Here is a 121,896-nt window from a genome sequence, read left to right as displayed (position 1 = left end):
TCACTGTTTTCCTGCACTTTCAGCCTCAATGCAAACCCTCTGCCCAAAGACTCGCTCCAGCACGGAGGAGCTGCGTCTTCAGCACACTTTCCCTGTTGCCAGGTAACCAACTCCCTCAGCCTAGTCTCCAGGGGTCACGAGCCGCTTCCGCCTCCCCCGCCAGGGTGCTCCAATCAGCGACCAGTGTGGCTGTCACGTGGGCATCCGGGGCCGACCCTGGAGAGCCCGGCTCGCGGCGCCTTACATCGTGGCTCAGTTCTGGGGCTTGCGGAGCCCGCTTCCCCGCCCCGCGGAGCCCGCGGGCCCGGCCGCCCCGCCCCCGGGAGCCCGGGCGGAGCAGGCCGGGAGGGCGGGGCGGGTCCGCGCGTTGGCGGTGCTAGCCCTGCAGCTGCGCCGGCCGGCTTCAGCACCTTTCTCTGTCCGCCGCTACAGCCGCCTCCTCCTCCAGGTAAGAAGCCGGTGGGGCCGCAGAGATACGGCAAGCTCAGGCTTGAAGAGGGTGATGCTTGAACTGTCGCGGCGTCATGCGAGACGGGCTCTGACCACCCTGTGGTCGCGGACCAGGGTGATGTACGTCCTGCAGGACTTTGCACACCATGGTGCCTAATGAGATAATCCCCTTGGTTTTAGAGCCACACACCTGATTCTTTTTTTTTTTTTTTTTTTTTGAGACGGAGTCTTGCTCTGTCGCCCAGGCTGGGGTGCAGTGGCCGGATCTCAGCTCACTGCAAGCTCCACCTCCCGGGTTTACGCCATTCTCCTGTCTCAGCCTCCTGAGTAGCTGGGACTACAGGCGCCCGCCACCTCGCCCGGCTAGTTTTTTTTTTGTATTTTTTAGTAGAGATGGGGTTTCACCGTGTTAGCCAGGATGGTCTCGATCTCCTGACCTCGTGATCCACCCGTCTCGGCCTCCCAAAGTGCTGGGATTACAGGCTTGAGCCACCGCGCCCGGCCACACACCTGATTCTTACAAGGCACAGCAAACAGTGAATATTTACGTATCTAAACTACCATTGCAGTGTAAACTATGGACATTTCGAGGGACATTGTTTTATTTTTATGGCCATTAAGTATATGTCTAGAGCATAGATTGCTGTTCTCATCCCTCCGCCGGCCAGACACTTCTGTATAGATCATTTACGGTAACCCTTTGAAGATGGTCTTATTAGTAGGGTTGTACTAAGAAAGGTTTGAGTAAAAAGGAAATGTATTCCAGAAAAAACAAAACAAACAAACAAAAAAAACGATATTGGATGTAAGACATGTATACTATGTATTAAGTAGATCGTAAAATAGAATCTTTGCTGTCCTCCCCTCTCCAAAACCAGACTTGTTTTGCTTGCAAAGATTGAAAGGAACAAACAATTTAAGGAGACTTTTTTACTATATTAATTAAAAGCAATTGATTTGAATGAAAAGTAATGAAAAGTCCAACCATGTATCAAAAATAAGTTATTTTGCATGTTAATATATACATATACGTACTATATATATTTAACAAGGGTTTGAAGAAAGATATTGCATTTCTGAATCTTTCATAAATATCCTTTAGAGAAAACTATCCAAAAACACAAGTTCATTATAAAAGGATACGAAATGGCCAAAGTCCAACAATGTGAGGTTATAGTTGCCATTCTTAGCACTGTAGTAACATTTCTGCGTTGTAAAAATTAGAAAATAAATGACAATGAATGTATGAGAATTAATAAATTTGAAGTCCACAGGAGTTTAAGCATTAATTTATTTGTAGATTTATGCCTTATCATTACCCTGCTTGCCAGGAGCTGATGCTGGGCGGGTGGTGATTACAAACTCTTTGGAGAAAGCACTCTTACATCCTTTTGAGATTCTGCCTCACTGGCCTAAGTGTGCAAGAAAATGGATATAGTTATATCTAACTGTTTTGAAGGCAGACATCTGAGATAGGTGGTCTGAGAACCTTTCCCCTCCTATGATCTAAAATTAAGTGTAGTTATTAAGTGCTTTTGAAAAGTTGTCAATTCATTAATATTTTGGGATACATCGTTTACTGGATTGTTTGGAGATTAATGTTACAAATGGTGGCTTTAGAGTTCCTGGGAAGTTTTAAAGCAATGACCTATTTCAAAGGGCATATATGGAAAGTAAAGCTCTTGAGTTCCACAAACTTTATGTAAAAATAACTGATTGAATGTTATTGTTTACATTACTCTGACTTTCTCTTGTGTTGATATTAATAGAACTGCTTAAAGAACTGTGGACATCTGAAGATGTTAAATATGCTTACTTGAAGGTTTTACCATTCTTTATTCTTCTTATTTCTAATGATAAATAGTGGTGTTCTAAATATTTTTAAGTTACTCATTAGTCACATAATAATCCCATAGATTAGAAAGCCATATTTAGGCCAGAAAAACAGTGCTCCCAGTATAGGGAAGACTAGGGCTAGAGCGCTTTTGTTGTTGCTGTTTTCTGTAGACTCTATCTTGTATCCTTTAGTCTGGGAAAGGAGGGGCAGGGCCAGTGGCAGGTTTTTAATTACTGGGAGAAGTTTAAGAACAGGTTTCTGTTTGTTTCTTTTATTGTTTTACCCTGATGGATACTAGAAGTCCAACATGAATGATTAGTTTGTCACTATTAATGAAATGTGTAAATTCTCCAGAGTACCTAATTTTGTTACCTAAATACTTTAATGAAAACTAAAATGTAATTCTAACAGTGTTGAAGCATTCACGTTTTCGTCCTGTATTCCAGAATTTCTTTGAAATCTAACGTATGCAAGAAAGGTAACCCTTGATCAGATTACTGAATTGTAATACTGAATACTTAGAGTTTACCCAGCCATTCATGATAATTACGTATATGCAAGCATCATTGCTTCTTTTGATAACTGCTGAATTATCTCATTTTACATTTTGTATATCTGTTCCATTGAACAGATGGAAATATTAAAGTGAAGTCATGTATCTTCCAGTGGGTCTTCAGGAACAGAGATTTCATCAAAATTATATTAATTTATAGAAATCATATGAGGATAGGCCGGGCGTAGTGGCTCATACCTGTAATCCTGGCACTTTGGGAGGCTGAGGCAGGTGGATCACCTGAGGTCAGGATTTTGAGACCAGCCTGACCAACATGGTGAAACCCCATCTTTGTTAAAAATACAAAAATTAGCTGGGCGTGGTGACGCATGTCTGTAATCCCAGCTACTTGGGAGGCTGAGGCATGAGAATCTCTTGAACCCAGGAGGCGGAGGTTGTAGTGAGCCGAGACTGTGCCCCTGCATGCCAGCCTGGGTGACAGAGCAAGACTCCGTCCAAAAAAAAAAAAAAAAAAGAGATGATACTGGAAGGAATTTCTTATTAATTCATGCTCCTTTTCTTTTGTATCAGAAACATATGAAACTCAAGATTTGATTGGTACTTTTCAATATCCAAGACTGTGCTTTATCCTGTTAAAAAAAATATCGTGATTATTTTTTCATTGTTGATAAGACTATTCCTTGAGATTTGTGAGCAAGAAATTAGATATGGATACCTGAAGAGAATTTTAGAAATTCTCCCAAAGAATCTGTTCTATAAGGAAACAAAACCTAGAGAAAAGCATTTTTCTTATTTGAGTTTACTTATAATGTTCACTAAGGACTTGCAACTTTGGTAATAAAAATTGGTAGAAACACTATAAAATGATCCGCTTTGTATAGTAGAAGAAAAATTCCCATTATGATTAATTAGAAAGATTTGAAAAGTTCCCACTTAAAGCATGGGCTGTCACTTTAGAAGACACAGTTCAGGTTATTTTCATCTGATTTCAGTGACTAGACAGGTATCACTTCAGTGACTAGTCAAACATTTCAAATAGGCTAGATTTTGTAAGAAAAAAAAGAACTTGATGTTGGAGCCACAGCTGGCACGTGCCTTCCAGATGTCACATTATCAGCTACTTGAGTAAAATAATTTTTATATATAATGATAGAAGTCTTACTTTTTATTGTGCTAAATGTACTTACAATGTGTAGTTCAGTAAACTTCTTATAAAATTCTATAATTCTACATTCTAATTTTAAAAATGCACCATAGAAATAGACAGTAATATAAATCTATAATTAAGATAATACAGGAGGTAATTTAACAATGTTATTTGCTCTGGTAAGGATGATTGATAATTGTCATGTTCAGATAAATTCTAGCAAAAGTGTAAGAAATAAATTTCCATATGTCAGTGAAGATATAACAGTCAATACTTGTTTTGTACATTCAGATGTTCTGAGATGGAGAACTCAAGGTAGAGGTCCTTAAACAATTTTTCTTGTGCTTAGGTTTATTGTTTTCTTCTTCAAGATTCTTCATATGTATTTTTTTTAGCTGTAAGCATGTGCCAGTATCCCAGGCAGACTCATTCACAGCGATGTATAGTAAGTTCAATTTCATATCACGCACACAAAAAAACTTACTTTCAAATTGGAAAGTAGAAAATAATTTTTATTACACGAAGCACTCATGTTTAATGTGCTATTAAAAAAAAAACTCTTCATTATCCAATACAAACAGCTCCACATGAAGTCTCAAAAAATGAATAGTTGGTTAATAAGAAATAGCTAACATTTAATTACGTTTGATTCTTTAAGATAAAATATTATAGGTGGCTTTTAATGAAACGAGTTATGGACCATTTTATTTTTAAGGTAAACAGGTTTGAAAGGATCATTTCGGAATTTATGATAGAAGGATCCTTAAGACCAGTTACTCTAACACCGTTATTTTCTTAATGAGGACACTGAACACGTAAAAATTATGTTTGCAAAATTTTTAAGGGAAAAACTGGCTTAGAACCTCGGACTGTGACACTCATCTTTGTGCTCCCTCTCTAAAGAGCTACAGAATGGATCACCAACATGGTTTTCTCATGTATTATATTTCTTCAAGTGACTAAGTCAGAAGTTTAAATAATTAAAGTCTAAATCATTTTCGCATGGTTAAAATAATTGTTGTAGTTAACAAACAATATGCACGTGTTTTGGTCTCATCATATAGAAAGTTTACTTAAAATACTAGTTAAAAATTATTTTTCCAATACTTATATAATGTATTGGTTTGCTCATTAAAATAAGATTTGCTGCAAAGTCGTTTGTGACTTGAGATCTGGTTACCTTAGAAATGTCTTATTCCAATGCACTCCGTGGTACATAAGTAGCCATCACGCCTAAAATTAAATGTTAAGAATATTAGAAATAAGATGCTTTTGGAAGTTATATCTGAAGCCAAGATTATGGTTACCCTTAGGTACAACTGTAAGGTTGAATACGTTTGTTTTCTAGGCTTTCTCCCACTTTGGTACTAGATGCTACTTATAGCACTGTTACTCAAAGTGTACCTTGGACTAGCAGCATAAGCATCTCTTGGGACCTTGTTAGATATACATATCTTTAGGCCAGGTCCCTACCAGATCAGAATTTCTCAGGGAGGGGCTCAGGAATCTGTGTTTTAACAAGCCCCAAGTGATTCTTATGCAATGTGGAGTTTGAGAAGTACTGCTACAGAGTACTTTATGCCGTGCAGGTGAATGGTACATGAACATTACTGGCTCAACAGGCGATCAAGTCTCTTGGCAACTTGGTTGCCTCTTGAGATAGTAATGTTCATCTACTATTCTACTTCTGAAGCTTTACTTGGAAGTACCATAAACTACTAAGTAAATGAATTTATTCCTGAAAATATAATAGTGGATATGTTTCACTAAAATTTACATATCAATAGTGGCTTTTTGGGCATAATATCTCACCTTCAAAATTAATTCATTAGCTCATGTTTAAGGGAAATTTTATGTTGGCTAAGAGCATAGTATTTGACTTAGGCAGACTAATATGTAGATTACCAACCTATCAGATCTGTGCCTGCGCCCTGCCTTGGGTGATATAGCCCTTTACTTAGCGAATTAAAATGAGACTTATTTCAGGTCTCTGTCAATATATTATGCATATATTGAAGATGGTTTTAGTTTAGTTACTTTATGTAGACCCTTTTTTCCCATTTTTTTTCACTTCTTTTTTCTTTTCTTTTTTCTTCTGAGACAGGGTCTCCTGCTGGAGTGCAGTGGTGCGATCATGGCTCACTACAGCCTCGAACTCCCAGGCTCAATCAATCCCCCCATATCAGCCTTCTGAGTAGTTGGGACTACAGGCACGTGCCACCACTCCTGGCTAATTTTTTTTTTTTTTTTTTAATTTTTGTAGAGAAGGTATCTCACTATGTTGCCCAGGCTGGTCTGGAACTCCTGGGCTCAAACGATCCACCCAACTTGGTCTGCATGAGGTTCTGTGCCTGGCCCTGTTTTTGTTTGTTTGTTTGTTTGTTTTGATATTCAAACTTCTAAGTGTCCATTTGATTTTCTTTCCTGGTTTTCCCAAATTGACTTGCCAAAATAATTTTTAACACCTTTTCCCAGAACATGAATATGCCAGTATTAAGTGACTTTCTGCCATATGGGGAATCCTAAGTTTGATAGACAGAGAAGCATGAAGGCTCATCCTGCTTCAAAAACTCAACATGCAAAACCCAACTCACAAACCAGGTTAATTAGAAGAGGAGCGGGGGTCCTGGGGATTACATAGCAATTTATGGCAGAGGTCCTGAAGTCTTTTGTTTTTTTTTAATGAGCAGTGATTCTATTTATAAAAATAGGAGTATACTTTCTTGCCACGCCCTATTGAAGAAATAATCTTGTATCTTTTCTATGACAAATATTTACTTATTTCCTTTCATAGTGTTCTCTGAATGGAATATTTACTTCAAAAATTCCGAGTTTATACTTGAAAATATGTGATTTCTCCCTTTTCTTTTCTCTCTCTCTTTTTCTTTTTTTTTTTTGGAGACAGAGTCTCACTCTGTCGCCCAGACTAGAGTGCAATGGCACGATCTAGGCTCATTGCTACCTCCGCCTCCCGGATTCAAGCAATTCTCCAGCCTCAGCCTCCCAAGTACCTGTGATTACAGGCGCACGCCATTATGCCTGGATACTTTTTGTATTTTTAGTAGAGACGGAGTTTCACCATGTTGGTCAGAGTGGTCTCGAACTTCTGACCTCGGCCCGCCTTGGCCTCCCAAAGTGCTGGGATTACAGGCATGAGCCACCACGCCCGGCCTCTCCCTTTTCTATTATTCTTTGGATAACTCTCTCAGAATGGTCACATTGAAAGTATATGAATGAGCCTGTTGAAGTAGAGGTGGATTACTTCTTTGATCAAATCAAAAATTATTTCCATGTTGCAGCACAAAAGCTTCTGTAATCCTCTAAGCATCTGGGTAAGTCTAGTTCCAGGATTCAAATCCATGTAATTTTCATTTTCATGGCTAAAATGGAGGAAAGTATAAAAATAAGTATATGGAAATAGATAATAAAGGTAACTCCATTCATCTTTCCATATCTTTGGATCAGTGTCTTGCTCTTTTGATGTTCAGTGTTTGGTCTTACATATAACTCCTGTGTTTTGTTGACCAAGATGGAATTCATACTGGTGTAGTGGTCATTTTGTGAGCCCAAACTAGAACTGCCATAATGACCTTATTCTTCTCTACTTGCTACCTAATCCAGGATTTTAATGTAGGCTAATACTGTACTTGTGACCTATTTTGTCTTCTAAGCTTTTAAGAACATCATGATTTGACATATATTGGGAATGCTTAGATAACACTGCCTGCCAAGCATGTAAAAGGTTAACTCAGAAATGCTCAGGCAAACTCAAGCATGTAAAAGGTAAACTAGACATTTAAGAGATTAATTTCAGTCAGTAGAAGATACCAGAGGCAGTTTTTCTGCCAACTCATCTTTATAGTCATTGAACTAGGCCAGTAGTTCTTAAGCCTTACTGTGTACTTAAATTGTCTAAGAGTGATATTGAAAAGCTCCACTCCAAGGTTCTCATTTATAAGAGTTGGGATGTGATTCACAATTCTGCATTTTTAGCAAGTGTCTGAGTCAATTCTGATGCGAAATACTTGAGAACCACACTTTGAGATACACTGATTAAGAGACTTTTGAAATCCTATTTATCCTTAATAATGTATGATGCTATATATCACAATGATAATAATGCTCATTTAGAATTATGGATTCAGACAAGAAGAGTTCAAGTTAGTGGGCCAATGGATGATTTTTTAAAAATTCCTTTCAGTTTTCTGCATTTTCCAGATGTTTTCCAAAGAGTAAGCACCTATGGATTATATGAGAAGACATATTTTTTGCATAGCTCTGAGCATATAGTATATTTACATTTTAAACACTGATATTTCAACAACATGTTTTTAGGGTTTTATTTTTTAGTAATAAAGGCAATACATTTCCATTACAGAAAAATTACACAATTCAGAAGTGTATAAAAGTGAGTTTAACAAAACTACCTTGAATCTCTGCATCCTGGTATAACTCTGACCTTTGAATAGACATTTTTAGGTACTTTTATTGATTTTTTTTACGATTTCTCAGAAATTCCCAGAAACACATCTCAGAGTCTTTATTTTTGTGCTCCCTCTTTTTAGCAAGCTTTTTTTCACCGGATGTCTTTATATTTTGCTTTCCTTGAAATGTCTGCTCGGTATCACCTTTGAGGTCTTCCTATGCTATCTTTTAAAAAAATTACAATATGAGCTCTGTCTCCAGAACTCCTTTTCCCTTTTCGCTCCATTATTTTTATTTTTCTCTATTCCACAAATTATCTTGAGAGATGTATGTGTGTATATATATGTGTGTGTGTGTGTATATGTGTATAACTCAAGATAATTGTGATATATATTACATATATACATATATATTTATATATATGTATAATTATTCATTTTGCTGATTTCCTTTTTTTTTTTTTAACGACAGAGTCTCACTTTGTCATCCAGGCTAGAGTGCAGTGGCATGATCATAGCTCACTGCAGCCTCGATTTCCTGGGCTCACGTGGTCCTCACACCTCAGCCTCCTGAGTAGCTGGGACTAGAGGTGCACGCACCACGCCTGGCTAATTTTTGTGTTTTTGTAGATATAGGTTCTTGCTGTGTTGCCCAGGCTGGGCTTGAACTCCTGGCCTCAAGTGATTCTCCGACCTTATCCTCCCCAAGCCTGGGATTAAATACACGAGCCCTCGTGCTAATTTTGTGATTCCCTGCTACAAGAATAAAAGCTCTGAGCATGCAGGATTTTTTTTAATTTTTTTTTTTTCAGTTCTTGCCTAGCACATAATTATTGCTCAATAAATATTTATTGAGTGAATGAGTAAATTGTGCAGTGATTACTGAAAGTTTAAAAAGTCAATGAAATAATAAACTTCCCCGAATTTTACCATCTCAAAATAGCCAAATATTTACCTTGAACTGTATATTCTTTTAGCTTTTAATGTGTATGTGTATATATGTATATATTAATTTTTAAATGCAGAAATGTAACTCTGACATGCCTTTTAAATTAACTGTGTAGACTTTATGAAATGATTGATTTATAACTACTCTTTTCATATTAAGATGTTTTATGTATATGTTAATATTTTCCCAGTTTTTTCTTTCAATTTTATGATATATTTTAACAAAAATAGTAAAATTCAAGATTTCATTTCATAATTTTTGTAATTTTGTGTTTTTTAATTATAAGATGACTGTGTCAATTTCTAACATTGTGAGTCGATTTTTCCCTAAATATCAGGAAACAAATTGTGTCTATTGATTACCTTTGTTAAATGAGAAATTTACCATATCTTTGTTTTCTTCTATTCTTCTCCTCAGCTCTAGTACCTAGGAAAACAATATATGATTTTAAAGTTTTGATAATGAACATTTTAGGTTATCTGTCTTCTCTTTCAGTCGTTACTTTGTTATTTGCATTTTCATAGCCATATTCCAGTTTCTTTGCTTAATACATTTTAAAAATTACATTGACTTTCATATTTGAGCTGTTTGTTTTGATTCATTTTTAAAAAGACTGTAATTTTTTTCAAGTACTTTTTAAAGAAGAATACATGTGTAAATTGCCCTCTAAATCTTTCCAGTATGAGAATGTCTTTCTGTTTGTTTTCCCTTCACATATGGATGATACTTTGGCGACTTATAGAAGAGTGAGATCAGCATTTTGGGAGGCTGAGACAGGAGGGTCACTTGAGGATAGTTCAAGATCAGCTTGGGCAACATAGCGACACCCTATGTCTACAAAAAAAGAAAAAGAAAAAGAAATTAGCCAGAAGTGTTAGTGTGTGCTGTAGTCTCATTTCGGGAGGCTGAAGCAAGAAGGTCACTTGAGCTCAGGAGTTTGAGAGGGTGTGCTATGATCGGGACACTGCACCCCAGCCTGAGTGATGCAGCAGGACCCAGTCTCAAAAAAGAGAAAAAATAAAAAGCCAGAACACAATAGTTCTTCAGTTTAATAAAGTAATTATATCACTGAATTGGGAATTTTGTGCAGTGGTGAAAAATGATGCCAATCTGTTTTTTTCCACTTGTATGTACTATTTTTACAAAATTCTTATTTGCTCATTAGAGTGTAAAGAAATAAATTAGCCTTGAATTTGCCTTAATATACCTAGGTATGGATAGTTAACTGTATGCATACATACATACATATATATATTTAAGCAAAGTATGTGTACCTATATATTTAAGCAAAATATGTATATTGCTTAAAACAAAAGCACTTTTGATCTGCCTAATTAGAGTCTTTTTTTAAACCCAGTAAATGAGTTGTCTTTGTTGTTGCTGTTTTTTTTTTTTTTTTTGGCTACATCTCAAATTGTTGTTTTTGTTTCTGTAGTTTTTTTTACTTGTGCTTTAGCTTTTTCTAAAAATATTTTTAATATTTTAGTTTGAAGTTTCCTTCCTTGTGTACTGTGTCTTTCAATTTCTCTCTAAATTAAAAAGAAAATGTCTATTTTCCAGTGTTTTGGAAGAGTTTTTTCACTTTGTTCTCTGAATCATTGATTTTTTTTTTTTGCAATTTCAGTTCGGCTCTTTATTGTTCTTTAATGTAGATTTTTATTCTGCTATTGTCTTTTTTATTTTCATAATCATTATTTTAGCCATCTCATCCTGCAGACTCTTTATCTTAGCTGATAGTATGCTCATTCCTACTCCTGAATGAGAGGTGGCCCGTATAGGCTGTTGATTACCAAAGTACAGAATGTATAGGTTTCTGCAGGCCCCAAACATTTTCTTCTCAGATACTGGATCAGTTATATTACTATGTGATCAATGTCAAATCTCCTTCTTATATCAACATTGATAGAAATCTTATGTCAATATCCTAATCTAATAGGCATTGTCTAGCAGACTCTCTATTATCTAGTAGATTCTTTTTTCCTGAGATGGAATTTTCTCCTTTCTGCATTGACTCAATCAATGGGGAAATACATGAAAAAAATAAAAGTACTTTTTGCTTCCACTTATAATATGTTGCTGAAGAGCTACACTTCCTTAGAGTGTAGTACTATTGTCTTACCTCACTTTTTCTCCCAATTTTTTTTTTTTTTTTTAAACTAGGAGCCATGGTCACTGAGTAAATATAAGGGCGGGGATCATGGACTGAGTGAAGGAGGACAGAAAAGGTACATGATGGAAATGAGAAAGACAGTCCTACAGCTCCGAGGCCATGCATGGTTTAATAGCTCTGTTACTTTCTGGTTGATACTGATCTTGTTTTTCTAAATTGGGGGCATTTGATGAGGCAATGACAATGTACATTTATACGTATGTCCTGGGAGAAAGGCTTCTACAATTTCTAGCAGCATTGCGGATGGTCCACCTATGACACTATAGTTCCTTTCACGTGGTACCTATGACACCAATTATAGTACCTTAGTGTTTAGAGGAAATTCCTCCGAGATTAAAATGTCGTTGATGCTGAGACCTTATTTTATGTGTGACTGTGAGTTTTTTGGTGTATTTTTCCTGTGGTAAGTGCCAATTAGGGTTCTTCCAGCTGTAGGTAACAGAAAATATACTCACTTTACTAGCTCATGTAACTAAAAAAGAATCTAAGGATAGAGTTGGACGATTGTATGTATCATTCATAACTAGCTTCAGTGTTAAATTGATGTCATTGTGACTCAGCCCCTCTCTACTGTACTGGCTTTTTTCAAGCTCCAGGTAGTAGCCTCAAGCAATTCTACATACCTCCTCATGACAGTGAGATAACTTATATCCTCTCTGATTTCAGACTCTCTGTGGTTTAGTCCACAGAAGAGAAAGCTGCTTTTTCTAGTAGTGCCCATAAAAGTCCTAAATTTCAAGATTAAACACATTTGACCCAGGCAAACAGTGATTGCTTGCAGTCACTAAATATTAGTTTGCATTTTCTAGAACTTTCTATAAATAGAATGATACATTGTATACTTTTTGTCTGTATTGTTCTCAGTATAATTATCTTGATATTTATGCATTTGTTGCATGTATCACTAGTTCATTCCTTCTTATTGGTGCAGAATATTCCATTATATGGATATAGTCCTTTTTTAAATTCCTTTGCCTACTAATGGTTAGTGGGTTGTTTTCAGTTTTTGGCTATTAGAAATAAATCTGTTTAAACATTTATAAAAAAAAATAAACACATTTGAGCTATTTTCCCATCATTGAACCATTAAAATGGCTAGGGAAATGATGAGTATAAACTGGAATCACCTGCTCTAGTTCAGGGACTGGAATTTTACCTAAACCTGGACTGAAGCAGAGGAGAGGGTCATCAAATACAAATGTAGTGATTGCACAAAGAAGGGAATGGAGGTGGTGGGGAGGCAAACAACAAATCTTCAGTATGGTGTTTAAGTGGAAAGTGGGAAGAGATTCTGTCAGGATCTGCTAGAAATGCTATTTTAACCTGGAACACTTGTATGCCTCTATAGCACAGATGACTCAGGCACATTGAACCTACAAACAAAATAGAACTTTGAATCTTGAAACTTGTGGGAACAAAATTCCTCAACTGGAATATAAAAGTATAATTTTCAATTAAAATTGTATTTTGCTGCTTATTTCTCCAATTCTCATATTTTGATCTTTGTCATGGGCTTTTTGTCATTTTTTAATTAATTAATTTTGTTCATTGAAACATAGTTATATGTACTTATGTAGCACATATTTATGAGATATGCAATATAGAGTAATCAAATCAGGATAGTATATCTGTCACCGCAAATATTTATCATGTCTTGTATTGGGAACATTCAAAGTCCTCTCTTCTGGCTATTTGAAAACATGTAATAAATCATCATTAACTATAGTCTTCTTATAGTGCTTAGAACACTAGAACGTATTCCTTCTATATAGCTGTAATTTTGTACATTTAATCCATCTTTTCTTATCTCCCCTATGCTGCTACTCTTCGTGGCTTCTCATAAGCAGCATTCTACTCTTTAGTTGTATGATACCAACTTTTTTACCTTCTGCATAAGAGTGAGAACATGCACTATTTACCTTTCTGTTCTTGGCTTATTTCACTTAACATGTCTTCCAGGCTTATCTATGTTGCCATGAATGGCAGCATTTTTTTTTATGGTTGAATAATATTTCATTGTGTGTATACACCACATTTTCTTTATCCATTCATCTGTTGATGGACTTTAAGTTTGATCCCATATTTTGGCAATAGTGCTGCTGTGCTGCAGTAAACATGTGAGTGGAGATATCTTTTTGATGTACTGATTTCCTTTTGTCATGGGCTGTTTAATAAGTAAGTAGGTAATGAAATGTAAACTAATAAGAAATGTATTAGAATTGGAAAAATAAAACCCAGTTTTTTATTAGCAGTACTGCAAATAGTCTCTATTAATGCTTTTAAATATTTACACATAGTCTTTACTAAAATGTCAACATACACATACATACTCATACATTTCTCAAATGGAATGTCTTTATCACCAGAAGGAGATTCATATTAAATCAAATTAAGGAAACATCAGTTATTCTTTATACCTAGTTGTCTTCATCCATTTTCTGTTGCTTACAAAAGAATACCTGAAACTGGGTAACTTGTAAAAATAAGTTTGTTTCTTACCATTATGGAGGCTAAGAAGTCCAAGATCAAGAGGCCACATCTGGTAAGAGCCTAAGAGCCTTCCTGCTGGTCGGGACTCTGAAGAGTCCAAAGGAAGTGCGGGAAATCACAAGGCGAGTGGGGTGAGTGTGCTAACATGCTTAACATGCTTGTTGAGGTCTCTTCATATTCTTACAAGCCACCACTTCCCCTCCCATGATAACCTACTAATCCATTGAGCCACTAATTCATTAATTCATGAATGGATTAATTGGTTCATGAGGGCAGAACCCTCATGATTTAATCACTTTTTAAAGGCCCCACCTTTCAGTGCTGCCACATTGGGGATTAAGTTTCCAACACATGAAATTTAGGGGATGCAGTCAAACCATAGCAGCAGTCGTCAGTAGCTATTTACTGTAGTCAAATTGGTGGCCATTTACTGAATTAGAAAAAAATAACTAGGAGCATATTTTGTGGGGAACATCGTAAGTTTTTTTTTTTTTTTAATAACTTAAATGTGAGATTCTGTTTAAAATCCATGTGGGGATGTTAAACAGGAAATTATAAATATGAATTATACACAAGATAAAAACATGGGGGTAAATTTATATGGTATTTAAATTTCTAAAACTGGATGGGATCACCGAGAGAACAGTGTGGAGAAGAGATCCAACGACTGATCCCTAGGACGTTCTAAAGTTTGGAGTTCAGAAAGATGATGAGGAATCAAAACAAAAAGATTAAAAAAAACGAATGGGGAGAAGGCACTGAAGTAGTAGGGGAACCAAAAGAAAGCACTTTTCTAAAAGGCAAGTGAAAGAGATGTTTCAGGAGGGTGGATTCAACTGTGGTCCAACGTGGCAACTACTGCTGCTAAAGTAGCAAGTAAAATGAGGACTCATCTTTGACTAGTGGGGGTTTTACTAATTTTGCTAATTAACAACCTGTTTCTCAATCCTCAAATGCAGGATGGATACTTCAGTCTTAACTTTACTTGGCCTGTCTGAAATATTTAACCTGCTTGAGAATGTTCTCCTTTGACATTCAGCATATTATTTTCTATATTATTTTTATTTATTGTACCTCTGCTCAGTTGTCTTTTCAGCCTCTTTTTTGTTTCCTGTACTTATCCCTCAGACATTGGTGTTGCTCAAAATTGTATATGAAATGCTTATCCAGACTTCTGTATTTTAATTTTAGGAATCTCCACCTACATGTCGCACTGACATTTTGCATTCAATATCTCTTTATAGAGCTTTACCCAGACCTGGTGCTCCTACTGAATTCTCTCTCTCAATGAATGGGCTAAGCTATTCAGTCAGGCAGAAGTCGACAAATCTTCCTTAAGTTCTCCCTCTCCCTTGCTTCCAGTTAGTTTATTAGTTCAACCCCTGTCCTTGTCATCTACTTGCATATGTTTTGCCACCATGTCCCCCAGAGGCCTTTTCAAAATAGTGTCAGGATGATATTAGTAAATCACAAAATGGGATTTTTGTGTGATTTAAAAATATCATTAGCATGTTGAAAATGTTTCAAAGACTCCCCAGCCCCTATAAAGTAAAATCCACAATTCTTACCACGATCTACATGACTTTCCATCCTTCTGCCTCTGCCTGTCTGTTCGTCCTCGTGTTCCGCTACTTCTCTTTATGTGCCATTATACTTTAGGCAGAGAAAAATAATTTCTGTCTCAAAGTTCCAGTCCCAACTTTTTTTTTATGCAGCCTTCTTGGCCACCTAGATCATAGGCACATTTTTCTTTATGTTCCTCCAAGTATGTGTTCATTCTGTATTATAGCCAACTGTTGCATATTGTTTCATACATTTATTTGTGTCTATTAGAAATGAAGTCGAGTGCAAATAAACAGAAAATCAGCAACTAAAACAGACTTCCTTTTTTTCATATAACAAGAGGCCTGAAGATGGTACAACAATACCGTTAGAACGGCAGCATCTCTGCAGTTTTCTTGGCCTTTCCTTCGGGGACGCAAGACAGCTGCTGCAGCGACAGCATCACATCAGTGTTCCAGTCAGCAGGGCAGGAGAATAACATCATAGATTTCCACTTGTATCTCCTTAGCTGAAGCTGGATCAGATGCCCACACTTAGGCCTCTACTTGTCCAAGGATGATGAAATTACTATGACTGGCATAGACCAATCATCATTCTCCTTCTAGGAACAGGTAAACAGCCTTTCCTCCCTGAGATCAGTGTAATTCCACCTGTACCAAAAGAATGTGGGACTTTGTTGGCAGGGAAAGAGACAAGTGACAATGGTTGTTGGTAGATTAGACAACATATATGTCTGCTGTGTGTCTAGCTCTTCTGCTGTAAGTTTCTTGAAGCAGCTTTTTTTTCCTCCTTTGTTTACTTCTTGTTTATCTTTGTATCTTAAATAACTGGCTTTAGTTCCTGGCCATGATTTATATTATGTGCCAACATGAATGAAATGAAATGATGCAACAAATATATATGGATTAATTTTTTCACTAAATAATATGTGATATTAATGAGATAAAAACATAGGTAAATAATACATTTGGTAAGGCAAATGACACCAATTCTGCTTATAATATTACTATAGACAGTAGTGACTGAATTTTAATAACCATGTATGCTCGGGTGATGAAACATGGTAATCACATTTAAAGACGAGAAATTAAGAAAGCTGTAAGTACTTGACATTATTGACTAATTGAGAATTCCACTTTGTAAAATATGATTTGAAAATAGGTAACCTAAGAGTTGACCTGAGATTTGGCTGCATGACCGAGAAATGCAACATTATAGTGGCTTAAAAGTCCAAGTTTTCCAGGATTGAGACATCTAACAGTTCCCATTCTACTATTCTTTGGTATAACCCTTGTCCTTACGATCCAAGATATTTGCTAATGTGTCAGCCTTCCTTTCCAAGTTCCAAATGGAAGAAAAAGGGTGAACTGAAAAGGGTATGCCTTTTCTCTTAATGCAAACAATAAATCCTAATGCTTTTTATCTTTGAAAATTTGTGGAAATATAGTGTTTAAGTAACATACTTTTCATTTTAAAAATTATTTTCTCCAATGTTAGATTCATCTACATTTTACAAAATGCTTTTCATGGGATATTTTGAATTTATTTACTGTAAGTCTTAGGAAATAGCACAGATGAAGATGAATTTGAGACAGGGAAATATAGACTTATTCAAAAATATAGGTACTTTTGAATAGCTTATTATACTTTTTCTGCTGCATCAAGCCACTTTCATAAAAGAGTAAAATGTTTTTCTGTGAATTTTAATAAAGACTGTATTTATATTTCTTAGAAATAAAATGTACTTAAGAAACTGCTCAATAGATTTTCTTAGAAAACCCAAATAGATTAAATAGCAATTAACTTAGAACTCTAATTTTTACTCTAAAAATTAATAATATTTTATTCATGAGGCACTGTGGCATATGTGGGACATTTTAGACTTGTTATATTACCCTCATGCAAGTGATTTTTTAATGTTTAGACTAGAACAATTAGGGATTCTGGCTAGAAATTTTGGTTAAATTTTCAGGAGATGGAGGCTGAGTAATTCATTAAAAAGAGTTCATTGACTATGATGATTATGATTCATACTACACAAACGTATCATCCAGAGGAAATTCTTCCCTTAGGTTGTTTTTATTTTTGTTTTTAAGCATAAATAGAACATTATCAGCACTCCCTACCACCACCAAGGATACCACTAGCAGAATAGATGAATATTGTCCATTTTTGTGCTTTGTATTTATGGAATACAGTATTATTTTTATATCTGGCTTCTTTCATTATTTGTGAATTTCATCCATAGGGTTGCATATAGTTGTTACTTATTCATTTATTCTCATTATTATAAACTTTTCCACAGAGTATGAATGTATTGTATTTGTCATTGTACTATTAAAGTATACTTGAGCAGTTTATACTTTATATATAGAAATGCTGTGAATATTCTAATACATGTCTTTTAACGAACATTACCCATTGCTGTTGGCTATACACTTAGGAGTGGAAATGCTGGTCATAGGGCATGTATTTGTTTGGCGTTAGAGGATTCGGCCAATGAGTTGTCCAAAGCAGTTGTTCCACACATTCCCCTGAGCAGTATATGAGTTTCAGTTACTCTGCATTGTCGCTAATCTGCTATTGTGCATTTTAGCCCTCTGTTGGGAGTGTAGCAGTACCTCTTTGCAGTTTTACTTTGTATTTCCCTTATGATAGTGATATTGAGCAACTTTTTATATGCTACTTAGTTATTTGGATGATTCAGGTTCTGAATTTATCTTCCCTTTTATACATTTTTCTATTGGTTTGCCAGTCTGTTTTGTTTTTGTTTTTGTTTTTCCTTGGTTGTAAGTATCCTGTGTTTATAGATGCTATAAATGTTTATAGGTCTATAAACATTTTCTCCCTTTTCACACTTTTAATGCTATCTTGATGAATGCAAATGTGTTAGTCTGTTTCATGTTGCTATAAAGGAATGCCCAAGGCTAAGTAATCTATAAAGAGAACAGATTTATTAAGCTTATGATTCTAATGTCTGGAAAAGTTCAAGATTGAGCATTTGGTTAAGGTCTCAGGCTGCCTCCACTCATGGTGGAAGGTGAAAGGGAGCTGGTGTGTGCAAAGAACACATAGCAAGAAAGGCAGCAAGGAGCTGGGAGTGCCAGTGTCTTTTTAACAACCAGCTTTCCTGGGAACTAGAGTGAGAACTCACCCTTTTCCTGAGAGAAGACATTAATCTATTCGTAAGAGAACTGCCCCTATGATACGAACACCTTTCCATTACATCCATCACACCTCCAACATTGTGATCAAATTTCAACATGAGGTTTGAGGGAGGACAAACATCCAAATTATACCAATAAGTTTGTAACCATAATATTGTCCTATATGTCAGTGTTTTCCCTTGTGATTGGCAGTTTTTGTGTCCTATTTAATGAGTCTTTTCCTATCCCTAAGATAAGATGTTATCATTAGTTTTCTTTTAAAGCTTTAATATTTTACCTTATGTATTTACTTTTACAATCGCCCTCTCTTTTTAAAATTATGTTAGCTTAGTGTCAAGATTTTATATGTGTGTGTGTGTGTATATATATGTATATATATGTATTCATGGAATACAGTATTATTTTTATATCTGGCTTCTTTAATTATTTGTGAGTTTCATCCATAGGGTTGCATGTAGTTGTTGCTTATTCATTTATTCTCATTATTATAAACTTTTCCTCACAGTATGAGCATACTGTATTTATCTGGGTATATCCATATATATATACATACATATATGTGTGTGTGTATATATATACATATGTGTGTGTGTGTGTGTGTGTGTGTGTGTGTGTGTGTGTGTATATACACTCCACACACCCCCGTATTTCCATGAGGGTATTCAATTATGCAGAATCATTTACTGAAAGGTCTATTCTGTGCCCCACTGAATTATCACCTTCACCATAAATCACTTAATGGCATATGAAGAGATCTGTCCTGGACTCATGCTGTTCAGTTTGTGTCAGTTTGTGTATCTTTGCATCACCACCACCCTGTCTTAATTAAGATAGCTTTATAATGGGTAGTGTAAACATTAGGCTTGTTCGTATAAAACCTCAGTCTTTTTCAAGACTGTCTTAGCTATTCTTGGGCATTTACATTTTCATATGCATTTTAGAATTAACTTGGCATTTTTCATACAAAAAAATCTGCTAGGATTTTTTATTAAGACTGAATTAAATCTGAAGATTAATTTTGAGAGAATTTACGTTTTCACGACATTTAATCTTCTAATTCATTAACTCGATGTATCTTTACTTTTTTGTTTAGGATTTTTATGTTTAATTTATGAGAGACATTGCTCTGTAGTTCCCTTCTTATACGTCTTTTTCAGGTTTAGGGAAGATATAAAGAAGTGAGAAGTGATTTCTTTTACTATATTCTCAAAGAGTTTTTGTAACATTTCTTTTTGAAATATTTTAAATAATTCTCCAGTGAAACGATCTGGGCCGGGAAGATTGTGTGTGGGAAAAGTTTTACATGTAGACTTATATTCATATTCAGGCTAAATATTAGATTTTCTCATTCTTCGATCAACTTTGGTAACTTGTATTTCTTTTTGAAGAATGTGTGCATTCATCCAAGTTATCCAATATGTTGGTGTGAAGGTGGATATAATATTCTTTTTTTTTATGTCAGTACAGTTCTACAGTGTTTTTTTTTTTTTTTTTATTCCTGAGAAGGATCTGATATGGATATTTGTATTTTTTCTGTATTTTTCTTGATCAATAAGGGAAGCAGTATTTGGTTTAGTTGATTACCTCTACTGTATGTTTGTGAACTATTTCATTGCTTTCACCTGTTTTTGGAATGATTTCCTTTTCTACATTTTTTTGGGCTTGATTTGCTTTTCTTTTTCCAATTTTTAAAGATAGAAACTTAAATCTTTGAATTTTCTTCCTTCTCCTTTTCTATTAGAAAAAGGTAAAATATAATTGATGCTATAATCCTCCCCCACTTAAGCATTGATCTAGCTGCAACCCACAAATTTCTGTTTAGACTTTGCTATTTAGTGCTAAGTATTTTCTAACTTCCATTTTTTATTTCTTTTCTGATTCCAAGATTTAGAAATGCATTCTTTAATTTCTAGGTAGTTGTGGATTTTGTAGTTTTATTTATTGATTTCAGACTTAATTCTATCCTGATTTAAAAATACACTCTGAATGATTTCAGTGTTTTAAAGTTTGGTTAAATTTTCTTTATGACTCTGTGCACGGTTTATTTTTATAAGCAGCCCACCCATGTTTATTTGAAAAGAATGTGAAGTCTATCTTTATTGGGTACAGTATCATATATATGTCAATTGAGTCCTTTTCTGTATGTTGTTCAGATCCTATGGGGTTTTATCTATTTATTCTATCAGCTATTGAGATTTATTACTTAAAATCTCCCATTATGATTATAGATTTACATAGTTTTCCTTTAATTGTGTCTTTCTTTTTTTGTCATTCTTGCTTTATTTAATTGAAAACTGTGTATGTCATTTGGATGCAACCAGTTTTAGGATTATTATATATTTCAGTCTCATTGACCCCTTTATCTTTAAGCAATGTTCCTCTCTTTTTTGGTAATATTTCTTGCCTTAAAATCTATTTTATATTTGATTTATGTAAGATCTTTCTTTTGGTTAATATTTGTATAGTTTATCATTTTCTGATCTTTGACTTTCAACCATTCTGTAATCTTTTATTAAAGTGTGTCCCATGTAATGAGTTGAATTTTTTAATGTAGATGCTCATTTTATTTTGATTTGTAATTTTATTTTCTCTTATTCAATATATAACTGTTATAGTTTTATTTATGTATACAAACTTTTTCTCATTTATAATTTTTGTTTTCTCATTTATAATTTTTAATTAGTTACACTTTCCTTCAATTAACTTGCTAACAGTATGTTTATTTACTGTCCTTTTTTGTAATTACCCTGGAGATTCCAGCATGTAAATTTGACTCATTATAGTTTAATACAAATGATTACTTTTACCTCTTCTTTAATGCTAATACTAACTCCATTTATCCTGCTCTCTTTTGTGTTACTGTTTTCATATAATTTAGTGCTACAAATATTTTAAATTTCATAAGACATTACAATGATCATTTTGCATAGTTAATATTCATTTATATTTATCTACATATTTTCCCTTTCTGATGATCTTCACTATCTCTAACATTTTCATGTTTCTTTTCCTTCTACCTAAAGAAAGCCCTGACATTTTTTTTTCTAGAATGGGTCTACTAGCAATGAATTTACTAGGTTTTGTTTGTATGAAAACTTACAATGAAAATGTTCATATTCTTCCATTTTTAAATACTATGTTTGCCGAGTTGTTAGTTATCTTTTTCTCAGAACTTTAAAATGTAATTTCATTGCATTCTGACTTCCATTATTTCTATTGATCTTTGCTGTAACATGACCATTTTTAAGATTTAACATTTTCTTTTTGTGGTTTTTGGCATTTATTGTGATGTGCATGAATAAGGTATCACTTTAACTTATCCTCCTTGGAGCTTGGTAGTTCAGAGATCTTAGTTTTAAAATCAGTTTCAGAAATTTCTCATTCTTTCTCTCTCTTTGGTTCCACTATATTATTCCTTTCCTCTCCTTATTCTACTCTTCCACACATGTTTAACTTTTCTGCCTACCTTATCTGTCTCTTATGCTTTGTTCTGTTTCTCTTTTTCTCTATGCATTGATTTTGGCATATACCATTTATTTATGTTCCACTGCACTAATAGTGACTTTTGGGGTATCCAATCAACTAATAAATTCATCCATTGAGATCTAAATTTCAGCTATTGTTTTTTTCAGTTTTAAAGTATAGTATATTCATTTTATTTTTATTTTAATCAATTAATTTTTTTTTTTGAGACGGAATCTGTGTCACCCAGGCTGGAGTGCAGTGGCGTGATCTTGGCTCACTGCAACCTCCACCTCCCGGGTTCAAGCAATTCTTGTGCCTCAGCCTTCTGAGTAGCTGGGACTACAGGTGTGTACCACTACATCCAGCTAGTTTTTATATTTTTAGTAGAGACAGGGTTTCACCATGTTGGCTAATCTGATTTCAAACTCCTGGCCTCAAGTGATCTGCCCTCCTTGGCTTAAAGTGCTGGGATTACAGACGTGAGTCACCATGCCCAGCCTTTATTTTTATATATTCCAATTATCTGGTAAAAATACTTCATTTTTCAACTATTTTACTTTATTTTATGTGTTACTGCACATAAAAATAGTGTATGACCTAAGGTAAAGAGAAGCATAGTGTATACTTTGTCACTAAAAACTTCAGACCCAGCCAGGAGGGTAGTGATGCATGCTTGTAACCCCAGCTACTTAAATGGCTGAAGTGGGAGGATTGCTTGAGCCCAAAAGTTTGAGGCCAGTCTGGGCAACATGGTGAGACCCTATCTCTTTAAAAAAATTTCAAACTGGAATCACTGATAATTGGAGTGTTGTCAGCTGCACTGTTTTTTCTTGTTGATAAGGGTGAGCTTGGAATGTCTGATCAAAGTATGAAATATTGAATCAGAAACATTTTTCTATGCAGATTTCTTCAGGCCTTTCAGAACATGATAGTGGAGATCTGCTCAAGTACACATTTTCTGTGGTAAGAACAAGAATTAAGGACTCAGAGGACCCGCTATAGATGTGGCATGAACAGACTGAGATAATTATGGCAAAGTCATCACATTTCCTGTTGGTATTTCTTTGGATCCCAAACACATTTCCTTGATCTAATCCATCCTCAGTTTATTTAGAAAGACTTCTGTTTTTATTCCTGCCCCATCATGGGGATTATTTATTTTTTGTTTCTGCCTTCCTCATCTGCTTGTCCCTGACACTGCTTGTCCCTGACACTGCTTCTAACAATACTTGTGGATTAGAGAAGAATTTGTACTATATCCCAGAGATAGATTTAAGTTGATGTATGCTGAAATATTGATGGTTGGGGTTGGTGGGCAGCAAACTCTAATGGAAAAGTAGAAAGGAGAAATGAAATTGCCCAAGTGAAGTTAGAAAATATAATCTAATTACACTGTATCTCTATGTGGACGAGTTAATTTCCGCATTTTTCCCCTTTTAATTTTGTTAATATTAGAAAACACTACTGTGGAGTTTTAGTATGTAATTGCTTAGATCATATACCTGAAAGCAGAAATTGTAATCTAGTGTTTTATAGCAGCAAAATGTACTCATCAGCATAATTAGCATAAAATAAACATTGTAAACTCCCTAGACATCTCCTTTAGGGCTTCTTTTAAGTTACAATTTCTGTTCCCCCCCAAAACTTTTTCACAACTTCTAATAACATAGAATTAATTTTGCTTATTTTAACTTACTATAAATGGAATCATGCAATATGTATCCTTTTATGTTTGACTTTTGATTGTAATAGTTCATTCTAATTCTTTTATAGTACCCTAATGTAGTATTATACGACAATTTTGATCCCCAGTTTATGAGAGTCTGGTTCTTAGCGAACATTTGTGAGTCTCTCCTGTACCCCTAAATCCCTTTCTGTGGCAGCCAGTCTCTGCTTTGTATGTATGAGTGTTGAGAGTTGTGTATATGAGTGTCGAGTAAGAGAGCTTTTTTTGCATTTCCTCCAACAGTGGCAGATCTATGCCTTGTTTTTGGACAGAACTGGGGACTAAGATTTTTCGCAGCCTGCTCCCTTGGGTATGAGAGCTTTTGCTTCTTCCCTTTTCCTAGAACTGGTGATTTTTCCCTGGTTCCTAGGGTCGGAAAAGAGGGTTTTCTATCCCTCCTCTGAAACAAATGAGGTTTGCTTTTACTCCTTCTCCATTGTTCCTGGAAATGAAGGTGTTCCATTTATATGTAAGTGGAAACAAGCATAACTTGGAATTTCTGTATTTTTGCCTGCCTGGTCATTATTTTATTAAATGCTGATAATTTAATGTTATCTTCTTCCAGAGAGAATCTACTTTTGCTTATGGGGGGTATTAGAGTAGGGCAGTGCTATAGATTGGATGTTTATCCCTGAAAATCCATGTTGAAATTTGATCCCCAATGTTGTAGTTAGGGTATAATGAGGTGTTTGGGTCATGGAGGTAGATCCCTCATGAATTGTTTGGTGTCATCCTTGCAATAACGAGCAAGTTCTTGCTCTATTAGTTTCTATTAGAGCTGGTTGTTTTTTAAAAAAAAAAAAAAAAAAAAAAGCCCGGCATCTCCTTCCCCTTTTCTTGCTCCCTCTCTCTTTCCATATCATCTCTGCACACACCAACTCCTTTTCCCCTCTGCAATCAGTGGAAGTAATCTGAGGCCCTAACCAGATGCAAATTCTGGTGTCATGCTTCCTGTACAGCCTGTAGAACCATGAGCCAAATAAACCTCTTTTCTTTATAAATTACCCAGCCTTGTAGCAAGACAAACAGGTGAAGACAGGCAGGTCACATTATTTTAGTCATTAAATGAATTTACTTAAGTTGAGCCTCAGGCTTTGTGAGAAATGGTCTCTTTCCATTTCTTCCTTATTATTAAGATATAGGCCCATATGGTCCTCACTGAAAGGACATCATTATCACCCAATGCCGAGACCAGCTCGGTCAGGGAGGCCCTAACCCAGTGGTGCTAGAGGAATTAAAGACACACACACAGAAATATAGAGTGTGAAGTGGAAAATCAGGAGTCTCACAGCCTTCAGAACTCAGAGCCTTGAACAGAGATTTACCCACATATTTATTGACAGCAAGCCAGTGATAAGCATTGTTTCTATAGATTATAGATAAACTAAAGGTATTCCTTATGGGAAACAAAAGGGTGGGCTGAAATAAAGGGATGGGCTCTGGCTAGTTATTTGCAGCAGGAGCATGTCCATAAGGCACAGATGGTGCACGCTGTTGTCTGTGGTTTAAGAACGCCTTAAGCGGTTTTCCGCCTTGGTTGGGCCAGGTGTTCCTTGCCCTCATTCCGGTAAACTGACAGCCTTCCAGCCTGGGCATCATGACCATCACGAGCATGTCACAGTGCTGCAGAGATTTTGTTTATGGCCAGATTTGGGGCCAGTTTTTGGCCAGATTTGGGGGCCTATGCCCAGCAACCTAGTAAAGATTTTATCCAACAGCTGCAGAATATACATTTTTCTCCCCAACACATGCATCATTTGTAAGGGTGGACCATATGTTAGGCCACAGAATGTCTTTAAAAATTCAAAAAAGTTGAAATCATATGAAATATCTTTTCTGGTCACAATGGAATAAAACTAGAAATTAGTAACAAGAAAAACTTTGGAAACTCTATAAACACATGAATATCAAACAATATGCTCCTGAATGACCAGTGGGTTAATGGATAAATTAAAGAAATTGAAAATTTTTTGAGACAAATGAAAATGGAAACACAACATACCAAAACCTATGGGATATATGAAAAGTATTAAGAGAAACATTTACAGCAATAAATGCCTACATCAAAAAAGTAGAAAAACTTGAAGTAAACAAACTAATGATGCATCTTAAAGAACTATAAAAGCAAGAGCAAACCAAACTCAGAATTAGTAGAAGTAATATGAATCAGAGCAGAAATAAAAGAAATTGAAACAAATACAAAAGATCAATGAAGTGATAAGTTGGTTTTCAGAAAAGATAAATAAAATCAACAAACCATAAGCCAGACTAACAATAAAAAAAGACCTAAATAAATTCAGAGATGAAAAAAGAGTTATTACAACTGATACTACAGAAATTCAAAGGTTCATTAAAAATACTATTAGCAATTATAGGCCAATAAATTAGAAAACCTAGAAGAAATGGACATACAACCTACAAAGATTGAACCATGAAGAAATCCAAAACCTGAATAGACCAATAGCAAGTAATGATATCAAAATGATAATAAAAAGTCTCCCATCAAGGAAAAATTCAGAACACAATGGCCTTACTGCTGAATTTTACCAAACATTTAAAGAAAATCCAATACCAAATTTACTCAAATTATTCTATAAAATAGAGGAGGAAAGAACACTTCCAAACCCATTCTGTGAGGCCAGAATTACCCTAATACAAAACTAGACAAAGACACAACAAAAAAAGAAAATTAAAGGCCAATATTTCTGATGAATATTGATGCAAAAATATTCAACAAAATACTAGGAGACTGAATTCAACAGCATATTTAAAAAAGACCATTCATCAAGACCAAGTGGGATTTATCCTGGGGATGCAAGTATGGTTCAACATATGCAAATAAAATTATACATCATGTCAACAGGATGAAGTACAAAAACCATATGATCGTTTCAACTGATGCCGAAAAAGCATTTGGAAAATTCAGCGCTCCTTCATGATAAAAACCTTAAAAAAACTGGGTGTAGAAGGAACATAACATGACACAATAAAAGCCATATACATACTGAATGGGAAAAAACTGAAAGCCTTTCCTCAATATCTGGAACAAGACAAGGATGCTCATTTTTACCATTGTTATTCAACATAGTTTTGGAAATCCTGCTATAGCAATCAGACAGGGGAAAGGGATAAAGGGCATCCAAGTTGGAACAAAAGAAATCAAATTATCCTTGTTTGCAGAGGATATGATCTTATATTTACAAAAACCTAAAGACTCCACCAAAAAAAAAAATAGAACTGATAAATTCAGTAAAGTTGCAGAATCCAAAATCAACATACAAATATAAGCAGCATTTCTATATGCCAACAGTGAACAATCTGAAAAGGAAATCAAGGCTGGATGTGGTGGCTCACGCCTGTAATCCCAGCACTTTGGGAGGCCAAGGTGGGTGGATCACTAGAGGTCAAGAGTTCAAGACTAGCCTGGCTAACATGGTGAAATGCCATCTCTACTAAAAATACAAAAATTAGCCGAGTGTAGTGGCACATGCCTGTGATCCCAGCTACTTGGGAGGTTGAGGCATGAGAATTGCTTGAACCCGGGAGGTGGAGGTTGCACTGACCCCAGATTGTGCCTCTGCACTCCAGCCTGGGTAACAGAGTGAAACTGTGTCTAAAAAGAAAAATGTAGTCCCATTTATAACAGCTAGAAATAAAATAAAATACTTGGGAATAAACTTAACCAAAGAATTGAAAGAGTCTATAATGAAAACTGTAAAACATTGATGAAACTGAAGAGGACACAAAATGGAAAGATCTTCCGTGTTCAAGGATTGGAAGAATCAATATTATTAAAATGTCTCTACTACCCAAAACAATCTACACATTCAGTGCAATCCCCATCAAAATACCAATGACGTTCTTCACAGAAATGGAAATAATAATCCTGAAATTTATATGGAACCACAAAAGACCCAGAATAGCCAAAAGTCATCTGTGAAAAAAATGGAGAAATCACAGACTACTTGTGTGCTTGACTATTCAATGCCTGCAATAAGTTTTCTGACAATGAAAACTACTTTACTTCATTTTCTATTTTATTTTAATTAGTGATATTTAATATTTTATTTTTGTCATTTGTTTCTATCACTAATTTTAATAGGCAGTAAGAATTTTCTGACTAAAATAAGTTAAATGTGTGATTTTAATGAAATATCAATTAGACTCATGGACATAGATACAGGGATGCGAAGATGTGTAATAAATTTCCTCAAAAGTTTCTTCGTATCTCAGTTACTGCTGAGTGATCATGACATGCTTCCCATCTGAGGTCAGCTAAAGGTTTCAACTCTGCACCCCAGGGAGGGGTGAGAGTTAAAACCCATTTACCATTCTTATACTAAATGAACTAGATCCCACCTACTCTCATATAATCAAAATACCTGGAGTATAACAAAAAATATATGTTTTATGCAAGGTAACATTTTATCTGAGATTATACAATGTGAAATATCTTGCTTTTCTTATTCCTTGCAGCTATAATAAGTGGTGCTCATGGAAAAGTATCAGGACATAAGAAATAAGAACTATTATATGCTCTATGAATAAGGTATTTTATTTACACTGGATTTATAATAGTATAATAAAGACACACTTGGTGATGGCATGATTACAAAGTACTTTTACTGATTCAAGTTTTATGTTACTCTAAAACACCAAAAACAATTTCTTAAGTGATTTTGTTTAGCTGCTTCCCTACAAGGAATTGGATAGTAATCCCATTTTACTTAGATACATTTCCCTAGATCTTTTCCAAGTTTCAGTAATGTATGCCTTCAGTTCACGTGAAATATCACTAGGTGACCAACTTTTATAGCATTGCATGTGTCAATTCACTCAACACACATTTTGCATCTTCTATACAAAGATGATTAAGGCTTGGTCTTTTGGGGAACTCAAAATTTATATGTATACAAATAATCACTATCTAATACCTACAAATATAGATATGAAGGAGCACAGACAAGAGATTTGGAGGATTTGAGAAAGTCTTCAAAAGAAAGAGATACTTAATTTGAGTCTTGAAAAATCTGCAAGAGCTCACTACTCACAGGAAAAGGTGAAAGGGGCAGCCTGGGCAAAACATTTAAAAGCTTCCAGGCAAAAAGCCTTGAAAGCATAGAAAGACAACATGTATTTGGGAATTATATTGAAAGAAGAGAACAGTACAGGGCAGTACAGAACAGTACAGTGCATTTTTTAGTTTGTACAGGGCACAATGAAGGGTTTCATTAAAAGTAGTGGCATTAGTAATGAAGATAAGGCCCTTCTGAATAGACTTTTTCAAAGTGATTTGATAAGACTTGGTGATCAAATGTAGTAGTAGGGGGAGATGAGGTTGATGGAATAATCAAAGATGATTTGATATTTTCATCTCAGGTTACTATCTAGAATATAATGATAGTCATTGAAATGGAGAATGTAAGAGAAAGAATATTTGGGGTAGTAGAAAGGAAAACCTTACTTGAAAGAGATACATTAGGTTTTAAATATGTTAATATTTAGATTATCAAGTAAAGGGCTGAGAGATCTAGATTCAGCAGGTAGCTGGAAATGGAGTTTAGGAGCTTGGTATGGCCTGTAGGTTGTGTTATGGGAGACACACTGGAATCACTGAAGCAGAGACAAGGTCGGTAAAGTTGTTGGGCCTATATTAGATAAAAGTTCAAGCTAGGGTAAAAAAAGCTGATGGCAGGACTTAGATAAATAATTGCAACTCAAAGTATGATAAGCAAGAGACAACAATGAGGAGAGGACAAATACAGAGGATAGGATAAGGCAGGCGGTTAAAAACCTGAGCAGATAGGCAGAAACAATGGGCTTTGTGGAAACTAAAAGGGCAGGGCAGAATAGCCAAGGTAACAGATTCAAGGAAGTCACAAAATGTAAACAAATTAAGCAAGAGATTTTGCCAGTCCTGGAGCTTATTGCAGAAGCAAGAACCTATTCCCAAGCATTTTGACTTGAGGCTTCACTCAGATCTATTATTGAAAATACTTCTGAAGAGTAAGGAATCACATTAGAGATAAAGCTGTTCTCGAGTAGCTGCTGTGATAATTGTATTTCATACAAGTGTATCTTCCTATGCCAGAGCAAAATCTATCTTACTCTTTGGATATTGAAGAATGAAACACTCAAATTACAAAGACTGTAATTCTCTCTTTCCTCCCTCCCCTCCCCTCCTTCCTTCCCTCCTTCCTTCTTTTCCTTTGTTGCTTAATTCTCTTTTCATTATTTTACTCATTGTCTCTTTTTCTCTTCCCTTCCTTCCTTCTTTCCTCGCTTCCTACTGTCCATCCTTCATCCCTTTGTCCTTCCTTCCATTATTTTGTCTCTGATGAAGAAAAGATCACTTAGAACCTGTTGTATGTTGAGTTAAGCATCTAAACATTATAGAGGATATTTTGAAGTCCAAATATTTTCCAGTGTAGGAAGAAATATCTTACTTATCATGGCTAGTAAATATTTCCTTCTAAAAATGAGTAAAACTAAAATTAAATTACATTCATGTGATTTTGACTCTTGAACATATCAGCACTGTATTAAATGGTGTCTTTAAACTTTTTGATGTGGTTACATGGTTAGCAATTAACTTAAATGTGAAATGATTTAACTCTCAAGTATGGGGCTGGAAGCAAACAGAAATATAGGATTGGCTTTATCACTGTATACCTTTTAACTTAGAAAGCTTCAGTTCCTGAGGTTGAATATATAACTCATTTTCTGCTGCCCATTTTGTGATTTTTATGGATTCCTTATTTTTAACTTGGTAACTTTTATAAATCATTGAGCTATTTCTTATAAAAGTTAAATCTAAGATTGTTTTTTAAGAACGTAAACAGAAAGGTTAATAAAATATTTGATAATAGCATTCTCTGGTACTATCCAACAACATTATTATTGATTTTTTTCTTATTTTCTTATTTACTTGTAAATAATTAAAATTGTTTCAGCTGAAATATTTGTGCAGTTCTAGCCTTTTGTACTGAACATCATTTCACAAGGGAGATTTTGGTAAATCTTGTTTGGTTGAAACACATTGTTGTTACTTTAGGTGCTGTCTATTCTGATGCCGAGTTTCCAATTGCCTTGATTAAAGTGGAAACATTCTATGGCTTGGATGACTTACATTTCAAATTGGTTTGAGCAAGATGATTGGTATGAAGGACTGCAAAGAGTAAGATACATTTATTTGTAATTACGATTTCCTGCCATTTTTTTTTTCTGCTTTTCTTCTCATATAGTTCTATTTCTGCGTGATTTATATTGTGGAAATTTTTGCCTTGCAAAATTCTGAGCGTGAATAAGACACTTATTTGCTAGTTTTAAAGCAGAAGTAAGAATATAATAAGTGTAACTATATATTGAAGAAAGGGCGTTTTTTTCTATCCTAATTTCAGATGAGTTTGTAATGTTTTCAAATTATCTTAGGCTTTAAATATAAAATAACATTTTATATATTGAGATTAATATATGAAAATAGCAGTAATTTCAAGCAAGTCTTTCCCATAAAGAAAATCATTTAATGAAACAGAAGATAAATGTATGCTGATACTATTTATTATACAAATATTTTAAAAGGAAAATAAAACAATTCTGAAGAAGAGTGCCATGTTGCATGTGTTAAATTTTTAGGTAGTTAATTACATTTGAAAATAAACTGCATTGTTAGTGTGAAAACATTTACATAGTATTTTGAAAACAGTATTCTGACCTGTTATAACAATAATAGAAAAAATGCCTTTTAAAATGTACCTTGTCACATGGATTTATTCTAGAATAATATATGATTTCTCTTTGATTATTTTCACTTTTTAAATTTCTTGATTATTTAAATGAAGACAATTTGTGTATTTTTATTTTATTAATTAGTGAGACAAAAAAGCCAGAGTATATGCTATTTTACTAGATTTTTCACCACTGTTATTCAAGAGCATAGGCTGCCAAAGATATACAGTACTTTCTTTTTCTTGAGATTTCCATCCTAAGCACATTAATTACAGACATTTTCTCAGTATTACTTCTTTTTAGTTATAAATCCTCAACCATTTGAAGCCTTTTGTACTTTTTTTCCAGATACTTGTTTTGTAAGCTGTGAAAACATCTGGTAAACATTTCTGGAGCCAGTAAATATCTAACTCTGGAGAATAATCCTCATACTGTAAATCCTAAAGCATTCTTCAGAAAAGGAGTTGAGAGTTAATGAGCAGTTTGCCATCCTGAATTTCCATTTCAGGTATAAATGATGGAACTATTTTAGCTTATGAGTTTAATAGTAATACTCCAAGTCCCACTTACACACACACACAACACACACACACACACACACACACACACACGCACACACTGCCGGTATCCTTGTTTGTATTGTATGCAGGAATGGGAACTGATTTTAAGAAAAATGCTTTTTAATGAAACGTGTTTCCTTAAAATGACTTTGGAGCAGCTCATGGAGATTATGAGAATTCAAAATCTTTCCCTTCTTGCCCTTTATGCTACTATGGGCCTTTATAAATGAATGCCTGGTTTTGAAACGTATTAAAAGTGCAGCTGCTGTTAAAGTATAGAAATAGATTGACCCTAAAATTACTATCTTATTGTGAGTTTGAGCTCCTTCTGGCTTAAGTATTGACCAGCTCTCATACGTATGTAGATGGAAATGAAAGCTCCTATTCTGATTGAAAAAAATTGACACATGAATATTGACCTTAATTTCTTTCAGAAATCCAGCTTATGCCCTCCTGGTGTTTACCACAGGCTGTGTTCTTACACTGAGTGTATAGAAAGAGAAGGTAGAATAAACCTACCCCATATATGCTTCAGCCCAGGACCTGTGCCTGGTCTGTATTGTGAATGGGGGAAACATAGAATGGAAAAAAAATTCAGTGTATTATTTTTCATTTGTTATTTGTATATGCATATATATTTGTTATTTGTTATTTGTATATGCATATATATTACATATAATAAGCATTCAGCATAGCAGATTTTTAAAGCTGTTTTTTAGAATGTTCACAAGAAGAGGTAAGTTGTGTTTTTGAGTTAATAATTGTAAATTAGAAATGTAATGTTTAGAAAGTCACATACAAGTGCGAATTTGATTTTTAGAGCACTAAGTTGACGTTTGTATTTTGACATAATTACATAATTAGTATTTATGGCATGTGACTATGTTTATACAAACACATATATATGAACTTTAGTTTTATAATTTTTGTTATGATTATTTTATATCATAATAATCTTACATATTTAAAAGCGAGTTTTATTACCTGTGCCAAACTAATGTAGATATATCCTTATCGCTTTCTTTATTCACTTTGCGAAAAGCATCTTCACCATGTATTCCCTATTGAACCTAAGAATAAATTTAATATGATTATTTTTTGTGTATGTGTGTTTCATATGGTATGAGATTGAATCCAAAAATACAATTTGAGTTAAACAACAACAAAAAAATACATCATTGCAAAGGCTATAGTTGCCAGGCGACTGATGTTGTCAGTTCTATGTGGGGTGACACAATGCTCAGAGTTTCTTCCTAAATCCATTATAAATCTGCATTATTCAGTGAGCTACAGTGTTTAGTACTTCATTGGCAAAGTGTGTGTGTTGTTTCTGGGCCAAAAAGATTGTATATTCTGAAGCAACAAATCTTTGAAATAGACATGAAAATTCTTGAGTGGTTCACATATTAATGAAACATTCTAAAGTAAGGATAATAAAGACTTTGTAAAAGATTTATCTGCAATATATTACCTGTCTAAATATGTTTATTTACCTTTAAATGTGACATATTTTGTAGAATTTATATTTAAAATATAAATTTATATTTTGAAATGGACTTTCAGTGGACCATTTTCTGTTTTTAGTAATGCAGAATCATGATTGAGTAACAATTGATGCTGACTACAAAGATAACAAAAGGCTCTGGACATTTTGTTTCATCTCCTTGGCAATTGTAGATATAATTTAATTAAGACTGCATAATTATTGCATATCTTTTTTAGTCCTTTTGAAAAGAAATCTAGAAATTCACGTATTAGACTTTGCTTGAATACATAATTCAGACTTTAAATGCAATGATATTTATATATTCAATAATGTATGATATGCTTTTTATCTTTTATTTAGAATCATAGATTTTTTAAAATACCTATTGTTTTGAAATATCTATTTTGTTTTGAAATATCTATTCTGTTTGTCCTATTTATTATTTTAATATCTGGTTTAGCAAGTTATTCGACTCTGAATTTCAACAGGATTTAAGTTGTTGGATTGTAAGACCTGTAAAAGCTATTTAAGATCAAAGGTACACCAAATTTTATGTCAACATAGAAATGCTTGTATTATCTAATTTTGGAAACTAAAAAATAAGAAATCAAGATATACTCTTAGTTAAAGTCAAAATGTGTTGGCACAAATTTAGAACTTTCTTTTTGTTTTTAATAAATAAGCAGAGAAACTGCTGGTTTCTAGTTCAGGATGAAAGCAGCTTAGAAGTTGCTACTCCATTTTAACCAGTAAAAAATTGAACACTTTGAAAAATCAACAACTCTTCCTAGATCCACCTGAGAAGTAAGGGCACAAGGCAAATCACTGCCCTCAAAATGATTGAGGTAGAAATGCGGTTGCAGAGAATCACAACTTACCAGAGCAGAAATCAATTAGCAGAAACCAACCTGGGCTTCGCTGCCAGAGTAAGAAAATCTGAACTGTAACTGATAAATTGATGGAAGCACAATATGGTCAAGTCTGAGAGTTAAAAACTTCACAGGAACCCAGTAGTGGGAGTGGTGGGGCAGCTTTTGAACGTTTTACTTCCAGGAGCTCTAAACTGGTACTCTCAGTGAATATTAGAGAAGAATATCCTCTTGCTTCCAGCAGCCGGAGGGGAAAAGAAACCACTTAAATTACACTAGAGCATTCTGTTCTTTATTTTTAACCAACTTTTAAAATAATTCATATAAAATTATGGAGTACAAGTACAATTTTGTTACATGCATAGATTGCATAGTGATCAAATCAGGGCTTTTAGGGTATCCATCACCTGAATAATGTACATTGTACCATTCAGTAATTTCTCATCATCCACCCCTCTCACTCCTTCACACTTTGGAGTCACCCTTGTCTAACATTCCACTTTCGCGTCCATGTGTACACGTTTTTTTACTACCCACTTATGAATGAGAGCATGTGATATGTGACTCTTTGTGCGTGGCTTGTTTCCCTTAGGATAATGACCTCCAGCTCCATCCATGTTGCTGCAAAATACATGATTTTTGATGGCTGAATAGTATTCCACTGTGTATATATACTACATTTTTGTTATCCAGTCATCTGTTGATAGACACTTAAGTTGATTCTATAGCTTTGCTATTGCAGATAGTGCTGCAATAAACATATGAGTGCAGGTATCTTTTTGCTATAATGATTTATTTTCCTTTGGGTAGATACACAGTAGTAGGATTACTGGATCATATAATAGCTCTAATTTTACTTATTTGTGAAATTTCCACGCTGTTTCTCATAGAAGGTGTATTAATTTACATTTGCACCAACAGTGTATGAATTCTCTTTTCCCCACATCCTCACCAACATCTATTATTTCTATCTTTTTAGTAATAGGCACTCTGACTGGTGGAAGATTGTATCTTATTGTGGTTTTAATTTGCATTTCTCTTATGATCAGTGATGTTGAACATTTTTTCATATACCTCTTGGCCATTTGTATGTCTTCTTCAGAAAAATGTCTACTCATGTCCTTTGCCCAGTTTTTAATGGGATTATTTGTATTTTTGTTGTTGTCGAGTTATTTGGTTTCTTTGTATATTCTGGATATTAGTCCCTTGTTGGATGAATAGTTTGCAGATATTTCCCCTTTTCTGCAGGTTATGTGTTCTCTCTGTTGATTATTTCTTTTGTTGTGCAGGAGCTCTTTAGTTTAATTAAGTCCCATTTGTCTATTTTTGTTTTTGTTTGTGCTTTTGAGGTCATAGTATACATTCCTTGCCTAGATGAATGTCCATAAGAGTTTCCCCTAGGTTTTCTTCTAGTATTTTTATAGTTTCTGATCTTGCATTTAAGTCTTTAATACATCTTGATTTTTTTTTTATATGGTGATAGATATGGGTTTAGTTTTATTCTCCTGATTGTGGATGTCTAATTTTTCCAGCACTGTTTATTGAAAAGGGTGTTGTTTCCTCACTCTGTGTTCTTGTTGGCCTTGTTGAAAATCAATTCACTGTAGGTATGTGGCTTTATTTCTGGGATCTCTATTCTCTTCCATTGATCTATATGTCTATTTTTTATGCCAGTGCCATGCTATTTTGGTTACCATAGTCTTGTAATATAATTTAAAGTCAAGTAATGCATTGCCTCCAGCCTTATTCCTTTGGCTTTGGATTGCATAGGCTATTTGTGCTCTTGTTTGGTTCTGTATGAATTTTAGGATCATGGCATTCTGTTCTTAAGACCTAACCTCCAGAGAACCTATTTGTCCAGAGTGTAACACTCTAGAATTTCATAAGATCCTTACCTACCTGGGAGAAGGAAAATACCCAACACCAGCCCTTCCTCAGCCATTGTGTCGCACCTAAGCAGGGATGGGGGGACTAAGAAGCACTGGTCATGGGCACGTGACTGAGGCCTAATCATAGGACTTTATAATGCTCACTCTACCCCCACATCTTACCACTACATTACTAAAGGCCTGTTTACAGCATTTTCTTTTATGAAGTTCATCATGTACACCTCACAAAAATTTACATGATAAACAAAAAGGCAAAAAAATACAGTTTGAATAGACAGACAAAGCATCAGAACCAGAGTCAGATACAACAGAAATGTTGGTATTATCAGACAAGGAATTTAAAAAAAACTGCAATTAATTTGCTAATAGCTTTAATGGTAAAAGTAGACAACATGCAGGAACGGATTGAAGGAGAAAAAAGTTGGGAACTAACACTACCCAACTTAAAGAATTATTATATAGCTCCAATCAAAAAGATAGCTGTGGTATCTGCAAAAGGATAGACAAATAGATCAATGGAACAGAATAGAGAGCTTAGAAATAGACCCACATATATATACTCAACTGATATTTGATAAAGAAACAAAGGCAATACAGTGAAACTAAGATAGTCTTTTCAACAAATGAGGCTGGAATAACTGGATATACAATGTTGAAAAAAAGAATCTAGACACAGGCCTTATATATTTTACAAAAAATAACCCAAAATGCAACATAGGACTACATATAAAATGCAAAACTATGAAACTCGTAGAAGGTAACATAAAAGAAAACCTGGATGACTGTGGGTTTTGCTAGCACTTTTTAGATACAAAAGGTATGTTCTATGAAATAAATAATTGATAAGTTGGACTTTATTAAAATGAAAATCTTCAATTTTAACAATATCAACAGAATAAGAAGGCAAGGCACAGAATGGAAGAAAATATTTGCAAAAGACACATCTGCTAAAGATCTGTTATCCAAAATATACAAATAATTCATATAACTCAGTAACTAGAAGATGGAACAGCCTGGTTTTAAAGTGGGCAAAAGAGCTGAACAGATATCTCACCAAAGCATATATATACATGACCAGTGAGCATGTGAAAAGATGTTCAACATCATTTGTCTTTGGGAATTGCAAATTAAATCAATTAGATACCACCTCATATCTATTAGAATGGCTAATATCCAAACACCAGATGCTGGCAAGGATGTGGAGCAACAGAAACTCTCATTTCTAATGGGAATACAAAATGACACAGACCTTATGGAAGACAGTTTGATGGGTCCTTACAAAGCTAAACATATTCTTATTATATGGTCCAGCAAAAAAGCTGTGTCCACCCAAAAACCTGCACATGGATGTTTATAGCAGCTTTAAGCATAATTGCTAAAACATGGAAGCAACAAGTATGTCCTTCAGTATACTGGTTAATAAATAAACTGCGCTACATCTAGATAGATAAATATTATTCTACACTAAAAAGCAATTAGCCATTAAGCCATGAAAGGCACTAGAAATCTCTCTCCCCACCTAGACAACAATTGCACCGGTACAGTCTGTCTGATGTAATTATTTTGTAATACCAGAATCTGTGAAGGCTTGCAACTTTCAGGGGAAGGCTTGGATGATAAATTGAAGTTAGTAAGTTTTAGTTCCCAGCACAGTGGCAGCTACTCATCCCTCACCTCAAGCTCCAGGGCAGACAACTGAGCATATACTCCAGAAGTATCTTGCAAGCAGCTTATTTGCACCAGGGTAGAAAAAAAAGCACTCTGTCCTTTGTATATCAGGAATCTACTGCTTCTGATCACAGAAGTGCAGACAAAGAGGTGGGCAGCCATTGTTATTGCACCTACCTCCACTGTTACAATCTCCTTCCGCTCCAGCTGAAGTGATTTCAAGGGGACTTAAAGGGCTGAATCCCTTAATTTTTTTCTTTTCACCCTTTTGAGAGCCAGCAATTAAAGCCTATGCAATTCAAAAGCAACTGCCTATACAAACAAAATTAGGAAGTTACTGTGCATGAACAGAAAAAGACACAAGTTCAGAATAACCCTGAGAAGTCCTTATGTTTATACCTGAGGATGATCCTTGGCACAGACACAGCCCACAACAATTGAAAACAAAAATAACAAGTGAAAACAAAAATAGCAAATCCTGAGGAAGGAGGAGACTCTGATTTCCAGAGTTACCATATTACTAGATTCAAGTGTCCAGTGTTCAACAGAAAGCCACAAGCCCTAAAAAGAAACAGAAAATTATGGCTCTTTCAGTGGAAAAAAAATAAACAGATGCTTTTTGAAAGAGACCTGATGAAAGATCTACTAGACAAAGACTTTAAAACAACTGTTTTGGGATGCTTAAAAACTAAAAGGAGATATGGAGAAAGTCAAGAAAACAATATTTGAACAAAATGGAGATAATAAAGAGATAGAAAACCAGAAAAAGAATTGTAGGCCTGAAAAATATAATAACTTAAGTAAAATAGAAGAATTCAGAGACATTTAAGAAGAAATTATTGGCAAATATGAAGATAAGACAATAGAAAATATTGAGTCTAAGGAACAGAAAGAGATTGAAGAGAAGTAAGCAAAACTGAAGGGACATAAAGGACACTATGAAGCCCAACAATATGCACTCATGTGTGAGTACCAAAGGGGAAGAGAGAGAGATGGAAGAGAAGAAAGAATATTTGAAGAAATAATGGCAGAAAACTCCTCAAATTTGATGAAAAACATGAAGTAAATTTCCAAGAGTTTCAGCAAACTCCAAGAATTTGAGCTGAAACAGACCCACAATGGAGACACATCATAATCAAATCTTGAAAAACAGAGTGAATCTTGAAATCAATAAGAAAGAAGTGATTAACACATACGTACAGGGATCCTCAATAGTATAAACAACAGATTTCTGATATGAAACTTTGGAGACTGGAAGGAAATGGGCCAATATATTTAAAGTGCTAAAAGAAAAAAAATGTCAACCAAGTATCTTTTATCGTGCAAAACTGTCTTTCAGAAGTGAGGGAGAAATTAATACATTTCCCAGTAAGCAAAAACTGAGGGAGTTCATTATCTTTAAACCTGCTTTGGAAGAAATGCTCAAGGAAGTTCTGCAGGGTGAAATGAAATGTCTCTAGACAGTAACTCAAAGCCATATGAAAAAATAAAGATCTCAATAAAGGTAAATACATGGACAATTGTAAGTGCTAGTATTTGGAAACAGTGGTGTGGAATGCTATTGTTTGTCTTCATCATCATTTAAACAAATAAAATATTTTAAAAATTCTTAGTATACAAGTAGTATTATTGTAACTTTGGTTGGTGATTCCACATTTTGTCTTCTCTTACTTTAAGAAACTAATGTATTTAAAATAATTAATTTGTTTGTGTTTCAGGCCACACAATATATAAAGATGTAATATTTTGGCATCAACAACTTAAAGGTGTGGGGTTGGAGTTTTAAAAGAGCTCAGGTTTTGCATGTAATTGAAGCTAATTTGGAATAAATTTAAATTAGAGTCTTGTAACTTTAGCATGTTAAGTTTAATCTCCATGGTAGCCACAAAGAAAATAACTATAGGATATACACAGAAGAAAATGAGAAAGGAATTCAAAGTTTCACTGCAAAAATTAACTTTTAAACACAAAAGGCAAAAGTGTTGCAGGAAATGAGGACAAAAAAGCTATGAAGCATATTGGAAATGAATAGCAAAATGACAGAAGTAAGTCCTTTATCAGAAATTACTGTAAATGTAAATGGATATTAAGCTTTTCAAACAAAAGACAGAGATTGGCAGAATCGATTTTTAAAAAGATCCATCTATTAAAGACTTAAATGTTAGACCTAAAACCATAAAAACCCTAGAACAAAATCTAGGCAATACCATTCAGGACATAGGCAAAGGCAAGGACTTCATGTCAAAAACACCAAAAGCAATGGTAACAAAAGCCAAAATTGACAAATGGGATCTAATTAAACTAAAGAGCTTCTGCACAGCAAAAGAAACTACCATCAGAGTGAACAGGCAACCTAGAGAATGGGAGAAAATTTTTGCAATCTACTCATCTGACAAAGGGCTAATATCCAGCATCTACCAAGAACTCAAACAAATTTACAAGAAAAAAACCAGACAACCCCATCAAAAAGTGGGCAAAGGATATGAACAGACACTTCTAAAAAGAAGACATTTATGCAGTCAACAGACACATGAAAAAAATACTCATCATCACTAGCCATCAGAGAAATTCAAATCAAAACCACAATGAGATACCATCTCACACCAGTTAGAATGACGTTCATTAAAAAGTCAGGAAACAACAACAGGTGCTGGAGAGGATGTGGAGAAATAGGAACACTTTTACACTGTTGGTGGGACTGTAAACTAGTTCAACCATTGTGGAAGATAGTGTGGCGATTCCTCAAGGATCTAGAACTAGAAATACCATTTGACCCAGCCATCCCATTACTGGGTATATGCCCAAAGGATTATAAATCATGCTGCTATAAAGACACATGCACACGTATGTTTATTGCAGTACTATTCACAATAGCAAAGACTTGGAACCAACCCAAATGTCTATCAATGATAGATTGGATTAAGAAAATGTTACACATATACACCATGGAATACTATGCAGCCATAAAAAAGATTGAGTTCATGTCCTTTGTAGGGACATGGATGAAGCTGGAAACCATCTTTCTTAGCAAACTATCGCAAAGACAAAAAACCAAACACCGCATGTTCTCACTTATAGGTGGGAATTGAACAATGAGAACACTTGGACATAGGAAGGGTAACATCACACACTGGGGCCTGTCGTGGGGTGGGGGGAGGGGGAGGGATAGCATTAGGAGATATACTTCATGTAAATGACGAGTTAATGGGTGCAGTACACCAACATGGCGCATGTATACATATGCAACAAACCTGCACGTTGTGCACATGTACCCTAGAACTTAAAGCATAACAATAAAAAATACAAAGTCCATCTATATGCTGTCTACAGTTGATTCATTTGAGATCCAAAGACACAAATAAATTGGAAGTAAAAGGATGGAAAAATTTTTTTCCATGCATAGAGTAGCAAAAAGAAAGCAGGCATGCCTATATTAATATTAGATGAAATTGATTTTTAATCAAAAAAGTTCAGAAAAGTCAAAGAAGGACACTATATATCAATAAAGTTTCAATGCAGCAAAATAGAACAATTACAATCATTTATACACCCAAAAAACACCATCAAAATATATGAAGCAAAAACTAACTGAATTGAAGGGATAGATAGTTCTACAATAATAGTTGTATAAGTCAGTACCCCGTTCTCAATAATGAATACATCAGACAAGGAAATAAGCAAGGAAACTGAGGACTCAAACAATATATTAATCCAACTGGATCTAACAGACATATACAGAACACCCTACTCCATAACTGCATACACATTCTTCTCAAGTGCACATGCGACATTTTCCAGGATGGGCAATATGTTTGTCCAAATATTAAGCCTCAATAGATTTTAAAAAGTAGTTATCATACATTGTGTCTTCTCTGAACACTGCAAGATAAAGTTAGAAATTAATAACAGAAAGAGAACTGAAAAATTCACGAATTTATGGACATTAACACACTCTCAAACAACCAATGGATGAAAGAAGAAATCACAAGGAAAAGTAGAGAACTCTTAGAGATGAGTGACACAAAAACACAACATACCAAAACTTATGGGATGCAGTAGAATCAATGCCAGAGGGAAAATTTGTAGCCATAAATAATTTCATTAAAGCATTTATAAGATCTCAAATTAGCAACCTATTTTTACAACTTAAGGAACTAACAAAATAATAAACTAAACTCAAAACTAGAATGAAAGATATCATATCCAAGCAGAGATAAATGAAATAGAGAATAGAAAAAAAAATAGAGAAAAAGATCAACAAAATTGTCAAACCTGTAGCTGGATAGACTAAGAAAAAGAGAGAAGACTCAAATTATTAAAATCACAAAAATTGGAACATCTCTACAGATTATAAAGAAATTAAAAACATTATAAGACAGTAGTAGGAACAATTGCACACCAACTAATTTGATAACCTAGATGAAACGGGCAAATGCAAGAATTTTAAAAAGCCGTCCTAAAATTGATATAGAAACTCAAGAGACCCTGAATAACAAACCTGAAGGACTCACATTTTCTGATTTCAAAACTGTTGCAATACTGCAGTAATCAAAACAGTGTCATACCAGCAGAAAGGCAGGTACATAGGCCAATGGAATAGAATAGAGACTTCAGAACTATCCCCTTACATATATGACCAAATATCATTTGACAAGAGTGGCAATATCATTCAATGCAGAAAGGCCAGTCTTAACATATGATGCTGGGAAAACGAAATATCCAGATGCCAAAAATGAAATTGGACTCTTACCTAACACCATATAAAAAATTAAAATGGATCAAAGACACTAAATTTAAGACCAATATCTATAAAGCTTTTAGAAGAAAACAGAGGGCAAAAGCTTCACAACATTGGATTTGACAGCAATGTCTAGAATATGATACCAAAGGCACAGGCATCAAAAGCACAAAACATGCAAATTGGATTTCATGAAAATTAAAAATTCTGTGCATCAAAAGAAAAACACTGGCCAGGCATGGTGACTCACATCTGTGATCCCAGCACTTCGGGAGGCTGAGGCAGGATGATCACTTGAGGCCAGGAGTTCGAGACCAACCTGTGCAGCATGGTGAGACTGTTTCAACAACAGCAGAAAATAGCCAGGCATAACGGTGCATGCCTGTAGGCCTAGCTACTTGGGAGTCTGAGGCAGCAGGATCACTTGAGCCTAGGAGTTTGGGGTTGCAGTGAACTATGATCATGCCACTACACTCCAGAAAGAAACCTGTCTGTAGAAAAATAAAAAGAAGAAGAAGAAAAGAAAAACCCTGTCAACAGTAAATGGACAGCAACCCACACAATGAAGAAAATATTTGTAAATCACATATCTGATATAGAATTAATATCGCAAATACAGGAAGAACTCCTAAAACTTAACAATTACAAAGAAACGTGATTTACCTGGTTGAAAAATGGACAAGATACCTAAATAGATGTTTCACCAAAGATGTTACAGAAATGACTGATAAGCACATGAAAAGATGCTCAACATTATTAATCTTCAGGGAAATGCAAATCAAAAGAACAATAAAACACCATTTCACACCAATTAGAATGGCTACTATCAAGAAAATAGTACCTATTGGTCAGGATGTGGAGTTATCCAAACACTTGTGCCCTGTTTGTTGTAATGTAAAATGGAATTGCTGCTGTGGAAAACAGTATGGTAGTTTTGCAAAAAAGTAAAAATAAAATGATTATTTGATGTAATATCCCACTTCTGCATGTAAATCCCCCAAAATTGAAAGCAGGGTGTGAAAGAGATATTTGTACATACATTTTCATTGCAGCATTTTTTTTTTGTAATAGCTAAAACATGGAAGCAATCCAGGTGACAATTCATAGACACATGGATAAGCAAATATGGCATATGTGCACAATGGAATATTATTCACCTTTAAATCAGAAGGAAATTCTGACATACACTACAACAGGGATGAAATTTGAGGACATTATGTATTCAAGTCCTTTGCCCGTTTTTGAATCAGATAAATCATGTTTCTTTGTCATTGTTGAGTTTTGGGAATTCTCCCTATATTTGGGATATTAATCCCTTATCAGATATGTGGTTTACAAATATTTTCTCCCATTCTTTGGGTACTATTAATAGTGTTTTTCCCTTCCTTCCTTTTTTCCTTCCTTCCTCCCTCCCTCCCTTCTTCCTCCTGCCCTCCCTGCTTGCCTCCCTCTCCCCCACCCCCACAGACAGGGTCTCTATCACCCAGGCTGGAGTGCAGTGGCACGGTCATAGTTCACTGCAACCTCACACTCCTGGTTGCACATTATGAATTGTACATTTAAAAGTGGTTAAGAAGTTAGATTTTATGTTATGCGTATTTTACCAAAATAAAAAATGGAGAAAAAAAAAGAAATGAGCTCTCAAGCCATGAAAAGACATGAAGGCAAACTAAATGCGAATTACTAACTGAAAGAAGGCAGTCTGTAAAGGCTACATACTCTATGGTTCCAACTGTATGACTTTGTGGGAAGGCAAAACTATGGAAACATTGAAAGATTAGTTGTTGCCAGGAATTGAAGGGGGGTAGGGTGGATGAATAGGCAGAGCACAAAGGACTTTTTTTTTTTTTTTTTTGTCGCCCAGCCTGGAGTGCAGTGGCACAGTCTCGGCTCACTGCAACCTCTGCCTCCTGGATTCAAGAAATTCTCTGCCTCAGCCTCCCAAGTAGCTGGGATTACAGGCACCCACCACCACGCCCGGCTAATTTTTTGTATTTTTAGTAGAGATGGGGTTTCACCATCTTGGCCAGGCTGGTCTTGAACTCCTGACCTCGTGATCCACCCACCTCGGCCTCCCAAAGTGCTGGGATTACAGGCGTAAGCCACCGCGCCCAGCCAGCACAAAAGACTTTTTAGAGCAGTGAAGCTATCCTTGCCCATACTGTAATGGTGGATACATATCATTACACATTTGTGAAAACCTGTATGATGGAGAACATCAAGAATAAGCCCTAATGTAAACTGTGGGCTTTGGGTGATAATGATGTGTCAATATAGGCTCATCAGTTTTAACATGTGCCATCTGATGCTGAGTGTTGATAGTGGGGAAACTCGTGTTATGTGGTGGGGGGAGGCTATGAGGGGCATATGGGAACTCTCTACTTTTTGCTCAATTTTGCTGTTTTTCTAGGAATTGTTTGTTAATTATGAAAAATGTGAAAAAAAAGTTACCAAAAAGTGAAAATTTTAAAATGACTTTTATTTATGTATTTGTCTATTTGAGACTTGCTCTGTCTCCCAGGCTAGAGTGCAGTGGTGCGATCACAGTTTACTGCAACCTGCACCTCTCAGGCTAAAGCAATCCTCCCACCTCAGCTTCCCAAGTAGCTAGGGCTACAAGTGCGCACCACCACCCCTGGCTAATTTTTGTATTTTTGTAGAGATAGGATCTCCTTATGTTGCCCAGACTCGTCTTGAACTCCTGGGTTCAAGCGATCCACCCATCTTGGCCTCCCAAAGTGCTGGGGGATTACAGGCATGAGCCACTGTGCTTGGCCAAATGACTTCATTTTAATTGTGTGTTTAAAGTTTTTTCTTTAGTTATGTTTCTTTTCCAAATATAAATTCAGTATTTGGTTAAACAGAAATCAAAAGACATTTTTACTTAGATGCAAATGTTATAAATAGTAATTTTAAAGATCTCCACATAATCTCCATAAGTCAATGTAACTCACAATGTGGCTGAAATAATGTACATTTTCAGTGAAAGATACTGTAATATTACTAAGGGTAAAAAAAAAAGAAATGTATATATTTTTAATTTACCCTGGATGCTAATGTTTGAGGAAATACAGGTGTCATTAGAGGAGGAGGAAAGTTTCTGAATACATAAAAGCACTCAAGATTGGTAGCGCTGTTACTTTATCATGCCAGCTTATACTTCAAGTAATTTATTTATTTTGTTTTTCTAAATCTATCACTAATTCTGCTCGGATAAGGGGATTTAATGAGATGAAGACAGAAAGAATTGGAGAAGAATGGAAGAGGAGATGAGAAGAAAGTAGATCCTTTTCAGAAGTGAAAATATGAAGTAGAAAAGATAAAATGAAGAACATAGTTTTGTAAATAAATATGAGTTAGTGATCTATGGGAGAAAACTTAACCATTTAAAATTTACTAATTGCTGAGCATTAAATGAATTGGATTAAGAGTTGGAAGGTTCAGGGTATACACTGAACAAGCATCTATAAGACTTGAGATGTAGATCAGCTGTGTATATATTTATGCGTGTAAGTTTTGTATGTGTGATATTTTACATGTTGTGGTTTTGACATTAGCATATGCGAAGCTTTTGAGCAGCGTAAATTAAATATTCACTATGCAATATATTAGTCACGTAAAACCAAATTTATTATAGCTCTCAGTTTCTACTTAACTTTCCAAACCAAAATATTTAAGATTATAATCACTACTTACATTTTTTCCTCATTTAAAAATCAGATACGAAAGTGACAATAGTTAAAAATTGAATTTGCCTGGTATAACTTTGTGGTAGTGTAAATGGAAGATTGTCTCTCATATTAGGAGCTCCTATCTTTATTTTTAGACCAGTATTTTAGACCATATTGAAAAGATAGCTAATAATGGCTTGGATTCTACCTTTAGAAAGTATTTTTTGTCACTAATTTCGTTTTTGAATGTCATTTATTAGATAAGCACATAGTTTAATACTCTGTGCAGAGGTGCTTTTTTGCCTTAGTATGATTTTCTTATGAGTTTTCATTATGATCACAGACTTACAGCCTTACCACTTATTGTCTGTTCTGTGGTATCTTGGAGGTATTCAGCGTTTACAGATAGATTCATAGCATTTTTTTTATGTGAGAGGAATCTGACAGAAAATATAGTTCAGAAGCTGTATTTTAGATACAAGAAATGGAGACGTAAGGTTTAATGCTTGACTCCAACTCTCACTCTACGCCTGGTGTAAAGCTTGGTATAATTCCTTATTTCCTGCCCAGGCCTGCTTCTGCTGCACTACTTTGTCTGCATCTTTGGGGTTGTCTATTCCAACATTCTCTGTCCTGCCACATAAACCGTTTTTATTCAGATACTTTTCAGCTTCTTTCTGCCCCGTCCTAACAGTGAACAGTATTGTTAACCCAGCTTGTATACCTGTCTTATGCACCTCAAATAGATTTTGTGAGGATGAAGAGTCGATGTAAAAACTGAAGTTCTATGACACAGGTCACAACCCTTCCTTTATTGGCCCATAGTGTTTTAAATTCAAATGGGATGCCTTGAATGAATTGCCAGTATTCAAAAATGGATACATTTCACATAAAAAAATCAGAGTGAACAGGCAACCTACAGAATGGGAGAAAATTTTTGCAATCTACTCGTCTGACAAAGGGCTAATATCCAGAACCTACAAAGAATCAAACAAATTTACAAGAAAAAAACAAACAACCCCATCAAAAAGTGGGCAAAGGATGTGAACAGACAGTTCTCAAAAGAAGACATTCATACAGCCAACAGACACATGAAAAAATGCTCATGATCACTGACCATCAGAGAAATGCAAATCAAAACCACAATGAGATACCATCTCACACCAGTTAGAATAGCAATCATTAAAAAGTCAGGAAACAACAGGTGCTAGAGAGGATGTGGAGAAATAGGAACACTTTTACACTGTTGGTGGGATTGTAAACTAGTTCAACCATTATGGAAAACAGTATGGCGATTCCTCAAGGATCTAGAACTAGAAATACCATATGACCCAGCCATCCCATTACTGGGTATATACCCAAAGGATTATAAATCATGCTGCTATAAAGACACATGCACACGTATGTTTATTGCGGCACTATTCACAATAGCAAAGACTTGGAATCAACCCAGATGTCTATCAGTGACAGACTGGATTAAGAAAATGTGGCACATAGACACCATGGAATACTATGCAGCCATAAAAAAGGATGAGTTTGTGTCTTTTGAAGGGACATGGATGCAGCTGGAAACCATCATTCTTAGCAAACTATCACAAGAACAGAAAACCAAACACCGCATGTTCTCACTCATAGGTGGGAACTGAACAATGAGATCACTTGGACTCGGGAAGGGGAACATCATACACCGGGGCCTATCATGGGGAGGGGGGAGGGGGGAGGGATTGCACTGGGAGTTATATCTGATGTAAATGACGAGTTGATGGGTGCTGACGAGTTGATGGGTGCAGCACAGCAACATGGCACAAGTATACATATGTAACAAACCTGCACGTTATGCACATGTACCCTAGAACTTAAAGTATAATAATAAAAAAAAAAGAATGTAAAGCCAATAAAGTCACTTTGAAATGTTGGAAAAAAAAAAGGAGGACCCTGCAAAAAAAAAAAAAAAAAGAATTAGGTTGGTGCAAAATTACTGTTTCCACAATTACTTTTGCACCAACCTAATACTTAGAACAGTGTCTTGCACATAGCAAGATCATAATAAATGTCAACCACTAGAATAAAAAAAAAAAATCTGGATATTTCAGTTTTTCTAGGAAGTTCCATAAATCTTGCAACATGGGATGATGGCCTTCTTCAGTGATACTATTAATACAGCATGTGCAATTTCTGTATCACTGCTTATGCGTTTCTCAGCCCTTGGCCAAATATCAGCTGTTGTTCCTTCGTTATGGTATCTCCTGCTTTCCTCATTTAAATTAGTTGCCTTAGGCTGGGCGCCGTGGCTCACGCCTGTAATCCCAGCACTTTGGGAGGCTGAGGCAGGCGGATCACAAGGTCAGGAGATCAAGACCATCCTGGCTAACACAGTGAAACCCCGTCTCTACTAAAAATAGAAAAATTAGCCAGATGTGGTGGCGGGCACCTGAAATCACAGCTACTCAAGGAGGCTGAGACAGGAGAATGGTGTGAACCCAGGAGGTGGAGCTTGCAGTGAGCCGAGACCTTGCCACTGCACTCCAGCCTGGGTGACAGAGCAAGATTCTGTCTCAAAAAAAATAAAAAATAAATAAATAAATAAATTGCCTCGATGTCTGCAGACATTTAGGGAGTTCACTACTGTTCTCTGAAAATAAAAGTCAAAATTAACAGTACTAGTAAAATGTTTTTCAGGGCATAAAGGTAAGGGTTGGGGAAGACAGACATAAAACAATGAGGAAGTTTATCAATAATGAAAATCACTGACATGTCTTCAAATTTGTTTTTCAAGGCAAATATGTCCCAGGTAAGGCAAGTGGGATTGCTGGCTGCTGGATGTCAGCCGTGGAACAAGGATGTGTGTGCCGCCGGCGGAGATAGGTTTGCGTATTGTGCGACTCTGGCTATCTATATTTATCAGGTAAAATAATGGTAATTCTTTTCCATTTTAAATTATGTCAGGTAAAATTAATATTTAATGAATACATATTTTAAGTCCTTGTTACATGAAAAACATAATGCTATAATTTCATTTATATTTCTATTTTTAAAGTTTTGCGATTTATACCATATAGGTTTTAAAAGTTAAACCTTTAGAAAACACATTATTAAATTATTAGTAACTTTGATATAAGAAAATTCTTTTATCAGTTGAGAAATGTGGGTAGTCCATTAGAGATCATTATAGTAAAATTAGGACAGATATATTTTGAGATATTATTGGGAGAAAAATTCATATAACTATTTTTTTCATGTCCTAGCTCCATTCAGATACCCCTTATCAGTTCATAATTTATAGAGCCAAAAACCGCCTGAATTTCTTCATATAGAAGTGCCACAAGCATGTTAAATCAAAGTCCAGTCTTTCTCCTTAAATTCAAAGTCAGTATCTGAGTGTCACCAGCTAACCATTCATCTAAACCAGAAATGTGATAGTTATCTTTGACTCCCTCTTCCACTCACATCCTGTGCCCTTGGTAGCCAAGAGTGATTCTAATATGTTCCTGATATCTTTCTCACCTGAACTATTATAATAATCTCTTAATAGTCGCTATTTTTACTTTGGCTCCCACTAATTTTTTGTTCAGTGTAATCAGTTATCTGTAATGCAAATCTAAATTTTAAAGCTTTCAGTTGCTACTTATTCCCTAATAGTAACATCTAAACTTCGTAGTACGGCATTCAAATGCTTTTGTGATCTTCCTGCCTCTCTCTTACTCTGTGTTCCAGGTCTACCAAACCAATTACATTTTTCTAAGACATCTCAGTCTTTCATATCTTGCCTTCGCTTACACTAATTTTTCAGTTTGCTTACATTGCCTGTCTAGAGAACACTTTCTCATCTTTCAAATCTCAGCTGCTGTATGAACTCTTTTCCATATTCTATTTTCCCCTCTTTCTTAGTAGTAACGGACCTCATAAAAAGCCTCTCTACATGCTTTCATTTATTAGAAGTGAGTCTTTCCCATCTTTTAATTCTCAAATTTTTGCACACTTTCTGGCACTTAGAAGACATTCATTACTTGTCTTAAAAGAATGGGTTTAAGGAAAGAATCTTGAAACTCCAACTTACTTCGGTTAAGACTCAGAATAACTTGTTTTATTCTAGAGCAAAAATTCTTTTCATTACTACATATTCATTACTAATTGTATTCTGCTTTATTGAAAATTTAAGAAATAATAGCATTAATGTATAAAACAATCAGTTTTCCACAATATAGAGTAAGATTTTAAGTGGTCTATTTCTTAAAATGTAGAAATATCTAGCAAACAAAATGTAACTTCAATGAAACTCACACTCCTTCATTTTCACACCCTTCATACACAACACAGCAGCAAGACTTCTAAATGCCTCTTTTGTTCTCCCATCTACCTCCTTTACACTCTTCATATAATACCAGGCTTCTCACTCCCAAATCCCTCCTACACAATTTCTCTCCTAATCCTAAGTCCCTGTCTTGTATTTTATTTCCTCCTCAAAGAAGAGAAAGTTATCAAGCAAGTCAAACTATTCGTCTGAGGTAAGGATGGTAAAGAAACTCAGTGGGTGAAACCAAAACTAAATTTTTTCAAGTTTCTATATCTTAAATTTATGATGACATTTTATGATGAATATTTAAAAATATCGAGATAAAATTATTAATATAAACAATGTACATGAAAGTTGTCATGTCATTAAGGACTGAAACAAACAAAAATTATCCTAATTTAGAAGGTGATGCAAATAAACTTAGGAGACAGTTCATTACAGTGTCCACTATAAAACCTAGTTTCAAAGTATGCCAATAGAAAATTATATTATTAAATGGTGACATTAATATGAAATTTATGTTAATATGTATTGTTTTAAATATTATCATCTCAATTAAAGTGCTTTGAAAATTATGCTACGTAAATATAACATGATACAATTATTTTCGGAGGAAATATTTATTAAATAACACCTAGCACTAATGCATAGTCAAAGTCTGATAATCGGTCACACTATATTTTTCTGAATGATTAAATGATAATGGGAAATGGTATTAGAATTTTTCCTTAACTGTTGTTTTGTAATGCACTAATATGCTAATGTACCCTAAAAATAGAGTAATTTATGGTCAATCTCAATGTAATAGTACAGTTTAATATTACTGAATTGTAAATATCATAAGAACGCATTAGTAGATTAATTCTTGCAAATAGTTCATTGTTCTCTAGTGTGCTCACAGTTACTATATAGATAATTTGTATGGCAATGTCAATGAAGGTCACTCATATGCCACGTAGCTTCTTCACACATTTACTATATTAATAGAGTCTTCTATTAATTTCTAACTTATATAGTAGGGCTTTTCTTTTGGATACATTAGATATCCTCACTGTATCTACCATAGGTGACTTAAATTTCTGAATAATTTGAAACTTAAAATCCTATTTATTTCTAAAGGTATAGAAAACACAATTATGTATTTAAGTAAGTCAACTTAAAATTGCTATTGCTGCAGTGCTAATCAGATGAAAACTCCATTGGTAATGGGTTATCTTTAATAATGTTTTAATCCAGAGTTGTCCAAGAATAGCTGAAGTTATAGAAAGAGAGAGAAGTTATAGAATAGAAAGCCTTAGGAAATACTTATGTGATTAGTCAAAAATTTTACATACAATGTTCACTGCAGCATTATCTGTGATGGCAGACATTAAGTTACTTAGATGTTAAACAGATCATAAGTGTTTATTCTTTCAATAATATTAACGGAATATCTTCAATTAACCAAGCCTTACTGTGTACCAGGATTGCAACTATGAAGAAACAGGCAAAGTCTTTTTATGGAACTTATATTCTTGTAAAGTGTAAGGAAAGGTGATAAGATAAGTAAACAAATAGGTAAAATTTTCAGAAAAAAGTGTTCTACAGAGGCTGAAAAAACAGGTATAATAAGATAGTCATGGGATAGGTTCTCGGAAAAGTTATGAATTAAGATAACATGGTCAGAAAACATGTCTCAGAAGAGGTTCGTTTAAACTCAGACCTCAATAGGAGAATGAGGCCGGGCACGGTGGCTCACGCCTGTAATCCCAGCACTTTGGGAGGCTGAGATGGGCAGATCACGAGGTCAGGAGATCGAGACCATCCTGGCTAACACGGTGAAACCCCGTCTCTACTAAAATACAAAAAACATTAGCCAGGCGCGGTGGCGGGCGCCTGTAGTCCCAGCTACTCAGGAGACTGAGGCAGCAGAATGGCGTGAACCCAGGAGGTGGAGCTTGCAGTGAGCTGAGATCACGCCACTGCACTCCAGCCTGGGCGACAGAATGAGACTCCGTCTCAAAAAAAAAAAAAAAAGGAGAATGAATAACCGTAAGCAAATCCGTGGATAGGGTGTTTAGAAGCCAAGGGAGCAGCAAGCAGAAGGCCATCAAGTGGAGGTGATTGGCCGTAAAAGAGAAACAAGAAGTTCAGAGGGATCAGGGAGGAACATGATTTCAAATTACTTTGGCTAAATAGCAGAGATTCGATCGTGTAGAGATTGGAAGGCTGCTTATCAGTTAGGATTTTATTGCAAGCATATGGCTTTAAAAAGTTTGATGTAATAAATACTTAATATCATAATGATTTTTAAAACTTAGAATAGCACTGTGAAAGGCTCATTATATGCTAAAGGGGAGAAAACTATAACAAAAGGACATAACAACATATTCCAAAACATGCTAAAAATGGTAGAGATTAATTCACTAATTAATGCAGTCTCATTTACAAAAGGAATAGGAAAAAGTAGGCTGTTTATTTTTTTCTATTTATATATAAAAACACAATATAATGTCCTGTCCAAAAAACAGTAAAATTAAAAGAGCGAATGACGTCATTGCTCTGGAAGCTTTGGACATCTTAATAGTGTAATAATGAGCAGTTGGCGTATTCAACCCAAATTTTCTTGATTCAAGTATAAGTGAAAAATTGCAGAAAAAATATTCCAAAACCAAGGGTTTTTCTTCTCATAAGTACATATAGTTATGGAAAATATAATAAAGCTCTGAATTATCATGCATATTTAAATGTGAAACATTTATTTTTACTTATATTTAAAATGGATGTGATTTATTCTCTCAGTTTTTAATGTTTTTTTTTTCAGCTGGTTGAATATTCCTGAATATACTTGAATATAGACCAAGGCTTGAAATGTGTTCATGTCTTTATTATTAGGTGAACTAATTTTCATGTATGTAGCTTTAGTTTTGTGTAACATGACTATTAATAGTGTATTATCTTAAAAAGGAGCACTAAAATATGTTATTTATATATTTTGTTTTAGTTGGATCGCCGTTATAATGAATTCAAACTTCATGCAATTATGTCTGAACATAAAAAAACAATCACAGCAATTTCTTGGTGTCCACATAATCCTGATCTGTTTGCAAGTGGCAGTACTGATAATTTAGTGATCATTTGGAATGTTGCAGAACAAAAAGTCATTGCTAAACTCGACAGTACAAAAGGTATAATTATAACTGGGATTTATTTTATGGAATAAAATATTTTTATTTCGACAAGCACTATCAATATTATTAGTTCAGCTTTTAAACTGGTATTTTCAAACTTCCTAATGGCAATCTGTATAAGAAATAAAGTTTACATAATGACTCGTGTCCATAGGTACAAAACTGAAACAAAATTTCATGAAATAATTATACTTACAACATATGATGAACTAAAAACCTAGTCAATACCAAATAATTTTATTAATGTTTAAATATAATGTAAGAATTTCCAAAATAAATATAAAATTAGTAATCAGAAAGATGTTCTTATTGAGACAAGTAAGAAGCCTTGGCTGTTCGTTACTCTAGTCCAACCTTTAAATTACAAAGAAAGTATTATGCATATATTTGATGCATTGTTGAGCTGGTTTCATGCCTTTGTTTTTAATTTGGTCAACGTAGAACGTCCTCATCACACAAATTGGGCTTTATGAATTGGAATAATAGCATTATACTCTTTGTACTTAGAATTGGGAACTTGTATTCAATCTTATCCCATCATAATGGTAAAGTTAAGTAATAATTATTCTGTGTTCAGTGTCACAATAATTAACTCTCTTTCTGAGCACCATATTTAGCTCAATTGATTATGGTTTTGAAAGCTACTGCTAGATATGTTTTTCAATTCCGCTTCTTCTCTAAAAAATAATTGTTATAAGTTTGAGGTATAAAACTGAGACATGAAAATCTCACTAACCTTGTTTTGTTCAAATTTCTTTATAATATTCTAAGGCAAAAATACTGGGAATTTATAGGCAATTATCCTTGAATTTGTTTCCATAATAATAAAACTTCTTTAGCTTTTAGACATATTCGATATATTTAGTTTATTGGTTTGTCTTTTCAAATTTAGGTAATTAAGAATGCTTAAAATATCAGTGTAATACTTAAATTTTATTACTCAACTGTTAAAGGTATTTGTCAAATGAAGTTAATTTTCAACTAGAAAAATACGGATCTCATTCCCAAGTTTACGTACCCTGTTTTTTCATTTTTACTTAGAACAACCAGTGTATTAGACAGTGAGTAATGTTTGCTCCAATCTCTGAACAAACATTGTAAAAAGTCAGCTATCCAGTGAGCTTCCATTAATGTAATTAACAGTTTTTCTTAAGGCTTTCCATGACAAAAAAAACCAAATTACTTTTGGCACAATACTTTGTGATATATAAACAATGATTGATAGCCTCAATCAAGACTTTTCATATCTCCCCATGTTTTCTAGTCATATCTGTTTGTCCGCCAATCACAAATTCTATAGGTTACTCTATTACTGTTTATATTGATCGATAATGCATTTCCAAGTACTTTAAATCCAACTTTGTGTGAGATTAATTTTAAATAACACAACAAATTTTTCTTGAAATTCTTTCCATCTTTTATGTGCCATAAACTAAAATGTTGCATGATATTATTGTTCTCATAAAGGTGTAACACAAAGTCAATGTTAGGTTATAACTGCGTATAATAAACATAAATTCTAAATGTTATGCAAAAGTAATGATTAATTTTATTACCTTCTAGTGTGTCCATGGTTTTATCATCAAACACTATATACATCACATCCATTCACAGGGGAAGATTTTATTTATTCATCAGCTATATGCACCATAGTTCTTTTGTTACTGGATATACAATTAAATAATACTTTCTAATTAACAGTCCCAGAATGATTAGATAATTGTGGAAAACTTTTGGCAAATTTTTCATCTTTTTCCTTTCTTTGAAAATTTTCAGCTATCAATATCTCCCTCATCCAAATATCTTCCTAATCTGAAGATTAAAAGCTTTGATATTTTATTTGCAAAAAAAAATTATGACTATTTTTGGTGATTTGCATCTTAAGTTAACACTTTTGAAATGTTTTAGGCTCATTTTTCTTTTTAGAATCCAGCTTAAGCAAAGTAGAAATTTGCATTAAGTGAACTTTTTTTTCAGCTTTCAGATACAGTTGTTGAATTTGATCTCACCTCTGTATTTTTACTTCTTCCTTTTGTTTCTAATAATCTAACAATCCATTTAAAGGAAAATACATATTAGTTTTTCCAAATGTAAAAATTGTCACCAACTTGAAAAAGTCATACTTTATATAACAGTGGATAATAATACCACTTACCTATCTCAGAATATTGTTAGGAGAATTAAATGGCAGCGCTCATTGAAAGTGCTTGTACATGTCACTATAAAAGTGTTTTCTATTATTATTTTGTGACACTTTTTCTGGTCCCTTCACTTTCCTTGCTGTCTTTCTCTAAATATATAGTCAGAGAGCCAGTATTCTGTTGACCTTCTTCTACTGTGCTGTGTGGTTTGATCCATACAGAGTACCTCATCTCTTTTTTGGGTAAATTCTACTTCTGTTAATGTATCCTAAAACCACATCAACATTTGTATTGGCTTTTTTCATGTATACATTCATTCATTCAGCAAATATTTATGGAGTCCTCATTGTGGATGAGGCCCTGAAGTAAGCATTAGGCTTTGTTTCTGCCTCTTGGAGAGCATAGACTGCTGACACAAACCGAACTTACTATCAGTCAGCGAATTTCGACTCTGTGTCTTTGTTCATATCATTTTCTCTTTCTGGGAAATACTGCTCATTCTATGTATTTAAACTCTACCCCTCCTTCCAGGTATAATTCAAATCTAATTTCTTTCTAGGACAGTAGCACAGTGGTTTCTAAACCTTTCTGCATATCAAAATCATTTGATGAAGCTTGTTAAAAATAAATTCCTTGGCTCAAACTCCACATGAACTGATATGTTATATTCCACTTCATGATTTTGATGCAGCCAGCTGGTATATCAGTGTTGGAAGATGCACAATCTCTCTCTCATAATACTTATTTTATATATGATTTATTTGATCACAATAGCAGGTATATTAACAATTAACTTTTATATTCCATCTTATCGATTAAAAGGTACCTTTACGTAAATGATTATATTTCCTTGACTTTCATGTGAAATAAATGGTCAGCTATTTTTATTGTTATCTCGATTTTATAGATGAGGAAACAGAAATTTAGAGAAATAAAATGACTTGTTTATCTGAGACAAGGCTTAGATTTGAATCTAAATTCCTGATAAGACATAGATTATAACATTAAGTCCATTGTTTTTAAATCCTTATAGTAGCATTTATCTTTTTATTCACGAATCCCTGTCTCCCTAACACATATTTAAAATTCTCTAAAGCAGGAATCTTATCCCACACTACCTTGTACACCTAGAATGCCTAGAGGTCTTATATACAAATACACAATAAGAATTTATTGCTCTAATCTTTAATATATAGTCTACTAAAATAAAGAAGTCTATAAATGTATTTGACTGTATGAAGCAAATGATCATGTCAGTAGTATTTCAACCTAACTAGATACATTTTCTTTCATCGTGGACTTTCCCTGCGTATGTTCCCTGCAGTCTTTGGGATGTCTTTATAAATCCAATTCCCAAGTAAGAAAGTAATGTGTCTTAAAAATAATAAACATGCTCTTGTATTTTCATTTGTTTTAGAAATGTAAACAGTGCAAGGAATATGTAATGGTATAATCTTATGCCATATCTCTTTATTATGTATCTGTATTTAATTTATTCCAGGGATCCCCGCCTCTCTTAGTTGGTGCTGGAATGAAGAGGATGCGGTGGCGTTTGTTTCCCACAGAGGCCCACTGTTCATTTGGACCATCTCAGGACCAGATAGTGGAGTGACTGCTCACAGAGATGCGCGTGGCTTCTGGTCTGATATCTGTATATTCAGATGGCATACAAACAAAAAGGGGAAAGTTGCGTTTGGTCATATTGATGGAAGTCTATCAATTTTTCATCCAGGTAAATAGTATGTTTTTCTTATATATAATTTTGTACTTGCTTGGTCTTTCCAGTGACCAGTCCCCATTTTGAATAAAGCCAAAAGTGACAAAATTTTAATTTTGATATTATTGTTAAAATGTTATCCAGTATTGTACTGAGTCTAAATATACATTTGATGTAAAATGTATATATATTATAATACGTTCAACACAGCTGTGAATATTTCACTTGGAATTAACTAAATCAGTCATTTTTCCCAATTTGTATTTTTAATCAATTCTTTATTTCTGTATATTTACTAAAAGCAACCTGAATGAACAAGGACATACAACTAGAGGATATGATGGCTTACTAATACTAAATATTTTCCCATTCGCTTGTAAAAATACCATTCTGATGCCACGGCTCCTTGGCAGAGGCTTGAAACTGGCATGAAAGAAAAATGATAACCCTTTGAACCCCTATTAGTTAATTGATTTGGCTTAATGAAAGGGTCTGAGAAATTAGTTTATGTTCTTACATAACTAATTTACAAAAGTAAGATTGAAAAATCAAAAATTACCTGAATTGTTTGCTTTCCCCTCAAAAATAAGTATTTTTAACATTTGGGAAAATGCTTTTAACCATTTGATATCACTGTTGATGGATGTGACTTCTGGCTGGCTAGATGGATGAATGAAAGTGCTTTCTCAGGAACACGATAACTACTTTCACAAAACAAATTACATTTAATTTGTGTGAAATTAATGTAAAAAAGAAATCGAAATTGAACAAATGAAATTGTGAAATTTAAACAAATCTTTCTTCAGTAAATAATGTTTCTAAAGTTAAAAAGGATTGTGTAAAACCCTGAAACATTGGGGCCGTTATATTCTGAATACATTTTAAACAGGGTCTATTTTTACCTTTTAAAGAAAGATAAAAATAAATGTTCATATACTTCTTCCCCAGCTTCTATCTCAGCTCTTTGTCCCTGTCCTCTGTTGTTCCTTCTGGTTGTACCAGGTTTTCATGGGGACAGTTTCACTGATTTGTTGGAGATTAGGATGAGGAGGGATCAATGACTGGTGCTGCTTCTGGATTTGTTGTACCAGGTACCTGCACTGCAACTTACCTGTTCCATCCTTGCACTGGAAGCCGATTCTGTTTTATAGTCGGTGGTTAAGGCTCATAGTTAGGCAATATAATTCCTAGCTTGCTTTGTTTTGATCTGGTGAATACCACTTCTTTCTCTGTAACCTTTATTTCCAGCAGTCTTCCTTAGACTCAGGAATGCAGTCTATAATAAACATGGCCGTATGCTGTGTGGTTCCTCCTCTTACCTCTCTGGGTTATGTAACCAAATCTCATTAGTGATATTCCTCCACTTCTTCCCTGGCCTGCACCCAAAGATTTCATCAGGGTTGTGACACTTTCTTTTCAAGCTAGATCTGAAGAAGATGTGAGCAGTGTGTTTTTATTTTATTCTAAATTGCACTCTAGATATTTTTTATATTTTATGATTTGTCATTTTTACCCTCTTGTCACTGAACTAAGGTTGTCTTTTTCTTGCTTTATTATTATTAGGCATCTTTGAACGTTTCAAGCCATAGGACATTGAGACTTTTTATTGTGTATCTAAAATATAAAACATTGAGACAGTGCATGTTTATTTTGACATAGAAAGAACAGGAAAGAAAAAAGGCTACTTTTGTTTTCTCTCTCTTAGATTTAGAAGATAGAATGTTTAATATTTGAACAATCTGAGCTATGTGCCTTCCAGAAGAGACCATTGTTTTTCAATAACCCCATCTTCCAGTTGTTAAACCAAGTGAAACCATCTGTACCTAAGTCAGCGTGTGTTATTTTTCTGTTCCACCCATGAATTAGTTTACTAGGGCTGATGTAAGAAAACGATAACCAACAGGATAGATTAGAACAACATAAATTTTATTATCTCACAATTCTTGAGACCAGAAGTATAAAATAAGGTGTCAAGAGGGCCGTGCTCCCCCTGAAGGCACTAAGGAAGAATCTGTTCCAGGCCTGTCTCCTGGCTCCTTGTTCCTTGGCGTGTGGCAGTATAACTGCAGTCTTCACGTGGCACGTGGCATCCCTGCTGTGTGCGTGCATGTCTCTGTGACAAAACTTTCCCTTTTATAAAGACATAGTCATGCTGGATTAGGCTCTACCCTAAGGGCCTCATCTTAACTTTATCATCTGCGAAGGCCCTCATTCCAAATAAGATCCCATTGGCAGGTACTGGGAATTAGGACTTTAACGCCTTTTTTGAGGGAGCACAGTTCAATCCGTAACAACCCAGTACAGACTTGTTAACCTCATTTATTCTGCAGGATTTATTTAGCAATTAATATGCACAAAACATTACAAGAGGTACAATCCTGATAGGTATTTTCCATTTGCATATACATGAGCTAATGGATCATGAAGGAATCACTGCCTTTTAATTCTAACACTACATTCTGGATTGTGAGTTGGAAACTGTTAGCATTAATACCAGTATAGCTAGGCTTCTTACTGCTCATGAGTTGTTAACCTTATCTTCTTAATGACTTACCAGCACCACAGATGGCTCTATCCCTGTGTTACAACATAAGATTTCTGTCCTCCAGGTTCTTGCAGGAACCTATGACCTCAACATCTCTGTTGTCTAGTCCTTCTCAGAAGAAACAATAAATATTCACGGAGAACTGGCCACAATAATGTAGTTCATCATTTTAAATCAGTAATTTTTAAACTATGCTTTGTATGTTTGTATACTTGTGTGTGTATTGAGGGTAGGAGGGCTTCATAGATGATCCAGCTGAGCTTTAAGCCTTCTTCTCACTTTCAGCCTGAAAAGCACCATGCTATCCTGTATTACTTACTGGATTTTCTTGTAAACTTTCTCATGTGAACAGAAGATTCCAGGGCAAAAAAAAATTGGAAAACCGCTTTAGCTATCTCAAATGTATTCTTAGGCCACGTTCATCAGAGGACCTTTTAAAAAATCTTTATTATAATCATGTTTAAATTGAATTGATTTTAGTATTACTCCATGAATGTGCCTTAATGAAATTTGCCTTGTTTTATTTTAGGAATATTGTTGATGACACTGTCTCTATGTAACTGTTACTTAGTGGAAAAAACAGACTCAGTTTCTCCTGCTGCACTCTCACAACACACGTCTGACACTAGATGTGTGAGAGGCTTTCTCCACACATGAAGCTAGTGGTCACCTCTACAGCAGACACTTGCTGTGTGTCCTCCAATTCAATTCCGACATTATCTACCTGGAGATAGAGTCACATCACACACACTCAGGGATCAGTCCCCATGACTGTCCCCTCTTATGCCAGTTGTAAGCCCCGGCTTATTTTGCCTGTGCTTCTGAATGACTGGCTATAAATTGAGGTTCCCATGGCCCCCTCCTTGGATTTGATTAGTTTGCTAGAGTAGCTCACAAAACTCAAGGAAACACTTCCTTACCTTATTATAAAGAATATTACAAGGATACAAATGAAAAGATGAAAAGGGCAAGGCATATGGGAAAGAAAATGGGGCTTCCTTGCTATCTCCAGGCATGCAGCCCTCCAGGAGCCTCCACGTGCTCAGCTTTCTGGAAGCTCCCAAATTCTGCTTCTTTTGGGTTTTTATAGAAGCTCTATTACATAGGCATATTGATTAAAACGTTGGCCCTTGGCGATCAGCCTAACATTCAGTCTCTCTTCCTTCCCTGGACATTGGGAGATGAGGTTGAAGGTCCCAACTCTCTAATCAAGCCTTGGTCTTTCCGGTGACCAGTCCCCATTGTGAAGCCACCTAGTGGCCACCAGCTTCCTAGTCAACTCATTAGCGTACAAAAAGACACTGTAGAGATTCCAAGGATTTTAGGAGTTGTAATGCCAGGCAACAGGGATGAAAACCAAACATTTATTTCACGATATCATAGTCTCCCTTTTAGAAACACACAGGAGACATGTTTTTCTGGCCTCAATTCTGTAATTATGGGATTGCAGCAAGATTGTATTATCTTTCAATTGTGCTTTTTAAAAGTAAACGCTTCCTTTATGATACTCAGGACTAATTGGTACTTTCTGTTAAGGCTGTAGTCTCTTTAACTGTTGCTTCACTGCCTCTCTTGAGAATGAGAGGACTCGCCCAGTGGATTCCCATGTGGTACCTCAGCAGAATTATTATTTTTTCCATATTTCCAGTTGTGTACATAAATTACAAGGAACAATAAGTTTGTTTGGTGATCCTTTGCTTTATTTAATTAGACTTGTTTTAACTCCGTATCTTTCTGGCTTCCCTATTTGTACCAGTAGTCGGGTGTGAATTATAATTGTGGCAGATGGTAAGATGAATGAGAAAGGAATAACAGTAAATATTAAGATGCCGTTTAAAATGTGCACCACTATTCTAAACATTTTAATCAAATTCATTTAGTCATTTTTTAAAACTCTGTGAGATAAGTATTGTTATATTCTCCATTATTTAAAAAAAAAAAAAAAACTGAGGCACAGGGAGATTAAGTATCTGGTCTGAGGCAGCAAAGCTAGTAAGAAACAGAAGTAGGATTGGACCCAGGCAGTCAGCCAGCTCTGATATTTCTCCTTTTAAATCACTGTATGATATTCTTCATTTCAATAAGCATTTTCCCTATTTCTGTGCTGCTGTAACCCAGTGAAATTTGTAATTGTGGACTAGATCTGAGTATATTATTTATCTGTATATTTTCTTACCGCTTTTCGGTAACAAATGGGAGACACGTTCAAGGCACGAGAAATTGCCAAAGCAGAGTATTGAGTCTGACTTTCATCAGTAGGACAAACAAATTTTTTCTGCATTCACATGTCAGTTATGCCTTCTGCATATAAATACCACGTTTGTATTTTCAATACCCTCAGAGATAGATATTGTACAAGGAAAAAGTTAACATCATCCAAATTATTGATCTTTTTTGCAAGTTTTTTGGAAATAATTATCTCTACATTTTAATAGGTAATAAAAATCAGAAACATGTTCTGAGACCTGAATCCCTTGAAGGGACAGACGAAGAGGATCCCGTTACAGCCTTGGAGTGGGACCCACTGTCTACCGACTATCTTCTAGTGGTTAATTTGCATTCCGGAATTCGCCTCGTAGATTCTGAATCGCTTTCTTGCATAACCACATTTAATCTTCCCAGTGCAGCAGCTTCTGTGCAGTGCTTAGCCTGGGTTCCCAGTGCTCCGGGGATGTTTGTAACTGGAGGTAAGCTAATGCCCATCCCGCAGAGTTTTAAATATGTGTGTGTATTCTTTCACTGAATTTAGGAAATTGTCCTTTATAGGTTGATTTTGTGGAAAATTTATTAATAGCTCAATTATTATCATTCATTGTAAATTGCTAGTGTACTTTTATTTATATTGTGTGTCATTGATGATAAATAAAATGAAATGACAAATATAAATGAAACTTAAGGTCCACTCTGCCAGGTTTCTGGAAATACCTTGGAATATATTATATATGTGCACACATGTGAGCATGTCTGTGTATGTGCAAAAGACAAAGACAGTTCAATTTCAGGCATAGTAGGATGACAGTGAAGGTGCCGACCAGAAAAACAATTACCTGATCAGAGCTTTATTAGCTTCACTGTCTTAGTCCATTTTGTGTTGCTATAACTGAATACCACAGAATATTCTGCTGTAACAGAATACCACAAGCTGAGTAATCTATAAACCACAAAAGGTTTATAGTAATCTAAACTATAAGCTAGATTAGTTTAAGGCTAATCTAAGGAGGCTGGGGTGCCCAAGAGCATGACACAGGCATCTGGGGAGGAACTTCGTGCTGCTGAAAGCAAGAGAGGGCAAGAGCATGAAAGCAAGAGGAGAACTAGCTCGCTTTTATAACAAAGCCACTCTCACAATAAATAACCCACTCCTACACTGTCTATAGTAATCCATTCATAAGAGTAAAGCCCACATGACCTAATTGCCTCAGATTAGACCCTATCTCCTAACAATGTTGCGTTGGGGATTAAGTTTATAACACAGAATTTGTGGGAGGCATTCAAACTCTAGCACTCACTGATCCATGGGTTGAATGGATACTCCTTCATGGTTTCCTAGTCATGAGAGAATTAGCAAAGCTAAGTCGTGATAGGGGATGGGAAGATGGGGGAATTGAGGAATATTAATTAGAAACTAAATGACTCTCTGCTTTTACCATTTAATTGTGTTCAGAGAGAGAGACCTCTGGAAAAACAGAGAATGTTCAGCTCCCATATAAATACTTCCCATATTTGCTTAGTGTAAAATAATAGACAAAGACTCTTTATCGTCTCAAAATTTTAAATTCTTTACTTCTTTAACACTTAACATAATACTGATGCCACCCTGTATCTTTGGGTTCTGCATCCGTGAATTGAACCAACTGTGAATGATAAATGTTAGGGGAAAAAATTCCACAAAATTTCAAGAAGCAAAACCTGACTTTGCAGTGTGACAAGTACTACGTTGAATCCATGTGAATCATGTGATGTGTAGGCATTGGATTAGGTATAGCAGGCGATATGGCTTAACTGTGTCTCCACCAAAGATCTTATCTTGAATTGTCATTGCCATAATCCCCAACTGTCAAGGCCTGACCCAGGTGGAGCTAATTGGATCATGGGGGCGACAGTTTCCCCTATACTGTTCTCGTGATAATGAGTGAGTCTCACGAGATCTGGTGGTTTTATAAGTGTCTGGCATTTCTCCTGTTTGCCCTCACTCCATTCCACTGCCCTGTGAAGAAGGTGCCTGCTTCTCCTTTGCCTTCCACCATGATTGTAAGTTTCCTGAGGCCTCCCCAGCCATGCAGAACTGTGAGTCAATTAAACCTCTTTTCTTTATAAATTATCCAGTCTTGGGTATTTCTTTATAGCAGTGTGAGAGCAGACTAATACAGTAAATAATCTGGAAATGATGTGAAGTATATGAGAAAACATGCATAGGTTATGTGCAAATATTATGCCACTTTGTGTAAGAGACTTGAGCATTCATGGATTTTGTTATCCATGGGAGGTCCTGGAACCAATCTCCCATGGATAACAAGGGGCAACTGTACATGAAAGCAGATGGATTCTTAATTTATATATCTTAATTGCCTTTAACTTTTCAGGATATAATTAATAATAGGCATGGAATTTTTTTTTTTTTTTTTTAAAGACAGTGTCTTGTTCTGTCATGCAGGCTGGAGTGCAGTGGTGCAATCTTGGCTCACTGCAACCTCCACCTCTGGGTTCAAGTGATTCTCCTGCTTCAGCCTCCCAAGTAGCTGAGATTGCACTGTGGCACATGCTACCACACCTGGCTAATTTTTCTACTTTTAGTAGAGACGGAGTTTTACCATGTTGGCCAGGCTGGTCTCAAACTCCTAACCTCAAGTGATGCACCCGCCTCAGCCTCCCAAAGTGCTGGAGTTACAGGCATGAACCATCATGCCCAGCCCAATAGGCATAGAAATTTTTAATGTCTATTATTACTATTACTGAAATATCCTTCACATATGAAATTCACCATTTTTAAAGCATGCAGTTCAGTGGTTTCTAGTATATTCACAAAGCTGTGCAATTATTACCACCGTCTAATTAAAAAACATGTCATTATTCCCCCAGCCAACCCTGTACTCATCAGCAGTTACTCTCCATTACTGCCTCGCCGAAGTCCCTGATACACACATGTGCAAACATAAACTGCTCATTACTTTCTGTCTCTGTGGCCTTGCTTCTTCTGGACATTTCATGTAAATGGAACCATTCAATCTGTTGCCTTTTGATTCTGGCTTCTTTCACTTAACGTAAAGTTTTCAAGGTTCATCCATGTTATAGCATGTATCAGTACTTCATTCCTTTTTATGGCTGAATAATATGTCATTATATGGATATAGCAGGTTTTGTTTATCCATTCATCTGTTGATAGACATATATATTGTTTCCACCTTTTTGCTGTTATAGATAATGATGCTATGAACATGTGTGTACAAGTTTTGGTGTGGACTTTTGCTTATTATTCTGTTGAGTGTTTGTCAAGGAGAGGAATTGCTGAGCCATATAGTAATTCTATATTTAATCATTTGTGGAACTGCCAGACTCTTCTCCAAAGCAGTAATTAAGGTGGGAATTTTGGAAGAAAGGAGACTGTCTGATTGGTCTTCAGGTATATCTGACAGTCCTTAATGGCTGAAAGTGGACAGTGGAGCAGTTTATAAACATTTCAAAGGTAGAAGGATTGATTATTTAAGGTTAGAAATCGAGGGTTTTCTGTGGCTGGCTATTTCCTAGAACAAGTGTGTGTCAATAGGGTCTTTTTTTGTGGTTGAGTTATTATAATGATCTTTATTGGAGGAAGTTGCCAAGACAGGCAGTTTCTAACCCTATAAAAGGTTTTGGAGCAAAAAAGTAGTGAAACATGCCAAAAATTTAAAGGTTAAATAGTATTTCAGCTTTTGGTTGTACTACTGTATGGTATTGTTATTCAAAGGATGTCAATAATTAGTCCTAAAATATTTCCAGTTGAAATTTTGTTATGCTTTTATGTCTAGGCATTTTAGTTTCATACAAAATTTGTTAAAATATGCTTTTTCCCTGATCTGACTAGATTCTCAAGTGGGTGTTTTACGCATTTGGAATGTTTCAAGAACAACACCTATTGATAACCTTAAGTTAAAGAAAACAGGATTTCACTGCTTACATGTACTTAATTCTCCTCCAAGAAAAAAGTGTAAGTAAAAATGTTATCAAAATTTTAATTTTTAAAAAATATTGTATTTTCTATCAAATAAAATGATATAGTGATATATCAAATACTATATGCCACTGAAAAGCAATTTTTTAAAAAAGGCTTTGATAATATATGTGCTCAAGGAACCATCAAAGCTACACAAGATCTAATATTACTAAATTGAAAATATTTAGAGTCAAGTTACATTTTTTAATGCTACTAAATAAGAATATTTAGATAATTTCAGATTACATGGAAAAGATGAATCAATGATATTGATGAAAATAAGTTAGAAATATTAAGAGTGATAGGATTAAATAGATTATCTGAACTGAATTTATGTTTTAAACATGGCCCGTTTAAAATCTGTACAGTTTATAACAAAAACAACCTAAATATTCAAATTATAGGATCTAGTATACATATTACATGTTTGAATACCAGTTGTCACTGGATTAGTAGTTAGTATTATGGATCTTCTGTATCTTCTTTATTTCTGTTCATATTTTCTGTATCATTCATTGCCTCTATAATTAAGAAAAAATATAATGCACTTAATTTATAAAAAGAAAACAACTGGAAATTTGGGGGAGGTTTAGAATTAGAACTTTTTTCAAATATCAGGGAAAAGTAATAGACTTCCAGTTATGTCTGTCACGATTGCTCTGTGTGGTTGGTAGCATTCCCGTTTTGTATAATATACCATAAAAAATATGGGGTAGGGAGTTCAGTGATGAAAAATTTACAGTGATTGTTTCCTTCTGACTCTATCTTTATAAAATACTAAGTAATTAACAATGGCTATTCAAAGTAATGTTATTTTGGTGTCTAATTGGTAGGCAATGGCAAGTAGTAGAAAATCTCTGTATTTGAACCTATACCCCTTGTACAAAATTGTGAAGTACCTAATAAATCTAGAGCCTGGAAGCTAAGAGAGTCTAGAAATATTAGGACTAGAGAAGTAATATGCTGGATGCTGGCTCACTGTTTCGGGATCTTGCAGTTTTTCTGTCATTGTTAGTTCCTTTGTTTAGAAACTTTGAACTGCCATGTCATGGAATGTCTGATATGCCAGATTCTTTTCTTTCACATTTTTTCCTTACTACAAAAGTAGCCCATGTCCATTAGACAAAATCAGAAAATATGAAGAATAACATACCAGTCTTGTCATTTTCGAGCAATTCTTTTCAGATTACCTCTTGTTTGACTTCTAGGTTTTTCCCTCAATTTTTTAATATAACAGAAAGTATGGAAAAAGAACAATTGTGAAAATGAAATTTTAAAAAGTAAACATACTGAATTCTGAAAAGCATGATTTACAAATAGACTGGTGCATAAAAGTTGTCTAACCCACCTATAATGTCAATTAATTAAAGTGTTAGAAAAACCAATGATGGATTATATTAATTTTTAACCAAAATATCAACAAAATTTAGTGAACCAAATTCATTGCTACCAAATGCCTCTTTCGTCATTTGTGGTTCATTCTAGTTTGGACTTTCTTTGATTCTCAGATTCTGAGAAATGAATGTTATCCAGAATAAATGAACTAAGAAAAATTGTATTGTATTTTAATTTTTAAAATACTGAGAAATATTTTCCATATTCCAGTGTATAATTTAATAGTAGATTGGTCTCATAATTTACTGTAGGGTCATTATTTTGTATTATGTTTACGAGAAAATATTTCCATTCACATTCGAAGGAAAAGCTTTTTGGAAGAAGACAAAATATGGGATAAATAATATATAAAAATAAATACAGTGATATTTATGTAATTGAAAGTAGGAGAAATCCAAGTCTATGAACAGTAAAAAGAAAAAAACAAAAAAAACACCTAGGAAGAAGAAAGAAAATTGAGATGCCAATGCAGGTCAGATAGTGTTGTGATTCTTATTTTGTGCTAAATTAAAATGAACTATCCATAATCTCAAAAAATTATTTTCTCTGGCTTGGAAATTATTGGCAGAGAGTTACTTGTTTTAAAAGAAAAAATTATATGCATATATGTTTGTGTGTGTGGAAGGAGGGAATAAGTTATTATGGCAGGATTTTGAAAGAAGTTTATAATTCAGAAACAATCATGCTGCGCTTTAATTTATGGGGTGATAAGAAACCACATATTCACAACAGATTGTGATCCCTCAACACGCTAATTTTCGTCTCTTGGCACCATCTGTACTTTAAAATAATATCCAATTTTGTGTTGTATTTTTTGGCAATCCCAAAGAAGTGCTCATGTGGTGGAAAATATGATCATTGCCTAAAGGGTTTACTGGTACAGATTCTGGAATTTTTTTTTTTTTAATGAAGAATCTTTCTAAATTAAGTTCTGTGGTTTTATTCCATAAGAATGTTTTCTTTCCTTCTATTTTAGTTTCAGTCCAATCTCCAACCAAAAACCATTATACATCCTCAACAAGTGAAGCAGTTCCACCCCCAACTTTGACACAGAATCAAGCGTTTTCTCTTCCTCCTGGTCATGCAGTGTGTTGTTTCTTGGATGGTGGAGTTGGACTTTATGATATGGGAGCTAAGAAGTGGGATTTTCTTAGAGACTTGGTATGTATTTAGTCATTTCTTTATTATACATAACACTTTTTTGTGTAAACCCATGATCTTTACTTCTACCTGTATCTTAATATTATTTGAAATTATTTTTGTAAGTAATAATATATTAGAAATTTATTGTAGCTGGTTGAAACATTTTAGAAAATGCATAGAATGATGATAAAACTACTAAAATAATTTTTAACCACTATAATTTTAAAATCTTAATGTCTACTTATATTTTATGTACAATGGAAAATTACATAGCTGTAGTATATTTTGGAAGCAAAACGAGAATAGAATGTCCTTTCAAGAGAAAAGACAAGTTGATCTCTGCCAGTTACTCAAAGCCTTATTGTTCCCATTCGTTAATTGAGTAAGGTTGGATTATGTTTTCTAAGATTTGTTTCTATTGTTGAATCGTTATGATACTTAAGCGATTCCATGAATTCTGTTTTTATGATAATTAAGCCCCTATATAAGATAAAATACAACCTTCTCGAGATCCCACATTTTTGTCTGGTTGTGTTCGGTGGTACAGCCCTACTACCTAATATAGTGTCTGCCACACAGCAAGACTATTAAATTTTGTTGAATGAATGAATGAAGACATGCAATGATACATATTGTGTTGTAATTAATATTTGTCAAAAACCATCGTCTTTAATTTTCCCTACTTTAGAGTTTCTAAAAATGCCCCTGTCTTTTTCCACTGGTTTGAATTAGACTAATCTGGACATTTAAGAAACTTTTAAATGCTAATTATTTTCTTTTGATCTTAGAAAAAAAATCTAGAATTGTAATTGTCCTTGTAACTGAAGGGAGAGAAAGAATCAGTAATATTGTATCTTTTCAAGACTTCTCTTTTAATTTTATCCTCAAATGAAAAATTGATTTATAGCAAAAATATTTTAAAACTAATCTGTAGCTTAATTATTTTTAAATTTTCATTTTGTAGATATTCATTTGAGGATGATATAATTTTCTTTTTACTTTAACTTTTCTTTTTATATAAACTGTTTCCTAGTGTGGTAAACTTTTTGTGTACTTCAAATTACCGTTTATTTTCAAAAAAATTTATGAAAGGGAAGGGAGAGAAATGTAAGAATACACTTAAATCTATAAAAAGTTACGTAAGCAGAAGAGAAGTCATGCAATCTAAATTCAATAAATTTTCTATGACACTTCATATTAAAAGTATATTTTACTTAAAATCTGTTCATTTATAATTCTAATAAATGCTGAATACTAAATACTAAAAGCTGCTTGATTATAAATTATCTCAGTTGCTTTTCTCACTTTAAATTGTGTGCCAGTCAGGAGGCAGTCATTTTTTCCTTATAGTTTCAGTTTTCTTAACATAGACCCAAATTTGAAATTTCTCAGAGTATCACCAGAAGAAACAACTCTGAACTGCTGTATGTATAAAGCATCTCCAAAGATTCCAGATTACATAGGATAAGAAATATATTATTAATATTTTTTAAAATCTTACATAATTTTAAAAATCTTACTAATAAACATTCCAAAAGGTGTACTTCCATGTGAATATTTGCTTCATTAAAATTAAGAAAAATGCCACAACATTTTCCTTTTCTTACCCACCTTCCTCTTGGTAAGAAGAAAACACGGAAGAAACATTTACAATTTCGTTCTTGCTATGTGAATTTTCATATTTCAAAAAATAAAAATGTAAGGCTTAGCAGTGAAATAACATTTAAAACTGCATGTAAGTCCCTGCCTTGATTATGTTCCTAACATTGGAAATGACCACGTGGGACAGCTGCAGCCAGGTGAACCAGTGACTCTAACAACATTTTTCCTTCTTGCTAACCCTTGAGATTTTTCTTTCCTTTACCTCCACCTAAAGGAGAAACTTTACAGTACTTTTGTAGTTTCCTAACGGTTGTGATTTGTGGTATTAATGGAAGTACAGAGTTTTAAGAACTTTCTTCTCTACCCTTATTCTATTAGTTGAGGACTAGCAAACCCTGTCTTTGTACTTCAACTCCGTCTCTAGATCCCAAATGTTAGTTTCGTTTGCTTAAAGAAGAAATTTCTATTCCCATTCCCCAGCATTAGAATAGTTGTAATTCCGGCTATTTATGTTGGTCTCTTAATGGATTTTCCCAAAGGCCCACAGTAGTTAAGCACTACTTTACTGGTATATGTTTACGTGCATCTGCATATACCACTTTATATTCTTGTGGGTGTTTGGGATCCAAATCACTGTGTAATGGGAACAAGTATTCAGGTTCCAAAGAATAGACTTAGAAAATTTTGGAACAAGGCTCATTAAAAATTGGACTTATGCCTGATTCTTTTGTTTCTGCTAAAATTATGAGGTGCTTTAGGAGCATTCGTATAAAAAAGGAATATTTGCATTAAATGACTTTTAGTTTGAGTTTCATCTTGGTCTTCTATTATAGTGCCCGATGACATATGGTAACTATTAAGTTAATTGCTTTATAGATTTCTAGCATAGCATTCTGTAAGTTTAATAAAAATAGAAAATATCTTTTGCACTGAATTGAAATTGAAAAGTGAGACTTCTGAACATCTTTGAGTTTAGTTGCTGATTTGGGGAACCATGGTTGACTAAAATCTAGGTCTGTACAAAATAATACAGTCATGGCACAGAGAAAATTCAGTCACCATAGTGATTCCAGTTTTCTGTTTTTCTTGCCTATATATTTTTGCATTAATATTTGGAAAACCATACCACATGTGTCGATTTGAGTATACATTGTGGTTCGTCTATTAGTAATGTGAAGTTTTCTCAATAATTATGACTCTTTATGCCATATTCCTAGGGACATGTGGAAACTATCTTTGACTGCAAATTCAAGCCTGATGATCCTAATCTTTTAGCAACAGCTTCCTTTGATGGCACTATAAAAGTCTGGGATATAAATACATTAACAGCAGTGTACACATCCCCGGGTAATGAAGGTGTTATTTATTCCCTTTCTTGGGCTCCAGGTAAGAGATATTTTATTGAAATTGGGAGTGCAATGAAATGGCTTTTTAAAGTTTTATATTCATCTGAGTTACTTTCTTCCTCTTGATCTCATCTTGTTCTAAATGAATGTAGAGCAAGTTAGTGTGAACGTATTTGTTGATTCTCTTTTTGTGAGGTTTAAGAAGAGTCTTTCTTCAGAGGCACTTTGATTCCTGGTGTCCTCTATATAACAAGTCATACAGAAAAACCACAGTAAATCAGGATTATCTTCACCCATCTAATATTAGTTGTATTTCTATGGCTACGCCTTTAAAAGTATAATACAATTTACATGATAGAAGTTTTCTGGAAAATTTTAATGTAAATCCTGTTTATGGTTATATATCAAGTAAGTTCACTTGTAACCGTGTAATTCTATATTAAGTTCACCTTTGAAATATTGAAGAAATTGTATGCCATAATAAGATCTTATCTCTGATCTTAGATGCCACCTTATACCTTGCTGTACATATAGAGGAGAGACGGCCTATGAAACCTCTGACATTGTCTCCCAAAACATTACTTTCCCATAGCAAATAATTTCACACACCTAAATGAATTTTTCACTTTTAAAGTATATGTAATGGTTTACTTATTTAGCCTAATAGTAATATATTAATTCAGTAACTAAATGCAATGTGGATATAGCTCATCCTTATTTTTAAAATTATTTCTTCATACACAAGGATTCTTAACTTTCAATATGTGGGCCTCCAAGGGTTTTATATTTCATCAGAGAGCTTGGGAATTGCTTAGAAATTTATGAATAATTTTTTTGTGTGTGTATATATGCCTATATCTGTCAAAGAGTGTCACAGTACTCAGATTTTCAGAGTTTCATGATACAAGAAAGGTTAAGGACCACTGCTTTATGTATCCTTCCTCTCCTACAATGAGGAGAATTATAGAAAAAGGTTTTACTTACAACTCTTAATGACAATGTTTGACCTTTAAGCAGAACATAACTGAGCCTGTTATCTTGATTATTGCAGTATGCACCTCCACAGTGGGTTACCTTGGCTAGCAATATAGGAATTGCACCAGCCAGTGCAGTCACCTTGCACTAGAGCTCTTATTAGCTGAATACTCTTCATCCTACAAAAGTATTTATCTGAAACATAAAACATAAATAAAACTTCTGACTGTAAAAACTATTGTTTCAAATCATAACACAGAAGATCTAATCTGACTTATAGCATTCTTTCGCTCTCTACATTGAGAATTTGCAGCAAGAAAGTAAAAATGTTAGAAAATGGAAATTCTGTCATTTTCTGTTATGTGATTACTGGTGAATCATGACTTTGAGGTAAATGGGGATAGTATTTAAAAGATCCATGAGGGTTGACAAGGATGGAAATAGAGTAGGATATAGATAATTATATAATTTCCTCTGTATCTTAGTGTAGATAGAAGACGAAAAGAAAAGAAAAGCAAATAAATTTTGAAACATATCCCCAATAATTTAAGAACCCCAAAAGGAGAGCAGAATAAAAATGTTGGAAATATGATGAGAACATTTTAGTGTGTATAATCGTTTATCAGAAAGTAGTTTCTCCATATTTTTATTCCTAGATTGCAGATGACAGCCGCTGCTTTCTTCTGATGGAGAAAACCTCTTCTTTCACTGACTTGCAAAAGGCACTTATTTAAGTCCTTGACCATTCACTTAGCAGTAGTTTTATTTTCACAAATATTTTTTATTTCTTAAACACGGAAAGCATTGTTTATGTTTTTATGGAGAAACTGTATTTTTCATGTGATCTGTTCGTAGAAATACTTTCATAACCATTAAAATACTACTAATCATGGAAATATGAATACAACTGAATATATGACAATATTGAGGAATTACTGTTAATCTCCATGAGAGTCTGGTCTTGGTCAATGAAGAAGTCCCTGTCTTTTAGACATGCGTACTGAAGAGTTTTAAGAATGAAATAATACGATGTCAGAGATTTACTCCAGAGAACTTCAGCAGATGCTATAGACAGAACAAGATTGGCCATATTTTGATAATTGTTGAAGCTGCATAATGGATACATTAATTGTATTATTTTATCTGTATTTTATGCATTTAATAATTTCCAAAAAAATTAAAGAATTAGTTTGCAAATCTCAATTCTTACATTTTCACAAGTTATGTTTTTTAAAAAGAATTACATTTGTGGGAGACATTTAGTATAATGTCTAACAAATTGTTTCCTAAGGTGGTTTAAATTGTATTGCTGGGGGAACTTCCCGAAATGGTGCTTTTATTTGGAATGTTCAAAAGGGCAAAATTATACAACGATTTAATGAGGTAAGATTTATTTATTGCTACTGAATAATATAATGTTTTATACCATTTTGTATTTTGTAAATATTTTTATTTCGTAATATAACACTTAATAATCAGGTGGTATGTATGTTCTCTCAATTAGAAGAAAATCCTAAAGGATGCTCACATACTAAAATGAATTCTGAAAATTGTAGCTGAGTCACCTAAAGTTGCATTAGAGAGTCAAAGGAATTTGGGGTCATCTTCCACAAAATCTAGGCAAATACTAAATAATAGGAAGAAGACTAAACTCAGAGCAAGTCGCAAATTATAGTCCTGGTTCTGTTATTAATTAGCTCTCGACATAAGAGGAATCATTTTATTGCCCTAAACCTGTTTCTTCACCTAAAAAATGATGAAGGTGGATTATATAGTTTCTTAGATTTCCTACCAGTTTTCAAATTCTATTTTTCCATGAAGAGCCTTAAAACCTGCTCACTTACATTTGTAGCATCACAGATTTTATTTCTCCTTTGGCTTGGAGTTATATTGTCATCCTATATTTTACTGAGTTCCATTGATATTTGAAAAATACATGTAATCTAATTACAAAATATTAGGTATGAATCGGGAAAATGATCTAAGATTGTCTTGAAATTTCATTTATTTTAGATGGTTACTGTTGAAGCTTATTAAATATATAATTTCTTTGAAAATTGCTTCTATATTTGGGGTTTTAAAAACATCTATACAAAGAGTATTATCCCTTTGAAGATGCTCCTTAATAGTCTTGCTTTCCCACTACTTGTAGTAGTGCAGCAAATGCAGAGTTTTTAGGAAAACTTTATGGACCACTGTGAGCAATTTTGCACTCAAAAAAGGAAACTTTGAAAAGGATTCTAAAACTTACATCCTTCCCTTTCTCTACATACAACACAATACCCTTTCAGTTTAGCAATGCCCCAACCTGCCATCTTCCCTCCCATCACCAAAACAACAATTTATCCCATAATAAATAGTGGATTATAAGAAGAGATGAGCCTAAAAATGAAACTTATAGCCTAGATTCAAAAATTGTGTATCTTTACTTATTAGATCTGTTGATTTTTTCTTATGGCATCTTGGCAACTTGGAATCTCACATATCTGCCCACTAATACCTAAACACTTCCAGCCTGATTCTGGAAACCGAGCATTTAGTATCAAGGACATGTCTTTTATTTCTTTATGTCTTTCCCAGCATTCACTAGCATAGTTAAGACCACTATTGAAATTGCTTAAATCCTATGTCATGAATAAGGGAAAAATTAACAATGCCAGCTTTAATTAACTAAGCTACACGTGTTCCACGAAAAGAATTACGGGATAGTAGAGAGTCATAAATGCAATTTTCATGGGAATAAATGAAGCTGACAGAAGGCCTCCACCTCATAAAATGAATGAATAAAGGGACTAGTCCCATTTTTAAATCTGCCTGCATAAACCTACCCTCCTTGATCCCCCAAAGAGGCACAACCAGCGAACTGGAGATTGCTTTAAGAAGTTAAAGCTGTATTTACACAGCAACCTTAAGATGCAAGATAAAAAGTCACCTTAGTTTCCCCTTAATGGAAGCCACAATTTAAGTACTATATAAAGTAGAAATGTTTTAATTAAAATTTAGAAATGGGTTGATTACAACTTTTATTTACCGATCACATAGTTGATGAATGACACTCTCATGTGTAATATATTCCTTCTAGTTTTAAAAATTCTTATAATTCCAGCTATAACTATATCCCCTGGCCCTTCCTCAATCCTAGAAAGCAGAAAATCAAGCAAATATAAAGTGATTTATTATAGGAATAATGTTAAATCTATTCTGATTTCTTTATAAAATGGAACAACTTTGGAACTTAGAGAAACAACCAATAATAACTGCTTACAACATGTCTTATACTGAGGTTGAAGTAGCGCTGTGTTTGGAACCAGACAGATAACTGTTTTCATCACCATACTGGTATTCATGGGAAAAAGCATTAAGCAGAGCTTAAATCTACAGATAACTTAAGAAGGATATTTTGACTCTTTACCTTGTATCCAACAAAAGGAAATGGAGCCACCTGATTTATGTCTTAAAACAACAGATTGATATCTTAAAACTTTTCAATTGTGACAGCTTTAGACATTTTTAAAGTATATGTTCACGTTTCTGCTCTTGACAGTAATGCCTCTGTTAGTGTCATCTAAAGCACATTCCTAATAGAAAAGTAATACTTAGAAGAAGTAAATATATAAGAGAAAAAAAGGGGTGAATTATTTCTTATTGATAGGTATTTTACATTTTTTGAAGCATGGAACAAATGGAATATTCTGTATTGCCTGGAGTCATAAAGATTCTAAAAGAATAGCAACCTGCAGCAGTGATGGTTTCTGGTAAGTACTATGTATGATACATGATAGGAAATTACACTGTTCCCATTTGATCATTCCAATTGTTTATCAGTGATATTTCATTTGTATAGCTCTACCAACTCTCAGAAGCATTATTTTTAAGCCCATATAGGCACATATTATATTACTGTAATGTATCATCAATAAATAACAATGCAAAGGTATTTAAAATGTGTTTAATGAGCCATTCATTGCTTTCTCAATGAAAATACTACTTGAATTATTATGAAAATACTCATTTTTTTGCCTCAAAGAAACTTTAAGGACTTTTCACATAGTCTTAGTAATTATCATCACATCACATCACAAAATTTGTTTAATAAGCCATTCATTGCATTCTCAGTGAAAATACTACTTGAATTGTTATGAAAATACTCATTTATTTGCCTCAAATAAACTTTAAGGACTTTTCTCTTAGTAATTATCACAATAAGGTCACAGTAGTATTTCAGTTTTACAGGTGATTCAGCAGATATAAAGTGCTGTAGAAACTTGTTTACAGTTTTGTAGATGCTGTTATTTATAAAGGGATAAAAAGCCTTTGCAAGGAGAAATAAGGTCATGCATGTAGGAAATGTCTTTTGTTAGGAAATAACTTCACTGACCCTGTGTTTTAGAAGTATGTGCTTTCTTAATTCTTTAAGTTCCAGAAATAAGTAAGTTTCCAAATAAAAGTATGTAAGCAAAAAATGCCTCGTTTAAAAAACTTTTTAAAACCAGATGCTCCTCCCCTGTAGCTATCTATGGATAAAGTCATCTTTGATAGGTGGATACGTGGTATAGACACTCATAGTTCTTGAGAATACAGAAGTTGTTAGGTTTTGCTAAATCCACTCCAGTCTTCTCTTCCTTACTTTTTAATTTCAGTAGAAAAGACAGTAGTTATGGAAACCAAAGATCCTTACTGGGAAGTTAAAATTTTCAGAAACAACAATATTAGTGATTGTTTTTTTCCAAGAAAGAAACTATGTGCTAATTGATAGATACCAAAATACAAAAGACGTGAGTTTTTTGATTAAGTGATACAAAATTAGTTTGACCATGTATTTCAGGGCCTTATTTGTTTGACAGATACCACATTCAATGACTAAACACCTGTAAGCATAAGTCACCATCACTCCCCAGTAACCTCAAAAGTGTTGGTGGGCCTAATAACATTTAAGACAGTCTTTTCCATACACTTCTAAAACTTCATAACACATTAATTAGTACATGCTTTTTTCCTAGTGGAATCAATAGCTTTTGCATTGTGGTAATAATAGAGCAGGGTAGTAGAGCTTTTATTTTTGCAGTTAAATTACATAGAATCCTTTTCTGATAGCAGAGGGTAGGGGATCATCTCTGAATTGTAGTTATATTACTGAGAGTATGCAATGAAAAGTAATAACTTAATGTCTTGGTCTTGGTGCAATGGTACATAAAACCAGCTTTATAAATAGTTGTTTTAAATACTATAAATTTTGAACTACCTCATTTTGAAGCTAAAAATCTAACATATATGTTAGTTATATCATTATGTTTTAAAATGTGTTAGACTATGTTTTCCTCAATTTAAAAAAATTCTATAAGAACAAGGGTGTTTGTTGTTTTTCCATCGCTCAGGCTGGAGTGCAGTGGCGCAATCCCAGCTCACTGCAGCCTTCACCTCCTGGGTTCAAGTGATTCTCCTGCCTCAGCCTCCTGGAAGCTGAGACCACAGGTGTGCACCACCACACCTGGCCACCGTTTTTGTATTTTTTGGTAGAGATGGGGTTTCACCATGTTGGCCAGGCTGGTCTTAAACTCCTGACCTCAAGTGATCCACCTGCCTCGACCACCCAAAGTGCAGGGATTATAGGCATGAGCCACCGTGCCTGGCCAAGAAAATACTTTTTAAATAAAAATTTATTACTTTATATTAATTGTAGGTTACCATAATTAATATTAAGAGATGCAAATATACTCGTAATTGATAATATTTACACAATACTATCAAATGTTCCTTGTGCTTTGTAGACAAAATCTCTGTCCTGGAATATTTCTATTTGAAATTTACAATTCTGACTTTGTTTCCTTGAATAATGTATTAGAATGTTGTTTTTCTATTAACACGTTGTAATTAATTCTAGTATTATTCGAACAATTGATGGTAAAGTGCTACACAAATATAAACATCCGGCTGCGGTGTTTGGTTGTGATTGGAGCCAAAACAATAAGTAAGTGGTTTTTTCTGAAATAAATAATAACTGCATTTTGGAAACTTTAAATAACCGTAAAGTTTAGTGCTATTTCCAAAGGTAATATTTATCACTCTATTTATACAATATCCCCTTTGCCTGGCAAATGAGAAACAGCCTTGTAATTGCTCATTTGTTTTAGTTATTTTTATTCCATGAAGTTTTTACATGATTTGCAAATACTGATTTCTTACTCTCAAAAAAACTTTCTAATACTTAGGGAAAAAAAATAATGCTAACTAATGAAAAATGGAAATGAGTCCATTGCATGTATGGCTTCTGTCATAGAAATGTGGCCCTTTTTTTAATCTCACTGAGGAATCCGTGCAGTGCCAGTGCTCCACTGTGACTTTGCATTGTCCCCCACCTGATGCTAATGCCTCTGGCACTGGGTAATTTTCCATGATGTGGAACTTAAGGGCCTGGTTTTGAAAGGTTGATCTTGTTTGACAGCAGAGTTTTTATCATGTAAAAATCAGCTTAGATTTAAAATTACATCCAAGTCAAATCTCCACTAAAATTAGACCTTTAACTCATTGCATTTCTTAGAATATTGTGTTTCAAGCCTCTTTTAATGGGATATAAAATATATCTAAAAATTCAAAGTTATTTAAGATATTGTCAAAAACAATGTGAATTATGTTATTTCATATGAAATGTGGGAAATATAGATTAAGGTACTAAAGCCTAACTGTATTTGTGTTCCGAGTCAAATCACACATTTTACAAAATGACAGACCTATGTGTTTCCTCCAGTAAGTGCAGAAGAATGTGTAACACACTGTTTTTTGTGGTTTTTTTTGAGACAGAGTTTCGCTCTTGCTGCCCAGACTGGAGTGCAGTGGCACGATCTCGGCTCACGGGGCTCACAGCAACCTCCGCCTCTCGGGTTCAAGCAGTTCTCCTGCCTCAGCCTCCTGAGTAACTGGGATTTCAGGCATGCGGCACCAACGCCCAGCTAATTTTCTATTTTTGGTAGAGACGGAGTTTCTCCATGTTAGTCAGGCTGGTCTCAAATTCCCAACCTCAGGTGATCCACCCGCCTTGGCCTCCCAAAGTGCTGGGATTACAGGCGTGAGCCACCACACCCGGCCTTACACATTGTTAAGGTTATATGTAAAATAAGCTCACTATCCGCTCATCCTCAGTATTTCCTATCTCAGTGGCCAATATTGCTAACAAGGAAAACTGCTAAAGCCAGAATCCTTAGCCTTTTCTTTTATACATTTTTATGTCTCACTTTCCATTTTCAATCAGCCACCAATGCCTGTAATTTTCTCTGTCTAAATATTCATCTTGGCCGGGTATGGTGGCTCATACCTCTAATTTAAGCACTTCAGAAGCTGAGGCCAGAGCGTCACTGGAGCTCAGGAGTTCAATACCAGCCTGGGCAACGTAGTGAGACTTCATCTCTTAAAAAAAAAAAATGAAAAAATTAGTCAGACTGGTGGGGCACACTTGTAGTCACAGCTCCTCGGGAGACTGAGGTGGGAGGATGGGTTGAGTCCCGGAGGTCGAGGCTGCAGTAAGCCATGATTGTGTCACTGCACTGCAGCCTGGGTGATAGAGCCAGACCCTGTTTCAATTTAAAAGAAAAAAATATAAATTTTTCCTATCAACCTGCCACTAAACCAATAACATTTGGGTTTTTTTGAGTCCTGCAGAAACCTTCTAAGTCAATTCTACAGTTTACACCCTTTATCCTCACCTCCTCTCTCTCTCCCTCACCTCTCCATGTTGCAGTCAGAATGAACATTTAAGACACAGAGCTGAGCACACCATTCTACTGCTTAAATCTTTCAATACTTTCCCATTAACTGTAGGATAAAATGAAAACTTTTTAGCAAGCACTGCAAGAAGGTCCCTGACTAATCTTTTCCCTGTTTTATTAATCTCATTCCCAGGCTTGCTTTCCCTTACTTCTTGCATCCAACCACACTGGCTTTCAGTTTATTGAACTAGCCATCTGATTTTTGCCCCAAGGCTTTCACTTATACTGGCCGCCTTACCTAGGATTCTTTTTCCCATCCTACACCACACACCCTACCTGGGTGGGACATAGATAACTGCTACCCATCCTTCAGCTTTCAGCTCAAAAACCACAGAAAAGTATTCCTTGACCCCATATGAAATAAGTTTCCCATATAATACGCCTTTGGAGCACTTAATATAGTAAAATTAAATTTTATTTGTTGCCTGGTTGCATAATGACTGTCTCACCCTCTGAAATGTAAGCCCTATGAGATTGCCATCTGTGTTATCTGTGTTAAACAGCATATTATTAGCAAAACACTCAGTTGCTGACCCTCACTATGCCTTGAAAAAAGGAGATATTCAATAAATATTTGTTAAATATGCAAATGAACAGAATTACCTTGTATCTGACTAATAGAACAGTTCCACATTCCTATTTCTCTGTTTTATAGAGTTAATAACCCATTTGGCCAGTTGAAATAAAAGTTAGATATTAATATAATATGTTTAGTTATTTAAGAAAGCTTTATTTTCAGATGACACTGGAAGTCCTTTATATTTAACTATTATGCTTACTACCAAGCATACCTAATACATTTCATTTTTAATTTTAAAAACCTTTTAAAATGTTTTGATTGCTATATTCATATTCCACTTAGCATCTTAGTAGGTAAGTGAACCTTGAACATAACAAAGTTTATTTATAAGCTATCTCTGACTGTATAATTTTGATATCTTTATGTGTATTCTTTAAATGTTTATGATACCATTTCTAAGACTTTATATTTATGTATATGCACATACATATATAAAAATATACTCATATATACATGTAAATATATATATATACGTAAAATATATTTCCCAAGTGTAGAAACTGTCTTGTTTATCAGTGGGCCTTGAGAAGATGTAATCTTAGAACCCATATAATGTAATATAAGCCTTATAACCCATGTGACAAAGTCAACAGTTTGAAGTTTTGAAAGGATTTTGATGATGGTTGAGATCCACAGTGTGTAACTGCCTTTCTTTATGTTTAGCACGTGGAGACCGTTTATGTGATGGTTAGAGTAGATGTTCCTCAAGTAGACTATTCTGGCAGGTCCGTGATTTCCACAGGTCTGCCTAGTACTCAGAATTCCTTTCCTAGCAGTATTCCAAGTTTGATCACGAAGGTACAAGCAGTTGCTTAGCTTATTCTCACTATTGTGAGAATAATGAGCAAAGAACATTAAAAGATCATATTTTATTTCCAGGGACTCCATAGTTGTATCAAACAGTTAAAGCATCTTAAAGAAGGGAAGCCATCAAAAAGGAATGGAAAACTGGACTCTGACTCCCTGTCCAATGAGACAACCCTAGTCTGCGGGGAGCTTTTCCAAAAAACTTTCAGTGAGAATATTGCTGTTTATACCCATGCCACAAAAACAATCTAACAAATGGGCTAAGGCGTGTAATAATAATTTGCCCACCAGCAAGTAAGCAAATGTCATCACTCACCATTTGGGATGCTTCTTAACAACTAAGTGTTGCAAAATGTAAAGTTTGAGAAAAATTCAGAAAATTATGAGTCTGGTCATCTTGAAAAAGAACGTACAGAAATAGAAATACCATGACCTCTGACCTGAAATAAATAAAATAAAAATTCAACCAATTAAAAGAAAGCACAGAAAGAAACTCTTTCTATACTGGTGCAGTTTCTGTAAATGAGTAGTAGAGTGATTATACATGATTTTTTACATAGGTAAGTTTTTAATCTAACTTCACCTAGGAAGCAAAAATTCTACTTTTAGAAATTAGAACTACAGTATACCTGTAATTATTAGTTATATATCATATTTATCCTATGTCAATATTCCATTGATGATATTTCAGAGACATGATAGCCACTGGCTGTGAAGACACAAATGTTCGTGTTTATTACGTAGCCACCAGCTCAGATCAACCATTGAAAGTATTTAGTGGGCATACAGCAAAAGTGTTTCATGTTAAATGGTCTCCTCTGAGAGAGGGAATTCTTTGCAGTGGTTCTGATGATGGGTATGTATTTTTGGATTCTAATTTTCTAGTCCTTAAAATCATAAGCTGATATTTTCCTAGAAATGCACGTATTTATAGGATCAAATTATATGTGGAAATATAGATATATATTTAGACAGAGTCTCCCTCTGTCACCCAGGCTGGAATGCAGTGGCATGATCTCGGCTCACTGCAACCTCCATCTCCCAGGTTTAAGTGATTCTTCTGCCTCAGCCTACCGAGTAGCTGGGAACCACAGATTTAGTATTGAATGATTAAGCATTTTTATTGAATTTTTGGCATAAATCCAAATTTAATAAGAGAAACAATTATGAGATTTCTCTAGGTTATGACTTGAAATAAGTCAGAATGGTAGGGAAATCAGTTATACTGCTGTACTCATCACAGAACTCACAGATGCTGTGCTTCGGCCTGGAAAGCCTCAGACACTCATTTGCAGTGGGGCCTGTAAAAGCCTTTCTTAGATTTGACCAAAAAAACATGCACTGGGGCTTCAAAGCCTAACTACCTAACATGTCATAAAAGGAAAGACGCCTGTTCTAGTGGCCCCTACAATAGCATTAAATTGTTTTGATACAAGTCCCTTTAATGTATTCTTATTTATGAAAGTATATCAAATGTAAAATATTTAAATGTTAACATATATCAGAAATTAGCAACAAAAAATTTAGATTATAATATACTTTGATATATTGTCATGTACTAGCTTAAGAGGACGAAGAAGAAATGAAACTCTTTTTTTTTGAGACAGAGTTTTGCTCTGTCACCAGGCTGGAGTGCAGTGGTGCGATCTCAGCTCACTGCAACCTCCGCCTCCCGGGTTCAAGCGATTCTCCTGCCTCAGACTTCCTAGTAGCTGGGACTACAGGTGTGCACCACCACACCCAGCTAATTTTTGTATTTTTAGTAGCGATGGGGTTTCACCATGTTGGCCAGGATGGTCTTGATCTCTTGACCTCATGATCCACCCGCCTCAGCCTTCCAAAGTGCTGGGATTACAGACATGAGCCCCTGTGCCTGGCCAAAAGGAAACTTTTTATGTAAAGCAGAAAGGGATATGCCTTAAGAAATAAGAATATATCATTTATCTCCTATGTTATATAGTGCAAAATAGTAATACTTTTGAAGTACTACTATTTTGTTGTCAGTTTGGCATTTATCTGTGACTAAAAAATTATTGTGACTTGTCTAAGCAAAATTAGCAGTTGGAGGTCTTATATTGATTGTAAGTTAAATTTTAATTTCAGTAACATTTGTGCAATCAATAGATACAAGTAATTTCGCGAATCCAGTTATATTTAAATTCTTTAACTTGATCTAAGATTTATTCTGCACTGACCAAGCAACTTCTATCACTGACAAAAATGTGAAGGAATTATTTGCTGTATTGATTAAAGCATAAATATGAAGCGACATTTCAAATAATACCCATCATCATACATGTTATACTTTTATAATTTACAAATAGTCTTGATATCTTAAATTATTGTATCTGTATTATTAGTCATATTTTCCACTTTGGTTATATCTGTTTTTGAAATTTCATTTTAACAAAGCAATTTTATTCACATAAAAACTGTGAAATAATATATTTGCTACCAGTAATAAATGAAGAGTAAAAGTCAAGAAAGAAAATATGTTTAAATAAGCTAACACTAGCCTAGTTAAATATTCATTTCCATCTACTATGAAGAAAAGTGTGTGAGGGGATGAATTTGTTAATAATTAGCTTGATTTAATTATTCCACATTGTAAGCATATATCAAAATGTCACACAAATATATACAATTATTATTTTTTAAATTAAAATGAAATGAAGAGAACCTTTTATCTTGAGACATAAAATGCTTCTAGATAAGCTAATCAATAATTATTACACTCTATTAAGAATATGTTAATACTCTAGATACATTAGAACTTGAATGTTATCACACCCATAATATTCTGTTTTCAGTACCGTTCGCATCTGGGATTATACTCAAGATGCTTGCATCAATATTCTTAGTGGACACACTGCACCTGTGAGGGGATTATTGTGGAATACTGAGATTCCGTATCTGCTCATATCTGGCAGCTGGGACTATACTATAAAAGTATGGGACACTCGAGAAGGAACTTGTGTGGACACTGTGTATGATCACGGTGCAGATGTATATGGTAAAGTGTCTTTCATTCTTTCATGTGTTTGTTATATTGACCTACTAACGGTGCTTATAATTTCTGAGGAATACAGTATTTTTAAAGAAGTTATACAGTGTTTTATTTTACAATAACATTTTTCACATTAGAAAATATACATGTTTATTATTATAATACCAGAACATACAGAAGAAAAAGTCAACAAAAATTACCAAAGATGACTGTTGTTAGCACTGTGGTGTCTTTCTCCCCCTCGCCCCGTCTGCACCCGTTTCTGTGTACACACAAACACGCACACAATGCACACATATTGCGATGGGTGTATATATATATATATGTCTGGCTTTTGTTTTTCTTCCTTCCTTTGACATCACTCTAGAGGTAAGTTGTTTAACAGGAAATCAGTAATAGAGTAGATACCACTTATTTAACCATTCCTCTATTCTTGGATGTTTAGTACAGTGTTTTGTTTTTGAATATAATCCCAAGTTGTTTTCATATAATTAACGTAATTATGGAAAATCAGATTACTTACCATTTGCACATCTCTTCACTCTCATTCTTGTTTGTATTTATTCTCATCCTTAAACCTTGATAGGAGTAAATGGGCAGATTAAGAATCCAAAAATGATTTCTTAGAGAAAGTAACCTCAATCTAGATCAGATTCAAATCCATATGCTTAACCACAGTGGCCTTTTAGCCAAGACAATGCGGGACTGAGTGTGGGAGAGAATCATATTTGTCAATATTTGAATTGAAACGTCCCCAAGTCTTCGTCTTTTAACTAGAACGTCATCTGCCCATCCATTAACTCACAGATACTATGTATGCTATTGGTTTTACAGTATACTTGTTGCTGCTTAACCACACGAAATATAATTTTCACATTTTCATCCATGACCATTTGCTTTCTAATAATTTTTTCTTCTTTTTTTTTCTTTCTTTCTTTCTTTTTTTTTTTTTTTTTTTTGAGACAAGAGTCTCACTCTGGCTCTATTGCCCAGGGTGGTATACAGTGGCGCAAACACAGCTCACTTCAACCTTCACCCCCCAGGCTCAAGAGATCCTCCAACCTCAGCCTTCCAAGTAACTGGGGTTACAATCACGTGCCACCACACCCAGCTAGTTTCTGTATTTTTGGTAGAGATGGTATTTCATCATGTTGCCCAGGCTGATCCCAAACTCCTGGGCTCAAGGGATCCACCCGCCTCGGACTCCCAGGAAAGTGCTGAGATTACAGGCGTGAGCCACCATGTCCAGCCTCTAATAGTTATTCAATTTTATATTCATATTTATAGGATATATGAAATGATTTATTGCATTCTGTTACTATTTTCAGCCAATATATTAAATACAGATACGAAGCTGACTAAGAATCTTTCAGTTACTCATAATATTTCTTCATAGCTTCAATTCTGTAGAAGTTTTATGAAGCACATATAAATAAAGAATATTTTTCAATGTTCACTTTACTTAAAATAGATTTTTATTTTCATCAGGTTTAACCTGCCATCCCAGTCGCCCCTTCACTATGGCCTCTTGCTCCCGTGACTCTACAGTGAGACTCTGGTCATTAACAGCCTTAATCACTCCTGTACAAATAAATATTCTGGCAGACAGATCTTGGGAAGAAATTATTGGGAACACTGGTATGGAATATATACATGTATTATAGTTTATTTCTAAACGTTTTATGAGAAATCTTCTCTCACTGAATTATGTCTGTTTTTCAGATTATGCTGTAGAACCAGCCACTCCTCCTCTACTGTGTGGTAAAGTGTCAAGAGATATTAGACAAGAAATAGAAAAACTAACTGCTAATTCTCGAGTGAAAAAACTAAGATGGTTTTCAGAATGTTTATCCGTAAGTATTACAGGAATTAAATGCGAATATTTTCCCTTTAGCCAACATGAATCTTTACAACTATTTTCACATATTTACATGTACCATTCTAATTCATTGGGTACCTCTTACCATAATCTGTACACTGTAAGAAAGCAAATGTAAAACTGGAAACAATACATGAGATAACATGTAGTTATTTTATTAATTTTTAAATTTAGATATGCCTGCATTATAATATTTTTGAAGATGCAAAATACTATGAGGTTTCTAATTCACTATTACATATTTATTTTTTATCAACTCTGTAGCCTCCGGGTGGCAGTGACAATTTATGGAACTTGGTTGCTGTGATAAAAGGACAGGATGACAGCTTACTTCCTCAGAACTACTGCAAAGGAATAATGCACTTGAAACATCTGATTAAATTTAGAACAGTAAGTCAAGTATGCAAATATGATGTACTCAAGCAAATTTTTTGCCTTTTCACTATTAAAATATAAAAATGATTTGAAAAATATGTGTGATTAGATTGGTAGATTTAAATAAATGAACACTGAGGAGATCCATCTTGGGTAAAATGAATCATGAAAGTGAATTACTTGGGAACAGATTAAGTCAATCGTGGTTATCATCGGTTGAGTCTCATGAAATTCCTTCAAGGTCACTTGGAACTCCTTGAAATGCTTTATCTTTCCCCTATTAGCAGATGATTGTGACATATGGACTATTCTAATTTTAGTCTCAGAGGGCCTAATAGGCTATTCTGGGATATGTTTTATAAAAAATGATCGTATTATAGCTCTTAATGAATTTCAGTAAAAACTAGTAGTTACGTCATCCCTGGGGCAATCTACAGTACTAACCACAAAACCTATCCTGGGACCAGAAAGAAAAAATTGCTTGTATATTTTTCTGGAATATCTATAGTTAACTGTTAAAGCATGGAGACGGTTGTGCCAGAGATGTGATCTAATGCTCATAAAGAGCAGTTTTTTCCATAATGAGGAAGTACTTTCTTTAATTGCAAACTAAACACCTAATGACTGTAACTGCAAAATCTGTTTGACAGAGAGGAGCTAATTAAAGTAAGCCAGTAACTTTTTATTTTTACTAGAGGCCTCTCTGTCTTGTTGTATATTACTGTATCATTACCTTTTATCTGTTCTGTGTAACTACAACACCTGGACAGGGTTAAGGAAAATGGGATTCAGTCTCTCCCCTCCTGTGTCCCACACACCCCCCAAAATATTATGTTTAGAAAGGTATCATATTTTATAGAGAAAAATATTTTTAAAATATTGACTTTCCAGAGCTATATGCTTTTGAAGTATGTATTCATGTAATGTTTATATGCTCATTGTTATCATGAACTCTTGTAAAACAATTTTTAAAATTTTTAATTATTATGGATGCATAATAGTTTATGGGGTATATGTGATATTTTCATACGAACATGCAATGAATATTGATCAAATCAGGGTAACTGAGGTATCCAGCACGTCAAGCATTTATCTTATTTTGTGTGTTAGGAACATTTCACTTCCTCTCTTTTAGTTATTTTGAAATATGCAACAAATTATTGTGACACATATAAAACAAAATATGACAGATTTTTTAAAATTCTATTTTCTTTTTTAAACCAGTCTGAAGCTCAAGAACTAACGACAGTCAAGATGTCTAAATTTGGTGGTGGTATTGGTGTACCTACTAAAGAGGAAAGACTGAAGGAAGCTGCTGAAATCCACTTGAGATTAGGACAAATTCAGAGATACTGTGAACTTATGGTTGAACTTGGGGAGGTATGTGCTATGAAAGTAAAACTAATGAGTTTAACATAGTAGTCTAAATATTAAGAATATACTCAATTTTAAGTATTAAAAATAAAAAGCTCAGCACTTTGGAGGCCAAGGTGGGTGGATCACTTGAGCCCAGGAGTTTGATACTAGCCTGGGCAACATGGTAAAACCCACCTCTACAAAAAACACAAAAAATTAGAGAGGCATGGTGGTGCACACTTGTAATCCCAACCTTGGGAAGCTAAGATGAGAGGATCAGTTGAGCCCAGGAGGCAGAGGTTGCAGTGAGCTATGATCATACCACTGCACTCCAGCCTGGGCTACAGAAAGAGACCCTGTCTCAAAAAAAAAAAAAAAAAAAAAAAAAGGTTGGACGCAGTGGCTCACGCCTATAATCCCAACACTTTGGGAGGCCAACTTGGGTGGACCACAAGTTCAGGAGATTGAGACCATCCTGGCCAACATGGTGAAACCCTGTCTCTGCTAAAAATACAAAAAAAAAAAAAAAAATTGGCTGGGTGTGTGGCACACACCTCTAGTCACAGCTACGTGGGAGGCTAAGGCAGGGGGAATCACCTGAACCCGGGAGGCAGAGGTTGCAGGAAGCCGAGATCATGCCACAGCACTCCTGGGTGACTCCATCTCAAAAAAAAAAAAGGAAAATAAATGTATATACCCTGTGTGCTGTCTCGCACCTTCACACCTGTAACCCTACCACTTTGGGGGGCAAAGGCAGAAGGATCCCTTAAGGACAGGAGCTCGAGAGCAGCCTAGCCAACACGGAGAAACCCCGCCTCTACTAAAACTACAAAAATTAACCCAGCGTGGTGGCATGTGCCTGTAATCCCAGCTACTCAGGAAGCTGAGGCAGAAGGAAGCTTACTTTTTTACAGATCTAATTGATTCTCTATCAATCTGATATTAAGTGTAGACGTTAGGAGAGTAGTTATCAAACTATTCCAGGACAGCAGCATTAGCATCGCTGGGGATCCCTATGCATGTCTCACCTCAGACCTACAGAATCAGAAACTGTGGGGTTGGAGCCCAGCCATCTTACGTTTTCATATGCTCTCCATGTTATTCTCTTGCATTCTGAAGTTTGAGAACTACCACCCTAGGCTGGAATCTTAACTTCTTACAAACAAACATAACAAACAAAAAACTATGTTGGCTAATTAGTTCACAATAGAATCCCCTTGCTAATACTACTTGTCATAACTAAATCCCACACTGGCCAGAAAAAGGGTTTCTGCTGAATATCATCTGATAAAGGATGATGATTGTTTAATGGAGGACTAAATCAGCAAAACTGATTTTTACAAAAAGGTTAGGATGAATTGATGCTTTTGCTACGCTTTGGTAGATGGGTAGTGACTACAATGGAACACAGGGGAGAATGGGGCTTCTGTTTCTTGATCCTGGGTGTTGATTACATGGGCACATTCAGTTTGTGTAAACTTATTGGACCTTTCCCTTTTCTGTATATGCATTTTAGTTCAGTGAAAATTCTTCCTTTCCCTGCCTCACCAAAACAATGGTTAGAATGGCATGGACTTATCTCATAGCTTATCATCTTTTAAAATGTTTAAGTTAGTTAATTGTGTAGCTCCAAAGCATAATATTAAGAATACTTGTAAATAATATAAAGTAAAACTAAGCAATATGGTTACATTAAAATAAATCAAAACTAAATTTAGCTCACCTTTTTACTTTCCACATACTTTAAGAAAACAATGAATTACTGCTTGACCCCAAATAATGTGCCATTTTAAAATGTTATTGAAAAGGCATTATAAATTTAAAAGTATTTTAATTTAGGAGCAATGTAAAAATTTTCCTTGAAAAGTAGTAAATATTTAACTAAAAGTTGCTTTTTTAAAGCACCACTACTGCAGAGAAGATCTATCAAAAGTCAAGGAGAAAAGGAATTAATAAATTTTGATAGAACAGTGTAATTCTTTATCTTTCTGAGTTTTATATTTGATTAAATATAATTGAAACTGCCTTTAACTCAAAGCCTATTTCAATCAGGTATCTGTTTGTGAAGCTTAATAATTTTATTGTTATGCAGGTTCATCAATGTACTTAAAATGATCCATAAAACTGTGCAAGTTGTTAGAAATATGGGTGTCCTAAGCTGGGCACGGTGGCTCACGCCTGTAATCCCAGCACTTTGGGAGGCTGAGTCAGGTGGATCACCTGAGGTCAAGAGTTCAAGAACAGCCCTGACAACATGGTGTAACCCTGTCTCTACCAAAAATACAAAAATTAGCTGGGCGTGGTGGCGGATGCCTGTAGTCCCAGCTACTTGGGAGGCTGAGGCAGGAGAATCACTTGAATCCAGCAGACGGAGGTTGCAGTGAGCCAGGATCATTCCGTTGCACTCCAGCCCGGGTGACAAGAGTGAAACTCCGTCTCAAAAGAAAAAAAAAAGAAAAGAAAAGAAATATGGGTGACCTTAGAATTGTTCATAATCACTTCCTTAGGAATGTTTTTTATTTGTTTAAGCTTAATACTGTGGGATTAGGTAAACATTTAATTTTTTTTATTTATTAGACAAGTTTCTATTGAAAGAGTTTGTGGTGAATTCAAAGTTAATTTAATCTACATTCCAACTTCTTTCTTCCGTTAGAGGCAGATTTCCCCTGAAAACATATTTTAAGATACGTTTTAGGTAACATGATTTTAAATATGTAGTATTAAAAATTGCCTGTTTAAAATTAACATACTCTTTTCTGGTTAATTACCAATATTCTAGTGATAATTACAGTAGAACCCTAGTGTTTTGAAGAGCCTTAATTAGAATGAATTTTGATTCATGTAGTGATATTTCAGAAAATTTTCTTCTCAGTTCCACTCTAGACTGGAAATCAGTGAAATCTATATTTTCATATAACAGTAACAATCAGCCTTTATTAAACAATGAGGTTCTTCAACAGAAGTCTAATTTTTAAATATGAAGACAAGTATTATCAGTTAAATGAAGAAATGACAATAAATAAAATTTATTAAAATGAGTAGGAAAGGATAAAAGAGACATAGATGGTATATTTGTTCATTTAAGTAGCAGTGAAATAAAAATGTTAATATTTTGAACACCATAGAACAAATTACTCTGGAGTTGTATTAGAAGATGAGTCAATATATTTTTCAAAGAACATATTTTAGTTACTATTTCTTTTCTCCTCTTCCTTTCTCTCCCTCAGTCTCTCCTTCCATTTTTCTCTTTCTTTCTCTCTGGGTTTAGGACTGGATTTTCCCTAAATAATATAATTTTACATATTTTATTTTAAAATATTTTAATGTTTTAAAAATTTGTGGAAAATGGAATTAAAATATAACAATAAAAAATAAATATTTTTCTCAACTTCTTCAAGCTCCATCAAGTTAAAGACACTTTTGTAAGTGATGACACCAACCATTTAGTCCTTCCCTAAGGAGCTGAGGGGTCCTTGGAATTTAACCGTGTCAATACAGTCTTTTTTACTTTGTCTTTTCTTTTGTTTTGTTTTGGGTTTTTTGAGATGAAGTCTCGCTCTGTTACCCAGACTGGAGTGCAGTGATGTCATCACGACTCACTGCAGCCTCGAACCCCTGGGCTCAAGCAATCCACTCCACTCAGCCTCCGAAGTAGCTAGAACTACAAGTGTGCACCACCACACCTGGCTAATTAAAAAAAAAAAAAAAAATTGTTTTGGTAGAGACGAGGGTCTTGCTGTGTTGTCCAGGCTGGCCTCAAACTCCTAGACTCAAACAGTCCTCCCACCTCAGCCTCCCAAAGCACTGGCTTTACAGGCATCAGGCACCATGCCCAGCTTCTTTTATATTATTAAGAGGGGTAAAATTAGTGCTCTTTAAAGATTTTTTTTAAGACTACGGAACAAAAAGAAGACAGAGGGTACCAAATCAGGACTCAAGAACTCTATAATTTCTATATTATAAACAGGAATCTTTTTAAAGTGTCTTAAGGATTATACAGAGCAACCGAAATTAATATGCTCTTTCTCTTTTTGCCTTCTATTCTAGTGGGACAAAGCCCTGTCAGTTGCACCAGGGGTCTCTGTGAAATACTGGAAGAAGTTAATGCAGAGGTAAGGCAGAGAGAGTCCATGTTAAAATAGAAGCAGTGTATAAATATGGCAGTAGCTCTTGAGATTTCTTATTCTTATGTTGTCTTAAATAATAACTAAATTTTGTATCTACTGATACAGTAAATGAAATGAATCAGTTACAAATAATTTTGGTGTTCTTGGATTTGACTTGGCCTCTGATGAAGATAGCAGAAGGCAAATTTCCCCATGTCAATGGAGAGAAGGACAGATCAGCAAACATACTCACTGATTAATAAGTTGGTATTGAAATACAAGTGGCAAGATTTCCTGAAGGTTAGCATAGGTTCGTGAAATACTATTCTATGAATTATCCCAAAAATCTTCTCTGTAGGTACCAGTTCCTGCCATTTCCCCATGGATATGAGGAAGGCACTGATGATAAAGAAGGGTCTGAGCACTGAGGAAACTTAAATAAACATTCTTGTTTTAGAATGCAGTAAACCAACAAGATTTGCTCTCAAGTGTGTTTCCTGGGGTTGCCATAAAAAAAAAAAAAAAAAAAAAAATTACCATAAAATGGGTGGCCTAAAACAACAGAAATTTATTTTCTCTCAGTTCTGGAGGCCAGAAGTCTGAATCAAGTTGTCAGCAAAGTTGGTTTCTACTGGAGGCTCTGAGAAAGAATTAGTTCCATGCTTCTCTCTTGGTGTCTGGTCGCCTGCAGTCCTTGGCATCTTGTGGCTTTTTGACACATCACTCCAGTCTCTCCCTTATCTTCACATGGCATTATTCCCTGTGTGTCTCTGTGCCCAAATTTCCTCCTCTTATAAGTCATGAGTCATATTGGATTGAGGCCCTACCCTAATCCAGTATGACCCGTATTACTTTAACTAATTACATCGGCTAAGACCCTGTTTCCATAAATGGTTACATTCACAAGTATTGTGGGTTAGGACTTCAACATATTGTTAGAGGGACACGTTGAAACCTACAACGTATGATTATTCTCTGTTCTGTTTTATTCTACTCTCTTCTATGCTATTCGTTCATTTAACAAATACTTAATGCCTACTCTATGCCAATCACTGTGCTAAACTTACAGAGCACTATATATTATTATGCAGTTACCTTGCTTCTGACATTAAAAACAGAAATTTGGATTTTTCTTTTATGGAACATGGTTTAGTGGCAAAAAATCAACTGCTTCTTACAGACACAAGTGAAAATCAATCAAAGGCTAAACATAAAATTCGGAAGGATTAACACATTTGCTGTGGGAAAGTAGACTGTTCCCAATCACCTGCTCTCCCAACAGTAAGTGAAGCAACAGGCTGATTGTAGCCATCAGATTTTAGGCTCCCTCTCCTGAGCTTTAAGAATCCCCAGTGGTCTAAGTCCCTGTACCCTCACAGCACAATTGTGAATGTTACTGCTCTCACCAAATCCTTAAAGTCAAGTTAGCAGAGGATATTTATTTCACAAAACATTATTTCAATCTCAGCAAAAACTTAATGGAATTCCATTTAAGACCAAGGTGGAGTCACTCAGTGTTAATATTGCAGAATAAAAGTAAACATAGTTTGTATTCTACGTGATTATTGACACATTTTACTAGCATCTAGTCATATTAATATGCTACTACATTGCTTTCTATGCTAGCTAGGTATCTATGAATTTAAAATGTGGTGTATCCTCAGATAAATTGGAACAAAGGAAACCTGACCAAGATTGGTGCATATGAACTGAGCTATAAAGAATACATGGGAGATAACCAAGTGAAGAGGCTAGAGGAAGCATCCTAGGCTTAGGGAGCAGAGTACAGGAACTCTGTGAAAGGAGACTGCTGTAGCTAGAGTGCAAGAGCCAGGGGGAAGTGATGCCAAGGGAGAGTAGGCACAAGCTAGAGGTTTTAGGGCACTGTAAATGTAGTAAGCTTTTTTCCTTATCCTAAGAGGAACACAAGACATTAAAGAGTTTTAATTTTAAATAGGGTAGAAACTGATGTGACCAGTTCTTCATTTAGAATGTCTGCACAAGCTGAAATATCAAGAACAGATTAGAGAAGGTCAATAGCAGATATGAGGAGGCCAGTTAGAAGGCAATTAGAGTAGCTGAGTCAGGAGACAGCAGTAGCGTGGATGCCATATGTAGTGATGCGAGGACTGAGAGAAGTAGACGAATTTGATATATCTAGGAGTTAAAATTAACTGGATTTGGTAATAGAGATGAGGAAGGTATCACAAAAAAATTTTAGGTTTTAGGTTTGAAAAACTGGATAGGAGCTGTTGCTAATCACTGGGATTTAAAAACAAACAACTAAAACAACAACAAAAGCAAAACCATTAGGAGAGGATTTGAATCAAATGGCACAAAAAAATCATTAGTTCTCTTTGGACATGTTGAGCTTGAAGTTCCTTGTGATTTTGTGGCATTGTTCAATAGGCAGTCTTGATTTTGTAGCCCAAATAAGAAATCTGGATAACATGGAGGTTATTGTTGATCTTAATAAGAGCTGTTTTGATAGAAAGAAGGAGACTGAAGCAAGATTAGAATAGATTTAGTGGGGAAGGAAAAGGAGGAGGCAAATGAGAATATACAAAACTCTTCCAATTCTGTTTCATTTATCTTTGAAAGCCAACTCCTGATTTTCTCTGCCCCTTAGCCTGTGTAGCTGCCAGAAAGTAGTCTCTCCACAACTCTTGCATTTGTACTTTCTAGATCCAGCCATTCATCCAGATTGGCAGTGTCTCCAGCATAGTTTCAGATGCCCAGGGAAGTAGATCATTATTTGTAACCAGCTTGTTTCTAAACAGCTGTAACAAGAAAATCAAAGTCACGTAGTAGAAACATAGCTGTTGAGGAATACTTCGATGACTCTATGAAATTGGAGACTGTTAACAGTGAGCTGGCAAATACCATGAAAAATATTTTCCATTTTCAGCATGAAAAATATCTGCTACCCCTACCCAAAGATTAAAAATTGAATTCTGGTTTAATGCAAATGGTAGCATAAATTAAATAGACCAGGTTATTTTTAAACAAAACTGAGGTTAAACATTGAGGGTAGAATTAACTAGGTGGTTAGTCATTGAGAAAATACTTGAGACTTAGATGGGAAGATACACACACACACACACACAGAGGGGAAGAGATTGAGAGAGAGATGGGTGCAGAGAGAGAGAGACAGATATGGAAACAGACACATGTGCACCCTTCACAGTCTCTAAGATTACCATTCCCTTTCTCCCTTCACGTGTCTGGAATATTATTTTTCTGTAATCTTCCTCACTTAGGGCACTTAAAACATTCTACATGTTATTGTTAATATTTATGTTTCTATATTCTCCTTCTTAGTGATTTTTAAGCTACTTGAGCTTCAAGGTTCTCTATTCATTGTTAAGGCTTCCTAAAACAATTAAAATTATCCGTCTTTAACAATGTAGATACCCAAATATTGCTTAATCCACCTGATATCCTATCACACATATCTTGTATAAAACATATTTTTGAATAGACTAATTGTCCATTTTAATAGATAAACTACATTGATTTTAAGATCTAAAATGTTCAGGCATATTTTATGTCCTGTTCTAAGGGCAAACAAGTTCCTATAGTATTTATGATTTTATGTCATGTTCTAAGGGCAAACAAGTTCTTGTAGTATTTATTATTTCATGCAACTTTTATCTGTCTTCCACATGTAATTTGATTATAAAATGTCTTTTTTAAAAGTGATATGCCAAAGGGCTTTATGAAATCTGCTACAAATTTTAGCCATACTTTCAGAAAATCTCAATTCACCTAAAAACCTTCAAAAAATATATTGTTTAAAAAAATTGTCCTTATTGTATTAGGAGAGCTGACCAATTAATCCAGGAAGATAAGGATGATGTCATTCCATACTGCATAGCCATTGGTGATGTGAAAAAGCTGGTCCATTTTTTCATGTCAAGAGGTCGGCTTAAAGAAGCTCTGCTTGTTGCACAGGTAAAACCATGTGATTACACAAGTCACACCCATGGATGGGTAAGGATGTAGAAGGGAGAAGACCGTGTTGAGTAGCTCACCCTTACATAATTGACAAAGTCATGAAGGGTTTGGTTTCTGCCCTCCTTCCTGGCCTTCTTTCTCATCATTTGAGAGCTTACTATTTTTGTTCTGAACACAGTGAACTTATTTTATTTTATTTTATTATTTATTTATTTATTTATTTGAGATGGAGTCTCGCTCTGTCACCTAGGCTGGAGTGTAATGGCATGATCTCAGCTCACCACAGCCTCCACCTCCCGGGTTTAAGCGATTTCTCCTGCCTCAGCCCTAGCTGGGATTACAGGCACCCACCACCATGCCCAGCTAACATTTGTATTTTTAGTGGAGATGGGGTTTCATCATGTTGGCCAGGCTGGTCTCAAACTCCTGACCTCAGGTGATCCTCCCGCCTCAGCCATCCAAAGTGCTGGGATTACAGGCATGAGCCACCACATACAGCCGAACTTATTTTAGATCTTTAAACATATAAGCATCTCTGAACTCTAAACTTTTCACATGCTGCTGAATGTTATATACCATGCATTTGAACAACTTATTTTTAGTAATAATTCACTTGAAGCTTTTTTTGCTACACACAATTAATATCTCATTTCTCCTCAAATTCTAAGATTATCTCCAAATTATAGTATAAATTTCAAACATTAAGTATACTTTGCTCAGAATAATATTCTGAAATGTGTCAATTATCAACAATTAGCTAAAGAATAATTCAATCTTTAATTAAATCCTAGGCTGCTTGTGAAGGAAATATGCAGCCCTTACATGTTTCTATGCCTAAAGGAGCTTCATATTCTGATGATATCTACAAGGAAGACTTTAATGAGTGAGTGATTTATTTGCTCTGGGTCCATATGTTTTATGGTTGTCTTCCCTTTACGAATTTTTAAAGCCTCTATAATTCATCCTTCTTTGTATACTGAGGACTTGACTGCCTCAACCTTTCTCACTATGGTCCAGTTCCATTACAGCATCTACTCCTAGATGAATAGGGAAATTTCAGGCATGGAGACTCCGTTTATACACATTTTATATAGCTTTCAGAAAAGCAAAATGCATTTTACTAGAGAGATGGCAAGTAAGGCACCTAAACACTTACAAACTAATCAAACCTATTGCAGAGGACCAATGATGAAAATCAGGTAGACTGCTTATTAATGTTTTATTCTAAAGTTAGTGTATAAGTTCACAGGAATGTAGTTTATAATCCCATGACCCCAATATTGGTGCCTAGAATAACATTTAGTCATCTTTCAAAGAAGAAATCCTGATAGTTATTTTAAAAAAGAAAAGGAAATTAGAATTTTTCAGCCCTCTAACCTTTTTTTAATCCAATAGTCTGCCTTCCCCCATCCTTTCTATTTGCTCCTATTATTACCCTAGAAAATAGGATATTTAAACTTTTAAGACACTCATCGAGTAGAAGAGGATCATGAAATGTTAAGCAAATAGTGTGTTGAGAATAATGTATTCTTGCCTGTGTCTTTACTGCCATTCTCTGCCATTTCTAAACTTGACATTTGAGAAAGCTAACACATGCTAGCTGTATTTTGGATACCACCTAAATTTTGAAAAATTTCAGTTCAACCTGTAATTCTTCTACACTTAACTTTCCCTGTGGCTGAGTCATAAATTGTCCAATGCAGGATGGTAAGCTTTTAAAGTCAGGCTTCTCTTCTGACATTTGTGGGGATAGAGGGAGGGGGAGGCTTATCAGACCATATACTTGTAAAGACCACTTTCCTGATTTATTTTTTTCTAAAAACAAGTCTTTAAAGCAAGCATGACAAATTAAATTGTATTTGATCTTTTTATCATACCTTTTAAAAAGTATTGGTTTGCTTTTATAATGGAATACTTGTGTTTATACAGAATACATACATTTTTTCTTTCTAGACTCCTGCACAAAGTCAGTAAAGAACTGGCAGAATGGTATTTTCAAGATGGTCGAGCAGTACTGGCCGCATGTTGCCATCTTGCCGTAGATAATATTGAGGTATGACATTTAAAACTGATTTATGCGAATGAAAAGTTTTTTAGATACGTCATGGTGTTTGAGAGGAAAAGATATGGTGACTTTCTGTGTGAGATCTAGTTTTGCATGCCTTCCAATTAAGTAATTACATTCCTAATTAGCACACATAAACTATGAGCTCTTGTTTTAAGTACACATAGACTATGAACCTTTGTTTTCTTTTATTTCTACCACAAGATACCTATTTGTAACAACCTTGTTTTAAACATTTCAACATATATAAGAAGCGCCAGTGTAGTAAAGGGAAGAATCACTGGACGTGGACCCAAAATATCTGAGTCTTTCTTGTCACATACTGACTTTGGGCACGTCATTTAATTCTCAGAATCTCAAATGTCTTCAATTCTAAAATTAACATATGAATACCTACCTTACCTATTTCACATATAGTTGTTAGGATTATAAGAAAAAAATACAAATGAAAGCACTTATTTTCCAGTGTATTATTCACAAGTTATAGGTTTAAAGTACCTTCCATTTGACTCTAATTTAATAAGCAAATGTTAATTAAAGATATAGATTCTATTGTGCATTTATCCTTAGATATATTGACTTTAGGAAGTGATAGATAACTGTAAAATCTTGAAGAAGCTCTTACAAATTTACATTTTTTGCTCGTCATCACTGGCCATCAGAGAAATGTAAATCAAAACCACAATGAGATACCATCTCACACCAGTTAGACTGGCAATCATTAAAAAGTCAGGAAACAACAGGTGCTGGAGAGGATGTGGAGAAATAGGAACACTTTTACACTGTTGGTGGGATTGTAAACTGGTTCAACCATTGTGGAAAACAGTATGGTGATTCCTCAAGGATCTAGAACTAGAAATACCATATGACCCAGCCATCCCATTACTGGGTATATACCCAAAGGATTATAAATCATGCTGCTATAAAGACACATGCACACGTATGTTCATTGTGGCACTATTCACAATAGTAAAGACTTGGAATCAACCTAGATGTCCATCAGTGACAGACTGGATCAAGAAAATATGGCACATATACACCATGGAATACTATGCAGCCATAAAAAAGGATGAGTTTGTGTCCTTTGTAGGAACATGGATGCAGCTGGAAACCATCATTCTCAGCAAACTATCGCAAGAACAGAAAACCAAACACCACATGTTCTCACTCATAGGTGGGAATTGAACAATGAGATCACTTGGACTCTGGAAGGGGAACATCACACACTGGGGCCTATTATGGGGGGGGAGGGGAGGGATGGCATTGAGAGTTATACCTGATGTAAATGATGAGTTGATGGGTGCTGACGAGTTGATGGGTGCAGCACACCAACATGGCACAAGTATACATATGTAACAAACCTGCATGTTGTGCACATGTACCCTAGAACTTGAAGTATAATAGAAAAGAAAAAAAAAAATTACATTTTTTTCTGATATGGAGATTGAAGGACATATTGAGAATATCATAGAGTGTTATGAATTAAGCACAAAAATAGAACTAAGGGTTCTAAACTCCTTAATTCTGACCTGATAACATTTTCTGTATGTCTCATTAATAAGTTTTCCATCTGAAAATTGCAATTACTCTTACATAACTACTTTATAGGGCTATTACAGTCAATATTTTCTAAGAACAATTGATTTATAGGTTAATACTGCTTTATCTGCTTTATGAGCTTGGAGGGGAGTGATGAACCTACCCAGCATCTATGCAACTGAAGAAATTATTTTCTTATTGAGCAAGCTTGCTATGGCATACCTGATCCGCGGAAATGAACTGGAGCTGGCAGTCTGTGTGGGCACAGTACTCGGAGAGTCTGCAGCACCAGCAACCCACTATGCCCTAGAATTACTGGCGAGAAAGTGCATGATGATTTCAATATGGTAAGAATTTTGAAATTCAAAGAATAATTTCATAGTGATGGAATACATTTTTAAAACATTATAAATTCCATTTGATAAGATATGCATTGGAAGGATATAGGATCACCTTGTTTATAAAGGATAAGATTATGGAAGGAAACAATGATATAACAATGTCATAATGATGAGAACTACCATGGTTGTATAATGAAATCTGCCATGATCCATTCTCAAGTAGCCCAGTTGTAATTCTGTAATGTTTCAAGCACTTAAAGTAACATGAGACAACAAAGGTGCTCTTCTTAAGATGATCTGAACACATATTCCCGCATCTTAAAATTCTGCGTATCTATACTTTTTCTTGTCAGATCTTGTGTCCTATTTTAAAGTTGGACAATAAAGTCACTTTTCTAATATAAAGCAGCAAGAAAAATGGTTTTGCTGGACACTTGAAACAGGACACCTCCCCCAGACTCTGGCAATACCCAAAGAAAGAGACCCTGGGAATTACCTGGGGTAGCCCGGAAATCCAGGGCAGAGCAATTCCAGCTCGTATCTGCGGAGCCCTGGCCTTAAGTCAAACAATCCATTGTTACAGAGGCTCTATTAGGAAATATGTGATTCCATCATTCAGTAGATGTTTATGGAATAAAGATTATTTTAGATTTTTATCTTTTCTTTCCCTCAAATACTTAGGACCTCAAGAAGTTTCTAAATGAATTTATCAGGACTGTGACCTTTTCCCCATTACAAATCCCAGGCACACACACAGCACCCTTGAGGTGGAGCTATACAGATGACTATAACTACTGAACATTACAGGTGGTAATGATAATAATGAATGCTAACTAACACTTCTATACTGCTTACTCTGTGCCAAGCACAATTTTAAGTACTTTATATGTAAAACTTCACTAGGTTCTATGTGGTAGGTTTTGATTTTCCTGAGGTCGCAGTAAGTGATAGAGCCAAGATTCAAAGCTACATAAATCAGCTCTGAAGTTTGCATTATTAGCTATCAGACTACGCAGGGTGAGCATCCCTAATCCAAAAATCCAAACTCCAAAATGCTCCAAAATCCGAAACCTTTCAGGTGTTGACATGACAACCACAAGTGGAAAATTCCACACGTAAGTACTTAACAAAAATTTGTTTAATGCACAAATTGTTAAAAATATTGTATAAAATTACCTTCAGGCTGTGTATATAAGGTATATATGAAACATAAATACATTTTGTATTTAGACTTGGGTCCCACCCTTTAGATATCTTATTATGTATATGCAAATATTCTAACATCCAAAAACTCTGAAATCTGAAACACGTTTGGTCCCAAGCGTTTCAGATGAGGGATATCCAACCTGTACCACTTTATTATCTGCAGCCAACTCAGGAAAAAGAACAACATTTACATTCTTCTTTTTTGTCTGAATCTGAAGGTTTTATAGTGAATCAGGAATTTCAAAGTTGTTTTGATTTTTACATATATCTTACAGTAATGTAAGAGCTCCCTTCCCCCACTCAAATGCAGTAGTACCCTACCATCAGTTTTAGACTTCAGTATACATAATGGTGAGTCTCCTCTGAGAGTATCTAGTTATCCCTCTATCAAGAGCTGTAATAGTCAATTACATAGGGACTTGCCCTCATCTCAAAGCATGAAGCCTAATTCAAATTATTTATTCACGAAGATGGCTGATTTCATGCTAAAAGTCATCATCAGATGAAAGGGCATTTGTTTTTAAAAAGTGAAGGTAAAAAGCAGTAAAAGGGCCGAGCCCAGTGGCTCACACCTGTAATCCCAGCACTTTGGGAGGCCAAGGTGGGTGGATCACCTGAGGTCAAGAGTTCGAGACCAGCCTAGCCAACATGGTGAAACCCCATCTCTACTAAAAATACAAAAAAAATACCAAAAAAAAAAAAAAATTAGCCAGGCATGGTGGCAGGTGCCTGTAATACCATCTACTTGGGAGGCTGAGGCAGAAGAATCACTTGAACTCAGGCGATGGAGGGTGCAGTCAGCCAAGATCACGCCACTGCCCTCCAGCCTGGGCAACAAGAGCGAAACTTCGTCTCAAGAAAAAAAAGAAAAAAAAAATTGGCAGCAAAAGAGAACTACGTATACAATTGACCCTTGAACAATATGAGAGTTAGGGGTGCCAACCCCCCAAGCAGTCCAAAATCCATCTATAACTTCCAACTCCCTCAAAACTTAACTACTAATAGCCTGCTGTTGACTGGAAGCCTTACTGATAACATTAACAATTAACACATATTTTGTATCCTTTGTGTATTATATACTGTATTCTTACAATAAACTGGAGAATAGAAAATGTTGTTAAGAAAATCTTAAGAAAATCAATTTCCTATGCCTTAAGTGGAAGTGGGTCATCGTAAAGGTCTTCATCTACATCGTCTTCATACTGAGCAGTTCAAACTCGTAACATTGTATGTTACATACTATGACTAAACATTTTTCAATTAACTATATGTCTTAGTTACTTTTACGAAAAAACAAACATTCCTTGTAACGCCCCCACCCCAACAGTTCTTTTTAATATATCCATAGATAGATGTAACAGAAACTAGCAAACAGTTTAAATGTGGTGCTGATTAGCTTTATTTTCAGGAGAAATCTGTGGTCCTCCTGGCCAGTAGTAGAGCTGCACAGATTTTAAAAAACATAGCTACATCATTTATAAAGATGTGCATAATTTTTAAGCTATAAACACCTCATGTGTTTTACATTTACTGTAAAAGTCTTTTCTTCCTGATACTCATCATATAATCATGGTATTCATATTTAATATTTTCTTTTAGCTTTCCATCTGTTGGATACAGGTATTATCTACTTTTATTTAAGAGTGTGTTCATTGAAAATGTATACACTCCTTTATTGTATTATTTGAATGGTATATCTGTATTAAGAAATATTTATCAACTATTTTCACATTGTTTTATAGTATGCCAATTCACATGTATAATTTACAGCACATAAAACCTGACTACAAAGTACTGAGAAAAGTTCCTATCATAATCACTCATGATTGTACACTCATGTACAACTTAAAAGTTGTACAATAAATGAAATGTGACTTCCTGCAATACCAAATAAATAGCTAACTCAGCTAAGCAGAATGAAATACCTGTTCTGATAGTGAAATTTTATATTTTAGATCATTCAATTGGTCTAAATCATTTTTATATGTACATTTTTCCCCATTTGTGTACTGAATTCTCAAAAAAGGGTGAATTTGATTAAACATTGAAGGAAATTAGCTGGCCTTGCTAAAATTTCACCATATGAAGATATAATTCTACATTAAGAAAGTCAAATTTTGTAGTTCATTGAAGTTTGAATAGAATTTTAGCACAGCTATTTTATACACAGTAAAAACAAATAATTTCTGTATTTTCATGGACATTATTTAAAACTGCTATTAAATTTTGATAGGAGGAAACACATGACGTCATTCATACATTTTAGCAAGAACAGCTAAACTACAGCATGGAACTTGCCCAATGTAATAGAAAATGCGGCAGTTTGGAAAGATATTATGTATAATTTTTAAATGGCTAGGGGAAAATAATATGAAAAATTATTGTGATCTTTTAGCAATTCTCTTTTGATATTATCTAGAAAATTATTTATTAGTAAAATGATGAGTTATCAAAATATTTTATGTAAAAAACTTCACTAAAGTTTTTCTTATTCTAAAAACCTTAAAGTAAGCCTAATTTAAAATATTACTATCCTGATAGTTTGTGATATGTGTGTATTTTTTATTTTTAGTAAAATTTTGGATTTCGTACCAGAACTTGCCAATTATCTCTCTTCCTATTCTATATTCATTATATTCTTAATTAAGCATCTCTTAAGTTTTAAAAAGGAATCGATTTACTTAAATGACTAATGTAGATTTTACTGATGTCTTCACAAAGAAGATTAAGTGGGGTTTTACTCTCAGAGGCCTCAGCGCACAGCTTTGTAAATTCTTATGTGAAATATCACCTAATCTAAGGTCACCTATTCTGTGTGGCTATATATCAATTTCTTAAAAACAGTATCCTGAATTATAGAAAATTAGGTGTTTTCTCAGTTATGATGTATGCATTCATTAACTCCTCACCTAGTGATCTGAAGAGGATTTTACAGAAAATATTTTGATATAAATCTTTTAAGTACATACCATTTTATATTTTTAAAACCCTCTATTGCTTTACTTCACTGACTGAATGTTTAAAAAGTAAATGGGCTGGTCTCGGCGGCTCATGCCCGTAATCCCAACACTTTGGGAGGCCAAGGTGGGTGGATCATTTGAAGCCAGGAGTCTGAGATCAGCCTGGTCAACATGGTGAAACCCCATCTCTACTAAAAATACAAAAATTGCCCGGGCATGGTGGCGCATGGCTGTAATCCCAGCTACTCGGGAGGCTGAGGCACAAGAATTGCTTGAACCCAAGAGGCAAAGGTTGCAGTGAGTTGAGATTGTGCCACTGCACTCCAGCCTGGGAGACAGAGGAAATGAGACTATGCCTCAAAAGAAAAAAAAAAAAGTAAGAAAACTACATTTCCATCTTTAATTTCCACTTATGATTTAAGAAATATGTGGGATACCCAAAATTATGAACTTAAAATAACTCAGGTTTCACTGAGCTGGCTAATACAATTTGTCAATATTGACAAGCATAATAAAAGTTGACGAGAGTTAACTTTCACAATGTTTGCTTTATAATTCACTCCAAAGAACATAGTCAAAACTACTTAACTGATTAGAGAATATTCTGTAATAATAAAATTAATTCTAAGTGTGTTAAGACTCATGTATGTAAAGTTTACTTTTTAATATTTAGGAATTTATAAATATGTTTGCTGTTCATGACCTTTGGTTTGGGTAATCTGCATTTAGAGTAGTTTCATAATTACCTAGGTAATTAATAATGTTTGCATAAATTGAAAAGCAAGAGTGGTATATTATTTGAATTTCCTTTCTTTGAGATAGTTATGAATGTTATTTTTAAATCTTTTCCTCAATGAAGTGTCCCCTTTCGTTACGTTAACAGGAATTTGGCAGCCGATCTTCTCCTGATGATTCCTGATAATGAACTACATTTAATAAAACTCTGTGCTTTCTACCCAGGATGCACTGAAGAGATAAATGACCTTCATGATAAGGTATACTGATGATGTTAAATATTCTGGTTTGGAATGCAGTGCTATGATTTAATTAATTGTAGGTTCAAGCAAATAGAGATGCATGCAGAGAAACAAATATATGGTCCCTTTGGGATACATATATGTACAACAAAAATGGCAACAATAAGAACATTTCCTGAACTTCTGCTATGTGCTTGGCATTCTAAATCTTTACATATATTTGTATCTTCATTCTCATAAAACTTTGAAAAGCAGGGGATAATTATACAAAGAAAACTTGGAGAGGGTAAGGAATTTACCCAAATTAGTTAGTGGTGGAGTGAGAATTTCAACTTCAGCAAGTCTAACTCCAAATCCCAAGTGTTTTCCACTGTACACTTTGCATCTTGAAGTATGTTGTAGGATAACTTTTGAAAATAGACAACTTAGAATCCTTAAAAGAATTAATGAAATATAATGAAATTTACATGCATTTTTCTAAAGTGCCTTAAAAATACTCATCTGCAGAACATAGGAATCTGTGCATCAATATTATATATAAAAACAACCAAAATGTTCAATAGGAAGATTATTTATATTAATTTACAGTACTTTTCTATATTTCAGTACAATTAATCCATTAAAAATCATGAAGCTCTATTTTTATTGGCATGATACATGGCTATGAAACAGTTAAGTAGAAAGCAGATCATAAAACTATGCATATGCCATATGATTTTGGTTTGAAAATAACTGTGAATGTACATATTTATTTATGTTGATAGCATATTTAAAAAGATACCTACAGTTTCTTGTAAGAAAATGATAAGATATAAGTACAATATTTTCTTGTCTTGAACCTCTAAAACAACAAAGTTTTGTTTCAATTATTTGAACCGTGATTTTTTTATCCCTAGTGGGTGAGTAGCCCTATTCATTAAGCAGATATATTCTGAGTATTGTATTAATACAGATTGGCCAAAAGTGTGTGAATGAGAATGTGTGGGCGGATATGTGTATGTGAATGTGTTTGTGTTGAGACAGGGAAAATACTTGTGAAAGGAGAAATGTCCAAAGTTACCAGTGGGTGGTGAGATGATGGGATATTTTAACTACTTTATACACTTTGTAGTCTGTGAATTATGTTTTTTAAAAAGCTGGGCTTTGTTTTTTTAGCATGACAACTAAAAACTAATTTATTTTGAAATTAAAATGCATATGAAAGTGGGAGTTTTTTAATTATACATTAACTGGTAGTGTTTGAATGTACACTAACAGATATCCTCTGAGGCAGAAGGTACAGATGTTAATATCAAGGCTCAGAGAGGCTAAATGACTTGTCTAAGCTTTAAGACTTAAGCTAATGACCTCAGTTATTATTTTCAGATTTTAAAGATATTTTCATAAATATATGCTCTTAATTCAAATACTTTCATTTGTATCATTTAGGACAACTTTAATAAGAAAACCACACTAGTAATACTGGAAAAATTTAGTATATGTACTATGTTTTTATTCCTATAAATTTTACTAACATTGTTGTCAAATCAATTATTTTCTATTTATTTATTTATTTATTTATTTATTTATTTATTTATTTATTTTGAGATGAAATTTCTCTCTTGTTGCCCAGGCTGGAGTGCAATAGCAGGAGCTTGGGTCACCGCAGCCTCCACCTCCTGTGTACAAGCGATTATCCTGCCCCAGCCTCCTGAGTAACTGGGATTACAGGTGTGCACCATCACACCCGGCTAATTTTGTATTTTCAGTAGAGATGGGGTTTCACGATGTTGGTCAGGCTGGTCTCGAACTCCTGACCTCAGGTGATCCACCCACCTCAGCCTCCCAAAGTGTTGGGATTACAGGCATGAATCGCCGAACCCTGCCAAATCAATTATTTTCTAATACAAGCTACACACAGTAGAAGAATATATGCAGTTAGCTGCGACAGCTTTTAACGATAGGGGCTAGAATATTACTCACCTCGTCTTTTCATCACACATTCTAAAAGGATATAATTAGACTTTCTGGTCATACTTCATTAATACCTTTTTAGAAAGACTAGTGAGTGTGTGTGAAGGTGTTAATAACTCTGAACAATTTCACAAGTACAGATGCTCCTCGACTTACCATGGGGTTACAGTGAGTAAACCTGTCATAAGTCAAAAATATTCTAACTCAAAAATGCATTTACAACCTAACTTACCAAACATCATAGCTTAACCTAGCCTTCCTTAAACGTGCTCAGAACACTTACATTAGGCTACAGTTGGACAAAGTCATCTAGCACAAAGCCTATTTCATAATAATATCTCATGTAATTTAATGAATACTGTACAAAAAGTGAAAACCAGAATGGTGGTGTGGGTACTCAAAGTTACAGTTTCTACTGAATGCATGTCGCTTTGGCACTACCATAAAGTCAAAACATAAGTTGGGGACTGTCTGTAACACTGAAAACTATATATTCACATATGATGTTTACTTATATAACTTTTAGAATTGTAAAATATATAGGATAAAAATTATAAGGTGATCATCTTACTCTTCTTCTTATAGGCTAGTTAAAAATGAAATTTAAATGGGAGTGACTTTTTATTTCCTCTATGCCGTGAGCATATATCAAGGTGAAGAACCTATGTCTCTAGCCAAGCACAGTACTTACCATATAGTAGTTGCTTAGTAAATAACAGGCATTTCGTGAATAAGGATGGGGAAACGATATGAAATGTTAAATATATGAGAGCCCCGTTAATTCAGTTTGTTGTAATTTTTTTGAGAGATTGAGATGTAAAATGTTCATTTTACCTAATTTTTAAACAAGAAATATGAAATGATTGAATGAATGTATTAATAAATAAATTGAAACAAACCATGAAACTATCCACATTGTTTAGATGTAAACTTGAACATTTAAGCTTCATCTATTATAAACACATCAGAATTGGATATAAAAGGTAACTTAATGCTTACCTACATTATAAGGAAGCAGACCAACTCACTTGAGAAAGGATCAGACTCTCAGTTTTAACAGAAAAAGAATTTTTTTAAATGGGGAATGTGGCTTTCTATTTTATAGTAATGAAATTTCATGGATGAAAAAATATCCATTTCATGGCATTTCAAAATGTCAAAGCTAAAAACTTTTAGAGCTTCTACATTTTTTTGTGTCTCTGAAATAAGGTTGCTTTGTTTCAAAAGCCAAGTGACGTTAAATTACAGTGTAGAGGTTATGTAATAATGCACACCCTTTATGTTTGGTGCATTTAATGTAGTTTTTGACAATGGTCAATATATTTTTTCTAACATAATTAATTTCATCATTTAGGTGCTAAATTGCATTTGTAGGTACTAATTTCAGTATCACAATCAGGACAGTTTACTTCTATTTCTTTTTTAGGTATTTGTGTGATGGAAAACTACTAACTCATTAGCTAATATCCCCGCTTACTGTTTTTAGATCTTAAAGGTATTTCCATAAATATATTCTCTTAATTCAAATGATTTCATTTACATCTATTTTAGACAACTTTAATAAGAAAACCATACTAGGAAAGTTGAAAATATTTTGCACCTACACTATTGCCTTTATCCCTGTGAATTTTAGTAACATTGTTTTCAAATCAATTGTTTTCTAGTGTAAGCTACCCACGGTGGAAGAATGTATACAGTTAGCTGAGACAGCCCATGCGGATGACAATATATTTGAAACTGTAAAATATTACTTGTTAAGTCAAGAACCTGAAAAAGCCCTTCCTATTGGTATTAGCTTTGTTAAAGGTAAGTAATTAGTTGGTAGTATAATTTAAAATATAGTCATTTATTTGATCTTTGTTTTCATATTGATGATCGTTTTAATTCATTTTTGCATTGCTATAAAGAAATACCTGAGGCTGGGTAATTTATAAAGGAAGTAGATTTACTGGCTCATAGTTCTGCAGGCTGTACCAGAAGCATGGCACTGGTATCTGCTCAGCTTCTGTGAGGCCTCAGGAAGCTTTTCATCGCGGCAGAAGGTGATACAGGAGCAGGCATATCACTTAGAGCAGGGGTAGAGAGAAGGAATGAAGAGAGAGAGGAAGGGAGGTGCCACACTCTTAAACAATCAGATCTCTTGTGGACTCAGAACAAGAATTCTCTCATCACCAAGGGGATTGCACTAAGCCATTCATGAGGAATCCACCTCCTTAATCCAAACACCTCCCCACTCCAGCATTGGGGATTACATTTCAACATGAGCTCTAGAGAGGACCAGCATCCTAACTATATCAGTGATCAGCCTTAAAACCAAGAACTAGTCATCCTCAATTTAAAAAGGAGAGTGATGCTGATGTGAAATAGGGCATCTCTTCCAATTTTATGGTATGGGGACCTGAGAGAGGATGAATAGGAAAATACTTGTGATCTAGAAAACAAAGAGGTAGGTAGTACTGACTCACAGAAAATTCATCATATAAGTTAAAAAATGGATGAATAAATTTTGAGACTGCTATTTAATGAATCTCTCATCTGGTTGTATTTTTCCAGAATACATCAGTAGTTCGGACTGGACTTTGGATACCATATACCCTGTTCTTGACCTATTGAGCTATATTCGTACTGAGAAATTGCTCTTGCATACGTGTACTGAGTGAGTATTTCTTTCTGCAAAATATATAAGTGAATCTATGTGATAATTTTAAAGTGGCTCCATTGATTTTGGTATTCAGATCAGGAAATAGGATTATCTTGGACAGGTAGCTACACTTGTAGAAAGAGTATATTTGTGTTTGTTATATTTTTAAGAAAAAAAGGTAGAGGTCAACTTGAAATAGAATATTAAATTTTAGTGGTCCACTTAATATCTGGTATGCGTATGTTTTTATATGTACACACACATACCTGGTTTAAAGAAAGCAAGTTCAAAGCTTTTGGACCTCAAGTCCATAAGAAACTAATGGTCATATTTATTAAATATCCATTGTATGCAAAGCATCATACTGAGCTTGTGGGAAAGAAGTAAAAGGCTAGAAAGTACAAAATAGACATCATCCCTGGATTCAAGTCCTATTAAAAGACATTGTTATCTATATAACTAAAGCCGTCAGAGACTCTTGTATAATTTACAAGAGAAACTTCGGGCTCTACTTGCTTTAAAGCCTGTATGGAAAAAATGATGCAGAAGCCTGGGAAAGTGGCTAACTCCCTGTGTAAGAACTGCAGAAGGCATTCTTTACCCTCTCCTAGAGTCTACACGGTATTCCGGGACTCCCTCCACCTGACCAAAGGAGTTATTTAGGGATAAATTACATGAAGAAACAGCCAGGAAATAGAGAAAAACAAGCAGGCAAGAGTGAAATATTATTTAAAGACTCTTATTTTATATTATAATTGATGATACAGTATAAATATCTGAATAGGAATTAGGAACTGATGGATAATTTTCCTTAAGTTTAGAAAATTTTCTAAACATATATTACTATAAATGTCACCTTTCAGAGTATAGAGATACAAGTACATGAACTGTGTGTCAGAGTAATGTTCTATGCCTCAAATTGTGGAATTTATAAAAATAAGTATATTCTCTTTTAGAGCCCGAAATGAGTTGCTAATATTATGTGGTTACACTGGTGCATTATTGGCTATCAGAAGACAGTACCAAAGCATTGTTCCAGCACTTTATGAGTACACAAGGTAAAAAAGGTTTTTTCTTCCATCGTGACATTAGAGCAATTTCTTTCACTAAGATGAATAATCTCTAAGTGGATTATAGAAAGTATCAAATATATTATTACAAGTATCCATCTATTTACTGCACATGTGCTTTATAATAAAGAAGCACATAAACTAGAGATGTGTTAGGCTATAAATAATAAAAATTCTAATACTAGCTTAAACTCCTAGGGTTTATTGATCTTTCATGTCAAGACACTTAAGACAGGCGTTCTAGGGCTTTTACTGCCTTGCAGTGATTTCTTCAAAGACCTGATACTCCCCTTCTTTCCACTGTGATATTTTTGGATTATTTCCTCTTGCTTGAGTATCCCATGGTTACAAGATAGATACTAGCCCTCCATGAATTACGACTACATTCTAAGCAGGAAAGAGGTAAGAGTGGAAGATAGAGACCACAAAGGACTTTCTCCTGGCAAGACCATTTTATTCAGGGAAAAAGGTCCTCCTTAGGGTTTTATGCCCACATCTCACTAAAAGAAAATAGGAAACTGAATATTGTAGCTTTTCAATCTCCACAGCAGAAAAGGCAAAGTAAGAGGAGTTTGTAAGTAGCAGGTTACTTACTATTTTAATATTTTATATTCAGGCATAACCTGTTAGCCTTACTCCTACCTTTTCTAACAACTTGTTTAACTTCAGCCCTTGTACTTAAAACTTCTTATACTATAAAATAAAATTCACGGTGCCTTCCATGAAAACCTACTTCCAAGTCTAGTAGTTAGCTAAATGGCTTAGTAGGTGACCATTTTAACAAATGCAGAGGGTCTGTGGTTAAGCAGTTTTTCTAAGTTCATATGTGGCCGAAGATTCTGAGAGAAACAGGTTTTCTCATTCCTAACTTACTTTCCCTACTGTGTAGGTGAAGCACTAGCTGTCACCTAGTGCAAATAAGGAATAATACGGAATTAATATTGTCAGCATGCTCATGGAAAAAATCTCTTTCTATATAGGTAGCATAACCAAAATTGGAATGCAACATTTAACAACATTGAAAGATATTATGGGAGCAGTAGGATATATCACATAGATGTAAAATAATGTTTAATGAAGTATGTTCAGCTATATATAATTATAAAAGTAAAGAGAAAAATTCTTAATTAAGCAAGAAGAAAAAGAATGGTTTTTATCTGCAGGGGCAGGAGAGACTTGAGAGAACGTGACTAAGTTTAGGGAATGTGTTAGCTTAAAAAGAGAAATAATTTCCTAATATTAAAGAATTTATCGTCTCTGACAATTTCATCTTTGTTGTCTTGCTGCTTATCATTATTTTCCTGACCCACTAAATATGTGAGCCCTCAAAGTTTCATTCTCTCCTCCTCTGCTTCCCTTTTTCCTCCTCTCCATCCCACTCTCCTCCCACAGCTCCACTGCCTCCCCTCTCCTTGCTATACAGTGTCCTTCAGAAACCTCACCACTTTTTAGCTTCACCTATCACCTCTGAGGAGGTAACTCAGTGTCTTATACTCAGGCATAGCCTACTCTTCAAACTCCTGTGTGTATATTCAGCAGCTTGCTAAACTCCAGCCTAAAAGTCAGTATGCTCAGAATTCAAATCATGTTTCTTCTCAAATCTCCTTCTCCTGTGTTCTCTTTGTGTCATTCAAGATTAAATCATCAGGGTCACAGTTAAGTGTTCTCTCTCACGGTGGCTACTATTTAACATCACTTGACTTGTCCAACCATTCTCCATACATTATGCAGTTCATTTATTCATCCGCTCACTCAGTTACTCATCCACCCAACGTTTACTGAATAACTTCGACTTGCCAGGGACTCTGCTAAATATATTAAATATACAGATGAGCATATATACACATATACTAAAAAATATTCTATATGTACATTATATATAAGGTATAATGTCTGTATACAGAAACGTAAATCTAAAATCACATTTAAAGTTTGTTTGCTTTTTCTGATATCTTAGTTTTTGGTATCAGATGTTAATTTCCTTTTCACACATTCAGTCAGCTATTAAAACGTCGGGAGGTGTCAGTACCTTTAAAAATTGAATATCTTTCTGAGGAACTGGATGCATGGAGAGCTTGCACACAGTCCACCAGCAGGTGAGTAAATATGATATAAAAATTGGAAGGCAGAAGGTATTTGACATTATAGACAAACTTGTTGAAAGTATGTGTTGTCTCATTAATTTTAGCAGAATTTAGCAGAATCTTGATTTGTTTGGCATATATGCAGTAATAATTTACAGTGCCATACTTTTCTGCCATTTAGTCCTTTGTTTTACTATAAATTAAGTCTAAAGGTGATTTGCCTCCGTCAATAAAGGGGAACTAAATAATCATCAGGGATAATTTCTAATCTAAACATCAAAAATTCTGTGATTCAACAAAATGAAATGTTGACATCTGTTGAAAATATAGATCATTAGAAGACTCTCCGTATACACCCCCTTCTGATTCACAAAGAATGGTTTATGCAACTTTATTAAAGAGACTAAAAGAAGAGTCACTGAAAGGAATTATTGGACCAGATTATGTGACTGGATCAAATCTTCCAAGTCATTCTGATATTCACATTTCTTGTCTTACGGGATTAAAAATCCAGGTAAAGCCTAATGTCAGACATAACGTGCATTTCACCATTTTTATGTGTTTACTTTTTGAAATGATATCTTAAAATAAGCCTAATTTGGGTAAAAGTAGGTAATTTAGGACTGGGGCCCAATAAGAAAAATTGCCTCTAGTGCTTCCATAGTTAGTGCAAGTGGCCTCTTTCGGCTTAAAATAAATTCAGATACAGTAATTGTGCTGACATCTTACCACAGAAGCAATTCATGTAATATGTATACTTAGTAACAGATGATATGTATACTTTGTAACAACTATGTTTGAAAATATATACAGGTCATATCCTGACGGGAATTAAATAAGGGAGACAAAGCAACAGTCAACAACAGATGATTATGTCACAGTAGATTACATTCACTTTCTAGTCACCATCTATGATGTATAAAAGCAAAGCAACTAAAAACTGAGAGATGTGTATTACATCATTAATATATTGTGCATGTTCTTACATCGAGTTACGGAGCTTTTCAGCTATTAAAAATTACTGGGATCAATCGTGAGGGATGTCGAATTGCCAAGGATTGGTCCCTAATGTACAGTCAAACTAATGATGATGAATGATACCAGAGCCTCCCAATATGACCCAGGGGTGCCATTATCTCTAAGAAATAGAGAAATCTTTATTGTCTTAGAGCCAGGACTAGTTGTAGGTGTCCCCATGAAGTAAACAAAGCCAAATCCCCTGAAATACAAATTGAGACTACAGATTAGACTAAAAGATCCCCACCTCCCAATAATATACACAACTTATTGAGCAGATTCTTATGTATTTCTAATCATGTGAAAAGTCACATTTCATGCTAGGCCAATGAAGAAGGCAGGTTTTGCCATAGCGACCCAAGATAAATGAAGCAGCTGGATACTGATATAAATCCTAACTGTAGCTTAGCTTGCCACTGCAAGCTAGTTTAGTCTCAAAACATAACCAGTATCTTCCAAAACATAGGACACATAGTTGTATACACCTTTATTATCCATTTACGTTCAGAAATAAAGAACCAAATCAGGAAATTAAATAACTTTTAGTAAAGAGCAAGAAACATTATGAAATCTTTGGAGTGTGTCATCAGTGCCATTCTCTGCGCTTTGTGTACCATTTCTAGTACTTGGTACCTTCGTGTTTCTTTCCTCCTTTTCTTAAGGTTTCTTTTCTCCATCTGACCTTGACCTAAAAGGTACTATCTAAGCTCTCTGTAGCCAAGCCTACATCCAGGAAAAGAGCTACTAATTATCTCATGTACACTGAGGCCCACATGACTGGTATAGATGGAGTACTGTCCTGCCAGGATATTTCTATTTCATCAGAAAGTTGATATGTTTGGGTTATAATTGTGAAATTTCTAGTGCCTACTAATAGGAAGCTGTCTACTCTACATACTCCTATGATGAGCTTTCCATTATCTAGAAATAATTTGCTACAAGTTGTATTATTTGAAATCAGACCCAAAATTCAACAACTTTATAACCTAATTAAGAAAACATAATATGTATTGCATCTTGTGTTTTTGAAATTATGCTTTTCCTTACCCAAGCTAGGTAATATAGATTGAAAACGCTTCGCATTTCGTTCTTCATAACTACCTTGGCATATATCATAACTGATGCAACTAAATTATAAATAAGCAAGAAAATCACATGACTAAACATATTTTAAACTATATATACAATATAGAACAATATTCTTCATCTTCTGGAGAGCACATTTAAAGTTTCTGGCTTAAATAATTTCCCCAGATGTATTGACATAGGCTACATGAGTAAAATAGTGAAATATATTTAAGTCTATTATTAGGCATATATGCTTTTATGGAATAAGTAAACTTTGTGGCAGTTACCAGATTAACAAGACGTATTTGTCATTGGCAGTGCTACTGTATTTAAAGAATTTAAATTGAAAACAATTTTATTTTGACAGATATTAGGGCATAATGATGTAATGTTAGGACATTTGAAAATGTTTCTATATTTGGGTCCAACTCAAAAAAAGTAATTTTCTCATATTCTTAAATTTTTATTAGCGTTGCCTAAATATCATGTTTTTTATTGCAGTGATTCTCTTTCTGAAAGTTTAAAAATACTTCGCAAATTTATAATCTCATCTTCACTTTCCTCAACTCTCACTGCACAGGGCCCTGTGTTTTTCCTTGAAGACGGGAAATCTGCTATCTCCTTGAATGACGCTTTGATGTGGGCAAAGGTGAATCCATTCTCACCTTTAGGGACTGGAATACGACTCAATCCATTCTGATAGAAGATTTTTTTCCATGCTGGATTTTTTTTTTTTTTTTTAAAGAAAAACTTTGTGGGTTCCTATTACCTTAATCTTTGTTGTTCAAGTGCCAGAGGTTGGGAGAAGGATCGCAGGTTGGGAGAGTTGGGAAATAACAGTGAATTTATTCATTCACTTCAAAAAATAAAATATGTATATAATTTAAAGGAAAAACAGGTGCCTCTTTTATAAACAGTAACAGCTACTTTTGAGAAGGAGGAAATATTTAAGTTATAAAGGACTGAATAATCTAAAAAGCATATAAAAGTTTCACACAGCATAAAAGGTATCAAAATATCATATTGTTGAAATATTGAAACATATTAAATTGTGCAACACCTAGAAGAGTGCTGGACATACAGTAAGTACTTAATGGATATGTGAATGATTGAATATCTTGAAATGTCAAAACGTAAGGTGTGCACAGTGATCTTCAACTTAACACTTACGTTCTCCTTTATAAAATGCATAGTAAACCACTAATGTTAGCTATTTAATAAAAGTTTTCAGTTATAAGTTTGGTAAATATTAATAAATGGATACACAGTCAAAATACTTTTAAAAAAAGAAAATGTTACCAGTTTTTTATCTGAAGTTTAACTGTCCAGTTGTAAAGGTGTAAGTTATATAGGCATGAAAAAAATTGGGGAGTAAAAATCACAAAATGCTGTCGAATATATATGAAAAGCATTAGATGATAAAGTGACTATTTTAAGAGATTCAGCATGCATGGATATTAGTTTTGATTAATGTGTATAATAATTTACACATTATACTCTAGTCAATTTATGTTAACTTTATTTAAAACACAATTTATTTGTCTGGGCACGGTGGCTCACGCCTGTAATCCCAGCATTCTGGGAGGCCAAGCCAGGTGGATCACCTGAGGTCAGGAGTTCGTGACCAGCCTGGCCAGCATGGTAATACCCTGTCTGTACTAAAAATACAAAAATTAGCTAGACATGGTGGCGGGTGCCTGTAATTCCAGCTACTTGGCAGGCGGAGGCAGGAGAATCGCTTGAACCCGGGAGGCAGAGGTTCCAGTTAGCCGAGATGGCGCCACTGCACTCCAGCTTGGGTAACAAAGAGCGAAACTCCATCTCAAAAAACAAACAAAAAACACAATTTATTTGATGAAAATTAGTTTTAAGTAAATCTTTGTAAATAGATACTGGTTGAAATATTGGACATATTAGGTTGATTTAACTTTTAAAACGTTTTTTAATAGTGTAAAGCTATGAAAAGCCTGATATGTGACTACAAATGTTTCAGTTGGACTAGAATTCTGACTTTGAAACTTATTAAATTAATGCATACTGAAAGTACTTTGATACTCAAGTTGTTTTACAAGATTTATAATATAGATGTTTTTGTTTGACTAAAGAGTAATCTCAAATAACTAGAATACTTGGGGCTTTTATTATCTTTAAACTTGTTACATTTAAAATATTTTTAACACCTTCTTAACAAAACTTCTTAAAACTGGAAAAAATATATATTATGTGTCTATGTATCATATTTATCACATTGACCACTTTTGATTCCTCAAAAAGACATTACAGGTTTAAATTCCATTTTATAAAAAAACAAATTACCTGTAATCCCAGCACTTCGGGAGGCCGAGGTGGACGAATCATGAGGTAGGTAGATGGAGACCATCCTGAGCAACGTGGTGAAACCCTGTCTCTACTAAAAATACAAAAATTAGCTGGGTGTGGTGGCACGTGCCTATAGTCACAGCTACTCGGGAAGCTGAGGCAGAAGAATCCCTTGAACCCAGGAGGTGGAGGTTGCAGTGAGCCGAGATCGCACCACCGCACTCCAGCCTGGGCAACAGAGCAAGACCACCATCTCCAAAGAAAAAAAAAAAAAAAATATATATATATATATATATTTTTAATCTTATAGAAGAGAATATACACAACTCAGAGATGCAATGGATAATAAAAAGAGTACCTGAGAAGTATTTTTTTAAACTCTTAGTGATATCTGTAACTCAAATTTTTCTTAGGTGAGGAGGATTATTAACTGGCACATATGTACTAAAAACCCCTCACTTAAAAATGGCAGTCTCAATCCTACTGTCATCCTTTTTATTTTAAAATAAATAAGCCTATCTTTTTTGTGCTTACATACTTCAAAGGATGTCATTAAGTATATAAACAATCATTACTTCTGTATTTTTAATGAATGCAGGAAAATAATATTTTTATGTATAAAAGATGAGAAAATTTTGCAAGTCTTTAAACACATAAATACAACAGAAGAGCAACCCAATTTCTGTCTGAAATCTAAATTGGATTCATTTGACCATCATTCTATTATCTTTGATTCCTACAATGTCTATATCTTATGACCTATAACTGTTAATTTTTCCTAGAATTATAAATGTCATTTGACTATGTCAGTCTGTATATATTGTGCCTTAATATGAAAAACAAATTTTTAATTCATAAAAATATTTTTATTAGATTTCATATGCATGAAACCCAAGAAAATTTTATGAATTTATTTTACTATCTGAAAATGTTCATACTACCAATAATGTGGACAAATTACTCTGCAGGTTTCAATATGCCTCTCTAAAGGAAGAGTCTCATTAGACAGTGATTTTTAAAGCATTGGAAAAACATTTTGCCTGTAAAAGTTAGCATAAGTGGTTCGCAAAATCACAACATCAAAATAGTTACATCTTGTGAAAATATATTATTTTTATGTCAATCAAGACAAATGAAATATATATGTATGTGTATATATATGTATATATGAAATATATATGTGTGTGTGTGTATATATATATATTTCTATGAAATTGTCCAGATGTGTTCAGGAACATAACTGCATTAGAGCAATGACTGTATTTTGTTGTCCTTATAACATTTATACTCTTTTGATTTTAAGTCAAAAGGTATTCTGAATGTAATAAAAGCCTCATAAATTATTTGTAAAATTTAGTGGTTCATATTTAGTATATCAGTAATAGAGAAGACATCTTTATAGTCAACTCTTAATAAATGTTGATTGTACTAAATCTTTGAGATATTTGTACCTAAATGAAATATGTACTTTCATGCTAAAATTATGTATCATGACTATGCTATAATTTGGCATGTCATTATCTAGATTTACGTGTATGTATGTACTTCAGGTTCTTTAAATTTTATTAAATATTACAGTTAAATCCTGATACGACATAGTTACCTGCTAAGATGAGTAGTTGTTTCTTTCCCCAAAACACCATTGAAAGACAAGTGTTTCTCCATAAATGCTTGGATCAGAGTCATCAGAGCTGTGAAAGGGCTAAGCTGTCCAACTGAGTTGTTACCCTACTCAGTAACCTAGGAAAATCACTTCATTGAATTGTTCCAGAGGCTGATTCTTCACTTTAGAAACACTGACTACAATATACCCCACAATTAGTATAAAAAATGGAGAAAGTGCTTACTCATTAATACAAATGCTATGTCATAGTAGGTTCTATTCCCATAAGTATTCTTTCAATTGAAAAGTTTCTATTCCTGTAGCAGCTGCTATAGTTCCTAGAAAATTTCATTGCTTCCTTCTGTCAAAGATTCTTTTTGAAGTAAATGGTCTTTCTAAGATATTCCTGTAGTGTTGGCTTCTGTTGCACAATTTGTCCTCAAAAAGCTCTTGAGGTTACGCATTTTGACCATCCTTGGTATCTTCATTTACATAATCACTATGTAATAAAGCCTACAGACTATTTCCTATTTTCCACAATCTCTATAGGTTCCACAGGATTCTTGGGAACTTACCATAGTCGGGCCATGAGTGATGAGCTCTTTCAGGAGATTGAACACAGCACCAAGAGGACAAAGAAACTTACTATTTGACTCTACCCAAAACTAACCCTCTTCTGTGGATCTTTTTCATGACTGAGCTTCAAAGACTTGTTTCTCAAACCTTTTCCAAAGGAACTATATAGGTTAAAAATTATTCTCATAATTTTGCACTTTAGATTGTCCCATGAGAATGCAAGACAACAGATACATTACTTATAGCTGGTTAAGAGATGCATTTGACCTAGATCTCTTACCTCAGATAAAACTGGATTTTGAACACATTCCCAGTAAGTTACCTGTATCATCAGGGCTTTCTTAGTCTTCTTAAATGTTATCTATCTAAAAATGCAAAATTTAACAAGGAAGTCTCTGAAGGTAGAATTGCTAATAAAACAGTGTGAACTTTCAAAAATGCCAAAAAACTGGTAAGTTTAGCTGGAAATTGACATTAGTAATGTTCATCTTGGAAGTCAAATGAGACTGTTAATGAGCTAGTATCAAAACATAAATAATACCAGTTGAAAATTTTTCACATATAAAATATAAAATTACCATGAATATATAAAAGATTATTAGTTTTTCAGGACATCAGTCTGCTTTTGTTTCCCTTCAGTTAAAATATGGGGCATAGCAGCAACCAGTGGGAACTTTTTAATTGAACTAAATGTATTGCTAAACACCAGAACCAAGTTCCAAGAAAAGGATGATTTTCTTTCCCCACAACTTGTTTTCAAAAGAAGGGACACCTATCTTTTTAATGGTTTAAGTTCAGGCTGTTCTTAGAGATGATCAAGGTGTTCTATGGGCCATAGTATAATAATCATTCAGAATAAAATTTAATTAATGAATGTGATGTAACTATATAATAGGCAAAGCAGTAACTTTTAATTTCTAATAAGGAAAACATTAAGAAGTAGATTTACCATTCCTACAAAATTATTAGAAAGAACTCTTACTCATCATGGTGAATTATGTTTATACCTTTAAAATTATTTTTGCTCATTCTGTATTAATTTATTTAATTTTGTATTTTCAACAGTACCTGGCATAGGAGTTTAATAAACAAATTGAATGGAAAAGAAATGTTCTTTAACACAATTATGGAAAAGACACCACTCTATTTATTATTGAAATGCATTCAATACTGGGCGATTCTTTATTATGGCGAGAGATGATGGCATCATTTCTTCAAAGCCATTTGACAGGTGCTTTTCAAGGTTTCTTTTCCATGTTTCTGATAGGTTTCATAACAGAGTAATGAGAATGTTGTCCAGCTTGCTTCACATGTATTTCTCTATTTGAATTGCCACCATTACCTATATTTGCTGGGGCATTTAAATAAAATTAAAATCAATTCATGGTTACTAAATATTTATACAAGCATCAACATGTCTAATATATCAAATATATGCAGAATGATTGGCAACAGGTGGAGCACAGTTAATCTAAATGCCTGGTAAACAAGAATATTTAAATCACGGATTATAGTACTCATGGATAAAAAAAAGTCTGAATGTCAGCCACTTCCAAAAGTCATCAGCCTAAAATTCTCCAGGGTTTATTTTGGTGCATCTGATACTGAATATGACCCAACT

The 121,896-nt window shown here is 34.6% G+C and overlaps 2 protein-coding genes and 1 non-coding gene across 11 annotated transcripts in view; 2 read left to right on the top strand and 1 right to left on the bottom strand.

Moving 5' to 3' along the window:
- Positions 1–207: 207 nt before the first annotated feature.
- LOC105466756 (WD repeat domain 17) lies at positions 208–116,516 on the top strand. Of its 7 annotated transcripts, XM_071092810.1 has the most exons (32): positions 299–448; positions 15,885–16,155; positions 30,957–31,079; positions 49,288–49,416; positions 53,789–53,972; positions 57,618–57,848; positions 62,814–63,065; positions 66,440–66,562; positions 68,940–69,124; positions 71,926–72,094; positions 74,321–74,412; positions 76,702–76,784; positions 78,911–78,997; positions 82,868–83,032; positions 84,987–85,189; positions 86,672–86,821; positions 86,906–87,036; positions 87,327–87,452; positions 88,662–88,817; positions 92,841–92,905; positions 96,721–96,853; positions 97,648–97,739; positions 98,810–98,909; positions 100,668–100,807; positions 103,607–103,627; positions 105,851–105,962; positions 109,562–109,703; positions 110,451–110,553; positions 111,495–111,596; positions 113,606–113,704; positions 114,023–114,206; positions 116,358–116,516. In XM_071092810.1, exons 3-32 carry the CDS (start codon positions 31,014–31,016, stop codon positions 116,475–116,477), a joined length of 3,945 nt encoding a protein of 1,314 aa, XP_070948911.1. In that variant the 5' UTR covers positions 299–448; positions 15,885–16,155; positions 30,957–31,013; the 3' UTR covers positions 116,478–116,516. The 7 variants fall into 7 exon arrangements, with proteins under 7 accessions (XP_070948910.1, XP_070948914.1, XP_070948916.1 ...); XM_071092809.1 differs by lacking the exon at positions 15,885–16,155 and having other exon boundaries at positions 208–448; XM_071092814.1 differs by lacking the exon at positions 30,957–31,079 and having other exon boundaries at positions 300–448.
- On the top strand, positions 32,638–32,770 carry LOC112424048 (small nucleolar RNA SNORA51). The gene has a single exon (XR_003014696.2). It is a non-coding gene; the product is annotated as a small nucleolar RNA SNORA51 (small nucleolar RNA).
- Positions 116,517–121,399: 4,883 nt separating the features above from the next.
- The window catches only part of LOC105466639 (spermatogenesis associated 4), a 17,198-nt gene continuing 16,701 nt past the window's right edge, over positions 121,400–121,896 (bottom strand). For all 3 annotated transcript variants that reach the window (XM_011715708.2, XM_011715706.2, XM_011715709.2), the window contains exon 6: positions 121,400–121,626. In XM_011715708.2, the coding sequence (XP_011714010.2) occupies positions 121,514–121,626 (113 nt within the window). In that variant the 3' untranslated portion in view covers positions 121,400–121,513. The remainder of the gene's footprint in view (positions 121,627–121,896) is intronic.

The sequence above is a fragment of the Macaca nemestrina genome, chromosome 3 (assembly GCF_043159975.1).
Source record: "Macaca nemestrina isolate mMacNem1 chromosome 3, mMacNem.hap1, whole genome shotgun sequence".
Taxonomy (NCBI): domain Eukaryota; kingdom Metazoa; phylum Chordata; class Mammalia; order Primates; family Cercopithecidae; genus Macaca; species Macaca nemestrina.
Note: the sequence above shows the minus strand (reverse complement) of the source record. Positions and strands in the feature narration are given on the sequence as shown.

Bases quoted from the DNA above. Each gene is read 5' to 3' on its own strand.
- LOC105466756 (XM_071092809.1), top strand. From the start codon at position 31,014: ATGGCTTGGATGACTTACATTTCAAATTGGTTTGAGCAAGATGATTGG. The intron at 66,563-68,939 runs GTAAGTAAAAAT...CTTCTATTTTAG, and splicing joins TTCTCCTCCAAGAAAAAAGT to TTTCAGTCCAATCTCCAACC. The intron at 86,822-86,905 runs GTATGGAATATA...TCTGTTTTTCAG, and splicing joins AGAAATTATTGGGAACACTG to ATTATGCTGTAGAACCAGCC.